The 144,179-nt window shown below is 41.8% G+C and overlaps 1 protein-coding gene across 1 annotated transcript; it reads left to right on the forward strand.

Annotated features, from left to right (window-relative positions):
- Positions 1 to 31,819: 31,819 nt before the first annotated feature.
- Positions 31,820 to 113,633, forward strand: LOC128701222 (zinc finger protein 271-like). Its single transcript, XM_070100469.1, has 3 exons — positions 31,820 to 32,240; positions 61,858 to 61,960; positions 106,734 to 113,633. The coding sequence occupies exon 3, from the start codon at positions 108,328 to 108,330 to the stop codon at positions 109,705 to 109,707; it is 1,380 nt and encodes a 459-aa protein (XP_069956570.1). The 5' UTR covers positions 31,820 to 32,240; positions 61,858 to 61,960; positions 106,734 to 108,327; the 3' UTR covers positions 109,708 to 113,633.
- Positions 113,634 to 144,179: the final 30,546 nt, after the last annotated feature.

Here is a 144,179-nt window from a genome sequence, read left to right on the forward strand (position 1 = left end):
GAAGAGGTACACATTTCAGGGTGAAAAAGCTTACAGGAAGGGAGTTTGCATTTTCCTGTTGTCATATGGGCATGGCATTTTCTAGGGTGGTCATAGTTGCACGTCCCATCTGTTTTTCCAGATTTCCCATGCCAGCAGATACCAAGTGCATAGTATGTGCACAGGCTTGGTTTCCGCTTGCCTTGGGTTTCTGTGACTGTATTCCCTGTTGGTGCATGTTTCCCTGTCTTACTTCTATCATCCCTAGCACCAACAATGGAGCTCCCACCAGTTGTTTTTGGTAATTTATCCTCACTATTGCTATTGGAGTCCTCTTGTTTGCTATTTCCTGCGGTATTTCTAGTTTGCAATATTGGTTTTATCTTATCTTTGACTACACTTGTTTCCCTACTATGGCTCCTATCCCCTATGTGGTCATTTATATGTATTCCTTCCTGCGTATAATTCCCGACTACCTGGACAAAATCTCCAGCTTCATCATTACTGTCTCCCAGGACAGTATCTCCCGCTTCACCATTTCTGTCTCCCAGGACAGCACCTCCAGCTTCACCATTACTGTCTCCCAGGACAGCACCTCCAGCTTCACCATTACTGTCTCCCAGGACAGCACCTCCAGCTTCACCATTACTGTCTCCCAGGACAGCACCTCCAGCTTTACTATTACTGTCTCCCAGGACATCACCTCCAGCCTTACAGTTTGTGGCTACATGGCCAGTATCAAGGGCAGTACCATTCAGCCCAGACTTTTTATGTTCCCATCTGTTGTAGAAAGCTTCCAGGTTTTCTATGAAAGCAGCTTTGATGTTGTCCTCTTTTAATACCCTTGTGATTTTAGTCCACAGATTTTCCTCATTTGGGCATACCCAGAAACACTTCTCTGTTTTAATACTGCTTGTAGCTAGTTCTGGGATATCTGCACAAGGGGCGTGACACCAATTTCCACAAAAATGACAATTTATCCATGTGGAGGCCCGTTTGTTTGACTGACCACAGACTACACACAGCTTCATAATGATTTGAATGGTTGATTTACTGCAATTCTACTAGCAACCTCTTGAATATTATATTAATAACCTTAAATGAAGCTCTAGCTATTTGTATTTCTGTTTCTAACTCTTTTTGTATATTGGACAGCTTACCGTCACGTTCCTGATTTATAATGTTTGTGTTTATAAGGGCGCCTACAACCCCATCCGTTTACAGTCTGCTTTATTGTCCAACGAAACTGTTTGAAACCAGTCCCGGGTTCGGACCAGTCAAGGGTTCGGACCAGTCAAGGGTTCGGACCAGTCAAGGGTTCGGACCAGTCAAGGGTTTGGACCAGTCGATCTGCTCTGATCAGTGGGTCACTTATTTAAAACATACTGGTCGGTGATTTGAGCTAACACATGAAGGATCTACTGGAAATTATCTACCCGAGTAATATGTGATTTGACTGATACAAAAGTATAACTTGCGTGTTGAAGAGCCGGTGATATCTGGCAGCTCCTACAATGACGAACGGTCACCTCCTTGTTTATCAATCGCTGTATCTGGCTTTTCTATTTTTTTTTTTTTTTTTTTTCCGTCTCCACCGCAATAAATGCTATATTATCACTATAGTTGACTGGTGCAAATTTAGGAGGAAGGACGCTTTTTCTGTAGTAATAATTGCTTCTCGTTGTGTATAATGCGACCGCTGGTAACTACAGGTTATATGAAATTCACAGTAACGTCTCGTATTTCAAGAAAAGAAACTAATGAAAGTCACTCCACTCCACTAAGTACCATTATAATACTGGTTAGTTGCTACTACAACACTGTATTCTGCTATTCACTGGTATCACTAGATTATATGCGAGTACACTAGCAGGCCAGGAAGATTATTAAAAACAGCTGACCTGTGGTAAGTTTCTGGCGACTTCTGGCACCTTCCTCTATAGGCTTATCCCTTCATTTACAAATTCACCTGTTTTCAAATGACACTTTAGCCTTTATCAACAATATACTAGGGAGCCACTGTAGTATACACTATACACTATGTATACTCAATGATATCAGGGAGACTTTCTTTCCTCTGACATGAAAAGTTCAATTATTATTATTTTTTTCCACACGGGACATAGGCCTATGATTCCCCTCTGGCAGTAAACTCTGCTACGCAGTGCACACTAATTCTCCTTTTTTGACTCAGTATATAATGTTTTCCGCCCAAGATTGGTTCCAGGCGCTAGAGGGATGTATCGTATAGGATTGATGACACAAATTAAAGTTCTAGCACGTAAGAGCGACCGTGAAACACGAGAAAAACCGGGAGCACAACGAGGCACGCTGATACCTCTATAACAAGCACGCACCTGAAGTTTTAAATAAAATTTAAAAAATAATAAGATATCTGAAATCTTGAGGTTGTATCCACATATTGCATCTACTTGACGAATGAATTGTTCTTATAGAGGAGACTGCAAGCCAATTATGACCAATGTTTTTTTTCGTGGTAATAAGGTATAATTTTTTGAGATTGAATGCCATGCTGTATTTTGCACGTTAGCTATAGGAAGTAATGGTAAAGTATGAAATGAACAATATTTCTTTCTAGTGATGCAACAGTGTCCAGTGGGCCAGATAAAGACCAACTGTGATCTCTCTAATCCTGTATTTTGCACTATCTTTCACAGGATGAACATCGGGGGGCATAAACCAGCCGCTCAGGCGGCAGAACCAACTAAAAATCACCACCTTAAAAATGCCTGGAACATATCACATTATCGGTGTATCTCTATGATCCACCTATACGTTGATGCTACAAGAGTCAGCGACTCATTATATACGAACACTGACATAGCCAGGTGCTATGAATCGACCCCCTGCAACCACATTTAGGTGAGTATATTGTTAACGAGTGATACTCCGGGGAATGGTGTGGTCACAGCCTATCCCCACGCCAATTGCAGTGTGTCATGTCACTTAAAAGAAGTGAACAGGTACAGGAGAAATGTGCTGATTGCTACATAGTAATGCTTTTGTAACTGAATTAGTGTCTGCATAACTAACTCTTAACGATTTTCTTGGCAGTTGCAACTGGATATAAAACATGTAAATAGTTTATTATCACCCTTAATTTATTATCACTGTTACTTGTTTAACTATAAAAACTTTTAGGACCAGTCCCTGGACCCATTATTTGCCTCTGTAATGTTTACCTGGAGTTTACCTGGAGAGAGTTCCGGGGGTCAACGCCCCCGCGCCCCGGTCTGTGACCAGGCCTCCTGGTGGATCAGAGCCTGATCAACCAGGCTGTTGCTGCTGGCTGCACGCAAACCAACGTACGAGCCACAGCCCGGCTGATCAGGAACTGACTTTAGGTGCTTGTCCAGTGCCAGCTTGAAGACTGCCAGGGGTCTGTTGGTAATCCCCCTTATGTGTGCTGGGAGGCAGTTGAACAGTCTCGGGCCCCTGACACTTATTGTATGGTCTCTTAACGTGCTAGTGACACCCCTGCTTTTCATTGGGGGGATGTTGCATCGTCTGCCAAGTCTTTTGCTTTCGTAGTGAGTGATTTTCGTGTGCAAGTTCGGTACTAGTCCCTCTAGGATTTTCCAGGTGTATATAATCATGTATCTCTCCCTCCTGCGTTCCAAGGAATACAGGTTTAGGAACCTCAAGCGCTCCCAGTAATTGAGGTGTTTTATCTCCGTTATGCGCGCCGTGAAAGTTCTCTGTACATTTTCTAGGTCGGCAATTTCACCTGCCTTGAAAGGTGCTGTTAGTGTGCAGCAATATTCCAGCCTAGATAGAACAAGTGACCTGAAGAGTGTCATCATGGGCTTGGCCTCCCTAGTTATGAAGGTTCTCATTATCCATCCTGTCATTTTTCTAGCAGATGCGATTGATACAATGTTATGGTCCTTGAAGGTGAGATCCTCCGACATGATCACTCCCAGGTCTTTGACGTTGGTGTTTCGCTCTATTTTGTGGCCAGAATTTGTTTTGTACTCTGATGAAGATTTAATTTCCTCATGTTTACCATATCTGAGTAATTGAAATTTCTCATCGTTGAACTTCATATTGTTTTCTGCAGCCCACTGAAAGATTTGGTTGATGTCCGCCTGGAGCTTTGCAGTGTCTGCAATGGAAGACACTGTCATGCAGATTCGGGTGTCATCTGCAAAGGAAGACACGGTGCTGTGGCTGACATCCTTGTCTATGTCGGATATGAGGATGAGGAACAAGATGGGAACGAGTACTGTGCCTTGTGGAACAGAGCTTTTCACTGTAGCTGCCTCGGACTTTACTCTGTTGACGACTACTCTCTGTGTTCTGTTAGTGAGGAAATTATAGATCCATCGACCGACTTTTCCTGTTATTCCTTTAGCACGCATTTTGTGCGCTATTACGCCATGGTCACACTTGTCGAAGGCTTTTGCAAAGTCTGTATATATTACATCTGCATTCTTTTTGTCTTCTAGTGCATTTAGGACCTTGTCGTAGTGATCCAATAGTTGAGACAGACAGGAGCGACCTGTTCTAAACCCATGTTGCCCTGGGTTGTGTAACTGATGGGTTTCTAGATGGGTGGTGATCTTGCTTCTTAGGACCCTTTCAAAGATTTTTATGATATGGGATGTTAGTGCTATTGGTCTGTAGTTCTTTGCTGTTGCTTTACTGCCCCCTTTGTGGAGTGGGGCTATGTCTGTTGTTTTTAGTAACTGTGGGACGACCCCCGTGTCCATGCTCCCTCTCCATAGGATGGAAAAGGCTCGTGATAGGGGCTTCTTGCAGTTCTTGATGAACACAGAGTTCCATGAGTCTGGCCCTGGGGCAGAGTGCATGGGCATGTCATTTATCGCCTGTTCGAAGTCATTTGGCGTCAGAATAACATCGGATAGGCTTGTGTTAATCAAATTTTGTGGCTCTCTCATAAAAAATTAATTTTGATCTTCGACTCTCAGTCTGGTTAGCGGCTGGCTAAAAACTGAGTCATATTGGGACTTGAGTAGCTCACTCATTTCCTTGCTGTCATCTGTGTAGGACCCATCTTGTTTAAGTAGGGGCCCAATACTGGACGTTGTTCTCGATTTTGATTTGGCATAGAAGAAATACTTTGGGTTTCTTTCGATTTCATTTATGGCTTTTAGTTCTTCCCGCGATTCCTGACTCCTAAAGGATTCTTTTAGCTTAAGTTTGATGCTTGCTATTTCTCTGACCAGTGTCTCCCTACGCATTTCAGATATATTGACCTCTTTTAGCCGCTCTGTTATTCTTTTACGTCGCCTGTAAAGGGAGCGCCTGTCTCTTTCTATTTTACATCTACTCCTCCTTTTTCTTAGAGGAATAAGCCTTGTGCATACATCGAGTGCCACCGAGTTAATCTGTTCTAGGCATAAGTTGGGGTCTGTGTTGCTTAGTATATCTTCCCAGCTTATATCGGTTAGGACTTGGTTTACTTGGTCCCACTTCATGTTTTTGTTATTGAAGTTGAATTTGGTGAATGCTCCCTCGTGACTAATCTCATTATGTTGGTCTGGGGCTCCGCGCATACATGACTGAACCTCAATTATGTTGTGATCTGAGTATATTGTTTTTGATATGGTGACATTTCTTATCAGATCATCATTGTTAGTGAAGATGAGGTCTAGTGTATTCTCCAGTCTAGTAGGCTCTATTATTTGCTGGTTTAAATTGAATTTTGTGCAGAGATTTAAAAGCTCGCGTGAGTGTGAGTTTTCATCAGAGCTGCCTCCTGGTGTTATTACTGCAACAATATTATTTGCTATATTCCTCCATTTTAGGTGCCTTAAGTTGAAATCCCCCAGGAGCAAGATGTTGGGTGCAGGAGCTGGAAGATTTTCCAGACAGTGGTCAATTTTTAACAGCTGTTCCTGGAATTGCTGGGATGTTGCATCCGGAGGCTTGTAGACTACCACAATGACTAGGTTTTGATTCTCGACCTTTACTACTAAAACTTCCACTACATTATTTGAGGCATTTAGCAGTTCTGTGCAAACAAGTGACTCTGCAATGTACAGGCCAACCCCCCCCCCCCTTTTGCCTGTTCACTCTGTCACATCTGTATAGGTTGTAACCTGGGATCCATATTTTGTTGTCCAAGTGATCCTTTATGTGGGTCTCAGTGAAAGCCGCGAACATTGCCTTTGCCTCTGCAAGCAGTCCACGGATGAAAGGTATTTTGTTTGTTGCTGGCTTTAGACCCTGTATATTTGCCAAGAAGAATGTTATCGGACTGGTGGTATTGTTGGTACTGAAGGGGGGATTTTTTTTCCGGCATTAGTATCTGTATCTGTTGGTTTGGAGTGGAGGCCATCGACTGTGGTTCCACTCCAGGAATGACTGGATTTGGTGTACGATTTCTGCCATTTCCTGCCAGTTTTTTTTCCTTCCTGGCACTAAAAAACCTCTCCCTCTTGAGTGGCTGTGGTTACCCAGGTTTTCCCATGGCCTGGATGTTTTGTATCTTTTTGTCCCCTTTAGATGGTATGCCTGGCAATTTAAGTTATAGCACAGTCTTTCCTGTACTGAAGAGGTACACAGTTCAGGGTGAAAAAGCTTACAGGAAGGGAGTTTGCATTTTCCTGTTGTCATATGGGCATGGCATTTTCTAGGGTGGTCATAGTTGCACGTCCCATCTGTTTTTCCAGATTTCCCATGCCAGCAGATACTAAGTGCATAGTATGTGCACAGGCTTGGTTTCCGTTTGCCTTGGGTTTCTGTGACTGTATTCCCTGTTGGTGCATGTTTCCCTGTCTTACTTCTATCCTCCCTAACACCAACAATGGAGCTCCCACCAGTTGTTTTTGGTAATATATCCTTACTATTGCTAGTGGAGTCCTCTTGTTTGCTATTTCCTGCGGTATTTCTAGTTTGCAATATTGGTTTTATCTTATCTTTGACTACACTTGTTTCCCTACTATGGCTCCTGTCCCCTATGAGGTCATTTATATGTATTCCTTCCTGTGTATAATTCCCGACTACCTGGACAAAATTTCCAGCTTCACCATTACTGTCTCCCAGGACAGCATCTCCAGCTTCACCATTACTGTCTCCCAGGACAGCATCTCCACCTTCACCATTACTGTCTCCCAGTGTTGACTACCGCCACTGGATGAGAATGGGGCGCAGAATGTACTAACTGCTCAGCCACCACAAGGAAAATATGACAAAAACCGCAATATCTAATAAGCATAGAGATCTCCAGGGAATACTAGAAAGGTCTGCCCTTCTTGCATTCAGCCTGTTACTGGGTTTTTGTAACAAGTAGTCAGTATCCTGGTCCAGTTATTCATTAGAATTTAATAGTAAGATTCAATAGTGCTTCAGGATTACAGCTGGTAGGCTACTAACTAAAGAAATTAAAATTTAAGAAGTTTATTAATAAAGGTAAAGTTGTCTAGGTGGACAATATCAAAATAAATCAAAGTAATCAATTTAATATAATACAGGATATAAGGTCCTACTACACTTCTCTCATATACAGTATTATCAGGCCTAATAGAAATACTAATGATGCTATTATACACATGCTAGAACATATATACACTGCAATAGAGAAAAAAGAAGTCCGACTGGGGATCTTCATTGGCTTACGTAAAGCTTTTGATACAGTTGACCATGACTTGATCCACGTAAAATTGTCACACTATGGTATAAGAGGGCACTCCCTCAACTACCTCAAGTCATACCTCAGCAACAGAAGCCAATATATGTTCGCAAATGGGGCAAGCTCTTCGCACAACCAATTACAGTTGGTGTCCCACAGGGAAGTGTCCTTGGCCCTCTTCTCTTTCTCCTATACATAAATGACCTACCAAATGCTTCGCAATTACTCAAACCCACACTATTTGCAGATGACACTACATACGTCTTCTCTCACCCGAGCCCAGTCACGCTAGCCAATACTGTAAATACCGAATTACAGAAAATATCTACCTGGATGAGGACTAACAAATTTACACTAAACAATGACAAGACCTACTTCATTCAGTTTGGTAACAGAGCTACAGATGTCCCTCTAAACATAATGATAAACGGATCACCTATCACAAAGCTAACAGAGGGAAAATTCTTAGGAATCCACCTTGATAATAGACACAAATTTCATACACATATACAACAAATTTCTAAGAAAATTTCCAAGACTGTAGGCATACTATCGAAAATACGGTACTATGCTCCACAGTCAGCCCTCCTGGCCCTATATCACTCTTTTATTTACCCCTATCTCACCTATGGAATTTGTGCATAAAGCTCAACAACAATTAACCATCTCAGACCACTAATTACCCAACAAAAGGCTGCAGTTAGAATAACAAATTCTCCCTACAGGCAGCACACTCCACCAATATTCAAAACACTCAACCTACTCACCATACAAAACATCCATACTTCTTATTGCACCTATTTCATAGAACACTTAACTCTGATATTAACCCTCCCTTCAAACATCTCCTTGCCAACCTCAACAGAACACATGACCATAACACAAGGCACAAATCACTCTTTGATGTTCCTCGTGTCCATCTCACGCTATGCAAAAACTCAATGCACATAAAAGGCCCTAAAATCTGGAATTCATTACCTGTAAATATAAAAGAAACACTACCTATTTATAAATTCAAGTCTTTTCTCAAAGATCACTTACCCAAAACCAAATAAATACTGAATAACTGAACCTTATAAATTGTATATTTTAAATAAGTGACCCACTGATCAGATCAGACTGATTCGAACCCTCGACTGGTCCGAACCCTTGATGGTCCGAACCCTCGACTGGTCCGAACCCTTGATGGTCCGAACCATTGACTGGTTACAAACGGATTCGTTGGACAATAAAGCAGACTGTAAACGGATGGGGTTGTAGGCGCCCTTATCAAACACAAACAATAAATATAAATCAGGCAACATGGGTTTAGAACAGGTCGCTCCTGTCTGTCTCAACTATTGGACCACTACGACAAGGTCCTAAATGCACTAGAAGACAAAAAGAATGCAGATGTAATATATACAGACTTTGCAAAAGCCTTCGACAAGTGTGACCATGGCGTAATAGCGCACAAAATGCGTGCTAAAGGAATAACAGGAAAAGTCGGTCGATGGATCTATAATTTCCTCACTAACAGAACACAGAGAGTAGTCGTCAACAGAGTAAAGTCCGAGGCAGCTACGGTGAAAAGCTCTGGTGAAAAGCTCTGTTCCACAAGGCACAGTACTCGCTCCCATCTTGTTCCTCATCCTTATATCCGACATAGACAAGGATGTCAACCACAGCACCGTGTCTTCCTTTGCAGATGACACCCGAATCTGCATGACAGTGTCTTCCATTGCAGACACTGCAAAGCTCCAGGCAGACATCAACCAAATCTTTCAGTGGGCTGCAGAAAACAATATGAAGTTCAACGATGAGAAATTTCAATTACTCAGATATGGTAAACATGAGGAAATTAAATCTTCATCAGAGTACAAAACAAATTCTGGCCACAAAATAGAGCGAAACACCAACGTCAAAGACCTGGGAGTGATCATGTCGGAGGATCTCACCTTCAAGGACCATAACATTGTATCAATCGCATCTGCTAGAAAAATGACAGGATGGATAATGAGAACCTTCAAAACTAGGGAGGCCAAGCCCATGATGACACTCTTCAGGTCACTTGTTCTATCTAGGCTGGAATATTGCTGCACACTAACAGCACCTTTCAAGGCAGGTGAAATTGCCGACCTAGAAAATGTACAGAGAACTTTCACGGCGCGCATAACGGAGATAAAACACCTCAATTATTGGGAGCGCTTGAGGTTCCTAAACCTGTATTCCCTGGAACGCAGGAGGGAGAGATACATGATTATATACACCTGGAAAATCCTAGAGGGACTAGTACCGAACTTGCACACGAAAATCACCCACTACGAAAGCAAAAGACTTGGCAGACGATGCACCATCCCCCCAATGAAAAGCAGGGGTGTCACTAGCACGTTGAGAGACCATACAATAAGTGTCAGGGGCCCGAGACTGTTCAACTGCCTCCCAGCACACATAAGGGGGATTACCAACAGACCCCTGGCAGTCTTCAAGCTGGCACTGGACAAGCACCTAAAGTCAGTTCCAGATCAACCGGGCTGTGGCTCGTATGTTGGTTTGCGTGCAGCCAGCAGCAACAGCCTGGTTGATCAGGCTCTGATCCACCAGGAGGCCTGGTCTCAGACCGGGCCGCGGGGGCGTTGACCCCCGGAACTCTCTCCAGGTAAACTCCAGGTAAACATACACGGTAAGCTGTCCAATATACAAGTACAGTTAGAAATAGAAATACAAATAGCGAGAACTTCACTTAAGGAGGTTATTAATAGAGAATTCAAGAGGTTGCTAGTAGAATTACAGTAAATCAACCATTCAAATCATTATGAAGCTCTGTGTAGTCTGCAGTCAATCAAACAAACGGGCTTCCACATGGATAAATTGTCATTTTTGTGGAAATTGGTGTCACGCCCCTTGTGCAGATATCAAAGAACTAGCTACAAGCAGTATTAAAACAGGGAAGTGTTTTTGGGTATGCCAAAATGAGATAAATCTGTGGACTAAAATCACAAGGGTATTAAAACAGGATAACATCAAAGCTGCTTTCATAGAAAACCTGGAAGCTTTCTACAACAGATGGGAACATAAAAAGTCTGGGCTGAATGGTACTGCCCTTGATACTGGCCATGTAGTCAGAAACTGTAAGGCTGGAGGTGATGTCCTGGTAGTCAGTAAATGTGGGACTGACAACGCTGTCCTGGGAGACAGTAATGGTGAAGCTGGAGGTGCTGTCCTGGGAGACAGTAATGGTGAAGCTGGACGTGCTCTCCTGGGAGACAGTAATGGTGAAGCTGGAGATTTTGTCCAGGTAGTCGGGAATTATATGCAGGAAGGAATACATATAAATGACCTCATAGGGGACAGGAGTCGTAGTGGGGAAACAAGTGTAGTCAAAGATAAGATAAAACCAATATTGCAAACTATAAATACCACAGGAAATAACAAACAAGAGGACTCCACTAGCAATAGTGAGGATGTATTACCAAAAACAACTGGTGGGAGCTCCATTGTTGGTGCTAGGGAGGATAGGAATAAGACAGGTAAACATGCACCAACAGGGAATACAGTCACAGAAACCCAAGGCAAATGGAAACCAAGCCTGTGCACATACTATGCACTTGGTATCTGTAGACATGGGAAATCTGGAAAAACAGACGAGACGTGCAACTATGACAACCCTAGAAAATGCCGTGCCCATATGACAACAGGAAAATGCAAACTTCCTTCCTGTAAGCTTTTTCACCCTGAAATGTGTACCTCTTCAGTACAGGAAAGACCGTGCTATAACTTAAATTGCCAGGCACACCATCTAAAAGGGACAAAAATATACAAAACATCCAGGCCATGGGAAAACCTGGGTAGCAACAGCCACTCAAGAGGGAGAGGTTTTTCAGTGCCAGGAAGGAAAAAAAACTGGCAGGAAATGGCAGAAATCGTACACCAAATCCAGTCATTCCTGGAGTGGAACCACAGTCGATGGCCTCCACTCCAAACCAACAGATACAGATACTAATGCCGGAAAAAAAATCCCCCCCAGTACCAACAATACCACCAGTCCGATGACATTCTTCTTTGCAAATATACAGGGTCTAAAGCCAGCAACAAACAACAAAATTCCTTTCATCCGTGGACTGCTTGCAGAGGGAAAGGCAATGTTCGCGGCTTTCACTGAGACCCACATAAAGGATCACTTGGACAACGAAATATGGATCCCAGGTTACAACCTCTACAGATGTGACAGAGTGAACAGGCCATAGGGGGGGGGGTGTTTGACCTGTACATTGCAGTCACTTGTTTGCACAGAACTGCTTAATGCCTCAAATGATGTAATGGAAGTTTTAGCAGTAAAGGTCGAGAACCAAAACCTAGTCATTGTGGTAGTCTACAAGCCTCCGGATGCAACATCCCAGCAATTCCAGGAACAGCCGTTAAAAATTGACCACTGTCTGGAAAATCTTTCAGCTCCTGCACCCAACATCTTGCTCCTGGGGGATTTCAACTTAAGGCACCTAAAATGGAGGAATATATAAAATAATATTGCTGCAGTAATAACACCAGAAGGCAACTCTGGTGAAAACTCACACGAGCTTTTAAATCTCTGCACAAAATTCAATTTAAACCAGCAAATAATAGAGCCTACTAGACTGGAGAATACACTAGACCTCATCTTCACTAACAATGATGATCTGATAAGAAATGTCACCATATCAAAAACATACTCAGATCACAACATAATTGAGGTTCAGACATGTATGCGTGGAGCCCCAGACCGACATAATGAGACTAGTCACAAGGGAGCATTCACCAAATTCAACTTCAATAACAAAAACATAAAGTGGGACCAAGTAAACCAAGTCCTAACCGATATAAGCTGGGAAGATATACTAAGCAACACAGACCCCAACTTATGCCTAGAACAGATTAACTCGGTGGCACTCGATGTATGCACAAGGCTTATTCCTCTAAGAAAAAGGAGGAGTAGATGTAAAATAGAAAGAGACAGGCGCTCCCTTTACAGGCGACGGAAAAGAGTAACAGAGTGGATAAAAGAGGTCAATATATCTGAAATGCGTAGGGAGACACTGGTCAGAGAAATAGCAAGCATCGAACTTAAGCTAGAAGAATCCTTTAGGAGTCAGGAATCGCGGGAAGAACTAAAAGCCATAAATGAAATCGAAAGAAACCCAAAGTATTTCTTCTCCTATGCCAAATCAAAATCGAGAACAACGTCCAGTATTGGGCCCCTACTTAAACAAGATGGGTCCTACACAGATGACAGCAAGGAAATGAGTGAGCTACTCAAGTCCCAATATGACTCAGTTTTTAGCAAGCCGCTAACCAGACTGAGAGTCGTAGATCAAAATGAATTTTTTTATGAGAAAGCCACAAAATTTGATTAACACAAGCCTATCCGATGTTATCCTGACGCCAAATGACTTCGAACAGGCGATAAATGACATGCCCACGCACTCTGCCCCAGGGCCAGACTCATGGAACTCTGTGTTCATCAAGAACTGCAAGAAGCCTCTATCACGAGCCTTTTCCATCCTATGGAGAGGGAGCATGGACACGGGGGTCGTCTCAGTTACTAAAAACAACAGACATAGCCCCACTCCACAAAGGGGGCAGTAAAGCAACAGCAAAGAACTACAGACCAATATCACTAACATCCCATATCATAAAAGTCTTTGAAAGGGTCCTAAGAAGCAAGATCACCACCCATCTAGAAACCCATCAGTTACACAACCCAGGGCAACATGGGTTTAGAACAGGTCGCTCCTGTCTGTCTCAATTATTGGATCACTACGACAAGGTCCTAAATGCACTAGAAGACAAAAAGAATGCAGATGTAATATATACAGACTTTGCAAAAGCCTTCGACAAGTGTGACCATGGCGTAATAGCGCACAAAATGCGTGCTGAAGGAATAACAGGAAAAGTCGGTCGATGGATCTATAATTTTCTCACTAACAGAACACAGAGAGTAGTCGTCAACAGAGTAAAGTCCGAGGCAGCTACGGTGAAAAGCTCTGTTCCACAAGGCACAGTACTCGCTCCCATCTTGTTCCTCATCCTCATATCCGACATAGACAAGGATGTCAGCCACAGCACCGTGTCTTCCTTTGCAGATGACACCCGAATCTGCATGACAGTGTCTTCCATTGCAGACACTGCAAGGCTCCAGGCGGACATTAACCAAATCTTTCAGTGGGCTGCAGAAAACAATATGAAGTTCAACGATGAGAAATTTCAATTACTCAGATATGGTAAACATTAGGAAATTAAATCTTCATCAGAGTACAAAACAAATTCTGGCCACAAAATAGAGCGAAACACCAACGTCAAAGACCTGGGAGTGATTATGTCAGAGGATCTCACCTTCAAGGACCATAACAATGTATCAATCGCATCTGCTAGAAAAATGACAGGATGGATAATGAGAACCTTCAAAACTAGGGAGGCAAAGCCCATGATGACACTCTTCAGGTCACTTTTTCTATCTAGGCTGGAATATTGCTGCACACTAACAGCACCTTTCAAGGCAGGTGAAATTGCCGACCTAGAAAATGTACAGAGAACTTTCACGGCGCGCATAACAGAGATAAAACACCTCAATTACTGGGAGCGCTTGAGGTTCCTAAACCTGTATTCCCTGGAACACAGGAGATAGAGATGCATGATTATATACACCTGGAAAATCCTAGAGGGACTAGTACCGAACTTGCACACGAAAATCACTCACTACGAAAGCAAAAGACTTGGCAGACGATGCACCATCCCCCCAATGAAAAGCAGGGGTGTCACTAGCACGTTAAGAGACCATACAATAAGTGTCAGGGGCCCAAGACTGTTCAACTGCCTCCCAGCACACATAAGGGGGATTACCAACAGACCCCTGGCAGTCTTCAAGCTGGCACTGGACAAGCACCTAAAGTCAGTTCCTGATCAGCCGGGCTGTGGCTCGTACGTTGGTTTGCGTGCAGCCAGCAGCAACAGCCTGGTTGATCAGGCTCTGATCCACCAGGAGGCCTGGTCACAGACCGGGGCGCGGGGGCGTTGACCCCCGGAACTCTCTCCAGGTAAACTCCAGATTCAAAGACTAACCCAAAAGGGTTCTTTCAGGTATACAAAAGTATGATTAGGGACAAGATTGGCCCACTTAAGAGTAACTCTGGTCAGATCACTGACAGTGATAAGGATATGTGTGATATTTTCGATACTAACTTCCTCTCAGTTTTCACCCAGGAAAATACTAGTGAAATTCCTGAAATAATAAATTATGTAGAACAGGACGATAATAAACTATGCAAGATTGCTGTAACTAGTGACATGGTCCTCAGACAACTAGAGAAACTAAAGCCTAACAAATTCCCAGGCCCTGATGAACTGTTTGCAAGGGTGTTCAAGGAATGTAAAGAGGAACTTAGCATACCTTTGGCCCATCTTTTCAACATATCACCACAATCTGGCATAGTGCCTGATAAGTGAAAAATGGCAAATGTAATACCTATTTACAAGGCAGGTGACAGGTTCTTGGCATCGAACTATAGACCAATAAGCCTTACCTCCATAGTTTACCTGGAGAGAGTTCTGGGGGTCAACGCCCCCGTGGCCCGGTCTGTGACCAGGCCTCATGGTGGAACAGGGCCTGATCAACCAGGCTGTTACTGCTGGCTGCACGCAATCCAACGTACGAGCCACAGCGTGCCTGGTCAGGTACCAACTTTAGGTACCTGTCCAGTGCCTGCTTGAAGACAGCCAGGGGTCTATTGGTAATCCCCGTTATGTATGCTGGGAGGCAGTTGAACAGTCTCGGGCCCCTGACAACGTGCTAGTGACACCCCTGCTTTCCACTGGGGGGATGTTGCATCGTCTGAAGAGTCTTTTGCTTTCGTTGAGAGTGATTTTCGTGTGCAAGATCGGTACTAGTCCCTCTAGGATTTTCCAGGTGTATATAATCATGCATCTCTCCCGTCTGCATTCCAGGGAGTACAGGTTCAGGAACTTTAAGCGCTCCCAGTAATTGAGGTGTTTTATCTCCGTTATGCGCGCCGTGAAGGTTCTCTGTACATTTTCTAGGTCAGCAATTTCACCTGCCTCGAAAAGTGTTGTTAGTGTTTACCTGGAGTTTACCTGGAGAGAGTTCCGGGGGTCAACTCCCCCGTGGCCCGGTCTGTGACCAGGCCTCCTGGTGGATCAGAGCCTGATCAATCAGGCTGTTATTGCTGGCTGCACGCAATCCAACGTACGAGCCACAGCCCAGCTGGTCAAGTACCGACTTTAGGTGCTTGTCCAGTGCCTGCTTGAAGACAGCCAGGGGTCAACTGGTAATCCCCCTTATGTATGCTGGGAGGCAGTTGAACAGTCTTGGGCCCCTGACACTTACTTTATCTCTTAACGTGCTAGTGACACCCCTGCTTTTCATTGGGGGGATGTTGCATCATCTGCCGAGTCTTTTTCGATGTGAGTGATTTTCGTGTGCAAGTTCGGTACTAGTCCCTCTAGGATTTTCCAGGTGTATATAATCATGTATCTCTCCCGCCTGCATTCCAGGGAATACAGGTTCAGGAACTTCAAGCGCTCCCAGTAATTGAGGTGTTTTATCTCCGTTATGCGTGCCGTGAAGGTTCTCTGTACATTTTCTAGGTCAGCAATTTCACCTGCCTTGAAAGGTCCTGTTAGTGTGCAGCAATATTCCAGCCTAGATAGAACAAGTGACCTGAAGAGTGTCATCATGGGCTTGGCATCCCTAGTTTTGAAGGTTCTCATTATCCATCCTGTCATTTTTCTAGCAGATGCGATTGATACAGTGTTATGGTCCTTGAAGGTGAGATCCTCCGACATGATCACTCCCAGGTCTTTGACGTTGGTTTTTCACTCTATTTTGTGGAAAGAATTTGTTTTGTACTCTGATGAAGTTTTAATTTCCTCGTGCTTATCATATCGGAGTAATTGAAATTTCTCATCGTTGGACTTCATATTGCTTTCGGCAACCCATTGAAAGATTTGGTTGATGCCCGCCTGGAGCCTTGCAGTGTCTGCAATGGAAGACACTGTCATGCAGATTCGGGTGTCATCTGCAAAGGAAGACACGGTGCTGTGGCTGACACCCTTGTCTATGTCAGATATGAGGATGAGAAACAAGATGGGAGCGAGTACTGTGCCTTGTGGAACAGAGCTTTTCACCGTAGCTGCCTCGGACTTTACTCTGTTGACTACTACTCTTCGTGTTCTGTTTGTGAGGAAATTATAGATCCATCTACCAGCTTTTCCTGTTATTCCTTTAGCACGCATTTTGTGCGCTATTACGCCATGGTCACACTTGTCGAAGGCTTTTGCAAAGTCTGTATATATTACATCTGCATTCTTTTTGTCTTCTAGTGCATCTAGGACCTTGTCGTAGTGATCCAGTAGCTGAGACAGACAGGAGCGACCTGCTCTAAATCCATGTTTCCCTTGGTTGTGTAATTTATGGGTATGTAGATGGGTGGCGATCTTGCTTCTTAGGACCCTTTAAAAGATTTTTATGATATGGAATGTTAGTGATATCGGTCTGTAGTTCTTTGCTATTGCTTTACTGTTCCCTTTTAGGAGTGGGGCTATGTCTGTTGTTTTTAGTAACTGTGGGACGACCCCCGTGGCCATGCTCCCTCTCCATAGGATGGTATAAGCTCGTGATAGGGGCTTCTTGCAGTTCTTGATGAACACGGAGTTCTATGAGTCTGGCCCTGGGGCAGAGTGCATGGGCATGTCATTTATCGCCTGTTCGAAGCCATTTGGCGTCAGGATAATATCAGATAGGCTTGTGTTAAGCAAATTCTGTGGCTCTCTCATAAAAAATTCATTTCGATCTTCGACTCTCAGTCTGGTTAGCGGCTTGCTAGAAACTGAGTCATATTGGGACTTGAGTAGCTCACTCATTTCCTTGCTGTCATCTATGTAGGACCCATCTTGTTTAAGTAGGGGCCCAATACTGGATATTGTTCTCGACTTTGATTTGGCATAAGAAAAGAAATGCTTTGGGTTTCTTTCGATTTCATTTATGGCTTTTAGTTCCTCCCGCGATTCCTGACTCCTATAAGATTCCTTTAGCTTAAGTTCGATGTTTGCTATTTCTCTGACCAGTGACTGCCTACGCATTTCAGATATATTGGCCTCTTTTAGCTGTTCTTCTATTCTTTTCCGTCGCCTGTAAAGGGAGCTCCTGTCTCTTTCTATTTTACATCTACTCATGGATGTTTTGTATCTTTTTGTTCCCTTTAGATGGTGTGCCTTGCAATTTAAGTTATAGCACAGTCTTTCTTGTACTGAAGAGGGACACATTTCAGGGTGAAGAAGATTACAGGAAGTGAGTTTGCATTTTCCTGTTGTCATATGGGCACGGCATTTTCTAGGGTGGTCATAGCTGCACGTCCCATCTGTTTTTTGAGATTTTTCATGCCTGCAGATACCAAGTGCATAGTATGTGCACAGGCTTGGTTTCCGTTTGCCTTGGGTTTCTGTGACTGTATTCCCTGTTGGTGCATGTTTACCTGTCTTATTCCTATCCTCACTAGTACTAACAATGGAGCTCTCACCAGTTGTTTCTGGTAATATATCCTAACTGTTAGTGGAGTCCCCTTGTTTGCTATCTCCTGTGGTTTTACTAGTTTGTAATGTTGGTTTTATCTTGCCCTTGACTACACTTGTTTCCCCACTACGGCTCCTGTCTCCCTCGAGGTCATTTATATGCATTCCCTCAAGCAGCAATAGTGGGAAAATTTCTGGAATCAATAATTGCAGAAGCAATTCGTAGCCATCTTGATAGGCATAAATTGATTAACGAATCACAACACGGTTTTACAAAGGGGCGTTCATGTCTTACGAATTTACTAACTTTTTTCACTAAGGTGTTTGAGGAGGTAGATCATGGTAGTGAATATGATATTGTGTATATGGACTTCAGTAAGGCTTTCGATAGAGTTCCACATCAGAGGCTATTGAGGAAACTTAAGGCATATGGAATAGGAGGAGAAATTTTTTCCTGGGTAGAGGCATGGCTGACAAATAGGCAGCAGAGAGTTTGCATAAATGGGGAGAAATCAGAATGGGGGCACGTCACAAGAGGTGTTCCGCAGGGGTCAGTGTTGGGCCCCTTGTTCACAGTTTACATAAACGACATAGATGAGGGAATAAATAGCGACATAAGCAAATTTGCTGATGACACCAAAATAGGCCGTCCAATTCATTCTAATGAGGACACTAGAGCACTCCAGGATGATTTGAATAGACTGATGCAATGGTCGGAGAAGTGGCAGATGCTGTTTAGTATAGACAAATGCAAAGTTCTAAATGTTGGACAGGAAAATAACCATGCCACATATAAACTAAATCTTAACACTACTGATTGCGAAAAGGATTTAGGAGTTCTGGTTAGCAATCTAAAACCAAGACAGCAGTACATTAGTATTCGCAATACAGCTAACAGAATCCTTGGCTTCATATCTAGAAGTATAAATAATAGAAGTCCTCAGGTTGTTCTTCAACTCTATATATCCTTGGTTAGGCCTCAAATTATGCTGCACAGTTCTGGTCACTGTATTACAGAATCGATATAAATGCACTAGAAAACTTAGAGGAGGAAGACTAAGTTGATCGCATGTATCATAAATCTTCCCTATGAGGATAGACTGAGGGCCCCTGAATCTGCACTCTCTCGAAAGGCGTAGAATTAGGGAGGATATGATCGAGGTGTATAAATGGAAAACAGAAATAAATCAAGGGGATGTAAATAGTGTGCTGAAAATTTCCAGCCAAGACAGGACTCGCAGCAATGGTTTCAAGTTGGAAAAAATTCAGATTCAGGAAGGATATAAGAAAGCACTGGTTTGGTAATATAGTTGTGGATGAGTGGAACAAACTCCCAAGTACAGTTATAGAGGCTAAAACGTGTAGTTTTAAAAATAGGTTAGATAAATACATGAGTGGGTGTGGGTGGGTGTGAGCTGGCCTTGACTAGCTTGTGCTGCTAGGTCTAATGCTGTGCTTCTTCCTTAAGTAGTAGAGACCTGACTAGGTGGGTCATTGGATTAATCCGGGGTGGGGGACATGAACCTGCTTCGCATGGATTAGTAGGCCTGTTGCAGTGTTCCTTCTTTCTTATAACGACCCTAAGTGGGGACCATCTGCAGATCTTCCTCAAAAGTCGCAAAACTCCCATACTACTGAATCTAAGTTCAGCATAAGAAAATACCCAACTGTGATGGTGCACAGATACCAGTACAAATTAGGTCAGAAGCTACAGCTCAGGACCTGAGTTTCTCAGAGTGTCAGTGTGACACACAACCTCAGTAAAACGTCGAAAATCACTAAGTCTAGGCTATGCTCTGTGAATAGAGTTACACAGAACTAACAACAAGAGAGAGCGACAGAGATGAAGTTCCAACAAGGAAGAGATGTTTGAAGCGTGTCAGCGTGCCTCGTTGTGCTCCGGGTTTTCTCGTGTTTTCACGGTCGCTCTTACGTGCTAGAACTTTAATTTGTGCCACCAATTCTATACGATACATCCCTCTAGCGCCTGGAACCGATCTTGGGCGGAAAACATTATATACTGAGTCAAACAAGGAGAATTAGTGTGCACTACCTAGCAGAGTTTACTGCCAGAGGGGAATCATAGGCCTGAGTGCCGTGTGCAAAATAATAATAATAGAACTTTTCTTTGTCAGAGGAAAGAAAGTCTCCCTGATAACATTGTGTATACATAGTGTTATAGTGTATACTACAGTGGCTCCCTAGTATATAGATGATAAAGGCTAAAGTGTCTTTTGAAAATAGGTGAATTTGTAAATGAAGTGATAAGCCTATAGAGGCAGGTGCCAGAAGTCGCCAGAAACTTACCACAGGTCAGCTGTTTTTAATAATCTTCCTGGCTTGCTAGTGTACTCGCATATAATATAGTGATACCAGTGAATAGCAGAATACAGTGTTGTAGTAGCAACTAACCAGTATTATAATGGTACTTAGTGGAGTGGAGTGACTTTCATTAGTTTCTTTTTTCTTGAAATACCAGACGTATACTGTGAATTTCATATAACCTGTAGTTACCAGCGCTCGCAATATACACAACGAGAAGCAATTATTACTACAGAAAAAGCGTCCTTCCTCCAAAATTTTCACCAGTCAACTATAGTGATAATATAGCATTCATTGTGGTGGAGACGAAAAAACCTAGAAAAGCTAGATACAGCGATTGATAAACAAGGGTTGAGGCTCAACCGTTCGTCATTGTAGGAGCTGCCAACAATCACTGGTTCAACATGCTAGTTATACTTTTGTATCAATCAAATCACATATTACTCAGGTAGATAATTTCCAGTAGATCCTTCATGTGTTAGCCCAAATCACCGACCAGTATGTTTTAAATAAGTGACCACTGATCAGATCAGACTGGTTCCGAACCCTCGACTGGTCCGAACCCTCGACTGGTCCGAACCATTGACTGGTTTCAAACGGATTCATTGTAAACGGATTGTAAACGGTTGTAGGCGCCCTTATCAAACACAAACAATATTTATTTATTTATTTTTATTTATTTAGTAATTTTAGCATACATACAGAGGTACAAAAATACAGGTAAGAGCAGCATGCCAAAGTCACTTACATGCATAGCATTACGGGCTGGCTTAAAATTAACTTAAGATTAACTAAGCAATGATGAAATCAGTGATAAAACATTATTGTAAACAGATAACTATAAAGCACAAATGAGTATTACAAAGACAGGTCATATGGTTGCATGCATTGCTGTACATTCAGTCGAATGGAGTATTCTGTTAGGTAGTGTATTTAAAAAAATAATAAAGTTAGATTGGGTCCTAGGTTTAACATTTGTGTGATATAATTGTGAGTAACATTTAGGATATACAATTTATAAGGTTCAGTTATTCAGTATTTATTTGGTTTTGAGTGAGTAAGTGATCTTTGAGAAGAGACTTGAATTTATAAACAGGTAGTGTTTCTTTTATATTTACAGGTAATGAATTCCAGATTTTAGGGCCTTTTATGTGCATTGAGTTTTTGCATAGCGTGAGATGGACACGAGGAACATCAAAGAGTGATCTGTGCCTTGTGTTATGGTCATGTGTTCTGTTGAGGTTGGCAAGGAGATGTTTGAGGGGAGGGTTAATATCAGAGTTAAGTGTTCTATGTATGTAATAGGTGCAGTAATAAGTATGGATGTTTTGTATGGTGAGTAGGTTGAGTGTTTTGAATATTGGTGGAGTGTGCTGCCTGTAGTGAGAATTTGTTATTCTAACTGCAGCCTTTTGTTGGGTAATTAGTGGTCTGAGAGGGTTAATTGTTGTTGAGCCCCATGCACAAATTCCATAGGTAAGATAGGGGTAAATAAGAGAGTGATAGAGGGCCAGGAGGGCTGACTGTGGAACATAGTACCGTATCTTCGATAGTATGCCTACAGTCTTGGAAATTTTCTTAGAAATTTGTTGTATATGTGTATGAAATTTGAGTCTATTATCAAGGTGGATTCCTAAGAATTTTCCCTCTGTTAGCTTTGTGATAGGTGATCTGTTTATCGTTAAGAGGTACATCTGTAGCTCCGTTACCAAACTGAATGAAGTAGGTTTTGTCAATGTTTAGTGTAAGTTTGTTAGTCCTCATCCAGGTAGATATTTTCTGTAATTCGATGTTTACAGTATTGGCTAGCGTGACTGGGCTCGGGTGAGAGAAGACGTATGTAGTGTCATCTGCAAAAAGAGTGGATTTGAGTAATTGCGAAGCATTTGGTAGGTCATTTATGTATAGGAGAAAGAGAAGAGGGCCAAGGACACGTCCCTGTGGGACACCAACTGTAATTGGTTGAGCGGAAGAGCTTGCCCCATTTGCGTACACATATTGGCTTCTGTTGCTGAGGTATGACTTGAGGTAGTTGAGGGAGTGCCCTCTAATACCATAGTGTGACAATTTTACGTGGAGCAAGTCATGGTCAACTGTATCAAAAGCTTTACGTAAGTCAATAAAGATCCCCAGTGGGACTTCTTTTTTCTCTATTGCAGTGTATATATGTTCTAGCATGTGTATAATAGCATCATTAGTATTTTTATTAGGCCTGAATCCAAATTGGCAGGGGTTGAGAATGTTTTGGGAGATGAGGTAGGAGTAGATTCGTTTATGAATTAATTTTTCGAAGAATTTTGAGAGAGGGTGTAAATTGGATATTGGCCTATAGTTATTCAACTCAGTTTGGTCTCCTCCTTTATGGATCGGGGTGACCCTTGCTATTTTGAGAGCTGTAGGGAAGGTGGAGGATTCAATGGATTTGTTAAAAAGTGTTGCACTGATTGGTGATAGTACTTGTGACACTTTTTTGTATATAAAGGGTGGTGAGGTATTTAAATCTCCTTCCTTGTTTTTTAGTGCGTTGATAATAAGGGAGACTTCGTATGGGTTAGTCGGAGCTAGGAACAGTGTGTTCGGGTAGTTGCCAGTGAGGTAGTCATTTGGTGGGGTATCTGAGCTTGGGATTTTATTGGCAAGGTTTTCTCCTATAGTGGAGAAGAAATCATTGAGTCTGTTTGCTGTTTCTGTTGGTGGAAGTTGGGGTTCATCTGATTTTGCTAATTTTATTTCGCTATTTCGTGATATCTTTTTTGTTCCCAGAATTTCTGATAGGGTCTTCCAGGTCTTTTTTATATCACCTCGTAAGTTGGATAATCTGTTCTCATAATACAATTTTTTTGCCCTTCTTATCAGGCTGGTTAGGATTGACGAGTAACGTTTTGTTTGGTCTCTGGTTATGTGACCCATTCTGTACTGTTTTTCATATCGGTGTTTTGTATTTATGGATTTGAGAATGCTGGGTGTTAGCCAGGGACTGTTCAGTCTCTTAGCTGTCATCTGTTTAGTTTTTTTAGGGCAGTGCTTGTTATAGAGGTATTGGGTCTTTTTTAGAAAATTATTAAAACATTCGTCAATATCTGTATAGATTTCTAGCTCAGTATGCCACTTAATGTTTGTTAGTGCTGTTGTGAAGTTATTAATGGCTGCCTCATTGTGAAGTCTGAAGGTGACTTTAGTAGTGTCTTGGGGTATTTTACCAAGAGTTGTTATGAGGAAAGTAGGGTAGTGGTCTGTGGTATTATATGTAATTATGCCTGATTTTAAAGGGGATATGGTGTTGGTCCAGATGTGGTCTAGTAGGGAAACACTAGTCTCCGTAACTCTTGTAGGTTTTGTTACTGTTGGTAGCAACATGCAGTTACTCATTGTGTTTGTGAGTTCAGTTACGTGTGGGTCCTGGTCTTGCAGGAGATTTATATTGAAGTCACCTGAGAGTAGTAAGTGATCTTTGTTCATGCGTGCATCAGTTATCATACTTCCTAGGTTTTGACTAAATTGGCTAATGTTTGACTGTGGAACTCTGTAGATGTTTATCAATGTGAGAGGTTTTTGTAGGTATTTGGATATGAATTTAGCTATTATATATTCCCCATGTTCATCCCTTGTGCAAGTATTAGTGATACATTCTAGTTGGTCTGAGTAGTATATAGCTGTGCCACCCCCTTGTTGGTCTGGCCTACAGTTGTGTATGGCTGTGTAACCAGGAATGGCATAGACATCTGTAGTATCAGGCTTTAGCCAGGTTTCAGTTAGTGTAATGATGGACATATTGGCATGCAAGGAATTTAGTAATGCTAGGAGGTCATCGTAATGCTTCCTTAAAGATCTGATATTGTAGTTAAAGATAGTTATGTTGTTGTTGGCTCTGAGAATATAAATCAGAAATATAAATCAGAAACGTACACGGTAAGCTGTCCAATATACAAGTACAGTTAGAAATAGAAATACAAATAGATAGAGCTTCATTTAAGGAGGTTATTAATAGAATATTCAAGAGGTTACTAGTAGAATTACAGTAAATCAACCATTCAAATCATTATGAAGCTCTGTGTAGTCTGCAGTCAATCAAACAAACGGGCTTCCACATGGATAAATTGTCATTTTTGTGGAAATTGGTGTCACGCCCCTTGTGCAGATATCCAAGAACTAGCTACAAGCAGTATTAAAACAGGGAAGTGTTTTGGGTATGCCAAAATGAGATAAATCTGTGGACTAAAATCACAAGGGTATTAAAAGAGGATAACATCAAAGCTGCTTTCATAGAAAACCTGGAAGCTTTCTACAACAGATGGGAACATAAAATGTCTGGGCTGAATGGTACTGCCCTTGATACTGGCCATGTAGTCAGAAACTGTAAGGCTGGAGGTGATGTCCTGGTAGTCAGTAAATGTGTGGCTGATAGTGCTGCCCTGGGAGACAGTAATGGTGAAGCTGGAGGTGCTGTCCTGGGAGACAGTAATGGTGAAGCTAGAGGTGCTGTCCTGGGAGACAGTAATGGTGAAGCTGGAGGTGCTGTCCTAGGAGACAGTTATTCAAATTCAAATTCAAATTCAAAGTTTATTCTCTATAAGGATTACAATGCTGAGTTTACAGAAATTTGGTTATTGTGTGGTTTACATGCAGTAAAATTGTGATTACAGAGTGTACCACTAGAACGCTTAGCATGGCTAGGCATTTCGGGCATACTTAGTTTTATTCTTAATTGTAAAATATTATAAATTATGAGGTAAGTTGGTATTATGGCTAAGTGACTAAATACTAGTTTGTAAGTTTAGCAATGTGAATGCTTTTGTTTTGGCACAGTACATAGTTTCAGTATTGGAGTATCACAGGATTCATTATTTTAAGACTGAGATTAATATTTCTGTTTATGGTCAAATGAGTGAGTGAGTGTAAGTGTGAACCACCAGGTGGTATTCGTGTAGTTAGTTGACGGGGTGTATCAGGGAGATAAGATGTTTTCTTATCTTATGGTGAAGCTGGAGGTGCTCTCCTGGGAGACAGTAATGGTGAAGCTGGAGGCGCTGTCCTGGGAGACAGTAATGGTGAAGCTGGAGGTGCTGTCCTGGGAGATAGTAATGGTGAAGCTGGAGGTGCTGTCCTGGGAGACAGTAATGGTGAAGCTGGAGGTGCTGTCCTGGGAGACAGTAATGGTGAAGCTGGAGATTTTGTCCAGGTAGTCGGGAATTATACGCAGGAAGGAATACATATAAATGACCTCATAGGGGACAGGAGCCGTAGTGGGGAAACAAGTGTAGTCAAAGATAAGATAAAACCAATATTGCAAACTAGAAATACCACAGGAAATAGTAAACAAGAGGACTCCATTAGCAATAGTGAGGATGTATTACCAAAAACAACTGGTGGGAGCTCCATTGTTGGTGCTAGGGAGGATAGGAATAAGACAGGTAAACATGCACCAACAGGGAATACAGTCACAGAAACCAAAGGCAAACGGAAACCAAGCCTGTGCACATACTATGCACTTGGAATCTGCAGACATGGGAAATCTGGAAAAACAGATGGGACGTGCAGCTATGACCACCCTAGAAAATGCCGTGCCCATATGACAACAGGAAAATGTAAACTCCCTTCCTGTAAAATTTTTCACCCTGAAATGTGCACCTCTTCAGTACAGGAAATACTGTGCTCTAACTTAAATTGCCAGGCACACCATCTAAAGGGGACAAAAGATACAAAACATCCAGGCCATGAGAAAACCTGGGTAGCCACAGCAACTCAAGAGGAAGAGGTTTTTTAGTGCAAGGAAGGAAAAAAAACTGGCAGGAAATGGCAGAAATCGTACACCAAATCCAGTCATTCCTGGAGTGGAACTACAGTCGATGGCCTCCACTCCAAACCAACAGATACAGATACTAATGCCGGAAAAAAAAATCCCCCCCACCCAGTACCAACAATACCACCAGTCCGATGACATTCTTCTTTGCAAATATACAGGGTCTAAAGCCAGCAACAAACAACAAAATACCTTTCATCCGTGGACTGCTTGCAGAGGCAAAGGCAATGTTCCCGGCTTTCAATGAGACCCACATAAAGGATCACTTGGACAACGAAATATGGATCCCAGGTTACAACCTATACAGATGTGACAGAGTGAACAGGCAAAAGGGGGAGGGGGGTTTGGCCTGTACATTGCAGTCACTTGTTTGCACAGAACTGCTTAATGCCTCAAATGATGTAGTGGAAGTTTTAGCAGTAAAGATCGAGAACCAAAACCTAGTCATTGTGGTAGTCTACTAGCCTCCGGATGCAACATCCCAGCAATTCCAGGAACAGCTGTTAAAAATTGACCATTTTCTGGAAAGTCTTCCAGCTCCTGCACCCAACATCTTGCTCCTGGGGGATTTCAACTTAAGGCACCTAAAATGAAGGAATATATCAAATAATATTGTTGCAGTAATAACACCAGGAGGCAACTCTGGTGAAAACTCACACTCGCACGAGCTTTTAAATCTCTGCACAAAATTCAATTTAAACCAGCAAACAATAGAGCCTACTAGACTGGAGAATACACTAGACCTCATCTTCACTAACAATGATGATCTGATAAGAAATGTCACCATATCAAAAACAATATACTCAGATCACAACATAATTGAGGTTCAGACATGTATGCGCGGAGCCCCAGACCGACATAACGAGATTAGTCACGAGGGTGCATTCACCAAATTCAACTTCAATAACAGGCGGACATCAACCAAATCTTTCAGTGGGCTGCAGAAAACAATATGAAGTTCAACGATGAGAAATTTCAATTACTTAGATATGGTTAAATCACCACCACCAGATGTAGACCAAACGAAATGTAAACTTTGCCAGATGGATTATTGTCACACCTTGCGTCATTATGTACTGGAGTGCGATAAAATTAATGAATTTAGAAACAACTCACTCAGAAGTGTTCAAGAAATGGCTAAGTATTTTATCCACAGTGGTATATTACAGACCATTCTGGAGAAATACCCTGACTTTGCTAGCTGTAAATAAAGCATTACCACATATGTGCATGTGTGTGTGTGTGTGTGTGTGTGTGTGTGTGTGTGTGTGTGTGTGTGTGTGTGTGTGTGTGTGTGTGTGTGTGAGTGTGAGTATGAGTGTGTGTGTGTATGAGTGTGTGTGTGTATGAGTGTGTGTGTGTATGAGTGTGTGTGCGTGTGTGTGTATGAGTTTGTGTGTGTGTGTGTGTGTGTGTGTGTGTGTGTGTGTGTGTGTGTGTGTGTGTGTGTGTGTGTTTTTGTGTGTGTGTGTATGAATTTGTATGTGTGTGTGTGAGAGAGAGAGAGACTCAGCAATCAACATTTGCACCAATAACTCACTACAGTTGTGACCGGGTGTGGAAGTGTGAATTGCTCATTACTCTAAAATTTGTTCATGATTGCAGCCATGTATAAACGTAAGTAACCATTCTTACAGTATTCATTACCTTTGTAACTTGTGAGTTCATTACCTTTGTAACTTGTGAGTTCATTACCTTGTACCTAGTTCAGCCATCAAAACTTTGGAGCCCGGTCCATGGACCCATTGTGTACCTCTGTAATCTGTAAATACCTTTGTAACTTGTCATGATTGTGACTAGACCTACCTGGAGTTCATTACCTTTGTAAATTGTGAGTTCATTACCTTTGTAAATTGTGAATTCATTGCCTCTGTAACTTGCTCAGCTATCAAAACTTTGAGGCCCAGTCCCTGGACCAATTATGTACCTCTGTAATCTTTTGACTACCGCCCACAGGATGAGTATGGGGTACATAATAAACATATTAAACTAACTAACTTAGATATGGTAAACACGAGGAAATTAAATCTTCATCAGAGTACAAAAATTCTGGCCACAAAATAGAGCGAAACATCATCGTCAAAGACCTGGGAGTGATCATGTCGGAGGATCTCACCTTCAAGGACCATAACATTGTATCAATCGCATCTGCTAGAAAAATGACAGGATGGATAATGAGAACCTTCAAAACTAGGGAGGCCAAGCCCATGATGACACTCTTCAGGTCACTTGTTCTATCTAGGCTGGAATATTGCTGCACACTAACATCACCTTTCAAGGCAGGTGAAATTGCTGACCTAGAAAATGTACAGAGAACCTTCACGGCGCGCATAACGGAGATAAAACACCTCAATTACTGGGAGCGCTTGAGGTTCCTATACCTGTATTTCCTGGAATGCAGGCGGGAGAGATACATGATTATATACACCTGGAAAATCCTAGAGGGACTAGTACAGAACTTGCACATGAAAATCACTCGCTACCAAAGCAAAAGACTTGGCAGACGATGCAACATCCCCCCAATGAAAAGCAGGGGTGTCACTAGCACGTTAAGAGATAAAGTAAGTGTCAGGGGCCTGAGACTGTTAAACTGCCTCCCAGCATACATAAGGGGGATTACCAACAGACCCCTGGCAGTCTTCAAGCTGGCACTGGACAAGCACCTAAAATCGGTTCCTGACCAGCCGGGCTGTGGCTCGTACGTTGGTTTGCGTGCAGCCAGCAGTAACAGCCTGGTTGATCAGGCTCTGATCCACCAGGAGGCCTGGTCACAGACCGGGCCGCGGGGGCGTTGACCCCCGGAACTCTCTCCAGGTAAACTCCAGGAGGGTGTTGATGGAACCAGCACCAACAGGGAGAAAGAGCGATCGGCGAGGCAGTCTTCTCACACAGGTGAGGTGTGATCACCCGACCCTGGTCACATGACACCCCGTGGACTGCTCCTGCCCAGCCATTATAGAGAAGCCGGCAGGCAAACAAGCGAGGCGGTAGTTATCAAGGTAGTTTGCCAATGCGGGCAGCTACTCAACACTCGAGCAATGAGCACTGAATAATTTGTAAATGTTACATCCTACCTAATAATATAGCTAAGCCAAATAATATTATAAAGCAATATATTTACGGTTTAGCTAATATCGTAAATATCAGCAATATAAAATTATCTGAACAGGTAATATACATTAAAATTGAGAAATATTCATGTACATACACTGTGACCCATTCAGGGGTCGCAATAGAAAACATCGCCGCAAGTTATGTGACAGTTTCTTGGACACGGGATACCATTATTATTATTATTATAATCAAAGGGGAAGCGCTAAACCCGGAGGATTATACAGCGCCTGGGGGGGATGTGGAAGGCATTCAGGCTTAATTTGGGGAACTGGAGCACAGATCTAATTCCCTAAATCAAGAGCCCCTCACCAACATCAAGGAACCTTCCTTGAGGGGCACAGGATAGCAGAGCTCAGATACTGGGTGACAGAAGGTTCGAACATCAGCGGGAGAGGGTATGGACACCAGGTGACAGAAGGTTCGAACATCAGCGGGAGAGGGTATGGACACCAGGTGACAGAAGGTTCGAACATCAGTGGGAGAGGGTGTGGACACCAGGTGACAGAAGGTTCGAACATCAGCGGGAGAGGGTATGGACACCAGGTGACAGAAGGTTCGAACATCAGCGGGAGAGGGTATGGACACCAGGTGACAGAAGGTTCGAACATCAGACGGCAGAGGGTTCAGATACCAGGCCCCTCACGGAAGGTTCCTTGATTTTGGTCAGCGCTGATGTGGCTTAGCTCTTCTTTTTTATTATAATAAATCCTTGATGTTGGTGAGGGGCTCTTGATTAAGGGAATTGGATCTGTGCTCCAGTTCCCCGAATTAAGCCTGAATGCCTTCCACCTCCCCCCCGGCACTGTATAATCTTACGGGTTTAGCGCTTCCCCCTTGATTATAATAATAATCAGATACCAGGATGCAGAGGATCCCGACATCCGGCGACAGAGTCCGAACACCAGACGACACCGGGTTCGATACAGCGACTGCTGTTATTGGCCCTATAAACCCCAAACAGCAGTGAGGGAGACACACATGGAAAATCTCTGTATATGACTTCTGCGTCAGCCTTCGTCGAGAGTGGATGTCTCTCTCTCTTTCCCCTGTGTATCAGTGACATATTTCCACCGTTCTCTCTGGGACGCTTGTCCTCGTCTATTTAGCCGGCCGGGCACTACAGGAGGGGCACCTGGCACTACAGGAGGGGCACCGGGCACTACAGGAGGGGCACCGGGCACTACAGGAGGGGCACCGGGCACTACAGGAGGGGCACCGGGCACTACAGGAGGGGCACCTGGCACTACAGGAGGGGCACCGGGCACTACAGGAGGGGCACCTGTACATCGGCTTACTGTAGTCAGCTCCATTTTTTCCGCTCTGCGGAAAGTTCTTTAATGGTCTTTGGTGGGAAGTTGTTTATTAAGAGGTGGCCTGGTGGCTAAAGCTCCCGCTTCACACACGGAGGGCCCGGGTCGATTCCCGGCGGGTGGAAACATTTCGACACGTTTCCTTACACCTGTTGTCCAGGTAAACTCCAGGTCCTGTTCACCTAGCAGCAAATAGGTACCTGGGTGTTAGTCGACAGGTGTGGGTCGCATCCTGGGGGACAAGATTAAGGACCCCAATGGAAATAAGTTAGACAGTCCTCGATGACGCACTGACTTTCTTGGGTTATCCTGGGTGGCTAACCCTCCGGGGTTAAAAATCCGAACGAAATTTTATCTTATCTTATCTTACTGAACTCAGGTGCTGTATAGCCCTTGTGGCTTAGTGCTTCTTTTTGATTATACTAATAATACTGAAATCAGGTGGGAGTGTGGGTGTCCCTCTCTGCTGGAGCTTGGCAAGGGTGTCCCTCTCTGCTGGAGCTTGGCAAGGGTGTCCCTCTCTGCTGGAGCTTGGCAAGGGTGTCCCTCTCTGCTGGAGCTTGGCAAGGGTGTCCCTCTCTGCTGGAGCTTGGCAAGGGTGTCCCTCTCTGCTGGAGCTTGGCAAGGGCGTCCCTCTCTGCTGGAGCTTGGCAAGCGCGTCCCTCTCTGCTGGAGCTTGGCAAGGGAGTCCCTCTCTGCTGGAGCTTGGCAAGGGGGTCCCTCTCTGCTGGAGCTTGGCAAGGGTGTCCCTCTCTGCTGGAGCTTGGCAAGGGTGTCCATCTCTGCTGGAGCTTGGCAAGTGTGTCCCTCTCTGCTGGAGCTTGGCAAGGGTGTCCATATCTGCTGGAGCTTGGCAAGGGTGTCCCTCTCTGCTGGAGCTTGGCAAGGGTGTCCCTCTCTGCTGGAGCTTGGCAAGGGTGTCCCTCTGCTGGAGCTTGGCAAGGGTGTCCCTCTCTGCTGGAGCTTGGCAAGGGTGTCCCTCTCTGCTGGAGCTTGGCAAGGGCATCCCTCTCTGCTGGAGCTTGGCAATGGTGTCCCTCTCTGCTGGAGCTTGGCAAGGGCGTCCCTCTCTGCTGGAGCTTGGCAAGGGTGTCCCTCTCTGCTGGAGCTTGGCAAGGGCATCCCTCTCTGCTGAGGCTTGGCAAGGGCATCCCTCTCTGCTGAGGCTTGGCAAGGGCATCCCTCTCTGCTGAGGCTTGGCAAGGACGTCCCTCTCTGCTGGAGCTTGGCAAGGGTGTCCCTCTCTGCTGGAGCTTGGCAAGGGTGTCCCTCTCTGCTGGAGCTTGGCAAGGGTGTCCCCCTCTGCTGGAGCTTGGCAAGGGTGTCCACCGGATCTAATTGGAAACTTCAACTTTCTATCTCTATTTACAAAGGAACTTTTGTTCCTTTTCTTTCATGGTCCAGCCTTGGGCAACAAATCTTCCTGTACCATCGAGAAGCTGGAGTCGACATATGCTGTCAGTGGCTCTGATAAACCCAGCAAAGAGAAGAGGAAGAATCTGTGTATTATTCCACAGTTTATGAAGCTCTGGAGTAACTACCGCTGCAACATTGTCAAGTACGTAGTAACGCTGCTATGTTAACATATGAGAAAGTGTTATCTGTGGCTGAAATAAGGAAGGATAATCATACCTCATGCTTTTACAACCCATCCATTACTATATTTTCGCTCTTAAATTTTAAAAAGTCTTAATAATCGTGAAAGTGTAACTAATACCTCTCCAGTATGCCTAGCATATTATTATATAATTTAGGTGATAATGAGCAGCAACATATCTGGGATCATTCTTGTTTCTTCCAGTTATGGGCTCTTGATTCAGGGAAATAGAGCTGCCTCTCATTTTCGTTTAATACGATCTGATTACCTCCCATATTTCAGATATCAGATGACCCCCTATGGGTTTAGTGCCTCCCCATACCTGGGGTATACCTGGAGGGTATTCCGGGGGTCAGTGCCCCCGCAGCCCGGTCAGTGACCGGGCCCACCCCATGGAAATAATTTTTTAAAGGTTATAAATCATGACTGTTCTACTGTAAATAATAAGATATTACAAGGACCCCCAGTGGAAATAAGTCACTTCATCTGACCTTTTTTCGGGGGGTTATCCTAGGTAATTTACAAATATGTTACTAGGAATGATAATTGTAACCAACTATATTTGTGTAACAGTAATTAGGTGTAACCGCACCTAAATAAACTTACTTAGGTGTATCAGGAGCCGCCGTCACCACCACACCTCTCGCACAGTTGTAATAATCTTGACAAATATTACTGCCTTAATATTCTTACATGTTATTGTCAGTAAACTGACTAAAAATCTTATTGTAACATTATAGAACATGTACATGTTTGTCTAAACCTTAAGTTAAAAACATAACTAAGTTATAGTTATCGACAACTCCTCGGCAGAACTGGGTCACTGTTTTATAATTTTCAAAACATGCAACCTATGTATATACATCCTGGAATAAGTATTTCTTGTGCACATTTTTATTTTGGGAGATATTAACAAAATTTGGTTAGGTTACGGTAGGTTAGGTTACAATAGGTAAGGTTACAGTAGGTTAGGTTACAGTAGGTAAGGTTACAGTAGGTTAGGTTACAGTAGGTTAGGTTACAGTAAGTTAGGTTACAGTAGGTTAGGTTAGGTTACAGTAGGTAAGGTTACAGTCAGGAAGGTTACAGTAGGTAAGGTTAGGTACTGAGATCTTGATACAGGGAATTCTCTTATGCTTGCCAAATCTATAGGAAGAATAACAGTAATAACAGTAACAAGTTTATTTTAGTATGATACATGTTTGTACAAAGGCGTGTAACAATTTGGTGAACATGCCAAAAGCCCCTTTATATGCAGAGCATTTTGGGCATACTTAAGACTAACTTAAGATTAATAAGGCAACAGTGGCTTGCTGGGTTAAGCTCTCGCTTCACACACAGAGGGCCCGGATTCAATTCCCAGCATGATGGAAACATTTCAACGTGTTTCCCTACACCTGTTGTCATGTTCACCTAACAGCAAGTAGGTACCTGGGTGTTAGTCGACTGGTGTGGGTCGCATCCTGGGGAACAAGGTTGAGGAACCCAATGGAAATAAATTAGACAGTCCTTCACGCACTGACTTTCTTGGGTTATCCTGAGTGGCTAACCCTCTGGGATTAAAAATCCGATGAAAATCTTATCTTTCTTATCTTGTCATTTGGTGAGTTAGTGATTATTAGAAAATTGAATATTCAACTAGTTTACGCGATGTGGCTTTAGTAAGTTTGGTAGAGAATACAGTGGAACCTCTACTTGCGAGCGTGTCCACGTGCGAGTTTTTCCAAATACGAGCAGTTGATGGATCGATTTTTTGCTTCCATACGCGAGCAAAATTTCCACAAGCGAGGAGACTGCAATGTATGATGGAAAGATGCTTTTTAACGTACACCAAAAATGAAAGAAATCTAAGGATAAATAATGGAGTTCACTTCTCAGCAATTAGCCACCTCTTAGCAGTAATTTTGAATGGTTTTTATGGTTGTATTGTTTTTTTGTTTTTTTTTGTCTCATTTGATAGAATGGAAGATATATTACAGAAATAGATATGATTTTGATTGTTTTCACGACGAAAAGTACCTTGAAATAGAGTTTGACCTAGGAGAAATGGTCCATTGCTTGGCTGTTTCAGAGTAAACAAATGACGTCACTGTACATTCCAATATGCAGTCGTGAATGGGTTGACATTACAGTGGACCCCCGGTTAACGATTTTAATCCGTGCAAGAGGGCTCATCGTTATGCGAAATAATCGTTATGCGAATGAATTTTCCCCATAAGAAATAATGGAAATAAAATTAATCCGTGCAAGACGCCCAAAAGTATGAAAAAAATTTTTTTTTACCACATGAAATGTTAATTTTAATACACACAAACTGAAAAAGGCATGCACAATTAAATGACACTTACTTTTATTGAAGATCTGGTGATGATTGATGGGATGGGAGGAGGGGAGAGAGTGTGTTAGTGTTTAGAAGGGGAATCCCCTTCCATTAGGACTTGAGGTAGTAAGTCCTTTTCTGGGGTTACTTCCCTTCTTCTTTTAATGCCACTAGGGCCAGCTTCAGAGTCACTGGACTTCTTTCGCACAAGATATCTGTCCATAGTGGCCTGTACCTCTCGTTCCTTTATGACTTGCCTAAAGTGTTTCACAACATTGTCAGTGTAATAATCACCAGCACGGCTTGCAATAGCTGTGTGAGGGTGATTTTCATCCATGAAGGTTTGCACTTCAAGCCACTTAGCACAGATTTCCTTTATCTTTGTAGTAGGCAACTTCTTCAATTTCTCTCTCCCCTCCTCTGAACCAGTTTCCTCAGGTCTGGCCTCTTGCTCTTGAAGTTGATCTATCAGCTCATCAGTGGTTAGTTCTTCATTGTCCTCCTCCACCAACTCTTCCACATCCTCCCCACTAACCTCCAACCCCAAGGACTTTCCCAATGCCACAATGGATTCCTCAACTGGCACAGGATTCTCAGGGTTAGCCTCAAACCCTTCAAAATCCCTTTTGTCTACACATTCTGGCCACAGTTTCTTCCAAGCAGAGTTCAAGGTCCTCTTTGTCACTTCCTCCCAAGCCTTACCTATAAGGTTTACACAATTGAGGATATTAAAGTGATCTCTCCAAAACTCTCTTAGAGTCAGTTGAGTTTCTGAGGTCATTACAAAGCACCTTTCAAACAGAGCTTTTGTGTACAGTTTCTTGAAGTTGGAAATAACCTGCTGGTCCATGGGCTGCAGGAGAGGAGTGGTATTAGGAGGCAAAAACTTCACCTTAATGAAGCTCATGTCCCCATAAAGTCGCTCTGCCACGTCTGTAGGATGACCAGGGGCATTGTCTAACACCAGGAGGCACTTAAGTTCTAATTTCTTTTCAGTTAGGTAATTTTTCACATTGGGGGCAAATGCATGGTGTAACCAGTTATAGAAAAATTCCCTAGTGACCCATGCCTTACTGTTTGCCCTCCACAGCACACACAAATTATCCTTGAGGACATTCTTTTGCCTGAACGCTCTGGGAGTTTCAGAGTGATACACTAATAAAGGCTTCACTTTGCAATCACCAGTAGCATTGGCACACATCAACAAAGTAAGCCTGTCTTTCATAGGCTTATGTCCTGGGAGTGCCTTTTCCTCCTGAGTAATGTAGGTCCTGCTTGGCATTTTCTTCCAGAACAGGCCTGTTTCATCACAATTAAACACTTGTTCAGGTTTCAGTCCTTCAGTTTCTATGTACTCCTTGAATTCCTGCACATATTTTTCAGCCGCTTTGTGGTCCGAACTGGCAGCCTCACCATGCCTTATCACACTATGGATGCCACTACGCTTCTTAAATCTCTCAAACCAACCTTTGCTGGCCTTAAATTCACTCACATCATCACTAGTTGCAGGCATTTTTTTAATTAAATCCTCATGCAACTTCCTAGCCTTTTCACATATGATCGCTTGAGAGACGCTATCTCCTGCTATCTGTTTTTCATTTATCCACACCAATAAGAGTCTCTCAACATCTTCCATCAATTGCGATCTTTGTTTCGAAAACACAGTTGAACCTTTGGCAAGAACAGCTTCCTTGATTGTCTTTCTGGTGCCCACAATAGTAGCGATGGTTGATTGGGGTTTCTTGTACAGCTTGACTAGGTCGGCTATACGCACTCCACTTTCATACTTATCAATTATCTCTTTCTTCATCTCTATAGTAATTCTTACCCTTTGAGGTGTAGGGTTGGCACTAGAAGCTTTCTTGGGGCCCATGGTCACTTATTTTCCAGAAACAGCACCGAAAATACTGTAATAATACGAAATATTCCGAGTGTATGCTTGGATGTTACCTCGGAGGCTGGCTGGTAAACAATGGGACGGAGCGGCACATGTGAGGCTGGCTGAGGGCACATTGGACGCGTCTCGGACGAAAATCGGTATGCGGGTTTTTAATCGGTATGCGCGGCAAAAATTTTGCGATAAAAGTAATCGTTATGCGGAAAAATCGCTATGTGATGCCATCGTTATGCGGGGGTCCACTGTATTTATACAATTATTGCAATAAGGAATAACAGTAAATCTTATATTTATTGTGTGAATAAAAATTACAAATTATTTATATAATGATAATAATAATATGTATAATAATAATATGTATAATAATACACCTACCATCCGACTTACGACCGAGTTCGGTTCCGAGAAACCGGTCGTAAGTCGCAATGGACGTAAGTCGAACTTTAATACTGAATATCAGCATAACATTTTTGTAATGACTTTATTTTATTGTTTTATTTTGGTATTTCATGTTTTAATTTACTTTTATGTTGTTAATACTGTATTTTATACTGTAAGGTTTAGGATAAACACTGTGTACAACACGAACACTTGTTTATTTCCCAGAAATTTGGCATAAAAAACACGGCCGTAAGTCGAGTCGTTGTAAGTCAAGCAGGTCGTAAATCGGATGGTAGGTGTATGTATAATAATAATAGTACGTACAGGTCTCCCTCAACATTCGCGAGGGTTAGGGGATCAAGAGCCTCGTGAATGTTGAAAAACCGTGAATGTTTGGTGCCCCAATATATTGTAGGGAAATATAATACAATGCTGCTTCCTTAACTTGTCCAACCATGAACAAACATAAAGTACATGAAAACGTCGTAAATTGTACTAAATACATACGTTATGCCTTAATAACATGTATGTTATTAAATACCACTGCCTCAACCAATGCGAGTCCCTACTACCCTCCCTCCGACCCCCACAACTGGCAGCCAGCCCTCCCACCACTGTGTGGTGAGTGTTTTGTTTGTTCATTATTTGCTATTAAACTACAGTATAAATAATGTAAACCGATCCATGACTGCATATTAGAATGGCTATTCGGACAGGTATTGGACGGTGACATCATGTGTTTACTCTTGAACACAGCAAAGAATCAAACATTTGTGCTACTGCTAATAATAATAATAATAATAATAATAATAATAATAATAATAATAATATAATAATAATATAATAATAATAATAATATAATAATAATATAATAATAATATAATAATAATAATATAATAATAATATATTTTATTTTTATTATTATTATCACACTGGCCGATTCCCACCAAGGCAGGGTGGCCCGAAAAAGAAAAACTTTCACCATCATTCACTCCATCACTGTCTTGCCAGAAGGGTGCTTTACACTACAGTTTTTAAACTGCAACATTAACACCCCTCCTTCAGAGTGCAGGCACTGTACTTCCCATCTCCAGGACTCAAGTCCGGCCTGCCGGTTTCCCTGAATCCCTTCATAAATGTTACTTTGCTCACACTCCAACAGCACGTCAAGTATTAAAAACCATTTGTCTCCATTCACTCCTATCAAACACGCTCACGCATGCCTGCTGGAAGTCCAAGCCCCTCGCACACAAAACCTCCTTTACCCCCTCCCTCCAACCTTTCCTAGGCTGACCCCTACCCCGCCTTCCTTCCACTACAGACTGATACACTCTTGAAGTCATTCTGTTTCGCTCCATTCTCTCTACATGCGAAACAGAATGACTTCAAGAGTGTATCAGTCTGTAGTGGAAGGAAGGCGGGGTAGGGGTCGGCCTAGGAAAGGTTGGAGGGAGGGGGTAAAGGATATAATAATATAATAATAATATAATAATAATAATAATATAATAATATAATAATAATAATAATATAATAATAATATAATAATAATAATAATAAATACGATAGAATTGAAGAAGGAAATTGTACAAAAATACGAGGGTTGAAGCAGTGGTGGAGGAAGTGGTTGACGCAGCCTCAGTGTGGCTTTGTTTATGCTGGAGTGAGTATTAGTCTCCCTGCTCTTCCAAACATTTCACAATAATTCATTGTATTTGGTGCTTGCTTGTAGATTGAGTGTGACTGGAGTGGTTGAGGCAGTTATAGAGGCAGTGGTAGAGGCACTGCCTCTATCACTGCCTCTATCACTGCCTCTATCACTGCCTCTACCACTGCCTCTACCACTGCCTCTATCACTGCCTCTACCACTGCCTCTACCGCTGCCTCTATCACTGCCTCTACCACTGCCTCTATCACTGCCTCTATCACTGCCTCTACCACTGCCTCTACCACTGCCTCTACCACTGCCTCTACCACTGCCTCTATCACTGCCTCTATCACTGCCTCTACCACTGCCTCTATAACTGCCTCTACCACTGCCTCCATCACTGCCTCTACCACTGCCTCCATCACTGCCTCTACCACTGCCTCAACCACTCCAGTCACACTCAATCTACAAGCAAGCACCAAATACAATGAATTATTGTGAAATGTTTGGAAGAGCAGGGAGACTAATACTCACTCCAGCATAAACAAAGCCACACTGAGGCTGCGTCAACCACTTCCTCCACCACTGCTTCAACCCTCGTACTTTTGTACAATTTCCTTCTTCAATTCTATCGTATTTATTATTATTATTATTATTATTATTATTATTATTATTATTATTTTTATTATATTATTTTTATTATTATTATTATTATTATTATTATTATTATTATTATTATTATTATTATTATTATTATTATTATTATTATTAGCAGTAGCACAAATGTTTGATTCTTTGCTGTGTTCAAGAGTAAACACATGATGTCACCGTCCAATACCTGTCTGAATAGCCATTCTAATATGCAGTCATGGATGGGTTTACATTATTTATACTGTAGTTTAATAGCAAATAATGAACAAACAAAACACTCACCACACAGAGGTGGGAGGGCTGGCTGCCAGTTTCAGGGGTCGGAGGGAGGGTAGTAAGGACTCCTGGCGGTAAACTTAAATATGATTTGGAGGCTGGGAATTTGGCGGTTGGGAATTCGCGAATGTGTGAAGCCCGCGAAAGTTGAAAACGTGAATGTTGAGGGAGACCCGTACAATAATACAATAATAATAATAATAATATAATATGTACACCTACCATCCGACTTACGACTGAGTTCGGTTCCGAGAAACCGGTCGTAAGTCGAACTTTACTACTGAATATCAACAAAACATTTTTGTAATGACTTTATTTTATTGTTTTATTTTGGTATTTCAAGGTTTAGGATAAACACTGTGTACAACAAAAATAGTTGTTTATTTCCCAAAAATTTGGCATAAAAAACACGGTCGTAAGCCGAGTGGTCGTAAGTCGAGCAGGTTGTAAGTCGGATGGTAGGTGTATAATAATAATACATATATAATAATAATGTACTACAACTTATAATAATGATAATAATAGATGGCTTCAAAAGGCTAGATGGCAGTGCTTACCACAACAAAGAGGGAGCGGTTGTGGCCGCCTCCACCTGTTACATTCATTCTAGAGTATATATCAAGTTTCTATGTTATTTATATTGTTTGTTATGTCATATTAGATGAACTGATATATAAATATGTAAGCCGTATAGATGATATTAGTGAAATTATTCATGAAGTATTTTGCCCAGTCTCCAGACAAACTCTCGTCCACCGCCGACACCGCCCATACCACTACATGAATGACATATTTTATTCATTTTAGAGTATATATCAGATTTCTATGTTATTTATATTGTTTATTATGTCATATTAGATGAAGTGAGATAGATAAATAAGCTTTAGAGTTGATATTAGCAAAATTATTGAAGTACAGAATTCCACTGGAACGGATTAATTGCATTTCAGTTAATTTAAATGAGGAAAATTGACTCTGCAAATGAGCAAATCCAGTTGTGAGCAAGGTCATGGAACGGATTAAACTCGCAAGTTGAGGTTCCACTGTAATTACAGTTTTGTTATAAAAAATGCAATAATTAAATTTAGCACAATTTAAAACAATGAAGTTGAAAGAATTTTAAGACTGAAGTAATGATTAAATAGTTGAGCAATCATCAAGCACAATATACAGTAATGAGATGCAAGTGGGGATTGGAAACTGAAGCCTCTGATCTACCACTCTGAAAACCCGAGGGTCTTTAATAACCTTTCGACTTTTGCAAGCCCGTTTCTGAAACTGTCATTCTATATCGCAAAATTTTTGGAAAAAAACAAATTATTTTTTCTTATGAAATGATGACCTTTTCCCGACAGTAATGACACTAAAAGTATGAAATTTGGTCGAAAACTCGCGGAATTACGCTCCCACGAAGTTAGTGGTCTCGGCGACACATACGCATCAGCGATTTCGCTGACTTTGAGCCCTGTTTTTTGACCAATTCTGTTGTTCCAGTTGACCAAACTTGTAGCTATTTCTTTAGAACTCCATTTTTTCTATCAGTTGAGTACAAGAAACCGCCCATTTATCGATGTGAGCTACCCAATAAAGTGGTCAGAAATTGGCAATTTGGCCAATTTCATGCAAATTTAAAAAGATGCCAATTTCAAAATAGGGTCCAGAATAAACAATGTAGACATTCTTGGCACTAAAATAACATATCCTCTGTTCATTAGTCATGTCTCTAGGCCCCTCTTATTTTACTATTGCTTTCTATTTTGATTTTTTATTCATACAAAAAATACAAAATTTACTGTTATGCAGACTACTGCATTATTGTAAAAATGGTATAAATAACATCAGTGCACTAGTGAAAGAATACAGGAAGGCCCCGCTTTACGGCGTTTCACTTTACGGCGTTCCGCCAATACGGTCATTTCAAATTATGACCAAAACTCGCTACTCGGCTCCCCCCACCTGACTTTCTAATACGGTCACCGCGCCCCACCTTGTTTGTTTACATTCTTCGTGAGCTCAGTAAGCACTAAGTCTCTCCATTTTGTCTGGAAACTCCAAAATTTCAAATGTTTTTAAAAGTTATTTCATATTTTATATATACTCTGATAATTATACTTATGTATACCTGTACTTAAATAAACTTACATACTGTGCTGGCATGCAGGTACACATTAAAATCAGTAAGAGTGTCTTATGTCTCCAGACGTCATATTAGTAATCATAATAATAATCATCGTCTCATTTAAATGTCGTATATTACGTTAAATACACATTTTCATTAATCCATCTATGATATTGTTGTGATAGAAACACAGGCCTTATCTCTAGGCTTTATTGAACATAGAATCTTCATAGTACTTCTGCAACAACAAAATATAATGACTAGTACATCTAATAATGGCTTCTACAGGGATGGTGATGTCTTGCATATGTCAAGAGAAAAGTTATAACTACAGGCCACGTATTTAAACTCACCATGTAATCTGCATCACTGATAAATGGATATAGTAGGAGAGAATCACACACCATGTGTTGGCGCCCATGACACACACCAAACTGTTGTTGTTGTTAAGGGCCCCAAGAGGTGGTGCAGTATTATCCTGCTGCTGCTCCCCACAGGACCAGTATCACTACAATCTCCCCCTTCTAAAATATCAGAGACAGTAATCTCCCAAACTGTTAGGTGGGCGACGTACACGTCCCGACCTTCGTAGCCCTTGAGCCTCTTCACCAGGTTCGATATTTTCCAGCGGGGTTTGATTAACTGCTGGAGCAGAATCCTCTATTTCCATAGGGGTAGTCTCAAGGGGCTTTCCAGGAGAAAACGAAGCATCTTTCACATCTATTGGTGTATCTTGAGATTCCACACTAATAGGGATTTCAAATGGGGCTAAATGTCTTGTAGATACTGTAGTCTCTTCACCATTTTGGTAGCGAATGTGGGCGTAATGTGGATTAGCTTGCAGGAGCTCTACCTCTTCCACTAAAGGATCCGTCTTGTTCATCCTACGGTGACTTCAGGAGAACGGGTCCAGGATGACATAACCAAGTGGGCACGGAGGCTCCCGTAGAGGAACGACGTGAATAGTTGAGGAGTCTTTCATGAGGGGTTGCATTAGTAGCTGTGCACAGCAGTGATCTAATAGAGTGAAGAGCATCAGGTAGGACAGTTTGCCAGTGTTGAACAGGTAAATTGCGCGACTTCAATGTCATTGTAACTGCCTTCCATATAGTACCATTGAACCGCTCCACTTGACCATTGCCTTGAGGGTTAAGAACATAAGAACATAAGAAAAGGAGGAACACTGCAGGAGGCCTGCTGGCCCATACTAGGCAGGTCCTTTACAATTCATCCCACTAACAAAACATTTGCCCAACCCAATTTTCAATGCCACCCAAGAAATAAGCTCTGATGTGAAAGTCCCACTCAAATCCAACCCCTCCCACTCATGTACTTATCCAACCTAGATTTGAAACTACCCAAAGTCCCAGCCTCAATAACCCAACTAGGTAGACTGTTCCACTCATCAACTACCCTATTTCCAAACCAATACTTTCCTATGTCCTTTCTAAATCTAAACTTACCTAATTTAAATCCATTACTGCGCGTTCTCTCTTGGAGAGACATCCTCAAGACCTTATTAATATCCCCTTTATTTATACCTATCTTCCACTTATACACTTCGATCAGGTCTCCCCTCATTCTTCGTCTAACAAGTGAATGTAACTTAAGAGTCTTCAATCTTTCTTCATAAGGAAGATTTCTGATGCTATGTATTAATTTAGTCATCCTACGCTGAATGTTTTCTAACGAATTTATGTCCATTTTGTAATACGGAGACCAGAACTGAGCTGCATAATCTAGGTGAGGCCTTACTAATGATGTATAAAGCTGCAGTATGACCTCTGGACTTCTGTTGCTTACACTTCTTGATATAAATCCCAGTAATCTATTTGCCTTATTACGTACGCTTAGGCATTGCTGTCTTGGTTTAAGGTTGCTGCTCACCATAACCCCCAAGTCCTTTTCGCAATCTGTATGGCTAAGTTCTACATCATTTAATTTATAAGTACTAGTGTTATGGGCACTCCCAAGCCTCAGAACCTTGCATTTATCTACATTGAACTGCATCTGCCACTTTTCTGACCAAGAATAGAGTTTGTTTAAATCCTCCTGAAGTTCCCTAACATCTACGTTTGAATCAATTATCCTACCTATCTTTGTGTCATCGGCGAATTTGCTCATATCACTAGTAATTCCCTCATCAAGATCATTGATATATATTATAAACAACAACGGGCCCAAGACTGATCCCTGTGGAACGCCACTTGTTACAGATCCCCACTCGGATTTAACCCCATTTATGGACACTCTCTGCTTCCTGTCAGTGAGCCATGACTCGATCCACGAGAGCACTTTTCCCCCAATGCCATGAGCTGCCACTTTCTTTAACAGTCTATGGTGCGGAACTCTATCAAAAGCCTTACTAAAATCTAAGTAAATAATATCAAATTCTTTATTGTGGTCAACAGCCTCAAAAGCTTTACTGAAGAAAGTTAATAAATTAGTTAGACAAGACCGGCCTCTTGTGAATCCATGCTGAGTATCATTAATCAAGCTATGCTTATCGAGATGGCTTCTTATAATCTCAGCTATAATTGACTCTAGTAATTTGCCTACAATTGAGGTCAGGCTTATTGGGCGGTAATTTGACGGTAACGACTTGTCCCCTGTTTTAAAAATAGGAGTTACATTAGCCATCTTCCACATATCAGACACTACACCTGTTTGAAGAGATAAATTAAAAATATTAGTTAATGGTTCACAGAGTTCCATTTTGCATTCCTTAAGAACCCTTGAAAAAACCTCATCAGGACCTGGCGACTTATTTTGCTTCAGTCTGTCTATCTGCCTCACAACCATCTCACTAGTGACTGTGATGTTACATAATTTATCTTCTTCTAGCCCACTGTAAAAATTAATTACTGGAATATTGTTAGTGTCTTCCTGTGTAAAAACTGAGAGAAAATAATTATTTAAAATCAAGCACATTTCATTCTCTTTGTCAGTAAGGTGCCCATAGTTATTTTTAAGGGGACCTATCTTATCTCTAACTTTTGTTCTATAGACCTGGAAAAAACTTTTTGGGTTAGTTTTAGAATCCCTAGCAACTTTAATTTCATAGTCCCTTTTATCTTTTCTTATCCCCTTTTTAATGTCCCTCTTAATGTCAATATACTGATTCATAAGATGACCCTCACCTCTTTTGATACGCCTATAAATTCCTTTCTTTTGCCCTAGTAGATATTTGAGCCTATTATTCATCCATTTTGGGTCATTTCTATTTGATCTAATTTCTTTATATGGGATAAACGCTCTTTGAGCAGCATGTATAGTGTTCAGAAAACTGTCATATTGATAGCTCTCTTCGTTACCCCAGTCAACAGATGATAAGTGTTCTCTAAGCCCATCGTAATCTGCTAAGCGAAAATCTGGGACTGTTACTGAGTTATCGCTACTAACGTACTTCCATTCAATGCTAAATGTAATTGATTTGTGGTCGCTAGCACCCAGTTCCTCTGAAATTTCTAAATTATTAACAAGGGATTCATTGTTTGCCATAACTAAGTCAAGCAGGTTATTTCCCCTTGTAGGTTCTGTCACAAACTGCTTCAAAAAACAATCCTGAAATACTTCTAAGAAGTCGTATGATTCTAAATTCCCAGTCAAGAAATTCCAATCAACATGACTAAAGTTAAAGTCTCCTAGAATTACTACATTATCGTGCCTTGTGGCCTTAACAATTTCCTCCCATAGTAGTTTCCCTTGGTCCCTATCTAAGTTTGGGGGACGGTATATCACTCCTAAAATCAGTTTTTCATGCCCCTCTGAAAATTCTATCCAAACAGACTCTGTATGTGTTACTTCAGACTTAATACCCGTTTTTATGCAACAGTTCAAGCGATCTCGGACATACAATGCCACCCCACCCCCCCTCCCAATACTTCTATCTTCTTGGAACAATTTAAAACCCTGAATATGACATTCCACAGGCATGTCCCGACTTTTTGAATTAAACCACGTCTCAGTTAAGGCAAATACATCAATGTTACCTACACTAGCAACTAATCTCAACTCGTCCATCTTATTCCTAGCACTACGGCAATTAGCATAATAAACATTGAAAGACTCTCCTTTCTCTTTACCCTTCCTGCTCATTTCTATTTTTCTACTAAACCTATTACTGTCCTTATCACCCAAGGTCCCTGGCTTTTCAATATCTATCTCGTTCTTATTATTACTAGTTCCCCTAGAACTCGTAATATTACTACACTGGGACTTCACTGCTTTCCTGCCAAAACCCATACCACTAACTATTCCTAGTTTAAAGTCCTAACTGCTTGTTATTCTGCTGCAGGCAATACCTTTGCTAGCCAAAAACTCCTGAAGTTTGTTACTCATGAACGAGGATCCCCTGTCTGAATGGATATAAGCTGGCATACCAAAAATACAGAACAACTGTGAAAGACAACTAATAACAGTTGAAGCAGCCATATTTGCACAGGGGAATACAAAGGGAAACCTTGAATATTCATCTACTATGTTAAGGAAATACCTATTCTGATTTGTGCTTGGTAGAGGTCCTTTGAAATCTATATTCAATCTTTCGAAAGGCTGGGTGGATTTTATGAGATGAGTCTTCTCTGGCTGATGAAAGTTTGGCTTGCACTCTGCACATACTCTGCATGCTCTGATCACTTGTCGCACATCTTCCACTGAGTAGGGCATGTTCTTTGATTTGACAAAATGGTACAGGCATGTAACTCCTGGGTGACACAAAGCCTTGTGGAGAGCTGAGAGTGATTGCAAATCATGACATGCTGCTCCACAGTGGGACCTAGAGAATGCATCAGGTGAGATGTTCTCTTGACCCGGTCGGTACAGAATATCAAAGTCATAACACGATAGTTCCATCCTCCAGCGTAATATCTTGTCATTCTTTATCCTACTTTTGTGCTTCTTGTCGAACATATACATCACGGACCGTTGGTCAGTCCTTATGGTGAAATGTCTACCAGTTAAATAATGCCTCCAGTGGCGAACTGCTTCTATGATGGCCTGGGCTTCCTTTTCTACAGCAGCATAACATTTCTCTGATCCTTGAAAAGTTCTCGAAAAGAAGGCTACTGGTCGTCCTGCCTGAGATAAGACTGCAGCAATGGCAATGTCAGATGCATCCGTTTCCACTTCGAATGGTAGGGACTCATCAATGGCTTGAACTACTGAGTTTTCAATGTCCTGTTTGAGAGTATGGAAAGCGGCTTCTGCTTCCTTTGTCACAGGAAATGTGGTAGCACTCAATGGGTGGACTTTACTTGAATAGTTGTAGATCCATTGTGAGTAATAAGCAAAGAGACCAAGAGTTCTTCGGAGTGACTTTTTGTCTTGAGGCATTGGAAGTTCCCGTAGAGGTCGTAGTCGTTCAGGGTCTGGGAATATTGAACCTCCTTCCACTACATAACCAAGGATGCTAAGCCTTTTAGTTGAAAAAGTGCACTTTTCCTCACTGTAACTGATATTTTTCTTCTTGGCGGCTTCCAAAAACTTATCAAGGTTTGCATCATGTTCCTCCTGGGTCTTGCCACAAATGGTAACATTATCTAAATACGCGTAAGTTCCCATGAGTTGCTCTTCCTGAATGAGTGAATCCATAATTCGTTGGAAGCAGGCTACCCCATTGGTGACTCCAAAAGGGACTCTGGTAAACTGATACAGGCCATCACTAGCCTGAAACGCTGTGTATGGTTTATCTTCATTCCTTATAGGGACTTGATGATAGGCACTCTGTAGATCAATTGTGCTAAACACATAGTACTGAGCAATTTTGTTCACTGTATCATCAATTCGAGGTAGAGGGTACCCATCAAGAAGTGTAAATTTGTTGATTGTCTCAGAGTAATCGATAGCCAGTCTCCGTTTCCTATAACCATCTTTAACAACAACAACCTGTGCACGCCAAGGGGAATCACTCGGTTCTATAATACCCTCCTTCAGCAGCCTCTGAGTTTCTTTCTCAATGAACATCCGATCCTCATAAGAATAGCGGCGTGACTTAGCTGATATAGGATGGCAATCCGCGGTAAGATTTGCAAACAGCTTTGGTGGGTCCACCCTTAAAGTGCTAAGTCCACAGACAACAAGAGGAGGCAGTTCACCTCCATATGTTAAGGTGACACTACCATGCAGCTTCTGAAAGTCCTGACCAAGGATAACATCAGAGCACAGTTGTGGCAGAATAGCTAAATGTACATCTTGATAATCCTTTCCATTAACTCTGAGATTTACCTTACAAAACCCTAAGGTCTGAATAGAGAGAGATGTTGATGCCATGGAAACGGTACCTGATGAGTGATGTAGAGTCAAGGAGAGCCGTTTAACTAAGTCAAGGTTGATGAAACTCTCTGAGCTGCCACTATCAATAAGACCATCTACTTCTGTTCCTTTGATGAATACTTTCACAACTGCCTTTGACAGTGAATTTGGAGTAGCCGCAGAAGTCACTGTTGCTAGAGTCGCATGATCACTGGAATGTGTGGAGGCACTAGCTCTTGTTGATGCATTAGCACGACATACTTTAGCAAAGTGACCTTTCTTGTGGCATTTATGGCACATTGCTTCACGAGCAGGACACTTTGGACGTGGATGTCTTGAAAAACCACAAAAGAAACACACCGTACCTGCTGCTGCTGTCACTGAGGCAGGTTCCACAGTAACTTCATTGCAAGAGTCTTGGTCAGGAATTGCAGCACTTACCACTCGAAAAGGCTGAGTGGTACTGTATACTTCAGAATTCTTCTGGGCTGAATCTAGAGCTCTTGCCTGGTCAAAGGCAGCGGCTAAGTCGAGAGTTTTATTCTCCAATAAACGCTGCCTTATTATTGGTGATTGCAGGCCACTGATAAAAGCATCCCTGATGGACTCTTCACAATACTGAGCAGCTGTCACTGCTTGGAAGTGACAGTCCTTACCTAAAATTTTCAGTGCTTGAAAGTATTCCTCTAAGGATTCATCAATCTGCTGGCGGCGAGTTGCAAGGCGATAGCTTGCAAAGATTTCATTTGTAGGTTTAATATACTGAGACTTGAGGGTTTTGATAGCATCTTCGTAGGTATTACACTCAGAAATAGCCTCATATCTTAGGTGACACAAAATTGATGAGCAGACTTAGTTTATCTAGATCTTCTTTAGGAAGGGCTCCCAAGAAGTTTTCGAAAGTCTTAAACCAGTGCTTCCATTCCTGAGCCGCCGTTGATAAGCTGGGGTCACAGTCTAGCCTCTCAGGTTTCAGTAAACGCTCCATGTTGTGATGTAATCTAGTGCAGGATCACCACCAGGTAGCCCAGGATTCTATGTTCAATAAATTGTTGTGATAGAAACACAGGCCTTATCTCTAGGCTTTATTGAACATAGAATCTTCATAGTACTTCTGCAACAACAAAATATAATGACTAGTACATCTAATAATGGCTTCTACAGGGATGGTGATGTCTTGCATATGTCAAGAGAAAAGTTATAACTACAGGCCACATATTTAAACTCGCCATGTAATCTGCATCACTGATAAATGGATATAGTAGGAGAGAATCACACACCATGTGTTGGTGCCCATGACACACACCAAACTGTTGTTGTTGTTAAGGGCCCCAAGAGGTGGTGCAGTATTATCCTGCTGCTGCTCCCCACAGGACCAGTATCACTACAGATATTTTTTCAAAATTATATAATAAACACGATACATAACATAAAAAGATGTTAAATACACCCCACAATAGAATAAATAAACATAAATATGAGATGTGGTAGCAGACGACTTGCACAAGTGACGCCATATTAGAAATGCTAATAATAATAATAATCACCGAGTCTTAATAAATGTTGTATATTACGTTAATATACACATTTTCATTAATCCATCCATGATATTTTTTTCAAAATTATATAATAAACACAATACGTAACATAAAAAGATGATAAATACACCCTACAATAGAATAAATAAACATAAATATGAGATGTCGTAGCCAGATAACTTGTACAAGTGATGCCAAGAATAACATTTTCTCTAATCTAACATAAGAGAAAATGTGTTACTGGGGGTAACTGTAGAAAATTATTCCTTTCGTATGTATGTAAGTAAGTTTATTCAGGTATACACAAATACAGTTACATAGATTATCATACATAACAACATATGTGTAGAGAACCTAGGATAACCCAAAAAAGTCAGAGTGACTTATTTCCATTGCCTTCACTCAGAGCATCATTTCTTCTCAAAATGATGTTACATGAGAATGGGAGTGTTCTTCTTTATTTATTCTACCGTATCAATGTAGAGACAACCTGTACACAATGTAACTTGTACACAAACCAGACGTGTACACTTCGTTTACAAAACTTACCTTCGCCTGGTTTGTTTACATAACTCTGCGCCTGTCCTCTCTCATGCATTCATTCTTTCTCTCTCTCATTTATTCGTTTTATCTCATTTACTTACTCCTGACCCTACATTAAGACTACAAATATTTTAAGGTAAGTAATGATAGTAGTAGGTTGGTAGACAGCAACCACCCAGGGAAGTACTACCGTCCTGCCAGATGACTGTGAAACAAAAACCTGTAACTGTTTTGCATGATGGTAGGATTGCTGGTTTTCTTTTTCTGTCTCATAAACACGCTAAGATAACAGGGATATCTTGCTACTCCTACTTACACTTTGGTCACACTTCACAGACACGCACATGCATATATATATATACATACATCTAGGTTTTCCTCCTTTTTCTAAATAGCTCTTGTTCTTTTTTATTTCTTCTATTGTCCATGGGGAAGTGGAAAAGAATCTTTCCTCCGTAAGCCATGCGTGTCGTATGAGGCGACTAAAATGCCGGGAGCAATGGGCTAGTAACCCCTTCTCCTGTATACAATTACTAAAAAAGAGAAGAAGAAAAACTTTATAAAACTGGGTTGCTTAAATGTGCGTGGATGTAGTGCGGATGACAAGAAACAGATGATTGCTGATGTTATGAATGAAAAGAAGTTGGATGTCCTGGCCCTAAGCGAAACAAAGCTGAAGGGGGTAGGAGAGTTTCAGTGGGGGGAAATAAATGGGATTAAATCTGGAGTATCTGAGAGAGTTAGAGCAAAGGAAGGGGTAGCAGTAATGTTAAATGATCAGTTATGGAAGGAGAAAAGAGAATATGAATGTGTAAATTCAAGAATTATGTGGATTAAAGTAAAGGTTGGATGCGAGAAGTGGGTCATAATAAGCGTGTATGCACCTGGAGAAGAGAGGAATGCAGAGGAGAGAGAGAGATTTTGGGAGATGTTAAGTGAATGTATAGGAGCCTTTGAACCAAGTGAGAGAGTAATTGTGGTAGGGGACTTGAATGCTAAAGTAGGAGAAACTTTTAGAGAGGGTGTGGTAGGTAAATTTGGGGTGCCAGGTGTAAATGATAATGGGAGCCCTTTGATTGAACTTTGTATAGAAAGGGGTTTAGTTATAGGTAATACATATTTTAAGAAAAAGACGATAAATAAGTATACACGATATGATGTAGGGCGAAATGACAGTAGTTTGTTGGATTATGTATTGGTAGATAAAAGACTGTTGAGTAGACTTCAGGATGTACATGTTTATAGAGGGGCCACAGATATATCAGATCACTTTCTAGTTGTAGCTACACTGAGAGTAAAAGGTAGATGGGATACAAGGAGAATAGAAGCATCAGGGAAGAGAGAGGTGAAGGTTTATAAACTAAAAGAGGAGGCAGCTAGGGTAAGATATAAACAGCTATTGGAGGATAGATGGGCTAATGAGAGCATAGGCAATGGGGTCGAAGAGGTATGGGGTAGGTTTAAAAATGTAGTGTTAGAGTGTTCAGCAGAAGTTTGTGGTTACAGGAAAGTGGGTGCAGGAGGGAAGAGGAGCGATTGGTGGAATGATGATGTAAAGAGAGTAGTAAGGGAGAAAAAGTTAGCATATGAGAAGTTTTTACAAAGTAGAAGTGATGCAAGGAGGGAAGAGTATATGGAGAAAAAGAGAGAAGTTAAGAGAGTGGTGAAGCAATGTAAAAAGAGAGCAAATGAGAGAGTGGGTGAGATGTTATCAACAAATTTTGTTGAAAATAAGAAAAAGTTTTGGAGTGAGATAAACAAGTTAAGAAAGCCTAGAGAACAAATGGATTTGTCAGTTAAAAATAGGAGAGGAGAGTTATTAAATGGAGAGTTAGAGGTATTGGGAAGATGGAGGGAATATTTTGAGGAATTGTTAAATGTTGATGAAGATAGGGAAGCTGTGATTTCGTGTATAGGGCAAGGAGGAATAACATCTTGTAGGAGTGAGGAAGAGCCAGTTGTGAGTGTGGGGGAAGTTCGTGAGGCAGTAGGTAAAATGAAAGGGGGCAAGGCAGCCGGGATTGATGGGATAAAGATAGAAATGTTAAAAGCAGGTGGGGATATAGTTTTGGAGTGGTTGGTGCAATTATTTAATAAATGTATGGAAGAGGGTAAGGTACCTAGGGATTGGCAGAGAGCATGCATAGTTCCTTTGTATAAAGGCAAAGGGGATAAAAGAGAGTGCAAAAATTATAGGGGGATAAGTCTGTTGAGTGTACCTGGTAAAGTGTATGGTAGAGTTATAATTGAAAGAATTAAGAGTAAGACGGAGAATAGGATAGCAGATGAACAAGGAGGCTTTAGGAAAGGTAGGGGGTGTGTGGACCAGGTGTTTACAGTGAAACATATAAGTGAACAGTATTTAGATAAGGCTAAAGAGGTCTTTGTGGCATTTATGGATTTGGAAAAGGCGTATGACAGGGTGGATAGGGGGGCAATGTGGCAGATGTTGCAAGTGTATGGTGTAGGAGGTAGGTTACTGAAAGCAGTGAAGAGTTTTTACGAGGATAGTGAGGCTCAAGTTAGAGTATGTAGGAAAGAGGGAAATTTTTTCCCAGTAAAAGTAGGCCTTAGACAAGGATGTGTGATGTCACCGTGGTTGTTTAATATATTTATAGATGGGGTTGTAAGAGAAGTAAATGCGAGGGTCTTGGCAAGAGGCGTGGAGTTAAAAGATAAAGAATCACACACAAAGTGGGAGTTGTCACAGCTGCTCTTTGCTGATGACACTGTGCTCTTGGGAGATTCTGAAGAGAAGTTGCAGAGATTGGTGGATGAATTTGGTAGGGTGTGCAAAAGAAGAAAATTAAAGGTGAATACAGGAAAGAGTAAGGTTATGAGGATAACAAAAAGATTAGGTGATGAAAGATTGAATATCAGATTGGAGGGAGAGAGTATGGAGGAGGTGAACGTATTCAGATATTTGGGAGTGGACGTGTCAGCGGATGGGTCTATGAAAGATGAGGTGAATCATAGAATTGATGAGGGAAAAAGAGTGAGTGGTGCACTTAGGAGTCTGTGGAGACAAAGAACTTTGTCCTTGGAGGCAAAGAGGGGAATGTATGAGAGTATAGTTTTACCAACGCTCTTATATGGGTGTGAAGCGTGGGTGATGAATGTTGCAGCGAGGAGAAGGCTGGAGGCAGTGGAGATGTCGTGTCTGAGGGCAATGTGTGGTGTGAATATAATGCAGAGAATTCGTAGTTTGGAAGTTAGGAGGAGGTGCGGGATTACCAAAACTGTTGTCCAGAGGGCGGAGGAAGGGTTGTTGAGGTGGTTCGGGCATGTAGAGAGAATGGAGCGATACAGAATGACTTCAAGAGTGTATCAGTCTGTAGTGGAAGGAAGGCGGGGTAGGGGTCGGCCTAGGAAGGGTTGGAGGGAGGGGGTAAAGGAGGTTTTGTGTGCGAGGGGCTTGGACTTCCAGCAGGCATGCGTGAGCGTGTTTGATAGGAGTGAATGGAGACAAATGGTTTTTAATACTTGACGTGCTGTTGGAGTGTGAGCAAAGTAACATTTATGAAGGGATTCAGGGAAACCGGCAGGCCGGACTTGAGTCCTGGAGATGGGAAGTACAGTGCCTGCACTCTGAAGGAGGGGTGTTAATGTTGCAGTTTAAAAACTGTAGTGTAAAGCACCCTTCTGGCAAGACAGTGATGGAGTGAATGATGGTGAAAGTTTTTCTTTTTCGGGCCACCCTGCCTTGGTGGGAATCGGCCAGTGTGATAATAAAATAATAAAAGTAATGAGTGAACTGTATATACATTTTATCGCTCTGGGATGCTTAAATATCATGGAATATATGTGTGGGTGGGTTGGCCTGGTATGGTAGCCCAGCTGACTACCATACATACCACACTTGATTTTTTACAATAAATACTACTCATCTCACCCTATATTTTAAGGTAAGTAATGAGTGAACTGTATATACATTTTATCGCTCTGGGATGCTTAAATATCATAGAATTGTATGTGGGTGGGGTGGCCTGGTATGGTAGCCTGGCTGACTACCATACTTGATTTCTTACAATAAATACTACTTGTCTCACCCTAGATTAAGACTATAAATATTTTAAGGTAAGTAATGAGTGCACTATGTGTGTATTGTACTTTTTATTGTTTTTTGATGCCTGGTTCTATTGCTAACTTAATATAAGTTAGTGTAAACTTGTTATCTAGTGTTTGTATGCATTTGTAAGTGGAAAAAAAAGGGTGTTCCACTTTACGGCGGTTTCCGCTTTACGGCGGTAGCCTGGAACCTAACCAGCCGTATAAGTGGGGCCTTCCTGTATTAGACTCCCCAGTTGATGTGTATTGGATGTGTGGTGTGATTTGCTTACTCCTGAACATTGGTAAAAATCAAACAATTTTATCTTGTTAGACCATGAAAATGAGAATACAACGATAAATACTGTACGAAAATATACCTCAAAGTCTGCGTTTTAATCCAAAAAAAACGGTCAGTTTTTTTTTCTCATGCACTGTGTGCTGCAGGATTTTTTTATGTGGTGTACACTGACCACACAGACTCATTCTCTCTCATGTGGGCCTACCAGCTTTCTCCTGCTTGATTTGAAGCCGCTAGAATTATTGACTATATGTATGTCCGAAACACTGGCTCGTAAGACATATATATACGACCAGAACAGTCAAAGAGTTAAAAAACATAACACACAGAAAACTCGGTTACCTGTGATGAGAAAATCAAACAGCATGGCTTGGGTAACCAGAGAATATTTCAGAGAATGGTTTAATGTTGTGTTTGGGCCAAGTCTAAAAAGTTGTTTAGAGGAGAAAAACCTGCCTCTGAAGGCCCTCCTCATAATGGACAGTGTTCCAGCTCGCCCTCTAAGCTTTCAAAACTATGTGCTGCCGGAGTTTGGCTTTATTACTGTAAAGTTTCTCCCCCCCCCTAACACGACTCTCATTCAGCCCATGGATCAGCAGGTCATATGTAATTTCAAGAAACTCGACACTAAAGCACTATTCCAGAGGTGCTTTGAAGTGACCTCTAACACAGAGTTAGCCCTGAGAGAGTTTTGGAAAGATCACCTTACTGTTGCCCATTGCATAACTCTCATTGACAAAGCCTGTCAGGAAGTTTCATACAAAACAATGAACTCTGCTTGGAGGAATTTGTGGCCAGAAGCAGTGGATAATGTGTCTCTGGACAGGTCCATGGGTCTGGATGCGAGTGGTGGTGATGTGGAGGAGTTAGTCGGGGGGCACAGGGAAAAACTGACCACTGAGGAGCTGTAGGAACTTGATGAGGAGCACAAGACTAAGATGGATGCACTCTCTTCAGACTCAGAAGAGGAGATAGAGGAAGCCCCTACTTCATTAATCAAGGAAATCTTTGCCAAATGGACGGATGTCAAAAACTGCAGAGAAGTACTACCTCAACAAAGCCCAAACAAGCTGTAATAGCATTGTCTGGAATGATCAGACAATGTCACATTTCTGAAACATCCTGAGGAGAAAGCAGAAGCAAAGCTCTTTGAACAGATTTTTAGTAAAAGTCAAACCTGGTGAGTCTCAACCAGGTCTAAATAGGGAAAAGAGATAGAAAAGAGAAGGGGACTCTCCTTCCAAACAGTAACATTTCCTCCATTTGCATTTATTTCATCTAGTTCTTTTGTATTTATGTATATATTTTAGTATTAAGAAGTGTTTAAATTACATATTTTAGTATTAAGCATTGTTTAAATTATTTTATATAACCCCATCAATGTATAATATGCTAATAACAATAGGATTTTTTTTTCATTGAAACTGATGAATCGTTTTCCCTATATTTCTTATGGGAAAATTTGTTTGGTATATGTCCTGTTTGGTATAAGTCCAAGGTCTTGGAATGGATTAAGGATGTATACCAAGGTACCATTGTATGTACGTATTTGTAATCTACCACTCTTTACCCGTCTAGACTAAAGTAGTCTTTAAGTATTAGGTTAAGTTTGCCTGAAATGCCTTGGCATGATAGTGGCTATCTTTGCACCAATCAAACTATGAAATTTAAACACACATTGTAACCTTTACTAAGAAATTAACCTTTGATTTGATTTTGATTTTAATTAAGCTGCCACGAAAGACACTGAGAATGTAAACACACAGACGAATGCACCAGCTAACCCCATTACTATGAACGTCTTTTGTACTATTTCCACTTTCCCCTTCCAAGTGCTGCTGCACTTCTAACTCTGTCTTATAGTATGGGGTGCACAATAGAAGTGCAACAGCACTTGGAAGAGGAAAAACAAGAGGAAAATGGAAGAAGTACAAAAGAAGTTCCCAGCAAAGGGGTTAGCTGGTGTGTTTGTCTGTGTGTTTACATTCTCTGTGTCTCCGTGCCAGCTCAATTAAGAAATAATTAAACTCGGCAAACAAGGTATGTCGATGGTAATAATAAGTAAGTTTATTCAGGTATACGCAAATACAGTTACATAGATTATCATACATAGCAGCATATATGTAGAGAACCTAGGATAACCCAAAAATTAATAATAATAATTAATAATAACCCTGGAGTGCTTTAAATGTCAGCTACCAAACCTATACAAAAAAATATGCATTTAAAGTGCTCCAGAGCGATTATTAATTATATTATTATTATTTTTATTATTAGTACAGTGGACCCTCAGCTAATGATATTAATCCGCTCCTGAAAGCTCATCGTATGCTGAAATTATCGTTAGCTGAATTAATTTCCCCATAAGAAATAATGGAAATCAAATTAATCCGTGCAAGACACCCCAAAGTATGAAAAAAAAAAAAAATTTACCACATGAAATATTAATTTTAATCCACACAAACTGACACTTACTTTTATTGAAGATCTGGTGGTGATTGATGGGATGGGAGGAGGGGAGAGTGTGGAAGTTGTTAATGTTTAGAAGGGGAATCCCCTTCCATTAGGACTTGAGGTATCAAGTCCTTTTCCGGGGTTACTTCCCTTCTTCTTTTAATGCCACTAGGACCAGGTTGAGAGTCACTGGACCTCTGTCGCACAACATATCTGTCCATAGAGGCCTGTACCTCCCGTTCCTTTATGATTTGTCTAAAGTGGTTCACAACATTGTCATTGTAATAGTCACCAGCACGGCTTGCAATAGCTGTGTGAGGGTGATTTTCATCCATAAAGGTTTGCACTTCAAGCCACTTTGCACACATTTCCTTAATCTCTTTCTTCATATCCATAGTAATTCTCACCCTTTTTCCTGCAGGGTTGGCACTAGAAGCTTTCTTGGGGACCATGGTGACTTATTTTACAGGTACAATCACTAAAAACGCTGTGATAATATGAAATGTTTCGATTGTATGCGTGGATGCGGCCGTACTGGCTGGCTTGTAAACACTGGCACCCACGGGACAACTGAGGCGCGCTCAGGCCACATGTGGAGGCGTCTCGAACGAATCGCATAAGGTGAGTTTTTTTAGCTTTAGCCGAGGCAAAATTTTTGCGTTAAAATGTATCGTATGCTGGATTTAACGTAAGGTGATGCCATCATTAGCTGAGGGTCCACTGTATTATTATTATTATTAATTATTATTATCACCATCGACATTCCTTGTTTACTGAATTTAATCATTTCTTAATTAAGCTGCCACAAGAGACACCGAGAATGTAAACACTCAGACGAACACACCAGCTAACCCCTTTACTGTGAACTTCTTTTGTACTTCTTCCAGTCTTTGCTCTTCTTCTACCTCTGTCTACAATACTCACCTCTCACCCTACATTAAGACTACAAATATTTTAACCCTTAAACTGTTTTTTCAACATTTGAAAGTATGTAAAAAAAGTAGATTTTTTTTTTTTTTTTTTACATTTGAAGGCGTGTAAAAAAACTTTGATGTACTTTTTTTTTGTTATACAATGTATTTGAAAATATGTAAAAAAAAACGTAAATCTACTTTTGGAGCACTACGCATGTGAAAGTAGATCTGCTTGGGCAGTTTAAGGGTTAAGGTAAGTGATGAGTGTACTGTATGTGTATTGTACTTCTTTATTGTTTTCTGTAATATGTAAGAGTTATGCAAATTAAAACAAGTTATCAAGTTGGAGTTTCCTTTTTATTTTTTTTTCTTTCAAATATATGTATTTAATTCACCATTTGGCATTGTTACGAAGTTGGTGGAGATATAGCAGAGGGAAAAGTCAGCAGTATCTCAGCTGGTGATTCACCGTGAAAATGAAAATGTTTATTTCCTTGTAAAGCTTACACTGTGGGGTTTACATGTTAAAAAATAATAATTACCAAGAAGGCCACTAGCATGCTTAGGCATTTTGGGCAGACTAATACTAATTCTTACTCTATATTGATATAGGTTATGGAACAGTACATTTGAACATACATTATTAGATACATAATTAGATTTATACTAGTGAGAAAGTATAAAACATATAATAATACAGTGGTATCACAGGATACGAACAGCTCAAAACTCTAACAGTTATGTAAGTGTATTTATGTAAGTGCTTTTGTAAGTGTATTTTTGAGGGTCTGAAATGGATTAATCTTATTTACATTATTCCTTATGGGAACAAATTCATTTGGTATCAGCACTCGAAAAGCCTTATGAAACAAATTAAGTTCGTATCCCGAGGTACAAATTAAGTTTGTATCTTGAGGTATCACTGTATTACAAATGGTAAATTTAGTAATGGGATTGGATTTGTCTTGGCATGATACACCGTTTCTATTAAAGCTCCTATATTGGAAGAGTATCTGCGGCAAACTTAGGACTAACTTAAGATTTAATAGACAATAGCTATACAGTGGAACCCCGAATATCAGAGTAATCCGTTCCAGAAGGTCGGCCTAAATCCAAAAAGACCTAAATTCGAAGCAATATTTCCCATAAGAATTAATGTAAATACAATTAATCCGTTCCAGACTCCCAAAAGTAAAAAAAAAATACATTTTGTAAAATTTAACTATAGTTTTACATACACAAAACAATGACAATTACATATAGATGAACATTTAAATCATTATTACATTCCTGTATTGAAGACTCTTGTTGGCATATGGAAGACAGGGAGGAGGGGAGAGGGAGGAGGAGAGGTTATTGTTTGGAAGGGGAATCCCCCTCCATAATGACTTCAGGTATCAAATCCCCTTCTGGGGTTACTAGGACCAGCTTGAGAGTCACTGATTCCTTGTCACACAAAAAAAACTGTCCAGAGAGGTCTGTTTCTGGCACCTCTTTAAGATTTGCCTGAAGTGGGCCAAGGTTTTGTCACTGAACATGTTGCAGATATGGCTTGTTTCAGCTTGGCCAGGGTGATATTTCTCAGCAAAAGCTTGCACCCTACTCCACACTGCACAATTCTCCTTAATCTCTGAAGAAGGCACCTCCTTCCCTCTCTCTTCATCCTCCTCTGAAGCAAGTTCCTCAGCTGTGGTCTGTTGCTGTTCCAGTTGAAGGTCTTGCAGCTCTTCAGTGGTTAGCTCTTGCCTGTGGTCCTCCACCAACTCTTCCACAGCCTCACCACTCACATCCAACCCCATGGACTTCCCCACAACAGGCGTAGGGTCCTCAGGGTCAGCCTGAAACCCTTCAAAATCCTCCTGGAGGACACATCCTGGCCACATTTTTCTCCAAGAAGAGTTTCAAGTCCTGAAAGTCACTCCCTGCCAAGCCTTACCTATAAAGTTTATGCAGTTGTAGATATTGAAGTGATTCCTCCATAACTCTCTTAGGGTCAATTCAGTGCCTGAGGTAACTTCAAAGCACCTTTGAAACACTGATTTTGTGTAGAGTTTTTTGAAGTTAGAAATGACCTGCTGGACTATGGGCTGGATGAGAGGAGTGGCATTAGGAGGCAAGAACTTCACTGTTATAAAACTGAAATCCCTAGACAATTGATCTACCAAGTTTGGAGGATGAGCAGGAGCATTGTCCATTACCAGGAGGCACTTGAATGGCAATTTATTTTCCTGGAGGTATTTTTTCCCACTCAGGCCAAACACTTCATGGACCCAGTCAGTGAAAATTTGCCTTGTGACCCATGTCGTATGATTAGCTTTCCACATCACACACAATTTACTCTTGATGACATTGCTTTTCTTGAACACACTGGGATTTTCAGTAAAGGCTTCACTTTGAAATCCCCACTAGCATTAGCACAGAACAAAAGAATTAGACTATCCTTAATAGGTTTGTGTCCTGGCAGTGCCTTTTCCTCCTGTGTGATGTAGGTCCTCTCTGGCATTTTCTTCCAGAACAGGCCTGTTTCGTCACGGTTGAACACTTGTTGGGGGAGGAATCCTTCAGTCTCTACATACCCCTTGAATTCATCAATGAATGTTTTGGCCACACGTTTGTCGGAACTTGCAGCCTCCCCATGCTTTACAACACTGTGTATGCCACTACGGTTCTTGAATCTGTCAAACCAGCCTTTGCTGGCCTTAAATTCACTAACAGCAACACTTGTTCCCAGAATTTTCTTTGAGATCCGTATGCAACTACTTTGCCCTCTTGCAAATTATCCCCTCCGAAACGCTATCTTCCGCTAACTGTTTTTGGTTGATCCACATCAACAACAACTTCTCCACATCCTTGATTGTTTGAGACCTCTGTTTTGTTAGCATATTTACACCTTTCACAACATCAGGTTCCTTAATTTCTGCTTTCTTCAACAGGATGGAACTGATTGTTGATGTAGATTTCCCATACATCCTGGCCAGCTCTGTCACACGTATGCCACTTTCATATTTTGCAATAACTTCTTTCTTGAATTCTATCATGTTTCTCACCTTCTTTACCAAAGGGCTGGCACTGTGAACTTTCTTTGGCCCCATTGTGGCTTATTTCACAGTTGCAATCAGTAAACAAGCACCAAAAACAATGGATGAATGTGCAGAGCATTCCTAACCCAATGAGAGAGATGCGCAGACTCAGTATGATAAGTGTGAGGAAGCGCGTTGCCGGCGGCTGGATGCATCTCATACTGACGATTTCCGAGCGGATGGCCGATATCGGGGGGGGGGGGGGGGATTTCGCGGAAAAAATTGTTTGATTTCCATATTGGCTGATTTCCGCACCGGCCAATATCCGGGGGTCCACTTTTCTATACAGCCTCTCCTTACTTGGCGGCGTACTTGTTTACCGATGACTCGGACTTACAATGGGCTCTCTGACCACTATGCACACCTAATAATGTGTGTTAGAGCTGATTTCCTCTATTCTGTTTATTACAATATACAGTACACTACTGTATAAACATTTAAAAATATACTAAAAGTGTTATAATGGTGCAAAGGTGACACAGATCAGTATCAGAGATGGTTGACACAAACCCACTACCATTATAGTATGCTCATTGTTTAGCAATGAATTTGTTTACCAACGCGGTCTCAGGAACAGAACTCCATTGTTAAGTGAGGAGAGGCTGTATACTCTTACTCTCATTACCTGTAATCCTTAACCAACATTAAGTAATAATTGACTGCTGCTTTGTTCTCTTTGTAATTCCTAAATTTATTGTTTGTTAACTTTTAATATCCTCAAGCAATTAATTAGTTTTTTACTTAGTTACTTATTATTGCCAGTGTAGTCTTAAGTTTGGCTTAAGTTTGCCTTAAATGTTTTGTATAACTGAGTTTTCTTCATGCACAAGTGTCACCCATGCATGTACAAACATTGTATCATGCTGAAATAAAATATTATTATATAGCATTTTATAATGATCTTGTATATTAATGATAATGATGGTCATAATTATAATAACAATATGAATGTTGGACCTGACTAGCTTGTGCTACTAGGTCTGATGCCTTGCTCCTTCCTTAAGTGGAAGTGACCTGACTAGGTGGGTCATTGCGCTAATGAGGAAGGGGGGACATGGACCTGCTTCACATGAGTCAGTAGCCCTGCTGCAGTGTTCCTTCTTTCTTATGTTCTTATGTTTAATTTGTACATTGTTCTGTATTTTCATATGATCTTACAGGTTCATGATTAAGCAAGTCTCCATTGAGGGTCCTGCCGCATTCTCATGGGTTAAGGTCATATTCTAACCACTGTTGGACCTGCAAGGAAATGCACTAGTAAAGGTAAGCAGCAACTACTGTTGGGGGAGGAAGTGTGGACAAGTGGAAGTTTGACTGTAATTTCTGTTTCACCATTTGTTGGTTGTATAAGTTAACCCTTTCAGGGTAGAGACGCCCTCTCCTAAACTTGTTCTCAGGGTCGAAAATTTTTCAGAAAAAAAAAAAAAAAAAATTTCTTAGGAAAACATAGAGAATCTTTTCCCGATCATAATGACACCAAAAGTATGAAATTTGATGGTAAACTTACGGAATTATGCTCTCACGAAGTTAGCGGTCTCAATGATGTTTACAGATCGGCGATTTCACTGACTTTGAGCCCTGTTTTCGGCCAATTCCAGTGTACTAGTCGACAGAAATCATAACTATTTCGCTAGAACTCCATTTTGTCTATCGAATGAGTACAAGAAAACACCCATTTACCGATTTCCACTATCCAATAAAATGGTCAGAAATTGGCAATTTTGCCAGTTTCACACAAATTTCAAAAGATTCCAATTTCCAATTAGGGTCCAGAATAAGCAAGACAGACATTCATGGCACTAAAATAACATTTCCTCTGTTCATTCGTCATGTCCCCCAGGCTTCTCTTACATTTCTTTTGCTTTCCACTTTGAATTTTTATTCTCACAAAAAATAGATGATTTTGTGTTATGCAGACTACTGCATTAGTGTAGAAATGGTATAAATAATATCAATGCACTTGTGAAAGAATATTAGACTCACCAGTTGATGTGTATTGGATGCATGGCATGATTTGTTTACTTTTGAACTTTGGCAAAAATCGAACGTTTCTGCTACTTTGAGCTCAATTTCAAGGTACTTTTCATTGTGAAACCAATCAAAATCATCTCAATTTCTGTAATATGTCTTCCATTCTATAAAAAGAGACGAGGAAAACTAGAATACAACTATAAATACGATCCGAAAATACAGTGCAAAGTTGCTGTTTTCAACCAAAAACACGGTCAAATTTTTTTTTCTCATTACGCACCATGTGCTGCAGGATTTTTTTTATACTGTGCACACTGACCACATAGACCCATCCTTTCATATGTAGTCCTACCAGCTTTCTCTCGCTTGATTTGAAGGCACTAGAATTTAGGCGTACTAGTACGTCAATAACCCTGGTGCGTACGCTGTACTAGTACGTCGGAAACCCTGAAAGGGTTAATATCGACATTAATTCAAGGATTGATTTCTTGATAATCATGCAGTGTCAGGCGAATTTCTCACTGGAGTCAGTCATAGTGATAACTAGCTTCAGTGGCAATTGAATTCTTAGATGTACTAATTCAGCAGTTACTTTGTCACAGTTGCTCTTTGCTGATGACACTGTGCTCTTGGGAGATTCTGAAGAGAAGTTGCAGAGGTTGGTGGATGAATTTGGTAGGGTGTGCAAAAGAAGAAAATTAAAAGTGAATACAGGAAAGAGTAAGGTTATGAGGATAACAAAAAGATTAGGTCATGAAAGATTGGATATCAGATTGGAGGGAGAAAGTATGGAGGAGGTGAATGTATTCGGATATTTGGAAGTGGACGTGTCAACGGATGGGTATATGAAAGATGAGGTGAATCATAGAATTGATGAGGGGAAAAGGGTGAGCGGTGCACTTAGGAGTCTGTGGAGACAAAGAACTTTGTCCTTGGAGGCAAAGAGGGGAATGTATAAGAGTATAGTTTTACCAACGCTCTTATATGGGTGTGAAGCATGGGTGATGAATGTTGCAGCAAGGAGAAGGCTGGAGGCAGTGGAGATGTCATGTCTGAGGGCAATGTGTGGTGTGAATATAATGCAGAGAATTCGTAGTTTGGAAGTTAGGAGGAGGTGCGGGATTACCAAAACTGTTGTCCAGATGGCTGAGGAAGGGTTGTTGAGGTGGTTCGGACACGTAGAGAGAATGGAGCGAAACAGAATGACTTCAAGAGTGTATCAGTCTGTAGTGGAAGGAAGGCGGGGTAGGGGTCGGCCTAGGAAAGGTTGGAGGGAGGGGGTAAAGAAGGTTTTGCATGCGAGGGGCTTGGACTTCCAGCGGACATGCATGAGCGTGTTTGATAGGAGTGAATGGAGACAGATGGTTTTTAATACTTGACGTGCTGTTGGAGTTTGAGCAAAGTAACATTTATGAAGGGATTCAGGGAATCCGGCAGGCTGAACTTGAGTCCTGGAGATGGGAAGTACAGTGCCTGCACTCTGAAGGAGGGGTGTTAATATTGCAGTTTAAAAACTGGAGTGTAAAGCACCCTTCTGGCAAGACAGTGATGGAGTGAATGATGGTGAAAGTTTTTCTTTTTTGGGCCACCCTGCCTTGGTGGGAATCGGCCAGTGTGTTAATAATAATAATTGATATATATACCCTTCAAGGAAAGGTTAGGTAGGTTTATACAGTTAGTAACTAATATTAGAATTAGTGAGGTAACCTTAGATATTAATAATGTAACCTTAGGACCTTAACATACGTAGGTTTAGGCCTTTAATATAGGTGAATATTAGGTTGTATTAGCTAAGGAGAAATGGCAACCCCATGCTTGAACAAAAGCAGAAGTGGGTCTGAGAGATGCTGGCTCTTTCTTCTTGGACTGGACACCATGATGACAACAGCGTACCAGGAGCTACAGCTTGGTGCCTCATGTACCTTCAGAATACTTGGCCTGTGGCACAAAGACTCATAGAGGCTTCTTGACATACTGTGGATATTCGTCTCTATCCAGGCCCCCACAGTAAGACGATACCTTTCATTTCTCTTAGCGATATTCGGAAGAGCATGTGGGATAGGACGAAGTACCTGACATTCCTCTGAGTTCAGATATGCCGCCAACTAGTGGGGGCTTATCTGAAGCTCGCTCGTAATTCAGATTTTGGCTCGCAACTCAAAGCAAAAAACTGACCGAGCGACAGCTCGTAACTAGGAAAACTTGTAAGTTAGGGCACTTGTAAGTCAAGGTACCACTGTAGTTGTTTACATCTGTTGGATCACCACCTCCTTAGTGTACTGGTGTAATCCATGCTATTTTGAGTGATGCTGGGAAAATGTTGGTTTCTGGTTATTTGTTAGAGTAATGTAGTGGTGGGTAAAAGAACTTGAGCTGCTCGTTTGTACAGTAGTGGTGGTACTTGGGCTACAGTAGACCATCATTTAGCACGGTAGTTACGTTCCTGAAAATGCTGTGTTAGGTAAAATCGTGTTAGATGAACTGAAGAACCTGTGGGAAAAATAGGGTTACGTTCCTGGGAGCCTCCCAAAAAGCCAAACAACTTTTTTTTAGTTCTCCACATCTTACAGAAATAAAAGTGAATATGTAATTGTAGTTCATTGTTGTGATGTATTATGTTGTTTTTACTGCTTAAGAGTACAAATGTAACAGAAATAATAGTATTTCTAACCTTAAATTGTGGATGCTGGTGTTTGTGGATGATTGTGAAGAGAGTGGAGAGTTATGTTGTGGCTCTACTGGGCTGAGGTGGATGGTAGAGGTTCTGGTACTGAAGTTGATGGTTGTACTGGAGTGTCTGAGTCATTCAGTCAGTTAAGTCATTCAGTAAGTTGGTCATGTCATACAGTAAATCAGTCAAGTCATTCAGTATGTCAGTCAAGTCACTCAGTAAGTCAGTCAAGTTACTCAGTAAGTCAGTCAAGTTACTCAGTAAGTCAGTCAAGTTACTCAGTAAGTCAGTCAAGTCATTCAGTAAGTCAGTCAAGTCACTCAGTAAGTCAGTCAAGTCATTCAGTAAGTCAGTCAAGTCACTCAGTAAGTCAGTCAAGTCATTCAGTAAGTCAGTCATGTCATTCAGTAAATCAGTCAAGTTATTTAGTAAGTCAGTCAAGTCACTCAGTAAGTCAGTCAAGTCACTCAGTAAGTCAGTCAGTCAAGTCACTCAGTAAGTCATTCAAGTCATTCAGTAAGTCAGTTAAGCCATTCAGTAAGTCAGTCAAGTCATTCAGTAAGTCAGTCAAGTCATTCAGTAAGTCAGCCAATCATTCAGTAAGTCAGTCAAGTCATTCAGTTAGTCAGTCAAGACATTCAGTAAGTCAGTCAAGTCATTCAGTAAGTCAGTCAAGTTATTCAGTAAGTCAGTCAAGTCACTCAGTAAGTCAGTCAAGTCACTCAGTAAGTCAGTCAGTCAAGTCACTCAGTAAGTCATTCAAGTCATTCAGTAAGTCAGTCAAGCCATTCAGTAAGTCAGTCAAGTCATTCAGTAAGTCAGTCAAGTCATTCAGTAAGGCAGTCAAGTCACTCAGTAAGTCAGTCAGTCAGTAAGTCAAGTCATTCAGTCAGTTACACAAACTCATGTTTACCTTCTTTTCTGTGTACAAAGTAACACTTCATTACGGATACTTGCCACTTTCAGCAACACTGGTATGGCTACTGGGTGTCATGATTGCTTGGCAGATACAAGATGTAGTACGTAATTTAAATATCATATGTGAGGGAAAAGTTCAATAGATAGGAGTAGCAGTATAGTAACGATAGTTTCATTGCCGGCTACTAGTTAAGGTAGGGTAAGTCACGCTCCCGTTTTTCCCGCCTTTTCTCCCCCCCCCCCCACCCCTAAAGTGATAGTTTGATTGCCGGCTGCTTGTTAACGTAGGGTCAGTCTAGCTCCCGCTATCCCTTCCCCTCCCTCTTCCCCCCCCCTCGAAAGGTGACGTGTGGGGCTCTGGTCAAACAGTAAATCACTCGACTCACAGCTCCCAACACTACTGTAAGTACATGCCTGCCTTGTATTCTAGTGGATTTATTGGTTAAAAGCTTCACTTTTGACCAATAATAAACTTAGTCCTTTAAGTCTTGCTCTAGGTTGACTGTTGTAATAATCACCACGTCTTTTGAGTAATGTACACTGCCATGGAGAGTGATTATTTAAGCAGTGGGTAACCTGTCTATCTTTTCAGCTTGGATGACAGTGAGGGTCACCTGTCAATCAACGAGCAGAACAGGAGAAGGACTAACGTCCTGGAGACGTCCCCATTTTGTATTGAACTACCTGTGCACCTGTATGAAATTGCAGGACGTAACCCCACATCATTGCAGCGGTAAAGAACCTGCTTTCCTGTCATCGGGATACTACTCGGGGTTCTATCTACTGTGAAGAACTAGCCAGTGGGTCGTAACCAACACCTGCGACCTCCCCCCCCCCATCATCAGCAACGGCTAGGATTTCAACAACAGTGTCACCAACACCAGACACCCCTATCTACATTAGCGTTGAATTCAGTTATCATTTATATTTTTCATTTTTCATTTTCTTTAAGGTAGGATTAATATTTCATATTTAAGTGTTTTACATTTTATATTTTCTACATAATAAAGTGTTTATGTTTGTCTGTTATTATTTCTTTTTCTATTCACTAATTTTCCTGAGGAGGAGCCAGCCTGGGTAATACTGTCTGAAGTTGTTACAGGGCTGAGTAAGCCTTCACAAGTGGCGACCTTGCCAGGATACAACTCTACTGAATCAAGATTCAACTCCATCTCGAATCTACCATTGGAACTTCAACGCCGCATACCACAGACGGTTACCACCAGCCATGAGTAATCATTCTCTATGGTAGGACTACAGTACAGGTATTTAAAAGATTTGGTGATTGTTATAGTCTCAATTTATTGTAAGTCAAGTCAGGCAGGATATAATAGTTAATTCTGCCACTTTTTCATGTGAGCTTGAAACACTTTGGAGGATTAGACTCTAGGGACCCGAGATTTTCCAGTGACAACTTGTTTCATTGAGCTCTTTATTATATCAAGGGAACTGTCATAGGACACTCTTGATTTGTTGGTGAGAAGATTGGATGGTCAAGGGACCCCATTCTACTTACTGTTTGCTCGGAGCCGGCATAGAACCCTTCGTTTTCGTTAATACATATTGTTTAATTGAAGCAGGGATTGAGCCCTCTGGTTTATTTATAGTTTGAGCGGAGCAGGAATTGAACCCTCCGTTTTCTTTAATACCCGTTTCATTTCCCCTGATAGTTTAAGTTATTCTTGCAAGTATGGATGAATACCAGTTTTGGATGAACGCTGGAAGTAAGTTAGGAATAACAGGGAAAAATTTAGAATCTTTCATTAGTGCTAAGATCCAGGAAAGACTTGAAAGAGAGAGAATTGAGAGAGAAGAAAGACAGCTAGAAAGGGAAAGAGAAGAGAATAAGGAGAGAGAGAGAATCGAAAGAGAAGAAGAAAAGGAGAGAGAAAGAATTGAAAGAGAAGAGAAAAAGGAGAAAGAGAACCTTGAAAGACAGGAGAAAAAGGAGAGAGAGAGAATTGAGAGAGAAATCCAAGAAAGACAGAAAGAGAGCGAGAAGACCAAAAAGAGCGTGATAGACTTGATCGTGAGGAAAGAGCTAGGGAACGTGAGGAACAAGCTAAGATACATGAGGAACAGGTTAAATTAAGAGAACTTGAGGAAAGAGCAAAGGATAGAGAAGTTGAGGAAAAAGCTAGAGAACGTGAGGAAAGAGCTAGAGAGCATGAGTTAATAGAGAGAGAAAAGGATCGCGAGCTCGAAAAATCTCGCCTTGAATTGGAGAATAAAAAGTTAACTCTTACGCAACAACAATTAGAGGAAGGAGTAATGGAACAACGTGCAGTCAGTGCACATATTCCAACACCTAATTTACCTCCCTTCACAGAGGGGGAAGACATAACTTCATACATTATCAGGTTTGAAAATGCCGCTACCCTCTGTGAATGGCCTGCTGACACCTGGGCTACCAGGTTAGGAATGTTATTTTCTGGTACAGCCTTGAATATCTATGCAACTTTGTCACAGGATATATGTAATTATAACCTACTAAAGAAGGCAATCCTTAAAGCATATCAAAAATCCACTAATTCTTACAGGAAAGATTTCAGGTATGCCACCTTACAGCCTGGCCAGAACTTTCAACAGTTACAGGTAACACTCTTTCGTTTGTTCGACTTTTGGATAGAGAGTTCAGGAATTGATCACAGTTATGAATCTCTTAGAGACTTCATGGTTGCTGACCAGTTCCTGACAGCTCTTCCTCACCAGATACGATCATTCATTAGAGAACGTAACCTGATTAAAGCTGAGGAAGTTGCTGAGGCTGCTGACCTGTATGCTGAGGCTCACAATTCCTATAAAGACCTAAAGGGATCGAACCCTAAGGGCAAGGGTTCATCAGACCTTAAGAAATCAAAGCCTCTAGTGGAAAGTAAAATGACTTCTTTTATTCCTGTTTGTCATTTGTGTGGTGTTAAGGGACATAAACGTCCAGATTGTCCTTCTAAGAAGGTCCAAAAAGTTGGAAGATGTTTTAAAGACTGTAATGACCAAGCACCCTTCTGTTCAGGAACAGTTAATGGACTTAATGTATCTACCATTTTACGAGACACTGGATGCACATGTATAGTCATTTCTGATAAGCTGTTCCCTAACCTTAAAGAAACTCATTCCTCTGCTATACTTTCAGACTACTTGGGCCGTACGGACACTTTTCCTACCATCCGTTGTTACATTAGGTCTAAATGGTTCACAGGTTGGTCTGAAGCCATACTAGCTCCCATCACTTCTTGCTCCGTACTAATAGGTAATGTAAAAGGTGCCATTCTTCCTTCTAATGTTGACCTTTCATCGCCAAAGATGGACATAAGTGTTTCAGATCCTCTTCCGGTAGAGTCGGAGAAGCCCCTCGAAAGTTCAGATGAGACAATGTCTCGTGAGATTCATGTGGGATTAAAAACCAGTGATGCTACTCTCGAAAGTGAGGTAGTAGGATCACCGGTTCACTTGTTAGATGAAAGTGAAGATATCACCTCCGATACCATAAATGTCTTGACTAGGGCTCAGACCGAAGCCCAGGCTTCCCCTACTGTCCATCCTTTGATTTTCCCTGACTTTAAGCCTATAGACATATCGAAGGACTCCTGTGTCAATTTACAACGTAATTGCCCTTCTCTTCCGAATTGCCATAATGCCGCTAAACAAAATCAAGTTATCCAAAGGAAAAACTTTTCATATAAATTTGAATATATAAAAGATATCTTGTACAAGTCAGTATTCAAATTAAATTCAGATCAGATAGACTATTCCATCTTAGTTGTTCCAAATCAATGCAGAGAGACTGTTCTTAAAATGGCTCATGGCCTGCCAGTGGCTGGACATTTCTCGCATCATAAAACCTTAAATAAAATTTGGCCAAAAATGTCCTCAGATGTCACTGCCTATTGTAGATCGTGTAAAGTTTGCCAACAGTCATCCTCCCGAGGTACCAGGCGAGTACCTATGGTCAAAATGCCTATCTTTACGGTACCGTTTGAAAGAGTAGCTATTGACATCGTTGGTCCTTTATCTCCACTTTCATCTGGGGGACATAGATATATATTAACATTAGTTGATTATGCTTCGAGTTTCCCTAAAGCCGTTCCCTTAAAGACCATAACTACTACAGAGGTGGCTGAAGCCCTTTTGTCCATCTTCTCCAGAGTGGGCATCCCTAGAGAAATTTTGTCTGACCGTGGGACACAATTCACATCTGACTTAATGCAACATCTATACCAACTTCTGGGAGTGAAGCCTCTCTTCACCACACCCTATCATCCCAGCTGTAATGGGAGGATTGAGCACCAGCATTCGATTCTCAAGTCCATTCTAAGGAAACTTTGCTCCCTTAAACCTAAGGAGTGGCATCGTTACCTACCCTGTGCTTTGTTTGCCATGAGGGAAGTTCCCAGTGACTCTTTGGGGTTTTCACCTTTTGAACTTCTCTATGGTAGACAGGCCAGAGGCCCATTGTCCATCCTTCATGACTTATGGACTAATGAGGAGGTAAATGCTGAGGTTCAGTCTTCTTACCAGTTTCTCCTTGACCTTAGATCCAAACTTGAGGAGACCTCTGACATAGTTTCGAAAAACGTAAGCTTGTCAATGGACCAGTACAAAATCTATTTTGATTCCAAAAGTCAGAGGAGAAGTTTTAAAGTAGGAGATGAAGTTCTTGTACTTTTGCCTATTAAGTCAAATAAATTATTAGTAGCATGGAAAGGTCCGTATAAGGTATTAAAAATTTGTGGGAAAGTTGACTACCTCATAGAAGTCAAGGGGAAACCTAAGCTTTATCATATCAACATCCTTAAGAAATATTTTTATTTTATCACACTGGCCGATTCCCACCAAGGCAGGGTGGCCCGAAAAAGAAAAACTTTCAACATCATTCACTCCATCACTGTCTTGCCAGAAGGGTGCTTTACACTACAGTTTTTAAACTGCAACATTAACACCCCTCCTTCAGAGTGCAGGCACTGTGCTTCCCATCTCCAGGACTCAAGTCCGGCCTGCCGGTTTCCCTGAATCCCTTCATAAATGTTACTTTGCTCACACTCCAACAGCACGTCAAGTATTAAAAACCATTTGTCTCCATTCACTCCTATCAAACACGCTCACGCATGCCTGCTGGAAGTCCAAGCCCCTCGCACACAAAACCTCCTTTACCCCCTCCCTCCAACCTTTCCTAGGCCGACCCCTACCCCGCCTTCCTTCCACTACAGACTGATACACTCTTGAAGTCATTGTTTCGCTCCATTCTCTCTACATGTCCGAACCACCTCAACAACACTTCCTCAGCCCTCTGGACAACAGTTTTGGTAATCCCGCACCTCCTCCTAACTTCCAAACTATGAATTCTCTGCATTATATTCACACCACACATTGCCCTCAGACATGACATCTCCACTGCCTCCAGCCTTCTCCTCGCTGCAACATTCATCACCCACGCTTCACACCCATATAAGAGCGTTGGTAAAACTATACTCTCATACATTCCCCTCTTTGCCTCCAAGGACAAAGTTCTTTGTCTCCACAGACTCCTAAGTGCACCACTCACTCTTTTTCCCTCATCAATTCTATGATTCACCTCATCTTTCATAGACCCATCCGCTGACACGTCCACTCCCAAATATCTGAATACGTTCACCTCCTCCATACTCTCTCCCTCCAATCTGATATCCAATCTTTCATCAGCTAATCTTTTTGTTATCCTCATAACCTTACTCTTTCCTATATTCACCTTTAATTTTCTTCTTTTGCACACCCTACCAAATTCATCCACCAATCTCTGCAACTTCTCTTCAGAATCTCCAAAGAGCACAGTGTCATCAGCAAAGAGCAGCTGTGACAACTCCCACTTTGTGTGTGATTCTTTATCTTTTAACTCCACGCCTCTTGCCAAGACCCTCGCATTTACTTCTCTTACAACCCTATCTATAAATATATTAAACAACCACGGTGACATCACACATCCTTGTCTATGGCCTACTTTTACTGGGAAAAAATTTCCCTCTTTCCTACATACTCTAACTTGAGCCTCACTATCCTCGTAAAAACTCTTCACTGCTTTCAGTAACCTACCTCCTACACCATACACTTGCAACATCTGCCACATTGCCCCCCTATCCACCCTGTCATATGCCTTTTCCAAATCCATAAATGCCACAAAGACCTCTTTAGCCTTATCTAAATACTGTTCACTTATATGTTTCATTGTAAACACCTGGTCCACACACCCCCTACCTATCCTAAAGCCTCCTTGTTCATCTGCTATCCTATTCTCCGTCTTACTCTTAATTCTTTCAATTATAACTCTACCATACACTTTACCAGGTATACTCAACAGACTTATCCCCCTATAATTTTTGCACTCTCTTTTATCCCCTTTGCCTTTATACAAAGGAACTATGCATGCTCTCTGCCAATCCCTAGGTACCTTACCCTCTTCCATACATTTATTAAATAATTGCACCAACCACTCCAAAACTATATCCCCACCTGCTTTTAACATTTCTATCTTTATCCCATCAATCCCGGCTACCTTACCCCCTTTCATTTTACCTACTGCCTCACGAACTTCCCCCACACTCACAACTGGCTCTTCCTCACTCCTACAAGATGTTATTCCTCCTTGCCCTATACACGAAATCACAGCTTCCCTATCTTCATCAACATTTAACAATTCCTCAAAATATTCCCTCCATCTTCCCAATACCTCTAACTCTCCATTTAATAACTCTCCTCTCCTATTTTTAACTGACAAATCCATTTGTTCTCTAGGCTTTCTTAACTTGTTAATCTCACTCCAAAACTTTTTCTTATTTTCAACAAAATTTGTTGATAACATCTCACCCACTCTCTCATTTGCTCTCTTTTTACATTGCTTCACCACTCTCTTAACCTCTCTCTTTTTCTCCATATACTCTTCCCTCCTTGCATCACTTCTACTTTGTAAAAACTTCTCATATGCTAACTTTTTCTCCCTTACTACTCTCTTTACATCATCATTCCACCAATCGCTCCTCTTCCCTCCTGCACCCTTAAGAAATATTACCGAAGAAATTCGATTAACTGCCTTAATAACTTTGACTTAGTTTTTCCACACAAACTTGATACGACAACTGAAGAATGTAAAGTGTGCGTAATTGACACCTCTAACTTAGACTATGATGAAGAACTACATGACTTGGTGACTCTTGACCACTCGGATGCTACCAACATTAATATTAATGAATCTTTGGATGACCATAAGTGTTATGGGGCTATAGGACCCAACATGTATTTATAAGTAACAGTTACTCTGGAATACCTAATTATATTGAATTGATGGGGACTTTGCTCTAAATGTCAGAAGGACTGATCAACCTTATGACTGAGTGGCAGCTGGGTCAAGCCTATTTTTCTCAATATAATAGGTTATACTATAGACACATAAACACACAATTTAAATAAGTAGTTTATAAAGTTGTATTTCTTTTTGTAAAAGTAAAATTAAGGTGTGGTAGAATTGTGGTAACTGGAGAATTGTGCTTGGCAACAGTCTTTTGTTTTGGTGGGAGGAGCTTAGCCAGGCTCTCTCTCTCTCCCTCTCACTGACTCTCTCTCTCTGTGGCTGACCTTCAACCTGGCAGGATCTCTGGGTCCTTCTTCTATCTTTTGGGGCATCATGTGTGCTCCAGGGGTGAGTTTTTATAATTTAAGTTGTGGCCACCATACCCAGGGTGACTAAAGTGTGTCAAAACACTGGTTAGCCCAGAGTTGTGTCAAGAAGAGAGAAGGACAAAAGTTGTTGGAACACACCATGTGGAGAACAGGTATGGAGTGTGTAGATTTTGTTTTGAAAATGTGAGGCTGTGATTGTATATTCTGTACATATCTATTGAGAATACAGTTATATTTTTATAGTAGTAGTTTACATAACCTGTGAAGAGGGCTGGTGAGAGGGTATCAGAGACACTCAAGATGATCAGCCATGATGTAAGTATTACCCCTAGACAGATAAGGCCATTAAGTAAAAAGCTACCCCACACTAGAACATGTAGTGAGAACCTTACTATCAAAGTAATAAAAGACCTACCAACGTAACATGGGGGCCTGTCTGGGAGCATTATTTGACTGCTAAAATAACTCAAAACATTCTTTGAACTATATGTGCTGGTATGGGGTAATAACAGTTGCATGTTTCTGGTAGAAGATTTACCAAGGTGGGTCAGTGGAAGTGTTGTTTTCATATATTAGTTTACAGGTTGTTTTTCTCCTAAGGTGGGAGAAAGGTTGAGTAACACATTTTTGTTGTGGTTATGGTAAGTGCTGTGTGCATAGTTTACATTCAATTTGTGTTATTTTATGTGCCTGTGGGAAAACTTTGTCCACTGATACTGTAAGAGGGAAGCAAGTGTTTAAATATAAAGCTATGTCAGAAGATGAGTCTTTATACTTTTAGGCTTCAGGGAAGAAGGTAATAATTCATCAGTAAACATGCCTGTTAACAGTGAAGATGAGGAATCACCTACTCCAGGTGATATGGAAATGGAGAGAATGAGACTTAAATTAGCAGTACTAGAGGCTGAAATGAAATTAATGAAAGCTAAGGAGGAAGAACGTCAAAGATTAGGAGGTTCAGAACAAGAGCCTGAGCAGTACTTTAACATAACTAAAGCTGCAAATTTTGTCCCTAAATTTACAGAGTGTGACCCAGATAGATATTTTTCTTTTTTTGAGAAGACTGCTTTGGAGCAAGGATGGCCCAAACAGAAGTGGGCTACCCTAGTTTGCACACAACTTGTGGGTAAAGGATTCCAGAGAGTAGAGACTCTGGAGGGGCAAGATTTTTCTGATTATGATAAGATTAAAGAGGAAGTATTGCTTGCATACCAAATGATACCTGAGAAATATAGACAAAAGTTCAGAAATAAAAAATTTTGGGATGGGCAGACCTTAACTGAGTTTGGGAATGAGAAAGAGATAAGATAAGATAAGATAAGATTTCGTTCGGATTTTTAACCCCGGAGGGTTAGCCACCCAGGATAACCCAAGAAAGTCAGTGCGTCATCGAGGACTGTCTAACTTATTTCCATTGGGGTCCTTAATCTTGTCCCCCAGGATGCGACCCACACCAGTCGACTAACACCCAGGTACCTATTTGCTGCTAGGTGAACAGGACAACAGGTGTAAGGAAACGTGTCAAATGTTTCCACCCGCTGGGAATCGAACCCGGGCCCTCCGTGTGTGAAGCGGGAGCTTTAGCCACCAGACCACCGGGCCACACATACTGTTCCTTTTTAAGAAATGGGTTTGTTCTAAAGGAGTTAATAAAGACTATAACAAATTAGTAGATCTGATGGTTCATGAGGAATTGTACAATACAATCCCTGTTGACCTCAGAGAATATTTGGAGGACAAAAACCCAGATAATCTTTCAGAAGCACTGGATCTAGGTGACCGATTCTTGGCTCGCAGGGAATTGGTAAGTAAAAACAGTCATGCTCCTTCTGAAAATTTCCCCACTCGTTCTGAACCTTATTCCAAGTCCTATGGTAATAAAGGTAAGTGGGACAAGAATTTTCAGGGACAAATGAAGGCTAAGGCACCCTCTAAAATAGAAAGAAAAGGTAAGTCAGCTGGAGCTCAAAGTTTACCTAGACAATCAGATAATTTTTCAGGTCCTCGAGTAAACAGTACCAGTCCTACACCAAATGGTAAAAATACCTTTAAGAGTTATGCCTGTTACTACTGTAACAAAACTGGACACACACAAAAGTTTTGCTGGTCAAGGCAGCGAGATCAGGAAAGGGAGGAACCACCCCAGAGGACTCTAACTGCAGACACACATCCAGTTGCCTGTATTTCAAAGCAAGGTGAGGAGGTACCCTTGGGTCTAGACCCCAGGATGCAGGTATTTTCTAGTAAGTCCACAGTTGCTTTGCATAAGGATGTGGGTAGGGTTGAGAACATAGTGTCCTTGAGAGATGGATGTAGCACCTACTCTTTGCTATGTGCTGGAGTGCTACCAGTGTCTAAGGATACCTATACTGGGGTAGATATATTGTTGAAGGGTATTACGGTTCAACCATAAGGACACCGGTACACAAATTATGGGTAGAATCTACATACCAAGTAGGCTATCTCCCTGTAGGTATCTCAGATGAAATTCCCTTCGAAGGGGTCGACCTCTTATTAGGGAATAATGTGATGGGCCTGTTAGACAGTGAAGAACCACTGGTATGGGGGCAACCAGGCCCCAAAGTTTGGGAGAAGAAGGCTAGGGAGACCCTGCCAGACCTTTTCCCTGTTGGTGCCATCACAAGAAGTATGTCTCGTGACCAGGATACCAAGGGTAATCCTTATATTTCTCATGAGGATGGTGAGGACTTAGGTTTGGAAACTCTATTTTCTGAGGTTGAACTGCAGTCAACTAAAGAAAAGGATACCACAACCCGAGTTGAGCCCAATCAGTGCAGAGATCAAGGAAGTAGTGAGAGGGAGATTGGGCCTACTATGATGCAGTTAATTGTTGCACAGGGGTGTGATGACACACTTAAGTCGATCAGAGCCTCAGCTGTGACTGAAGAGGAATCTTTACGTTTAAATAAATGCTTCTATTTCAGGAAAGGTATACTCATGAAGAAGGCACCTTCGGTTGCAGTACCAGTAGAAGGAGAGCCAAGTTTTTGTCACCAGGTCGTGGTGCCTGAGCCTTATAGAAACCATGTTCTTAGCTTAGTGCATGACACACCTCTAGGTGGACACCTAGGTATTGCTAAAACAGTATCCAGGGTTTCCAGGCACTTCTTCTGGCCTCGGCTGTGGGAGACGGTGGGAGATTATATAAAGACCTGTCATGCCTGCCAAATTATAGGGAAACCTAATCAAAGCATTAAACCTGTTCCCCTTCAGCCGATTTCAGCACCAGGTGAACCCTTCAGCAAGCTGGTAGTGGATGTCGTTGGCCCACTCCCAAGGACCAGAATGGGAAATAATTATTTACTAACAATAATTTGCTCCACTACCAGGTACCCAGAAGCAATCCCTCTACGCAAGATAACAGCTCGAGTGGTCTTAAGGGCTTTGATGAAGTTCTTTTCCCATGTTGGCTTTCCTCGGGAGGTACAAACAGATCAAGGGTCTAACTTTACCTCAAAATTATTTAGGAATGTGTTAAAGGGGTTAGATGTACAGCCCAAATTTTCAACTGCCTATCACCCTCAGTCTCAGGGAGTAGTAGAGAGATTTCATCAAACTCTTAAGACAATGATGCGAGCTTATTGTATGAATAACACTAGTGATTGGGATGAGGGTATCCCTTTTCTCTTGTTTGCCGTGCGGGAAAGCACCCAAGAATCTCTCAGTTTCAGCCCTTTCGAGCTTGTCTATGGTCATCCAGTGAGGGAACCACTGACTATTCTCAAGGAGCATTGGCTGGGTGGTGAAAATGAGGCTTCCCCGCCGGAAGATGTTCTCCTTTTCAGGAAACGATTGGACCAGGCGAGACAGATGGCAGCAGACAACCTCAAAGCTAGTCAGAGGGCCATGAAGCAGCGGTACGACCAAAGGGCAGCCCCTCGCTCCTTCAGTGTTGGAGAGGAAGTGTTAGCTTTGGAGCCGGTTCCGGGACATGCCTTGGCTGCACGATTTGATGGACCCTTTGTCATCACAGGCAGGTCTGGCCCCAATTATGTAATTAAGATGCCTGGCCGTCGCAAATCAGAAAGGACTGTGCACATTAACAGGTTGAAAAAATACCATTCTAGGGCAGGAGTTGCCGCTATTCAAGTTGAGTGTGACGATACTGAAAAACTTCCTGTAACAACAGAAGTAAGGCTGTGCAATTCAGCCATCTTGCAAAATCCCTTGGCACACATGAAGGGACTCAGTGTACAGGGAGCCTGTGACTTGGTTCAGTTACTCCAAAAATTTCCAGATTTGTTTGGGGATGTACCCAAAGTAAGTAAATTGCCTCCCCATGATGTGGATGTCGGGGAAGCTGTTCCAATAAAGCAGGCTCCTTACCGCATGAACCCAACAAAACAACTTCACATGGAGGAAGAAGTGAAATTCCTCCTTCAAAACCAGTTTGTAGTGCCTAGCGAGAGTCAGTGGGCATCTCCATGCCTGATGGTTCCCAAACCTGATGGATCTATGCGTATGTGCACTGACTATCGCAGAGTAAATGAAGTAACGAAGGCTGACTGTTACCCTTTGCCACGTATGGATGATGTGATTGATGCTGTGGGAGGGGCAAAATTTGTGAGCAAACTGGACTTACTTAAAGGTTATTATCAGATACCCCTCACCCAGCGAGCCAAGGAAATTTCAGCCTTCGTCACTCCAGATGGGTTATTTCAATATAATGTTCTTCCTTTTGGGTTAAAAAATGCTCCTGCCACCTTCCAGCGTCGTATAAATACTGTCATAAGGGGGTTGGATGGTGTGCGGGCCTATCTAGATGATATTGTGGTATTCAGTAACCAGTGGGAAACTCACTTGGTAAGATTGCAAAAGTTGTTTGAATGTCTATCCCAAGCCAATCTAACCATCAATTTGAGCAAAAGTGAGTTTGGCCAAGCCAGTGTACAATTCTTAGGATATGTAGTTGGTCAGGGAAAAGTTGCCCCAATTCATGCTAAGGTGGAGGCCATTATAAATTTTCCTAGACCACAGAATCGGAAGGCAGTGATGAGGTTCCTGGGCATGGTGGGTTATTACAGACGATTCTGCCCCAACCTCTCCCAGGTAACGTCACCACTGACAACTTTGACCAGTCCCAAAGTTCAATTCAACTGGGACAGCAAGTGTGACAGGGCTTTTGAAAATGTGAAAATGTTATTAGGGAATGCTCCTATCTTGAAAAGTCCTGAGTTTGAATGCCCCTTCTCTCTACAAGTGGATGCTAGTGATGTAGGGGTAGGTGCAGTGTTGTTGCAGGGAGAGAGATAGCCTTCAGCCAGTTTGTTACCATTCAGCCAAATTAAAAAAGCATCAACGTGGTTATGCAACTGTAGAGAAAGAGGCTTTGGCTTTGGTGTTGGCTGTGCAGAAATTTGAAGTTTATATCAGTGCATCCCCACATCCTGTAATAGTGTATAGTGACCATAACCCTCTGAGGTTTTTGCAAAGAATGAGAAACCACAATCAAAGACTCTTAAGATGGGCTTTGTTCCTACAGCCTTTTAATTTGAAAGTTAAATATATAAAAGGCTCAGAGAATGTGGTTGCTGATGCTCTCTCTAGATGTTTCATGTAGATGCATGGTGCGTACTTTGTACATAGTGTTTGTCTTGTGCTGACCTTGTTGTTTTTGCAGTGGTGAACTCTCAGCGAGCCTGAGTACTCTCTACCAGCCATCTGACTGTGAAGGGGTCAAGTCAGAGCCAAAAGTGTGACGAGGGTCAGGGTGTACGCAAATGTGAGTTGAGGCAGTGGTTGACAACCTTCGGTAACATGAGACGTTCAGGAAGGTATGTGATGTTGTGTCTTGGTGTGCTCTATATACAAAACGGCCCGACGATTTGCCTTTGTGGTCCCTTGGACCCCTCCATGTTCTATGTCAGCCTCCTCTTCGTAAGTTTGGAGGATCTGTGTGGAGTGGGACCTCGGAAGATGGGCTTGAGTGCCTGACCATGTTAAGGATCGTGAGTGTTGACTGGAAGTCTCACTGTTTGGTTCGGCCACCAAGTGAGAGACACCTTGACATGTTTTGTGAAGTTTCCTGCCTGGTGTACACCTGACTGCTCTGGGTTTGGCTCTACTCTCGTCTCCTGATCAGGAAGATGCCACCCTGGAGTACCAGTTGATTGCTGGATTACCGTAGCAGAGGCACAGGCCTGTTGGTGCGGGCTTTCACAGTGGGCATTGTGTGTAATTTTGCATTGTAATGTGTATTGTTTAAAAGTCACTAAAATTGTAAATAGTTACACCCTTGAGTATATGGGTATGGTTAAAATGCTTTTATAAAAAATTCTGCAATCTGTTGTAAATAACAGTAAAGTGAAGAGTAGTTATGGTGCTAGGAAATATGTAGCATTTCTAGTAGTCTTGTTTACCGCCTTCAGACTTAAGCAATATACTTTTTACTAGCCGTATCCTGAGGGACACGGCTAGCTTTTGTGAGACTTCGTCTGGAGGTGGGGGTGTTATGGGGCTATAGGACCCAACATGTATTTATAAGTAACAGTTACTCTGGAATACCTAATTATATTGAATTGATGGGGACTTTGCTCTAAATGTCAGAAGGACTGATCAACCTTATGACTGAGAGGCAGCTGGGTCAAGTCTATTTTTCTCAATATAATAGGTTATACTATAGACACATAAACACACAATTTAAATAAGTAGTTTATAAAGTTGTATTTCTTTTTGTAAAAGTAAAATTAAGGTGTGGTAGAATTGTGGTAACTGGAGAATTGTGCTTGGCAGCAGTCTTTTGTTTTGGTGGGAGGAGCTTAGCCAGGCTCTCTCTCTCTCCCTCTCACTGACTCTCTCTGTGGCTGACCTTCAACCTGGCAGGATCTCTGGGTCCTTCTTCTATCTTTTGGGGCATCATGTGTGCTCCAGGGGTGAGTTTTTATAATTTAAGTTGTGGCCACCATACCCAGGGTGACTAAAGTGTGTCAAAACACTGGTTAGCCCAGAGTGGTGTCAAGAAGAGAGAAGGACAAAAGTTGTTGGAACACACCATGTGGAGAACAGGTATGGAGTGTGTAGATTTTGTTTTGAAAATGTGAGGCTGTGATTGTATATTCTGTACATATCTATTGAGAATACAGTTATATTTTTATAGTAGTAGTTTACATAACCTGTGAAGAGGGCTGGTGAAAGGGTATCAGAGACACTCAAGATGATCAGCCATGATGTAAGTATTACCCCTAGACAGATAAGGCCATTAAGTAAAAAGCTACCCCACACTAGAACATGTAGTGAGAACCTTACTATCAAAGTAATAAAAGACCTACCAACGTAACAATAAGAGACATGAACTACTTCAATGTGTGAGTAACTTTTCAGACGTCTTTACTGATATTCCAGGTGTTACCTCCACCGTAGTCCATAAGATTGACTTAGTGACGGACAATCCTATCAAACGAAAATTATACCCAGTTCCAGTTCACCTTAGGGATGCATTTGACCGAGAGGTAGACAAATTATTAAAACTAAAGATCATTGAACCTTCAGTATTTTCATATTGTTCACCAGTAGTCATGGTTAAGAAGGAGGATAATTCATATAGACTTGCTATTGACTTCAGAGGCCTTAATGCTATAACTCGGTGGGATGCTGAGCCTATGCCCTTAATAGATAGTGATCTACACAAATTTTATGACTCTTCCTTCTTTTCAGAGATTGATACAGCGCAGGCATATCATCAAGTAATGTTAGATCCTTCTTCTAAGCAGTACACCGCTTTTCCTACACACCAAGGACTGATGCAGTATAGAACTATGCCCTTCGGTTTGGTAACTGCCTGTGCTACCTATGTGAGACTGATGAGAAAGGTCTTGGGTAATATACCAAATGTTTCAGTTTATTTTGATAACATTTACGTAATGACATCTACGTGGGGCGAACATATCCAAACATTAACATCAGTTTTGCGTAGGTTACGCTCACATGGCCTCACTGCCAAGCCGAAGAAATGCTTCCTTGGGTATAACAAGATTAGATATCTTGGACTGATACTTTCTAATAACTCTCTGCAGCCTCTCCCCAGTAAGATCAAAGCTTTATTAGAATTTAAATTCCCCAAAACCAAGAAGCTCATGCGAAGCTTTCTTGGTTCTGTAAATTTTTATGCACGGTTTATCCCGAACCTTACTGATCTTACAGGCATCTTATCCGACTTTCTTAAAAAGTCTGTGAAGGAACCTCTTGAACTTTCTGACGTAGCTCGGGATAAGTTTAATGAGATTAAAAGTATCTTTTCGAAAGACCCTATACTTAAGATTCCTGATATTAATAAAACATTTTGTTTGAGAACTGATGCCTCCAATACTGGCTTAGGTGCGGTGTTACTACAATACCATGATGGTACTCCCTTCCCTGTATGCTTCCTAAGTCGGAAACTCCTTCCCACAGAAACAAGATACTCCACCATAGAAAAGGAATGTTTGGCCCTTGTGTGGGGTATCTCCAAACTTAAATTTTATTTGCTGGGAAAAGAATTCATTTTAGAAACGGACCTTTGATATACCTAGAAACTTTTAAGGGAACCAACAGTCGCCTCTTGAGGTGGACATTGGCACTCCAGGCTTTTAAGACACTAATAATATTCCGAAAGACACTAATAATATTCCGGTAATTAATTTTTATAGTGGGCCAGTAGAAGATAAATTATGTAACATCACAGTCACTAATGAAATGGTTGTGAAGCAGATAGACCGACTGAAGCAAAATAAGTCACCGGGTCCTGATGAGGTTTTTTCAAGGGTTCTTAAGGAATGCAAAATGGAAGTCTGTGAACCATTAACTAATATTTTTAATTTATCTCTTCAAACAGGTGTAGTGTCTGATATGTGGAAGATGGCTAATGTAATTCCTATTTTTAAAACGGGACAAGTCGTTACCGTCAAATTACCGCCCAATAAGCCTGACCTCAATTGTAGGCAAATTACTAGAGTCAATTATAGCTGAGATTATAAGAAGCCATCTCGATAAGCATAGCTTGATTAATGATACTCAGCATGGATTCACAAGAGGCCGGTCTTGTCTAACTAATTTATTAACTTTCTTCAGTAAAGCTTTTGAGGCTGTTGACCACGATAAAGAATTTGATATTATTTACTTAGATTTTAGTAAGGCATTTGATAGAGTTCCGCACCAAAGACTGTTGAAGAAAGTAGCAGCTCATGGCATTGGGGGAAGGGTGCTCTCGTGGATCGAATCATGGCTCACAGATAGGAAGCAGAGAGTGTCCATAAATGGGGTTAAATCCGAGTCGGGATCAGTAACAAGTGGCGTTCCACAGGGATCAGTCTTGGGCCCGTTGTTGTTTATAATATATATCAATGATCTTGATGAAGGAATTACTAGTGATATGAGCAAATTCGCCGATGACACGAAGATAGGTAGGATAATTGATTCAAACGTAGATGTTAGGGAACTTCAGGAGGATTTAGACAAACTCTACTCTTGGTCAGAAAATTGGCAGATGCAGTTCAATATAGATAAATGCAAGGTTCTGAAGCTCGGGAGTGTCCATAACCCTAGCACTTATAAGTTAAATAATGTAGAAGTTAGCCATACAGATTGCGAAAAGGACTTGGGGGTTATGGTAAGCAGCAACCTTAAACCAAGACAGCAATGCCTAAGTGTACGTAATAAGGCAAATAGATTACTGGGATTTATATCAAGAAGTGTAAGCAACAGAAGTCCAGAGGTCATACTGCAGCATTATACATCATTGGTAAGGCCTCACCTAGATTATGCAGCTCAATTCTGGTCTCCATATTACAGAATGGATATAAATTCGTTAGAAAACATTCAGCGTAGGATGGCTAAATTAATACATAGCATTAGAAATCTTCCTTATGAAGAAAGATTGAAGACTCTTAAGTTACATTCACTTGTTAGACGAAGAATGAGGGGAGACCTGATCGAAGTGTATAAGTGGAAGATAGGTATTAATAAAGGGGATATTAACAAGGTCTTGAGGATATCTCTCCATGAGAGAACCCGCAGTAATGGATTTAAATTAGATAAGTTTAGATTTAGAAAGGACATAGGAAAGTATTGGTTTGGAAATAGGGTAGTTGATGAGTGGAACAGTCTACCTAGTTGGGTTATTGAGGCTAGGACTTTGGGTAGTTTCAAATTTAGGTTGGATAAGTACATGAGTGGGAGGGGTTGGATTTGAGTGGGACTTGCACATCAGAGCTTATTTCTTGGGAAGCTTTGAAAATTGGGTTGGTCAAATGTTTGTTAGTGGGATGAATTGTAAAAGACCTGCCTAGTATGGGCCAACAGGCCTGCTGCAGTGTTCCTCCTTTCTTATGTTCTTATATTGTGTATATCAATGGTTCATCCAATTATTTCTCTGACTGGTTAAGTCGTGACAGTCAGTAGAAGATTTGTTGCCTTACGCGACTTCCACATGTTAGAACTTTTTCCTCGCCTATTCTTCTTATACTCCTTGACTATAAGTCTTGGTATGGGGGAGTGTGAGGGAAAAGTTCAATAGATAGGAGTAGCAATATAGTAACGATAGTTTCATTGGTAGGATTGCTGGTTTCTTTTTCTGTCTCATAAACACGCTAAGATAACAGGGATATCTTGCTACTCCTACTTACACTTTGGTCACACTTCACAGACACGCACATGCATATATATATATACATACATCTAGGTTTTTCTCCTTTTTCTAAATAGCTCTTGTTCTTTTTTATTTCTTCTATTGTCCATGGGGAAGTGGAAAAGAATCTTTCCTCCGTAAGCCATGCGTGTCGTATGAGGCGACTAAAATGCCGGGAGCAATGGGCTAGTAACCCCTTCTCCTGTATACAATTACTAAAAAAGAGAAGAAGAAAAACTTTATAAAACTGGGTTGCTTAAATGTGCGTGGATGTAGTGCGGATGACAAGAAACAGATGATTGCTGATGTTATGAATGAAAAGAAGTTGGATGTCCTGGCCCTAAGCGAAACAAAGCTGAAGGGGGTAGGAGAGTTTCAGTGGGGGGAAATAAATGGGATTAAATCTGGAGTATCTGAGAGAGTTAGAGCAAAGGAAGGGGTAGCAGTAATGTTAAATGATCAGTTATGGAAGGAGAAAAGAGAATATGAATGTGTAAATTCAAGAATTATGTGGATTAAAGTAAAGGTTGGATGCGAGAAGTGGGTCATAATAAGCGTGTATGCACCTGGAGAAGAGAGGAATGCAGAGGAGAGAGAGAGATTTTGGGAGATGTTAAGTGAATGTATAGGAGCCTTTGAACCAAGTGAGAGAGTAATTGTGGTAGGGGACTTGAATGCTAAAGTAGGAGAAACTTTTAGAGAGGGTGTGGTAGGTAAGTTTGGGGTGCCAGGTGTAAATGATAATGGGAGCCCTTTGATTGAACTTTGTATAGAAAGGGGTTTAGTTATAGGTAATACATATTTTAAGAAAAAGAGGATAAATAAGTATACACGATATGATGTAGGGCGAAATGACAGTAGTTTGTTGGATTATGTATTGGTAGATAAAAGACTGTTGAGTAGACTTCAGGATGTACATGTTTATAGAGGGGCCACAGATATATCAGATCACTTTCTAGTTGTAGCTACACTGAGAGTAAAAGGTAGATGGGATACAAGGAGAATAGAAGCATCAGGGAAGAGAGAGGTGAAGGTTTATAAACTAAAAGAGGAGGCAGTTAGGGCAAGATATAAACAGCTATTGGAGGATAGATGGGCTAATGAGAGCATAGGCAATGGGGTCGAAGAGGTATGGGGTAGGTTTAAAAATGTAGTGTTAGAGTGTTCAGCAGAAGTTTGTGGTTACAGGAAAGTGGGTGCAGGAGGGAAGAGGAGCGATTGGTGGAATGATGATGAGAGTAGTAAGGGAGAAAAAGTTAGCATATGAGAAGTTTTTACAAAGTAGAAGTGATGCAAGGAGGGAAGAGTATATGGAGAAAAAGAGAGAAGTTAAGAGAGTGGTGAAGCAATGTAAAAAGAGAGCAAATGAGAGAGTGGGTGAGATGTTATCAACAAATTTTGTTGAAAATAAGAAAAAGTTTTGGAGTGAGATTAACAAGTTAAGAAAGCCTAGAGAACAAATGGATTTGTCAGTTAAAAATAGGAGAGGAGAGTTATTAAATGGAGAGTTAGAGGTATTGGGAAGATGGAAGGAATATTTTGAGGAATTGTTAAATGTTGATGAAGATAGGGAAGCTGTGATTTCGTGTATAGGGCAAGGAGGAATAACATCTTGTAGGAGTGAGGAAGAGCCAGTTGTGAGTGTGGGGGAAGTTCGTGAGGCAGTAGGTAAAATGAAAGGGGGTAAGGCAGCCGGGATTGATGGGATAAAGATAGAAATGTTAAAAGCAGGTGGGGATATAGTTTTGGAGTGGTTGGTGCAATTATTTAATAAATGTATGGAAGAAGGTAAGGTACCTAGGGATTGGCAGAGAGCATGCATAGTTCCTTTGTATAAAGGCAAAGGGGATAAAAGAGAGTGCAAAAATTATAGGGGGATAAGTCTGTTGAGTGTACCTGGTAAAGTGTATGGTAGAGTTATAATTGAAAGAATTAAGAGTAAGACGGAGAATAGGATAGCAGATGAACAAGGAGGCTTTAGGAAAGGTAGGGGGTGTGTGGACCAGGTGTTTACAGTGAAACATATAAGTGAACAGTATTTAGATAAGGCTAAAGAGGTCTTTGTGGCATTTATGGATTTGGAAAAGGCGTATGACAGGGTGGATAGGGGGGCAATGTGGCAGATGTTGCAAGTGTATGGTGTAGGAGGTAGGTTACTGAAAGCAGTGAAGAGTTTTTACGAGGATAGTGAGGCTCAAGTTAGAGTATGTAGGAAAGAGGGAAATTTTTTCCCAGTAAAAGTAGGCCTTAGACAAGGATGTGTGATGTCACCGTGGTTGTTTAATATATTTATAGATGGGGTTGTAAGAGAAGTAAATGCGAGGGTCTTGGCAAGAGGCGTGGAGTTAAAAGATAAAGAATCACACACAAAGTGGGAGTTGTCACAGCTGCTCTTTGCTGATGACACTGTGCTCTTGGGAGATTCTGAAGAGAAGTTGCAGAGATTGGTGGATGAATTTGGTAGGGTGTGCAAAAGAAGAAAATTAAAGGTGAATACAGGAAAGAGTAAGGTTATGAGGATAACAAAAAGATTAGGTGATGAAAGATTGAATATCAGATTGGAGGGAGAGAGTATGGAGGAGGTGAACGTATTCAGATATTTGGGAGTGGACGTGTCAGCAGATGGGTCTATGAAAGATGAGGTGAATCATAGAATTGATGAGGGAAAAAGAGTGAGTGGTGCACTTAGGAGTCTGTGGAGACAAAGAACTTTGTCCTTGGAGGCAAAGAGGGGAATGTATGAGAGTATAGTTTTACCAACGCTCTTATATGGGTGTGAAGCGTGGGTGATGAATGTTGCAGCGAGGAGAAGGCTGGAGGCAGTGGAGATGTCATGTCTGAGGGCAATGTGTGGTGTGAATATAATGCAGAGAATTCGTAGTTTGGAAGTTAGGAGGAGGTGCGGGATTACCAAAACTGTTGTCCAGAGGGCTGAGGAAGGGTTGTTGAGGTGGTTCGGACATGTAGAGAGAATGGAGCGAAACAGAATGACTTCAAGAGTGTATCAGTCTGTAGTGGAAGGAAGGCGGGGTAGGGGTCGGCCTAGGAAGGGTTGGAGGGAGGGGGTAAAGGAGGTTTTGTGTGCGAGGGGCTTGGACTTCCAGCAGGCATGCGTGAGCGTGTTTGATAGGAGTGAATGGAGACAAATGGCTTTTAATACTTGACGTGCTGTTGGAGTGTGAGCAAAGTAACATTTATGAAGGGATTCAGGGAAACCGGCAGGCCGGACTTGAGTCCTGGAGATGGGAAGTACAGTGCCTGCACTCTGAAGGAGGGGTGTTAATGTTGCAGTTTAAAAACTGTAGTGTAAAGCACCCTTCTGGCAAGACAGTGATGGAGTGAATGATGGTGAAAGTTTTTCTTTTTCGGGCCACCCTGCCTTGGTGGGAATCGGCCGGTGTGATAATAAAAATAAAAAATAAATAGTTTCATTGCCGGCTACTAGTTAAGGTAGGTTAAGTCACGCTCCCATTTTTCCCGCCGTTTCTCAACCCCCCCCCACCCCTAAAGTGATAGTTTGATTGCCGGCTGCTTGTTAACGTAGGGTCAGTCTAGCTCCCGCTATCCCTTCCCCTCCCTCTTCCACCCCCCCCTCGAAAGGTGACGTGTGGGGCTCTGGTCAAACAGTAAATCACTCGACTCACAGCTCCCAACACTACTGTAAGTACATGCCTGCCTTGTATTCTAGTGGATTTATTGGTTAAAAGCTTCACTTTTGACCAATAATAAACTTAGTCCTTTAAGTCTTGCTCTAGGTTGACTGTTGTAATAATCACCACGTCTTTTGAGTAATGTACACTGCCATGGAGAGTGATTATTTAAGCAGTGGGTAACCTGTCTATCTTTTCAGCTTAGATGACAGTGAGGGTCACCTGTCAATCAATGAGCAGAACAGGAGAAGGACTAACGTCCTGGAGACGTCCCCATTTTGTATTGAACTACCCGTGCACCTGTATGAAATTGCAGGACGTAACCCCACATCATTGCAGCGGTAAAGAACCTGCTTTCCTGTCATCGGGATACTACTTGAGGCTCTATCTACTGTGAAGAACTAGCCAGTGGGTCGTAACCAACACCTGCGACCCCCCCCTATCATCAGCAACGGCTACGATTTCAACAACAGTGTCACCAACACCAGACACCCCTATCTACATTAGCGTTGAATTCAGTTATCATTTATATTTTTCATTTTTCATTTTCTTTAAGGTAGGATTAATATTTCATATTTAAGTGTTTTACATTTTATATTTTCTACATAATGAAGTGTTTATGTTTGTCTGTTATTATTTCTTTTTCTATTCACTAATTTTCCTGAGGAGGAGCCAGCCTGGGTGATACTGTCTGAAGTTGTTACAGGGCTGAGTAAGCCTTCACACATAACACAATTCACAAACACAGCTAGCTTGTAGCAGAGACAGACTGAACATGTATGAAATACGAACACTGGGATGATGGGGTGGTGTCGGGGAGTGGTAGGGGATGGAGGGAGGGCTCCCTGGCTGCTCCACAACAAGGCGGTCGCTTGAGCAAGAGAATTTTTTTTCTTTCCCACAAACTGAACCATGTTAAATTAATTTTACGACTTGTTACATAAAATTGTGCCGCAATCCTTCAATCGACCAATACCCGAATCGTGCTAAATGATGGTCTACTGTATATTTCTTGATTTGTTTTTTAGAGAGATAATAATCATGGTAAACTCAGTGGACTCTGTTCATGCAAGATAGAGGGATGTTGGGAAGTTTCCATATTGATAATCATTAGCTCAGGCATTGGTATTTGGAATTTTACTGGTCAGATGTGATCCTATGGTTGAGAAGAAGTCGTTTATTTTGTTATCTGTATCACTAGGCTGGAGTTTTGGTTCATTTGGTTTAGTTAGTGCAATATTACTAGCTTTGTTCAGTTTGTGGGTACCCAGGATCTGAGAGTGTCTTTCAGGTCCTTTTTATATCTCCTCTCGTTTTAGTGAATCTGTTAGAATAGTATAGTTACTTGGACTTTCTGATTAATTTAGTGAGGACTGACTTAGTGTTTGATAAATTCTTTAGTTATTAAGCCCCTTCTATATTGTTTTTTATATTGAGGTTTCATATTGATGGATCTTAGAATGTTGTTAGTAAGCCATGTGGAACTTACTCTTTTATTAGTGATCTGTTTAGTTTTTATTGGACAATGTTATATAGTCTGTTTTTGATTAGAAATATGTCTACCCATTCATTGATGCCAACAGCATTGGAAAATTCTGTAGGCCAGTCAACTGAGGTTAGTTCTGCATTGAAGTTACATATTGATGCCTCATCATGGAGTTGAAAAGAGAACTTATTATGTTTTATAGATTGCTTACAAATATTTGTTAGGAGGAAAGTTGGGTGGTGGACAGTAGTGTTGGCCATGATTATCCCCACTTTAAGGGGGGCTAGTATGTTTGTCCATATACGGTCAATTATGGTTGCACTTGCCTCAGTCTTGTTGGTTTTGTAAGTGGGACCAAGTACAGTGGACCCCCGGTTTACGATATTATTTCATTCCAGAAGTATGTTCAGGTGCCAGTACTGACCGAATTTGTTCCCATAAGGAATATTGTGAATTAGATTAGTCCATTTCAGACCCCCAAACATACACATACAAATGCACTTACATAAATACGCTTACATAATTGGGAGCTGATCGTAAACCAGGGTTCCACTGTAAATCAAGTCCTAAACGATATAAGCTGGGAAGATAGTTTAAGCAACACAGACCCCAACTTATGCCTAGAACAGATTAACTCGGTGGCACTAGATGTATGCTCAAGGCTTATTTCTGTAAGAAAAAGGAGTAGATGTAAAATAGAAAGAGACAGGCGCTCCCCTTACAGGCGACGGAGAAGAATAACAGAGCGGCTAAAAGAGGCCAATATATCTGAAATGTGTAGGGAGTCACTGGTCAGAGAAATAGCAAACATCGAACTTAAGCTAAAGGAATCTTATAGGAATCAGGAATCGCGGGAAGGACTAAAAACCATAAATGAAATCGGAAGAAACCCAAAATATTTCTTTTCTTATGCCAAATCAAAGTCGAGAACAACATCCAGTGTTGGGCTCCTACTTAACCCTTTCAGGGTTTTGGCAGTACTAGTACGGCTTACGCGCAGGGTTTTTTGACGTACTAGTACGCATAAATTCTAGTGCCTTCAAATCTTGCGGGAAAAGGCTGGTTGGCCCAGATGTGAGAGAATGGGTCTGTGTGGTGGGTGTGTGCAGTAGAAAAAAAATCTGGGACCCAGTGGCGCATTGTGGGAACGCCATTTTAGTTCACTTTGTCCACCATGCCTCGCGGTAAGAAGCTCTTCACTTCTCAGAGAATTGGGACACTTTTGTTCCCCAGTGACAGTTCTAATACAGATGGAAGTGCCAGTGAAGATGAGTTTCAAGGTTTTGGTGAGGTTTTGACCAAAACTAATGACCATAATATCAGTAATAGTGAGGAAAACCCAGACGACCCTCAGCCTTCCACCTCTGCTGCTGGGCCGTCTTGTTCACTCTCAGTTGTACCAGAATCAAAGAGGCAACTCCTATTTTCCCAAATCCCAGACTCAGATGTGAGCATTTGTGATGATAGTGATAGTGATTATGAACTACAAGCTCTTCAAACTAGTTCCAGTAGTGATAGTGAAGTGCAATATTCCCCAGTGAAGCGTCAGTATATACGACAATATATGCGCTCTGGTAGTGTGCCATATGCTATTCCAAGGGGAAGGAGTACGTCGCGGAGTACATCCCGTGGCTGTACAACAGGAACTGACAGTGAAAATGACAATGATACTGTTGCAATTGGGATGGAAAATGTGCATGGTGGTGGCAGTGGTGGTGCCAGCCGTGAGGCACCAGCAGTGGCCCATGCTGCCACCCACGCTGCCACCCATGCCGCTGCCTCAGCTGATCTACAACAAAGGCCACCATCTCCCACCCACCCACCCACCCACCACACCAGCCTCCACAACCACAACCTCCACAACCACCTGTCATTGTCCAGTACCCACCAGCAGACCGCACCTGGGATTGGCAGGAAGCTGTCAGTTTTATTCCAAATCCCCACCAGTTTGATGACAGCCAAAGTGGAATACGGCCATGTTGTACACTGGGAAACAATGCCAGTGAACTGGAATGTTTTGAGTTATTCTTTGACGAACCCCTGATGGAAAGTATTGTCATGGAAAGCAACACATACTACAAATACACTATGGCAAACACAATACTTTCACCAAAATCACGTCTACACCAGTGGAAGCAGACAACTGTGGCTGAGATGTATCTTTTCTTTGCCACAATAATGCTTATGCCACATATGTATAAGCACAGTGTGAAATCGTACTGGTCAACAGACCGCCTGAATGCAACCCCAGGTTTCAGTGATATAATGCCAGTGAATTGATTTGTGCTACTGTTACGTATTCTTCACTTCTCAGACAAAACCAAGCCTGACAGAAATGACAGGTTATATAAGATTAAGCATGTGTTTGTGTATCTGAAAGAAATTCAATATGCATTTTTATCCCTTCAGGAAGCTTGTAATTGACGAGTCTTTGATTCTGTTCAAAGGAAGACTCTCAAGCAGTACGTACCAAGCAAGAGGAAACGCTGTGGTATAAAGTTGTTTGTGCTTTGTGATTGTTACAGTGGTCTGGTATTGAATATTATTGTGTACACTGGAAGTTATACATTGCAAAATATCAGGAAGTTATTGGGCATCTCTGGTGATGTGGTTAGAACAATGATAGAACCATACCTTGGCAAGGGGCATATATTATATACAGATAACTGGTACACAAGCCCCACACTCAGTGATTTTTTGCGAATGAACATGACAGATGTGTGTGGCACAGTGCGTGCAAATCGGAAACATATGCCCAGGTTTGATGCTGGCACTTGTAGAGGTGAGGTGCAGGCATTTGCTGCCAATGACATCATGGCATTTTGGTGGCATGACAAACGAGATGTCACACTGTTGTCATCAGTTCACCCTAATGAAATGGCAGACACTGGCAGGCAGCATAGAGAAAGCAATGAACCCATTTTAAAACCTGCAGCTGTGATGGACTACACCCTCAGTATGCATTCAGTGGACAAATGTGACATGCAGATTGGGTTTGCTGATTGTGTTCGCAAGAGTTATACGTGGTACATAAAACTCTTTTTCCATCTTCTGGACATTTCCGTGCTGAATGCTCATAATATGTATAAGATGAGGACCAGAAACAAATCACCATATGGCGAATTCTGTTTGTCTGTCATCAGACAAATAGTATTCAAGTACCAAGGAACAACACCTGCAATAGACCGCCCACCAAATTTTTAACAACTTCCTTCTCGTTTCAAGCATGGTGATCACTTCTTGGTAAAACTGCCTGCTACTGCTTTCAAGAAAAAGGCTCAGAAGAGGTGTTACGTCTGTGCACATACAAAAAAAACGCTCACAACAACACAGAGACACTCGTTTTATGTGTGAGGAGTGTAAAACATCACTGTGCATGACACCATGTTTCAAAGACTTCCACTGGCTGCAGAACTTCTAGAAACATTCCCTGTGACTGTATATGTGTATATAAAATATAGAAAAATAGTAATAAACAACATTTCATATCGTTTGTTTGTGTAAATATTTTCTGTAAACAAAACAATGACAACAGTGTTTATGCCATTATTGTGTAGTATTGAAAAAGAAATAACTTACAGAATACTGATCATATTGGTCTCACAGACCATAAAAGTTACTTGGAAAAAGAAAAATTAAAAAATAATAGAAAATACTAGTACATAAAACACTAAATAAAAGAATACCGGGTGATGGCAGTCGGTGATGTTACCACATGATACTCTTTTTCTGTAAACTTCATGCCTCCATATCTCGGTAAGTATTGATGGTAAAAATTTTTTGTTTAGCCTATAATGTTTAGATTGGGTAACACCAGAACCCTTCTATGTGTACTGAGAAAATCATCGCCCCCAATTAGGGAGACATCTTATATAACTATCTAATGTAAAAATTATGCTATTTATTATGACTGGACACCACCTGTAAGAAGCCATTGTCACGTAATTCTGAAAACTGGCCAGAAAATTATTGCCTTCATTGTCGCATAAATATCCGTTGTGCAATCGCAAAAAAAAAAAAAAAAAAAAAATTGTAACTTGTATAATTACTACCAATTCAGAGTCATGTACTTATATATCTGTTATATCTATGTGACTCTGATGGGTTAGTATTATACCCCTTAAAGAATATCTTATCATTTCACACACTTTTTAAATTACACCAAAGTGGTTGGGCCACTTACCTTTTATATCCTACCTCTCTCCCCCCTCCCACCCTTTTCCAATATTTCTATCCTTACCCATCCTTCTTCCTTACCCATCTTACCAAAGCTCTGGTCTGGACAATACAATACAATACCCATCTGCTGACATGTCCACTCCCAAATATCTGAACACATTCACCTCCTCCATGCTCTCTTCCTCCAATCTGATATCGAATCTTTTGTTACCTAATTTTTTGTTCTCATCACCTTAGTCTTTCCAATATCACTTTTAATTTCCTTCTTTTACATACTCTACCAAACTCATCAACCAACCTTTGCATTCTCTTCAGAATCTCCCAAAAGCACAGTGTAATCAGCAAAGAGCAACTGTGACAACTCTCACTTTGTGTTAGATTCTTTATCTTTTAACCCCACACCTCTTGCCAGCACCTGAGCATTCACTTCTTTTACAACTCCATCTATAAATATATTGAACAACCATGGTGGCATCACACATCCCTGTCTAAGGCCTACTTACTGTTTACTGGGAATAGTCTCCCTCTCACCTACATACTCTTGAGTCTCACTATCCTTACAAAAATTTTTCACCCTTTTCAATAACCTCCCTCCTATTCTATACATTTGCAACATCTGCCACATTGCCCCCCCTATCTACCCTGTCATATGCTAACTTTTTCTCCCTTACTGTTCTTCACCTCATCATTCCACCAGTTGCTCTTCTTCCATCCCGTACCCACTTTCCTGTAACCACAAACTTCTGCTGAGGACTCTAACACTGCATTTTTAAATCTACCCCATATATCTTCAACATCATTGCCTATACTCTCACTAGCCCATCTTACTTCCAGTAGTTGTTTATATCTTACCTTAACTGCCTCCTCCTTTAGTTTATAAACCTTCACTTCTTACATGCTGATTCCATTCTCCTTGCACCTCATCTACCATTTACTCTCACTGTGGCTACAAGTAAAAAGTGGTCTGATATATCTGTGGCCTTCCCTCCCCACAGATATATCAGACCATTTTTTTACTTGTAGCTACAGTGAGAGTAAATGGTACATGGGGTGCAAGGAGAATGGAATCAGCAAGTAAGAAGTGAAGGTTTATAAACTAAAGGAGGTGGGGTAGAGGTTGGTCTAGGAAAGGTTGGAGGGAGGGGGTAAAGGAGGTTGTGTGTGCGAGGGGCTTTGGCTTCCAGCAAGCATGCATGAGCGTATTAGATAGGAGTGAATGGAGACAAAAAGTTTTTAGGACTTGACATGCTGTTGGAGTGTGAGCAAGGTAATATTTATGAAGGGATTCAGGGAAACCGCAGGCCAGACTTGAGTCCTGGAGATGGGAAGTACAGCGCCTTCACTCTGAAGGGGAGGTGTTAGTGTTGCAGTTTTATAACTGTAGTGCAAGTGCACCTGTGGCAAGACTGATGGAGTGAATGATTAGATTTTTTATTTTGACAAATTACATGGTTGTACAGAGGAATATAAAAGTTGGGTGTACATGCCAAAAGCCCCTCTGTATGCTGAGTATCTCGGGCACACTTAAAGATTAACTTAAGAATAGTAAGGCAATAATACATAGTTCATATGGTCATTAGATGAGTTAGTGAGTACAGGAAAATTGAATATTATATCAGGTGATGCTACATGGTTTTGATAAGTCTAGTAGAAACTTTTTACACTATTGAATTAGTTAATAAAGATTACAATGTAACAATTTAAAACAATTTCCAATATGATGTGTTAAAGTTTAGTGCTATTTAAAAAAATGAAATTTGATATTACAATGGAACAGTTTACATTATGATGTACTGTGTTACAATCTAAAACAGTAAAACAATTTAAAACAATGAAAAGAATAGACATCCTAATTTGGAAGTAGTAATGGGTTGAGCATTCATCAGCACAATATGAGTAGCTTTTGAGAAACTGGTAGTGGTTAGGTACGGTTTGTCTGGTTAATTTTGGCTGATGAGATGACTTCTTATTTGGGCCTTAAACTGAGCTGCAGACATGGGTCCTTTAGTTTGTCCTGGCAATGAATTACAGATCTTCGGGCCTTTTACGTGCATAGCATTTTTGCATAGGGAGAGATGAACATGGGGGATATCGAAGAGTGATCTGTGAAAAATTTTCTTTTTCGGGCCACCCTACCTTGGTGGAAAATGCCTGATGTGTTAAAAAAAAAAAAAAAAATCTGTTGCCCCTAAAGTCTACCCATCTGTCTTTTATCTGCCAATAAATAGTCCAACAAACTACAGTCTCTCCTCACTTAGCAACATACTCGTTTACCGACACCTCGGACTTACGACAGGCTCTCTGACCAGTATTTATGCCTAAATAATGTATATTAGAGCTGATTTCCTCTGTTACGTTTATTTCAATATACAGTACACTACTGTATCAACATTTAATGCATACCAGAAATGTTATAAATGGTGTAAAGGTGACATTAAAACAATATCAAAGATGGTTGACACAAACCCACTACCATTATAGTATGCTCTTCACTAAGCGATGAATTTGTTTAACGATGTGGTCTTAGGAACAAAACTCCGTCGTTAAGCGAGGAGAGACTGTACTGCCATTTTGCCATATATCATGTATACAGTGGACCCCCGCATAACGATTACCTCCGAATGCGACCAATTATGTAAGTGTATTTATGTAAGTGCGTTTGTACGTGTATGTTTGGGGGTCTGAAATGGACTAATCTACTTCACAGTATTCCTTATGGGAATAAATTCGGTCAGTACTGGCACCTGAACATACTTATGGAGTGAAAAAGTATCGTTAACCGGGGGTCCACTGTAATTATTTATCCTTTTTTTCTTAAAATATGTATTACCTATTGTTACGGTTCGAATCTTAATCTTTAGCCAGGTTAGTGCACTCCTTAACAATACACTTCATAGAACTTAGAAATGTAAGGCACAAATAATAGTTACTCAGGCTTTTCCTAGTCTCTTTTTATTTAAAAGCTTAAATACTTTAGATATTCATAAATATCTATTAAATATCACTTTGTCAGAAACTTTCCTTCACACAAGAAAATTCTTAAATAGAATGTACATCATAGATCCCCTCTGGAGACTATGTCAATATGATCACTACACTTGTTAATGATCAGAGGAATATTACTGCTTCCACAATAGTGACATTACTTGTACACAAGTACATACATTGAGAATTAACATTTTCACTGAGTAACTCCCTGGCATAAGGAATATATCACAAAGTTCTAAGCTTGACACTGGTCGTCGCATCGTAAACTGAAGGTATCAGTATAATTGTCCGCAGACTTCACTTCACAATAAACCACAAGCTGGTTCAGGAGTTTCTACAACACAATTCTCTATACAAGTGAGAATAAGGTGGAGTACTGGAGGGTAGCTCAGTCAATGCACACTGAGTCGGCAGAGAGAGCGAACTGAATTAACACAGTTAATCCCTACATGACATCAACTCGCCAAAGGGGAGAGGGAATAGTAGACTAAACTACCCTCCAAGGACATACCTTGTTTCAACTCTTAGCCAGCTGTTACCTACCTACCTAACACATTACTCAAAATACGTTATTTTTTTTTTTTTTATTATCACACTGGCCGATTCCCACCAATGCAGGGTGGCCCGAAAAAGAAAAACTTTCACCATCATTCACTCCATCACTGTCTTGCCAGAAGGGTGCTTTACACTACAGTTTTTAAACTGCAACATTAACACCCCTCCTTCAGAGTGTGGGCACTGTACTTCCCATCTCCAGGACTCAAGTCCGGCCTGCCGGTTTCCCTGAATCCCTTCATAAATGTTACTTTGCTCACACCCAACAGCACGTCAAGCATTAAAAACCATTTGTCTCCATTCACTCCTATCAAACACGCTCACGCATGCCTGCTGGAAGTCCAAGCCCCTTGCACACAAAACCTCCTTTACCCCCTCCCTCCAACCTTTCCTAGGCCGACCCCTACCCCGCCTTCCTTCCAGTACAGACTGATACACTCTTGAAGTCACTCTGTTTCGCTCCATTCTCTCTACATGTCCGAACCACCTCAACAACCCTTCCTCAGCCCTCTGGACAACAGTTTTGGTAATCCCGCACCTCCTCCTAACTTCCAAACTACGAATTCTCTGCATTATATTCACACCACACATTGCCCTCAGACATGACATCTCCACTGCCTCCAGCCTTCTCCTCACTGCAACATTCATCACCCATACTTCACACCCATATAAGAGCGTTGGTAAAACTATACTCTCATACATTCCCCTCTTTACCTCCAAGGACAAAGTTCTTTGTCTCCACAGACTCCTAAGTGCACCACTCACCCTTTTCCCCTCATCAATTCTATGATTCACCTCATCTTTCATATACCCATCCGCTGACACGTCCACTCCCAAATATCTGAATACATTCACCTCCTCCATACTCTCTCCCTCCAATCTGATATCCAATCTTTCATCACCTAATCTTTTTGTTATCCTCATAACCTTACTCTTTCCTGTATTCACTTTCAATTTTCTTTTGCACACCCTACCAAATTCATCCACCAATCTCTGCAACTTCTCTTCAGAATGTCCCAAGAGCACAGTGTCATCAGCAAAGAGCAACTGTGTCAACTCCCACTTTATGTGTGATTCTTTATCTTTTAACTCCACGCCTCTTGCCAAGACCCTCGCATTTACTTCTCTTACAACCCCATCTATAAATATATTAAACAACCACGGTGACATCACACATCCTTGTCTAAGGCCTACTTTTACTGGGAAATAATTTCCCTCTTTCCTACATACTCTAACTTGAGCCTCACTATCCTCGTAAAAACTCTTCACTGCTTTCAGTAACCTACCTCCTACACCATACACCTGCAACATCTGCCACATTGCCCCCCTATCCACCCTGTCATACGCCTTTTCCAAATCCATAAATGCCACAAATACCTCTTTAGCCTTATCTGAATACTGTTCACTTATATGTTTCACTGTAAACACCTGGTCCACACACCCCCTACCTTTCCTAAAGCCTCCTTGTTCATCTGCTATCCTATTCTCCGTCTTACTCTTAATTCTTTCAATAATAACTCTACCATACACTTTGCCAGGTATACTCAACAGACTTATCCCCCTATAATTTTTGCACTCTCTTTTATCCCCTTTGCCTTTATATAAAGGAACTATGCATGCTCTCTGCCAATCCCTAGGTACCTTACCCTCTTCCATACATTTATTAAATAATTGCACCAACCACTCCAAAACTATATCCCCACCTGCTTTTAACATTTCTATCTTTATCCCATCAATCCCGGCTGCCTTACCCCCTTTCATTTTACCTACTGCCTCACGAACTTCCCCCACACTCACAACTGGCTCTTCCTCACTCCTACAAGATGTTATTCCTCCTTGCCCTATACACGAAATCGCAGCTTCCCTATCTTCATCAACATTTAACAATTCCTCAAAATATTCCCTCCATCTTCCCAGTACCTCTAACTCTCCATTTAATAACTCTCCTCTCCTATTTTTAACTGACAAATCCATTTGTTCTCTAGGCTTTCTTAACTTTTTAATCTCACTCCAAAACTTTTTCTTATTTTCAACAAAATTTGTTGATAACATCTCACCCACTCTCTCATTTGCTCTCTTTTTACATTGCTTCACCACTCTCTTAACCTCTCTCTTTTTCTCCATATACTCTTCCCTCCTTGCATCACTTCTACTTTGTAAAAACTTCTCATATGCTAACTTTTTCTCCCTTACTACTCTCATCATCATTCCACCAATCGCTCCTCTTCCCTCCCGCACCCACTTTCCTGTAACCACAAACTTCTGCTGAACACTCTAACACTACATTTTTAAACCTACCCCATACCTCTTCGACCCCATTGCCTATGCTCTCATTAGCCCATCTATCCTCCAATAGCTGTTTATATCTTACCCTAACTGCCTCCTCTTTTAGTTTATAAACCTTCACCTCTCTCTTCCCTGATGCTTCTATTCTCCTTGTATCCCATCTACCTTTTACTCTGTGTAGCTACAACTAGAAAGTGATCTGATATATCTGTGGCCCCTCTATAAACATGTACATCCTGAAGTCTACTCAACAGTCTTTTATCTACCAATACATAATCCAACAAACTACTGTCATTTCGCCCTACATCATATCTTGTATACTTATTTATCCTCTTTTTCTTAAAATATGTATTACCTATAACTAAACCCCTTTCTATACAAAGTTCAATCAAAAGGCTCCCATTATCATTTACACCTGGCACCCCAAAGTTACCTACCACACCCTCTCTAAAAGTTTCTCCTACTTTAGCATTCAGGTCCCCTACCACAATTACTCTCTCACTTGGTTCAAAGGCTCCTATACATTCACTTAACATCTCCCAATATCTCTCTCTCTCCTCTGCATTCCTCTCTTCTCCAGGTTCATACACGCTTATTATGACCCACTTCTCGCATCCAACCTTTACTTTAATCCACATAATTCTTGAATTTACACATTCATATTCTCTTTTCTCCTTCCATAACTGATCATTCAACATTACTGCTACCCCTTCCTTTGCTCTAACTCTCTCAGATACTCCAGATTTAATCCCATTTATTTCCCCCCACCGAAACTCCCCTACCCCCTTCAGCTTTGTTTCGCTTAGGGCCAGGACATCCAACTTCTTTTCATTCATAACATCAGCAATCATCTGTTTCTTGTCATCCGCACTACATCCACGCACATTTAAGCATCCCAGTTTTATAAAGTTTTTCTTCTTCTCTTTTTTAGTAAATGTCTACAGGAGAAGGGGTTACTAGCCCATTGCTCCCGGCATTCCAGTCGCCTCATACGACACGCATGGCTTACGGAGGAAAGATTCTTTTCCACTTCCCCATGGACAATAGAAGAAATAAAGAGGAACAAGAGCTATTTAGAAAAAGGAGAAAAACCTAGATGTATGTATATATATATGCATGTGCGTGTCTGTGAAGTGTGACCAAAGTGTAAGTAGGAGTAGCAACAGACTTATCCCCCTATAATTTTTGCACTCTCTTTTGTCCCCTTTGCCTTTATACAAAGGAACTATGCATGCTCTCTGCCAATCCCTAGGTACCGTACCCTCTTCCATACATTTATTAAATAATTGCACCAACCACTCCAAAACTATATCCCCACCTGCTTTTAACATTTCTATCTTTATCCCATCAATCCCGGCTGCCTTACCCCCTTTCATTTTACCTACTGCCTCACGAACTTCCCCCACACTCACAACTGGCTCTTCCTCACTCCTACAAGATGTTATTCCTCCTTGCCCTATACACGAAATCACAGCTTCCCTATCTTCATCAACATTTAACAATTCCTCAAAATATTCCCTCCATCTTCCCAATACCTCTAACTCTCCATTTAATAACTCTCGTCTCCTATTTTTAACTGACAAATCCATTTGTTCTCTAGGCTTCCTTAACTTGTTTATCTCACTCCAAAACTTTTTCTTATTTTCAACAAAATTTGTTGATAACATCTCACCCACTCTCTCATTTGCTCTCTTTTTACATTGCTTCACCACTCTCTTAACCTCTCTCTTTTTCTCCATATAATCTTCCCTCCTTGCATCACTTCTACTTTGTAAAAACTTCTCATATGCTAACTTTTTCTCCCTTACTATTCTCTTTACATCATCATTCCACCAATCGCTCCTCTTCCCTCCCGCACCCACTTTCCTGTAACCACAAACTTCTGCTGAACACTCTAACACTACATTTTTAAACCTACCCCATACCTCTTTGACCCCATTGCCTATGCTCTCATTAGCCCATCTATCCTCCAATAGCTGTTTATATCTTTCCCTAACTGCCTCCTATTTTAGTTTATAAAACTTCACCTCTTTCTTCCCTGATGCTTCTATTCTCCTTGTATCCCATCCACCTTTTACTCTCAGTGTAGCTACAACTAGAAAGTGATCTGATATATCTGTGGCCCCTCTATAAACATGTGCATCCTGAAGTCTACTCAACAGTCTTTTATCTACCAATACATTATCCACCAAACTACTATCATTTCGCCCTACATCCCCCTCAAGGAAGGTTCCTTGATGTTGGTGAGGGGCTCTTGATTTAGGGAATTGGATCTGTGCTCCAGTTCCCCAAATTAAGCCTGAATGCCTTCCACATTCCCCCCCCCCCCAGGCGCTGTATAATCCTCCGGGTTTAGCGCTTCCCTTTTGATTATAATAATAATAATTCGCCCTACATCATATCTTGTATACTTATTTATCCTCTTTTTCTTAAAATATGTATTACCTATAACTAAACCCCTTTCTATACAAAGTTCAATCAAAGGGCTCCCATTTTCATTTACACCTGGCACCCCAAACTTTCCTACCATACCCTCTCTAAAAGTTTCTCCTACTTTAGCATTCAGGTCTCCTACCACAATTACTCTCTCACTTGGTTCAAAGGCTCCTATACATTCACTTAACATCTCCCAAAATCTCTCTCTCTCCTCTGCATTCCTCTCTTCTCCAGGTGCATACACGCTTATTATGACCCACTTTTCGCATCCAACCTTTACTTTAATCCACATAATTCTTGAATTTACACATTCATATTCTCTTTTCTCCTTCCATAACTGATCCTTCAATATTGCTGCTACCCCTTCCGTTGCTCTAACTCTCTCAGATACTCCAGATTTAATCCCATTTATTTCCCCCCACCGAAACTCCCCTACCCCCTTCAGCTTTGTTTCGCTTAGGGCCAGGACATCCAACTTCTTTTCATTCATAACATCAGCAATCATCTGTTTCTTGTCATCCGCACTACATCCACGCACATTCAAGCATCCCAGTTTTATAAAGTTTTTCTTCTTCTCTTTTTGTTTCAACTTTTTGCCATCTGTTACCTACCTACCTAACACATTACTCAAAATACGTAAATATATATATATACACATCATACCCGGGTATATTCCTAGATCAGATAATATTATAAACTAGTGGAATCTTTAATTTAGCTAATATTAAAGAAACCCCGAGTATAATATTAACCCTTTCAGGGTCCAAGGCCAAAATCTGAAGTCACGCACCAGTGTCCAAGAAATTTTGAAAAAAAAAAAATTATTTTTTCTTACAGAATTAAAGAGCATATTTTTGTGAAGGTAATAAAACAAAAAAAATTAGAATCTGATCAGTACTTACCGAGATACAGTGCCAAGAAGTTTGTAGAAAATGATGTGGTGGCGGCAACATCGACGAATTCCACATACGCGTATTATATTATTTTGTTGTTTTAGTTGTTTTTTCTTTTCTTTTCCAATTTTTTTCTATTCCTACTAACATTTGGGGCCTGAGAGACCAATACTGTATATAATTTATATATATAAACTCACTGTATTGAACACAATAACCGCACTAAAGTTATTATCATATTATTGTTTACCACTGTTGTTTATTACAATAAACATGCACAAATATTGTATAATACTAATGTTCTATCATATATTTACATATTTACAATCACTGGACATGGTTTTAGAACTGCTGGAGCTTGTGGAACTCCTTGAAACAAGGCACCATGCACAGAGGCACCTTACATTCCTCACACATAAACCGAGTGTCTTTGCGTCTTTGTTGCCGTCGTTTTGTTTGTGCACAGACAATGCATCTCTTCTGAGCAAATTTCTTTTGAGTTGAAGGAAGCTGTATTATGAAATGATCACCTTCTCTTCTCAAACGCTTGGGTATATTGTGATGAATTCGAGGACCATGTTGTATTGCAGGTGTTGTTACCTGGTACTTCATTATGAGTTGTCTGACAACAGACAAACAAAATTCACCATACGGTGGTCTGTTACCAGTCTTTATTTGGTACATATTATATGCATTCAGCATTGAAATGTCCATGAGATGGAAGAAAAGTTTCATGTACCACTTGTAACTCTTACGAACACAGTCAACAAAACCAATCTGCATGTCACACTTGTCAACCAAGCGCATGTTTTGTGTATAATCAATCACTGTCACTGGTTTTCGAATACGTTCATTAGTCACTCGATCAACTTTGCCACTGTCTTGCATTTCATTACGGTGAATGGTTGTCAACAATGTGACATCTCGTTTGTCATGCCACCGTAATGCCATGATGTCATTGGCAGTAAACACCTGCACGTCATCACCACGAACACCTGCGTTGAGCCTGGGCATATGTTTATGATTAGAACGCACTGTGCCACACACATCTGTCTTGTTCACTCGCATGAAATCACTGAGTAATGGGCTTGTGTACCAGTTATCGGTATATAATGTATGGCCCTTACCAAGATAAGGTGCCATCATGTTTCTCACTACGTCACCTGATATACCCAATAACATCTTGGTATCTTTCAATGTTTTACTACCCGTGTATACAACAATATCCAACACCAGGCCACTGTCACAATCACAGAGTACAAACAATTTTATACCAAAGCGGTTCCTCTTGCTCGGTATATACTGCTTGAATGACAGTCTACCTTTGAACAAAATCAAAGACTCGTCAATTACAAGATTCTTGAATGGATAAAAGTATATCCTGAACTTTTGTTTGAGATACATGAAAACATTTCTAATCTTGTATAACCTGTCACTTCTGTCAGGCCTGGTTTTGTCAGAGAAGTGCAACATACGTAACAGTAAGATAAACCTGTTCACTGGTATTATTTCACTGAAGGATGGGGTACAAATTAGCCGATCTGTGGACCAGTATGCTTTTATATTATGCTTATAGACGTGAGGCATAAGCATTATTGTTGCAAAAAGCAAATACATTTCTGCAACAGTCGTCTCTTTCCACCTGTGTAGTCTTGACTGTGGTGATAAGATCGTATTTGCCATGGTGTACTGAAAATACTTATTACTTTCCCTGACAATAGTTTCCATCAATGGCTGGTCAAAGAATAATTCAAAGAATTCCAGTTCATTGGCCGTGGTTCCAAGGGGACAGGTAGGTAGAATTCCACTTTGCGAGTCATCAAAGTGGTGAGGGCTGGGAACAAAATTGGGATTTTGCTGCCAATCCCAGATACAGTTTGCTGGTGGATACTGGACATCATAGGCTGGTTGTACGGGTGGTTGTGGCGGGCTGGTGGGTGACGCTCCGCTTTGTCCTTGAACTGACGAGTCAGCAGCGTGGGTTCCCGCGTGGCACAGCGAGTCACGCATGGCGGTGCCACTACCACCACCAGCCCCACTAACACCATCCACTGATGTCTGTGGCCCATCCATGCCAAGTGTAGCCACATCATCCTCACTATCACTACCTAAAACGGGTGTAGGGCCACGGGATGTACTCCGGGATGTACTACGGGATGTACTCCGTCCCCTGGGCACAGCATAGGGTACACTACCCGAGCGCATGCGGCGGCGAACATACCAACGCTTCACTGGTGAATATGTTTCCTCACTATCACTACTCGAATGATCGTCGAGCGCAATAAAATCACAATCCACGTCAGAATCATCGTCATTACTGAAGTCAGAGGCCAGGCCACGGGAAAATATTAGTTTTCTCTTACGTTTAGGAACACCCGACCGTGAGTCACGAGTGCCCACACCAGAGGTAGAAGGTCGAGGATCGTCGGGGTTTTCTGCACTATTATCGATATCCTGGTCATTATTTTCGGTCACTAACTTATCAAAGCCGTAGAATTCGTCTTCATTTCCACTTCCATCAGTGTCAGAACTATCAGACAGGAAGAGGAGAGTCCCAATTTTCCGGGGAGTGAGAGCTGACTTGCGACGAGACATGGTGAACAAGGGTGACTGAGCCGGCGTTCCCACAATGCTATGCGGGCGCCTAGATTTTTTGTTTATGGCGCACACCCACGGCGCAGACCCATTCTCTCATATGTAGGCCTATGAGCGCTTTCGCGCTAAATTTGACGGCGCTAGAATTTTGGCGTAGATCTACGGTTTGGACACTCACCGACCAGCCGTAGATCTACGGGACGGACCCTGAAAGGGTTAAGTGGATAATACATATAAATTCATCTCATTATGACCTTGGTCATAACACCCATTACCGAACCTCTTTCTATACAAAGTTTGATCAAAAACCCCCCATTATCACTTACACCACTCTTCCAGTAACTGTTTATATCTTACCTTAATTGCCTCCTTTAGTTTCCTCCACCCCTTACTTGCTGATTCTATTCTCCTTGTATCCCATCTACCTTTTACTTTCACTGTAGCCACAACTAAAATGTGATTTGTTATATCTTGTATGCTTATCCTTTTTTTTTGTCTTAAAATATGTATTACCTATTACCAAACCTCTTTCTGTACAAAGTTCAAAGGTCCCCTATTATCATTTACCCTTGGCACCCCTGAACTTACCTGCAACACCCTCTATAACCGTTTCTCCCATTTTGGCATTCAGGTCCCCTACCACAATTACTCTCACTTGGTTCACTTATTATAGTTATAACTAGGCGCTAAACCCATAAAGGTCATACAGCACTACATGGTAGGGTGTATTTCACTTGGTTCAAAACTCAACACTTAACATCTCCCAAAATCTCCCTCCTCTACACTCCTCTCTTCTCCAGGTGCATAGACTCGTATTATAACCCACTTTTGGCATCCAACCCTTATTCAAATAAACATAATCCTTGAATTTATGCATCTATATTTCCTGTTCTCCTGCCATAACTGATCCTTCAGTATTATTGCTGCCTCTTCTTTATCTCTAACTCTCGGATACTTCCATTCATTTCTGCCCATCTTTATTGTACTTTATATGTAATGTTAGTAATTTTTGTGAAATTAGCAATAATATTTAAACCTCATAGTTTACCTGAAAGTCGTATTGTCTTCAAGGCCAAAGTTTGCCAATAAATCGAATTTGTTAAGTTCACAATCTGCTGATCTTATGTTTTCATTTTCCAGCTCATCATTTCCAGAAGAATTACGTTTGTGAACATTCAGTGATACAAGAGCTCATGTCAGTGGCAGAAATCAGCAGGTAGTGTTTCAGTAATGTGGGTTGTAATACCTACTGTAGTCTCTGATATACTACATGCTCAGTTTTAAAGCTCGTCAACATGCAAATTCTCTACAGCCTGTGGACGATTCCCACTGTCAGATATTTGTAGAAGATAATCACCCTCAGCAGTAGTGACTATTTGAATTAATTCACAAATAAAAACTGCATCTGCACATTACAATATTACTCCTAATTTTAAGGAGGTTCCAAGAGATGCAGAATGCTGCAGAACATTAGTTTGTTCTATATTGTTTTGGAAAATAACCTGATATGGAAAATGTAAATTATAGAATATAAATTTTATAATATAAATTATGAAATATGAATGATGGTATGCCTATTATTAAGTAAACTATATACAATTTCTTGACATTGATTTGTGAACTTTAAATAAAATACTGACCAATTATATGCTTTTCAGCAGTTGCATTAACTTTGATTACAACATTCTTAACTTTTTTTTTCCTTCCTTCTAAATTTACCTTCGTGATCATCTATCGTAGATACTGAAGGAACTAAATTGTGGTGTCCCATCTTCAGTATTTAATAAAATTACTATTAATTTACAGGTGTTGTAACACCACTACTTCTTTTAACCTGTTCCATTATTCTGTTACTTTTTTTAAGGAATGCTCTTTCTAGTATCCTCTTGACTCTTTCTTTTCCTCAGATTATAGCTGTGATTATTTTTGTTCTTTCATATGGTGGTGGTAAAAAATTTTCCTTATAGTTCCTCCTATTTTTTTTTGTTTGCTATTTTAATATAGTATGTCCAGTGCATTCAACCTTTATTTTTGCCACTTTATACTGAACTTCTGAACTTTTTATTTTCTTGCTTGTTCAGTTCAGTTTATTTAGGCTTGAACACCAAACCTCCAATACTAAAATAAATTTGGTCTAACATATATTCAGGGGCTTCCCACTCTGCTACTTTTTTTACCATCATCATAATGTATGTCATTTTCTATATATCTGCCAGTGTAATCTCTTAATGTTGCCTCAAAGCATTGCTAGAGAAGATACCTTAGTTTTTTTTAACGTCCTTTTATGACCCATGATACTATCTTGTCTGGTTCTGTTGTGTTTTTCTGCCAACATCTGTTTGTAGATTCCTAACCTGGTTTTCAGAGGTTTCATTACCGTCTATTGTTTAGGGATTATATCTGCACCATCAAAGTTGTCATCATATGTAAAGGATTGGGAACTTTGTTTTGTCTCTCATTTTTCCTCTGGGCTTTTTTTTTTTTTCATACTCATTTCTTTATATTTGTCTTTTACACTTAAGTTTTATTAACAAGCAAAATTTTGTTCCATCTTCTATCTTTTTTTATGCACAGTTTGCATCCTTTTATGCACCATTTAATGGATCTTACGGGTAAAATTAGCACATGGATAAATACATACTATATTAATGTGAAAGTTCTCACTCAAGAAACTTTGTCATGAAATCAAGTTTAAAAGTCACATGAATATTTATGAAAGTCTGGAGCCATATCTATGTTTAAAGTGTTCAGAAGTCTTTGCAGTAAAATCAGATCTAGAAAACACTTAGGCATTTATAATGGAGAAAAATATTATCATTGCTCAGGGTATTTAAAGTCCTTTTTGAAGAAGTCAGATCTAACCACCAACATGAGAGTTCAAAAAGGAGATGAACCATTTAAATGTTCAGTGTGTCAAAAGGCTTTTAAAGAAAAATCATATGTAGCTATCCATATGAGAGTTCATACAGGAGAGAAACCTTACCAGTGTTCAGTGTGTTTAAAAGTCTTTTCACAAAAATCACACCTAACCACTCACATGAGTATTCATACGAAAGAAAAACCACATCAGTGTTCGGAGTGTCAAAAATTTTTTTCAACAAAGTCATATCTAACAAAACATTTTATAACTCATGTAGGAGAGAAGCCATATCACTGTTCAATTTGCCAAAAAGCTTTTAAAAGAAAGTCAAATCTAGGAAAACACTTAAAAGTTCATACAGGAGAGAAGTCTCATCAGTGTTCAGTGTGTGTAAAGGCCTTCTCAAATACAACAGATCTTGCTATTCACATGAGAGTTCATACAGGAGAGAAACCATATCAGTGTTTATGGTGTCTAAAGGCCTTTTCAAAAAAATCAAATCTAACTATCCACATGCGAGCTCATACGGGAGAGAAACCATATCAGTGTGGCGATTGTCAAAAAGCTTTTGTAGTGAAGTCAGATCTAACAAACCACATTAGAAGTCATACAGGAGAGAAACCATATCAGTGTTCATTTTGTAAAAAATCCTTTTCGTTAAAGTCAGTTTTAGGAAAACACCTGAGAATTCATACAGGAGAAAAACCTTATCAGTGTTCAGAGTGCTTAAAAGCCTTTTCACAAAAATCGGCTCTAACCACCCACATGAGAGTTCATACAGGAGAGAAACCATATCAGTGTTCAGAGTGTCATACAGCCTTTGCATTTAAGCCATATATAATTAAACACCTAAAAGCTCATAAACAGGAGAAGCCATTTCAATGTTTATTTTGTCAAAGATCCTTCTCAGTAGAGACAGATCTTTCAGAACACTTGAAAGATCATTCAAGTGAGAAACTTCATCAGTGTTCAGAGTGTCTAAAAACATTTTCATGCAAATCAAGTCTCAGGACTCACAGGAAAATCCATACAGGAGAGAAACCATATCAGTGTTCAGTGTGTCTAAAAACCTTCTCAGGCAAATATATTCTAATGAATCACAGGAGAATCCATACAGGAGAGAAACCGTATCAGTGTTCAGAGTGTCAAAAAGATTTTTCATTGAAGTCAAATCTATCAAAACATTTAAAGGTTCATGAAAAAAGGAAGTTATCAGCATTCAGAATGTCTAATAGCCTTTTTCAGGCAAATTAGATCTAAATTAACTGACTCATGAAATTGTAATGGGAGACAGTGAAGAGGCAGGAATAGCTTGTACAGATCAGACTGGCAGTGATGTGGGTTGCCTTGGAGTTAACTGTCAGAGTTTTGATGTATAGTAAAATGTATTCCATTGTATCAAAACATTTAGCAGACACAACTAAAGGGAATTATTATAAATTACATGGGTCATACAATGCTGTACTAAAAGAAACATAAGAATGGAGGAACACTGCAGAAGGTCTACTGGCCCATACAAGGCAAGTCCTTATCAAAACCACTCCTTCCCAGAGTTACCCAAGAAATTACTCCCGTACCCAGGACACCAATCAAACCCAGCCCCTCCCATTCATATATCTGTCAGATCTTATTTTTAAAGCTACCCAGGGGCCTAGCCTCGATTACCCTACTCAGAAGACTGTTCCACGTATTGACACACACAGACACACACTGGCAGACAGAAAGACAGATAAAACAGACATAGCTAGACAGACACAGACATGTTTGTGTAACAGTGAAAACAAATAAAGCCAGGGTTCCATGCAACAGTGCAAGATCATCAAGTGTCACTCCACTGCATACCCTGTCAGCAGTTTAGCAATACTCTTCTTAACACCGCCCTTCAAGTAGTTTCATATATACTCCAGCATGTCTAAAACATTGCTGGGACCTATAAATACTTTGTATATGTTCCTAGACAATAGTAAATGACCAAGGCAGGTGTAAATGTTGACCTGTCAGTGTGTTTGTGACTGAGTACAATTTCAGTACATAATATTAGTGTTAGAACAAAGATTGGCTATAAAATCACAAGAACTACTATAAATTGTAATTATCAGAACATGAAGCTGTATAACCCTTGTGGTTTAGCGCTTCTTTTTGATTATAATAATAATCAGAACATAAAAATTGTATAAAATACAGTGGACCCTCGGTTATCAGCCCTTCCGCTTATCGGCCAACTCGGTTATCGACCATTTTTTTGGTTTCCAGCTATCGGCTGTGTGGGATGCATCAACCCGCTGTCGCCAGCCGTTCACACGTCAGTCTGGCTTTGTCTCTGGGCGAATGAGGAAGCTTCTGCTCATTCATCCAAACGGAGTGTGGAAGGGAGGGAGGGAGTGTAGCATGGAGGGAGGGAGTGTAACAGGCAGGCAGGGAGTGTAGCAGGCAGGCAGGGAGTGTAGGAGGAAGGCTTGGAGTGTAGTAGGCTAGCAGGCAGGGAGGGCAGTAACCCCAGAGAGGGCTTTGGTACCTGAAGTCTTTATGCAGGGAGATTTCCCTTCCAAACAATAATGAGTCCTCCTCTCTCCTCCATTAGCCAACAAGAGTCTTCAATAAAGGTATGTAATAGTGATTTAAATGTTAATTTATTTATTTTATTTAGTTCTCATTGTTTTGTGTATGTAAAACTATAATTAATCTTTAAAAAATGTATTTTTGTTAATATTTTGGGTGTCTTGAGTTTCTGTAGTTTATTAAATGGTTGTGTGAATTACGATGTTGTACACAGGTATTCCTTGGATCATCAGACTTGCTTGCGTATTGGTGTTTTGAAATACGTGTTTAGAGGTCTCTTGATGTTATGCCCACATATAATTTGCTGCAATCATTACAAGGGATTATGTATACCCCTGCAGAGGATGGAAGCTTGTCCTGTCTATCACTGGTAATGTCCTTGATGGTCGTGGTTGTGGAGGTAGATACTTGGAATGAGGTATTGGAAAAGATGTTGGAAACGTGTTTGGCAATGGAGTTGGTGGGGAGGACTATGTATCTCTTCTCGGCAGTGTCTTCTCTGGGTGTGTTGAAGATGTTTAATGCCCATCATCTGCAGTCTCTGATGAAGTGATGAGGATAGTGAAGTTTGGAAAATACTTGTTCAATTATAGTGCATTCTTCCTCAAGGAACTCATTGCTGCAGATTCTGAGTGTTCACAGGAAAAAGCCTATAATTACACCACGTTTAGTTTTAGTGTCGTGGTGAGAGTAGAAGTGGAGAAGATCGTTTTGGTTGGTGGGTTTTCGATAGACTTTAAAACGAATTTCATGGTCAGCTTTGCAGAGAAGAATGTCAAGGAAAGGAAGAGTGTTGTCGACTTCTTCTTGTAATGACTCCTTGTAATGACTGCAGCAAATTATACATGGGCAAAACATCAAGAGACCTCCAAACACGTATTTCAGAACACCAATACGCAAGCAGGTCTGATGATCCAAGGAATACCTGTGTACAACACCGTAATTCACACAACCATTTAATAAACTACAGAAACTCGAGACTTATCACCAGAGAAGACAACACTCGATACCGAAGAATCCTGGAATCCTCGCCTTCAACCAGAACAATGGCTTCTATAACATAGCTAAACCACTTGCCAAGAAACTTCTTCATCGCTATCCCACATAAGAACATAGGAATGGAGGAACACTGCAGAAGGTCTTCTCATATACTTATCCAAGCTACCCAAGATTTTACACTCTATAACCCCACTCGGTAAATAGTCAGATGCAGCATTCTCCACCTGACCCAGCATTCTGAACCTGTCTATAAATACTCGCGTACCTTCCACCCCAGGTAGATCTGTTAGTGACTTGAAAAAGCCCACTGTGTGGGCGAAACATTGTCAGTAAAGGAGCACATTATACTGCATATGTGTTTATATTTCCAAAACCGACTTACGATGCTTGTCAGCGTAAAAATTTGACCCCGACCTACGTTGAAAAACTCTACTTACATCATTCGTCCCATACGTGTCCACGCGTCTCTCTGGCCTGAGCGTGCCTCAGCTGCCCTGCCTTCAGTTAGTGTGCCAATGTTTACAAGCCAGTGAGGTCACTTCCACGCATACATTCGGAGCATTTTGTATTCCAGTATTTTTAGTGCTTGTAACTGCTAATTAAGCCACCATGGTCCTTATGGAAAGGGATTCCCCTTCCAAAAAATAATACACCTCCATCATCTCCCCTCCTCCCATCCCATCACTCATCACATCTTCAGTAAAGGTGAGTGTCATTTATTCTTCATTACACAATATATATTGTGCATGTATCCTGTTTGTTTGTAGGAAAATGTATATTTCATGTGGTAAAAATATTTTTTTTCATACTTTTGGGTGTCTTAAACGGATTAATTTGATTTCCATTACATGTATTTCTTATGGGGAAAATTAATTCGACTTACGATAATTTCATCTTACGATGTGCTCTCTAGAACAGATTAATATTGTAAGTCGTGGGTCCAATGTATAAAAATGAGAAAAAAGGTATATCGGCAATAATTCTGCAAGCGGCAGGACTCCACATTGCCGTCAGGTGATCAAGTGCCAATTTCACAGGCTCATATCTCGGTAAGTACTGACCCTAAAAATTTTTTTTTATTCCATGTCAAGTAGAAAATTGCACATTATTTCTATATAAAAATCAATTTTTTTTTTTTTTCCAAATATTTGGAGCGCTGGGCTAGAGAACATTGATCTACGTTTAGACAGTTAACAGGGTAAATGTCCAAAAGTAGGTGTACGTTCTCTCACCCAGCAGCATAATTTTATACAACACTTCGTAAAATTTATTTATTTATTTATTTTTTATTTAGAAATTTAGCATACATACAGAGGTACAAAAAAATACAGGTAAGAGCAGCATGCCAAAGCCACTTATATGCATAGCATTACGGGCTGGCTTACAATTAACTTAAGATTAACTAAGCAATGATGAAATCAGTGATAAGACATTATTGTAAACAGATAACTATAAAATACAAATGAATATTACAAAGACAGGTCATATGGTTGCATGCATTGCTGTTCATTCAGTAGAATGGAGTATTCTGTTAGGTAGTGTATTTAAAAAAAATAACAAAGTTAGGTTTAACATTTGTGTGATATAATTGTGAGTAACATTTAGGATATACAATTTATAAGGTTCAGTTATTTAGTATTTATTTGGTTTTGAGTGAGTAAGTGAACTTTGAGAAGAGACTTGAATTTATAAACAGGTAGTGTTTCTTTTATATTTACAGGTAATGAATTCCAGATTTTAGGGCCTTTTATGTGCATTGAGTTTTTGCATAGCGTGAGATGGACACGAGGAACATCAAAGAGTGATCTGTGCCTTGTATTATGTTGAGGTTGGCAAGGAGATGTTTGAGGGGAGGGTTAATATCAGAGTTAAGTGTTCTATGTATGTAATAAGTGCAATAATAAGTATGGATGTTTTGTATGGTGAGTAGGTTGAGTGTTTTGAATATTGGTGGAGTATGCTGCCTGTATTGAGAATTTGTTATCATTCTAACTGCAGCCTTTTGTTGGGTAATTAGTGGTCTGAGATGGTTAGTTGTTGTTGAGCCCCATGCACAAATTCCATAGGTAAGATAGGGGTAAATAAGAGAGTGATAGAGGGCCAGGAGGGCTGACTGTGGAATGTAGTACCGTATCTTCGATAGTATGCCTACAGTCTTGGAAATTTTCTTAGAAATTTGTTGTATATGTGTATGAAATTTGAGTCTATTATCGAGGTGGATTCCTAAGAATTTTCCCTCTGTTAGCTTTGTGATAGGTGATCCGTTTATCGTTATGTTAAGAGGTACATCTGTAGCTCTGCTACCAAACTGAATGAAGTAGGTTTTGTCAATGTTTAGTGTAAGTTTGTTAGTCCTCATCCAGGTAGATATTTTCTGTAATTCGGTGTTTACAGTATTGGCTAGCGTGACTGGGCTCGGGTGAGAGAAGACGTATGTGGTGTCATCTGCAAAAAGTGTGGGTTTGAGTAATTGCGAAGCATTTGATAGGTCATTTATGTATAGGAGAAAGAGAAGAGGGCCAAGGACACTTCCCTGTGGGACACCAACTGTAATTGGTTGTGCGGAAGAGCTTGCCCCATTTGCGTACACATATTGGCTTCTGTTGCTGAGGTAAGACTTGAGGTAGTTGAGGGAGTGCCCTCTAATACCATAGTGTGACAATTTTACGTGGAGCAAGTCATGGTCAACTGTATCAAAAGCTTTACGTAAGTCAATGAAGATCCCCAGAGGGACTTCTTTTTTCTCTATTGCAGTGTACAGGAAGGCCCCACTTATACGGCTGGTTAGGTTCCAGGCTACCGCCGTAAAGCGGAAACCGCCGTAAAGTGGAACACCCTTTTTTTCCACTTACAAATGCATACAAACACTAGATAACAAGTTTACACTAACATATATTAAGTTAGCAATAGAACCAGGCATCAAAAAACAATAAAAAGTACAATACACACATAGTGCACTCATTACTTACCTTAAAATATTTATAGTCTTAATCTAGGGTGAGACAAGTAGTATTTATTGTAAGAAATCAAGTGTGGTATGTATGGTAGTCAGCCAGGCTACCATACCAGGTCACCCCACCCACATACAATTCTATGATATTTAAGCATCCCAGAGCGATAAAATGTATATACAGTTCACTCATTACTTACCTTAAAATATAGGGTGAGATGAGTAGTATTTATTGTAAAAAATCAAGTGTGGTATGTATAGTAGTCAGCCGGGCTACCATACCAGGCCAACCCACCCACACATATATTCCATGATATTTAAGCATCCCAGAGCGATAAAATGTATATACAGTTCACTCATTACTTACCTTAAAATATTTGTAGTCTTAATGTAGGGTCAGGAGTAAGTAAATGAGATAAAACGAATAAATGAGAGAGAGAAAGAATGAATGCATGAGAGAGGACAGGCTCAGAGTTATGTAAACAAACCAGGCGAAGGTAAGTTTTGTAAACAAAGTGCACACGTCTGGTTTGTGTACAAGTTACATTGTGTACAGGTTGTCTCTACATTGATACGGTAGAATAAATAAAGAAGAACACTCCCATTCTCATGTAACATCATTTTGAGAAGAAATGATGCTCTGAGTGAAGGCAATGGAAATAAGTCACTCTGACTTTTTTGGGTTATCCTAGGTTCTCTACACATATGTATGATAATCTATGTAACTGTATTTGTGTATACCTGAATAAACTTACTTACATACATACGAAAGTAATAATTTTCTACAGTTACCCCCAGTAACACATTTTCTCTTATGTTAGATTAGAGAAAATGTTAATCTTGGCATCACTTGTACAAGTTATCTGGCTACGACATCTCATATTTATGTTTATTTATTCTATTGTAGGGTGTATTTATCATCTTTTTATGTTATGTATCGTGTTTATTATATAATTTTGAAAAAAATATCATGGATGGATTAATGAAAATGTGTATATTAACGTAATATACAACATTTAATAAGACTCGGTGATTATTATTATTATTATTAGCATTTCTAATATGGCGTCACTTGTGCAAATCGTCTGCTACCACATCTCATATTTATGTTTATTTATTCTATTGTGGGGTGTATTTAACATCTTTTTATGTTATGTATCGTGTTTATTATATAATTTTGAAAAAATATCATAGATGGATTAATGAAAATGTGTATTTAACGTAATATACGACATACGATGATTATTATTATCATTACTAATATGACGTCTGGAGACATAAGACACTCTTACTGATTTTAATGTGTACCTGCATGCCAGCATAGTATGTAAGTTTATTTAAGTACAGGTATACATAAGTATAATTATCAGAGTACAGTGGACCCCCGGTTAACGATATTTTTTCACTCCATAAGTATGTTCAGGTGCCAGTACTGACCGAATTTATTCCCATAAGGAATATTGTGAAGTAGATTAGTCCATTTCAGACCCCCAAACATACACGTACAAACGCACTTACATAAATACACTTACATAATTGGTCGCATTCGGAGGTAATCGTTATGCGGGGGTCCACTGTATATATAAAATATGAAATAACTTTTAAAAACATTTGAAATTTTGGAGTTTCCAGACAAAATGGAGAGACTTAGTGCTTACTGAGCTCATGAAGAATGTAAACAAACAAGGTGGGGTGCGGTGACCGTATTAGAAAGTCAGGTGGGGGGAGCCGTATAGCGAGTCTTGGTCATAATTTGAAATGACCGTATTAGTGGAATGCCGTAAAGTGAAACGCCGTAAAGCGGGGCCTTCCTGTATATATGTTCTAGCATGTGTATAATAGCATCATTAGTATTTTTATTAGGCCTGAATCCAAATTGGCAGGGGTTGAGAATGTTATGGGAGATGAGGTAGGAGTAGATTCATTTATGAATTAATTTTTCGAAGATTTTTGAGAGAGGGTGTAAATTGGATATTGGCCTATAGTTATTCAACTCTGTTTGGTCACCTCCTTTATGGATCGGGGTGACCCTTGCTATTTTGAGAACTGTAGGGAAGGTGGAGGATTCAATGGATTTGTTGAAGAGTGTTGCAATGATTGGTGATAGTACTTGTGATGCTTTTTTGTATATAAAGGGTGGTAAGGTATTTAAATCTCCTGCCTTGTTTTTCAGTGCGTTGATAATAAGGGAGACTTAGTATGGGTTAGTCGGAGCTAGGAACAGTGTGTTCGGGTAGTTGCCAGTGAGGTAGTCATTTGGTGGGGTATCTGAGCTTGGGATATTATTGCCAAGGTTTTGACCTATAGTGGAGAAGAAATCATTGAGTCTGTTTGCTGTTTCTGTTGGTGGGAGTTGGGGTTCATCTGATTTTGCTAATTTTATTTCGCTATGTCGTGATATCTTTTTTGTTCCCAGAATTTCTGATAGGGTCTTCCAGGTCTTTTTTATATCACCTCGTAAGTTGGATAATCTGTTCTCATAATACAATTTTTTTGCCCTTATCAGGCTGGTTAGGATTGACGAGTAACGTTTTGTTTGGTCTCTGGTTATATGACCCATTCTGTACTGTTTTTCATATCGGTGTTTTGTATTTATGGATTTGTGAATGCTGGGTGATAGCCAGGGACTGTTCAGTCTCTTAGCTGTCATCTGTTTAGTTTTTTTAGGGCAGTGCTTGTTATAAAGGTATTGGGTCTTTTTTAGAAAATTATTAAAACATTCGTCAATATCTGTATAGATTTCTAGCTCAGTGTGCCAGTCAATGTTTGTTACTGCTGTTGTGAAGTTATTAATGGCTGCCTCATTGTGAAGTCTGAAGGTGACTTTAGTAGTGTCTTGGGGTATTTTACCAAGAGTTGTTATGAGGAAAGTAGGGTAGTGGTCTGTGGTATTATCTGTAATTATGCCTGATTTTAAAGGGGATACGGTGTTGGTCCAGATGTGGTCAAGTAGGGAAACACTAGTCTCTTTAACTCTTGTAGGTTTTGTTACTGTTAGTAGCAACATGCAGTTACTCATTGTGTTTGTGAATTCAGTAACGTGTGGGTCCTGGTTCCGTTTGCAGGCAGGGAAAAGTTTTTCCAGCTCACGCTGCCTCCTGGCTCTGGGTGAGACTGTTGTGTTAGCGGGGGAGACCTACCACCATTCCCTGCCACCCCGACACCCCTGTCCCAGCCTATATGAATACGTGTCCAGTACGATTCTCTCCTAGGAGCTAGCTGTGTGTGTGAATTGTTTTGATCTTTTAATTGCCATATCTTGTATCTGCCAAGCAATCATGGCACCCAGTAGGCATATGAGTGTTGCTGAAAGTGGCAAGAAAAGGTTTAGGTGTTTAAATCTTGAAGTTACAAAAACAAGAGAGCCTATGGCCTTAATGAAGCATCAGTTTGTCCAGTTAAAAAGAATGAGGTAAATATACAAGTTTGTGTAATGAATAACCCAGGATGTCATCCCACTGATTTGCTGACTGTTTTACTGACTGATTTTACTGACTTAAAGTTAGACATTTTCCACTGAAGAGGACCCTGACAAATCTAGAAACAGTGCTCTGAAACAGTGTATAGAGAAGCTGATACCTTACCATCAGCTGTATAATGTGTTGCAGGGTAGAATAGCCCAGAGATCCACTACAGAATATATGCACACTCCAGTACAACCTTTGGCATCAGTATAAGAACCCCTATCATCTACCTCAGCCCAGTAGGGCCACAGCATAACTCTCCACGCTCATCACAATCATTGACAAACACCATCATCCACAATTTAAGGTAAGAAATACTATTATTTCTGTTGCATTTGTAATTTTAAGCAGTAAAAACAACATAATACATCACTACAGTGAGCTACAATTACGTTTTCGCTTTTATTTATTTATTTTGGGGGGCTCCCATGAACGTAGCCCTATTTTTCTCATAAGTTCTTTGGTTTAACATGGGTTTACCTAACAGTGTTTCCAAGAATGTAATTACCATGTAATATAACAGTCTACTGTAAATATACTCTGAGCACGTTGTACATTATTAAGAAAAAATTCATAAATGGAGATCTCTTCACTATTGTATGATCTTTTAGTTTAATATGTTTATTATGCACCCCATACCCATCCTGTGGGTGGTAGTCAAAAGATTACAGAGGTACATAATTGGTCCAGGGACTGGACTCCAAAGTTTTGATAGCTGAGCAAGTTACAAAGGTAATGAACTAGATCTGGTCATAATCATGACCAAGTTACAAAGGTAATGAGCTCCAGGTAGAGCTGGTCACACTCATGAATAATTGCAAAGGTAATGAATCATAAACACATTAATCATGAGAATTTACAAAGGTAATGAGCTCCAGGTAGAGCTGGTCACAATCATGACAAGTTTCAAAGGTAATGAATGATAAACACGTTATCACATGATTACAATCATAGACAATTTACAGAGTAATGAGCAGTTAACAAACATAGTAGGGAATTCATCCATTGCCCCAACAACAGATGTTGCTAGGTGCCTGTCTCTCCTCGGCAGACAGCCATTGCAAACAGCAGCAAGTTGCCCCGGGATCTGCTGCTTGCACGAGCACCATCGACCCTCCCCAAGAGGTCCAAGAAGCCAGTGACTCCATTAACAGCCCGATGGAGAGCTGCCCTAGGGACATGGCAACGTCCTGGTGGATGCCAAGTTGACTGAAGATTCCAGGCTCTCGTGTGCACGGATGTTGAAGCTTGAGGAACTGAGTACACACTGCCTGTGGCACACCTGACAGCTGCCTGGCGGTCGAACTCCACGATGCTGTCCCTGTAGTGGAAGTTCATGTGAGCCTGGCACTCCCTGCAGTGCCATCGCTGACATCGTGGGTTAGGGGAGAAGTACCCTCTATAGATGGGGTGGCGCTGGGAGTTGGGTGGGTGAGGCAGGGGAGACGGGCAGGGGTGAGGCGGGGGAGACGCGCAGGAGTGAGGCGGGGGAGACGCGCAGGAGTGAGGCATTATGAGAGGGTCACTGTTTACTACACATGCCCTCCCCCTCCCCCCAGCGGAGAGGGGGGGAGGCGCTGACTGGTTCTGACTCAACAACACCAAACCTTCTGCACAACACTTCAACTATTTACGCTGAAACGATGCACTGGGATGTCCGTTCGCTGCTCTGGTATCTTCTCAAAGCATTCACACTGAGTTCTGTTAAGTAGGGACCTGGTCAGCCTCTTTGACCAGGAGCTATCCTTGAAAATCCCTCAGCTAGCCCGCTACACAACCTGCCGCGTCGGCCATGTTGAGGGTGAGTATTGTATGATCATTGTCAATAAAATCATTAGATTAGACAGGTGTTTTCCAACTTCATCAGAAATCAACAGAACAAAATTGGGGATTTTTACCATATTTTCTTTATTCTCATACACTCTGGTAATATTAAAGGCAACAAATATGTGATCACTTGCAGCAAGCTGTTTAGTGATCTCCAGATTACTTACAAGGGTTTCTTTATTTGACAAGATTAGGTCAAGCAAATTATCATCTCTGGTAGACTGTTACACTGTTTGAGAAAGCAGTCCTGAATTAATTCCAGAAAGTTACTGGACTCCAGATTACCTTTCAAAGAACTCCATTCAATTTGACTAAAGTTAAAATCCCCACTATTACTATGTTATTGTGTCTAGAAATCTTAACAATTTTGTTCTAAAGAAGTCTCCCTCTGTCATGTTCTACACCTAAAATTAATTTTACTTGACTTTTAGAAATTTTACCTGGATTTTGTTACTAATCCATGTATTTTTTTGAGCTGTTTTTATGCAACAATTTATATTTTCTCGTACATATAATGCAGCCCCACCCCCTTTCCCATTATATCTACATGGACTTAAACCCTTGAATGTGGCATTCAGCAGTCATATCCCGACTCTTTAAATTATACCAGGGTTCAGTTATTGTAATAACATCAAAGTTCTCTGCACACACTACTGAATGTAATTAATTTTATTTCTGGCACTTTGGCTATTAGTATAAAATCTTTCTTCTTTCAACAAACTGGCTGTATCCCACCGAGGCGGGGTGGCCCAAAAGGAAAAACGAAAGTTTCTCCTTTAACATTTAGCAATATATACAGGAGAAGGGGTTACTAGCCCCTTGCTCCCGGCATTTTAGTCGCCTCTTACAACACGCATGGCTTACGGAGGAAGAATTCTGTTCCACTTCCCCATGGAGATAGGAAATAAACAAGAACTAGAAAGAAAATAGAAGAAAACCCAGAGGGTATATGTATAAATGCTTGTACATGTATGTGTAGTGTGACCTAAGTGTAAGTAGAAGTAGCAAGATGTACCTGAAATCTTGCACGTTCACGAGACAGAAAAAAGGACACCAGCAATCCTACCATCATGTAAAACAATTACAGGCTTTCATTTTACACTCGCTTGGCAGGACGGTAGTACCTCCCTGGGCAGATGCTGTCTACCAACCTACTACCTAGGTAGTGTAAAATACACCTTTTTCCTATTCACCTTCTCTTTGACACAGTTTGTTATCATTATCCAGAGTAACTTGATGACTGTTATTCATAGGATTCATGATATCGAAGCCTAAAATCATTACTTCCACGCTCATTGTTTTCCCCTTCCTATACCCATATTATTATTATAATAAAAAAGAAGCGCTAAGCCACAAGGGCTATACAGCGCTGCAGGGCAGGAAGGAAGCGAGGGCATCAGGTGGCAAAAGGGAGATGGATGAGTAATAGGTTACGGATAACAGCGGGGCAGTGGATGGTGAAAGGGTAAAGGGCAGCAAGAGACTGAACTAGAAAGGGCTGAGGGGAGTGTGAAAAGTATCATCAGAGTTTGTGGAGTAAATCAGTCGTTGTCAAGAAGTCAATGAGAGAGTCAGGATTAAAGGAGGGTCCATCAGCAAGAAGGGAAGGTAAAGAGAGAGTAGTAGAATGAAGACGACGTTGGAGGTAAATTCTGCGTGCTCGTTGATAGAGAGGGCAGTCTAACAGAATGTGGCTAATCGATACTGGAACTTGACACTGCTCACAGAGAGGAACAGGGTGCCTCTCCATGAGATACCCATGAGTAAGACGAGTGTGACCAATGCGAAGGCGGGAGAGAGTGGTCTCCCAACCTCGGCACTGATGACAAGAAGACGGCCAGTAACCTATGCTCGGTTTAATAGAATGAAGTTTGTTACCGAGCAGAGTTGACCAACGTTGTTGCCAACGGGTGTGAAGGTGGGTAGCTATTGCAGCAAAATAGTCCAGAAATGGAACACCTCGATAGGAAATTGGTAGGTCATGTACTGCTGACCGCGCAGCAGTGTCTGCTTGTTCATTGCCCTGTACGTCGACATGACCAGGGACCCAACAAAAAACAATATCTTTATGTTTGGTAGAGATACGGCGTAGCCAAAGTTGGATACGGAGAACTAGGGGATGAGATGTATCAAATTTTCGTATAGCCTGTAGAGCACTAAGGGAGTCTGAGACTACTACAAATGATGACACAGGCATAGATGCGATACGAATAAGTGCTGCAAGAATGGCATACAGTTCAGCAGTAAAAATGCTAGCTGAAGATAGTAAATGTCCCCGCACGACGCTGTCCGGAAACACTGCTGCGAATCCGACGCCGTCTGAAGACTTAGAGCCATCTGTGTACACAGCGGTGGCATGAGAATGGGAGTGGAAGTGATCAAGAAAAAGAGAGCGGGAAGCCACCATAGGCAGTTGAGCTTTCGAGCAAGGGAGTGAGAAAGAACAGACCCGAACAGCTGGAACTTCCCAGGGGGGTAGGGAAAAGTGAGATGCTACATGAACATATAAAGGTGGTAACTGAAGGGAAGACAAGAGTGAATGTAGGCGAAGAGAAAAGGGACGGAGCAAACAGGGGCGGCGAACGAATAAAGAATGTCTACTAATATCGGTGACCATTCTATAAATGGAAGGATTGTGTAGATCGTGAGAGCATACATAGTAGCGAAGGCAATGGGCATCACGGCGATCAGACAAGGATGGAACATTCACTTCTGTATAGAGGCTCTCAACAGGGGAAGAGCGAAAAGCACCAAGGCACAAACGTAATCCTTGGTGATGGATAGAGTTAAGGCTAGAGAGAGTAGCAGGAGAGGCCGCGGAATAAATCTGGTCACCATAATCGAGTTTCGATAAAACGAGGGCTGAATGTAGGCGAAGCAGAGTTCGACGATCAGCTCCCCAGGAAAGATGAGCAAGGGTTTTAAGAAGGTTTAGCCGGCTGTGACAAGTTGCCTTCAGAGAGGTTATGTGAGGTTTCCAGGATAACCGACGGTCAAAGAGAAGGCCTAGAAACCTGACTGTATCACGTTCGGGGATACAGGAGCCATAGAGATACAAAGGATGATCGGAGATAACAGAGCGTCTAGTGAAAGTAATTTGGTGAGTTTTGGTACTTGAAAATTTAAACCCATGCGTGGTGGCCCAAGTGGAAACACGGTCGACCGCATGCTAGAGAGAAACTGCAATAAGATGACAGTCAGCGCCTGCACAAGCAATAGCAAAGTCATCAACATAGAGTGATGACCAAATATTGGGTGGAAGAACAGAGGCCAAATCATTTATAGCAAGGAGAAAAAGTGTTGTGCTTAGAACACATCCCTGAGGGACACCTTCAGCTTGGACGAAGTCCGGGGAAAGAACATTATTGACTCGAACACGGAAATGTCTGTCAGTTAAAAAGTTCTTAAGGAAGGATGGTAGATTGCCTCGGAGGCCTAAGGAATGGGCCTGGGCCAAAATATTATACCTCCAAGTTGTGTCATATGCCTTCTCAAGGTCAAAAAATATGGCAATAACTGAGTGATTATTCGCAAAGGCATTACGAACATACGTATCCAAGCGTAGTAAGGGGTCTATGGTAGAACGACCCTTACGAAAGCCATATTGACTAGCGGAGAGACTGTTGTGTGTCTCTAAATACCACATTAAACGTCGATTTATGAGACGTTCCATCACTTTGCAAACTGCACTAGTAAGAGCGATGGGGCGATAGTGGGAGGCATCATGTCCTGTAGTACCCGGTTTGCGGAAAGGGAGAACAATGGCAGATTTCCACAGCTGGGGAAGAACTCCTTGTGCCCAAATAAGATTGAAGAGGTGTAAGAGGACTACAAGGGCTGACCGATGTAAATGTTGTAACATACGAATATGAATGTCGTCAGGCCCAGCTGCCGATGATCGGCAAGCTGAGAGCGTTGCCTCCAGTTCTTGAAGTGTAAAAGGCACATTATACTGTTCTTCTCTGAGAGAAGAAAAGTCCAAGGGTACTAACTCTCTGGCAGACTTTGAGGAAAGAAACGAGGGGCATAGATGGAGCCCTCGGGAAATACGGACCAGATGTGTGCCAAGTTCAATGGCAACGTCGAGAGGGTTTGCTACATCAACACCAGCGACCCGTAGAACAGGAGCCGGGTCAGGAGAGTATTTACCACTCAATTTCCTCACTTTTTTCCAGACTGCACTCATAGAAGAAGCAGAGGTGATGGTGGAAACATAGTCTCGCCAACAAGTGCGTTTAGCTTCATGGATGACACGGCGAGCGATCGCACGCTTCTGCTTAAAATCAAGAAGTCTCTCAGCGGTTCTATTGTACCGTTACCTGCCCCATGCAGCACGTTTCAAACGTACTGCACGAGCACAAGCAGGAGACCACCAAGGCACGCACTTCTGAGAATGCCTGCCTGAGGTTTGGGGTATAGAATGAGAAGCTGCGGTATAAACTGACGTCGAGAAGATGTGTAGGAGCTCATCAATGGAGGATGAAGAAGGAACCTCACTAAAAGCAGTGAGGTGTGAGTAAAGATCCCAATTTGCCCGATCAAATTGCCAGCGAGGGCTACGGAAAGGTGGTGAATAGGAAGAAGTAAGAATGATCGGAAAATGATCGCTGTCATGCAAGTCTGGTAGAACCGACCAGGTGAATTCTAGTGCAGTGGAGGAAGAGCAGACTGATAGATCGATGCAAGAGAGAGTATGAGTACGAGGATCAAAATGGGTGGGAGTACCCGTATTTAAAACATGGAGGGGGTGAGAGGCGAGAAAAGCCTCCAACTGGATGCCACGTGAGTCACAATAAGACCCCCTGCAAAGGAAATGGTGGGCATTAAAATCACCAAGTAACAGAAGTGGTGGTGGTAAGGATGAAACAAGAAAGGCAAAGTCTTGGATAGAAAATGCTCGAGAAGGAGAGAGATATAAAGAACATATTGTAAACCACTTATTCAAGTGGATACGGGCTGCAGTGTAATGCAGCGAGGTATGGACAAATAGTTGACAGTACGGAATATCATTGCGTATAAGAAGGGCACTTTCATTAAAGGTCCCATCTGAGAAAGGATCCGAAGAATACAATAAATTATAGCCTGAGATAGGTTGGAAAACAGCCGAGTGTAATTTTGGTTCTTGTAAGCAAGCGCCAACAGGGGAAAACCTGGAAAGCAACATCTGAAGCTCACCCCGATTACCCCTGAGGCTGCGGATATTCCACTGTAAATAGGCCATGATTGGCGATGAAGAAAATATCAGGAATCTGTAGGTAAAGGCACCTATGGACTAGAGGGGTTAGAAAAGTCAACGTGTGGTGGCATTGGAAGACGTTCAAGTAGCGAAGGAACGGAGCATTGCGAAGAATGGGGTTGTGAAGATGGAGGAGAGGGAAGAGAAGGAACAGGAAGTGAATCAGTGTCCATTGAAGGTTTAGTCTCTGCAATATATTCTGAAATGGCTTCAAGTGTTTCTGAATTCAAAGATGTATGGGAGACCATATTGGAGATAGAAGGAGGAGGTTGAGTAAAGATTGGGACAGTAATGGACTGTACCAAAGTAGAGGGGGAGGGAACAGTGTAAGGGACTGGAGATGAAGTGTGGGGGGGGGGGACAGAAGAGGCAGAAACCTGGGAGGTGGCAGAAGAGGGAGAAACTTGGGAGGGGACGGGGGTGGAAGGCATAGTACAAGGAGGAGGGTGAATCTCCTCACTTGTAATAGAGCCAGAGAGAGGGGAAGAACTAGGTACAGAGACTGGAAAGGTAAAATGTGGAGGTGGAAGAAGGGAAGGAAGGGGCAAAGAAGATTTGAGCAATGTGGATTTTTTGTACTTCTGAGTAGAGGGGCGATTGGTATTAGGTGTTGTACGAGGTCTTGTTGATACTGGGGCTTGTGAGGAAGGACGCGAAGATGTGAGAACAGACTGAGTTGTAGTCGGGACGTCAGAGCCAAGGACAGCAAAAGGATTAGATGCCGTAGTGGCTATGGGAGGGGTAACAACAGAGGAGGCTGCAGAAGATGGGACCCCAGAAGTGGGGGGATGTTTGGAAACACGAGAATAAGAAACACGGGGTAGTCTCCCTTGGAGGCGGAGGTGAGTAACTGCCATAGCATAAGGGAGACCTTCTGCCTCTTTGAGGCAACGGATTTCACGTTCATTTAAGTAGACCTGGCAACGGCGGGAGTACGAAAGGTGAGCTTCATTACAATTAAGGCAAGATGGAGGTTGACTGCAAGATGTATTAGAATGGTCGTCGGCACCACAGACTGGGCATTCGGCCATAGAACTGCAATATTTCGCTGGGTGACCAAAACGCCAGCAATTTCTACATTGTTGCGGTGTAGGTATCACCTTTCGAACTTGTAACCTATGTCCCGCGACATATACAGACGACGGGAGTTCTCGGCTGTCAAAAGTTAAATGAGCCACATTGCAAGGGTAATGTCTCTGCCCCCGGGCAGGAAGGACATAAGTGTCTACTTTGAGGATTGGGAGATCCTGGAGTTCCAGCTGTTCAAAAATGTCATTGCCACATGACTGGAAATTCTGTTGGACTATGGTATGGGGCAGAATGACCGTACCACTACAAGAATTGAGAGAAAGATGTTTTTCAATAGTGATAGGAGTAGTATCGATATTCGAAAGGAGAGAAAGATCATGAGCTTGGGTAGCATTCTGGACAGTGACGATGCGCATACCGCTCTTGAGAGCATGAAATGAAATATCTCTACCAACATGACGCAGGAGCGCTTTGCCAATACTATGGTCAGAAAGGTAGGCAGAAGAAGAAGTCGGTCTTAAAGTAAAGAATTTAGTCCATTGTGTGGTCTGAAACTGAGCGTGGAGAGGGAGTGCTTGACGTGTCGGTCTTTTCCTAGTAGAATGGGAAGGTAACGAAGGAGCATCATCAGGAGATTGACGTTGGCATTTAGGAGTAGGACCGGAGTTGGTCCGGCGTGAAATGGGCAGGCGATTCGAAAATTGCCATACCGTAGAGGGAGAAGCCGGAAGCATAGTCAAAGGAGAGCGGAGTTCAGACAAATCGAAGGAGTCAGTCGAAGCCCCGGTATCTGAAGCGGGTGAGGAAACAGCACCAGCAAGAGGTACAGGGGCATCAGTAGTGTCCAAAGAGTGGTCTAAACACAAGGCAGGGTCAGAATGGGGTGCGGTATCAAGAAGGGGCCCGGGGGTAGTGGGTTCATGGACTAGGGCTGCCATGGTTAGGTTACTCCTTTGATTTTTTGTTTTTAAGAGAAAAAAGAAAGAAGAAAAGAAAATAAAAATAAAAAAAAGAATAAAAAAAAGGGGGGAGCGGGGAGGAATAGTTCCCAGGAGGAATGAAAGGGCCGGAAATCTCCCTCCGCACCCAAGAGGACCTCATCACCGCTAGTAGCGCAGATGCAGCATGGAACCCGTGCCATACCCTACCCTTCATGCCAGTAAACCAGCAATCCAGGATAGCAACCTCACATCTGCCGAGCTACCTCGGTGGACAAAAGAGAGGGTGGCCGGATATCCGCCACAAAGCATACCTCCTTCGGCCACCACCCCCGGAATCCGAAAGGTGGCTTCCAGAGATACACCCGTCGCCCGAAAGATACCCAAAGCTACTCCGGGATACCGGAGAGGGATCGGGACATCCCCAGGCAATCCAGATTCCATGGCAAACTGCGCCACTGCCAAGAACCTCAATGGAATGGGATGGACCCCGGTGTCCTTTCCCCTACCCAGGAACTAGTGCGCCTGTGGGAGAAATCCCGAAGGCCAAAAAGAGGAAGGGCAAAAGGGAGGGGTGGGGAGGAGGAGGAGGAATGGAAAAAGGGGAGGATGGGGAGGATGGGATAGGGGAGGGGAGAATGGGGGGTAATTAGGTTTGGTCTGAGGAAGAAGACCGACAGGGCTAATTCCTCAGACCAAGAGCCTCTTCACCACGCCAAGGAGCCACCCTTGAAGAGGTCCTATACCCATAACTCTACCTAATCCTAGTTAAAAAGTGTTTTCACTGTTGCAATGGGGCCTAGTCTGGATGTTTTATGGTTCATGTGACCCATGCTTAGTGGATACCAGATGCAGTTCAATCCTTGGGAATGAAAATAACCTACTTATAAACCAGATGTTCTTATATCAAGCCCATTCTAATAGAAAATTCAAAATTTTTTGTTTCATTGTAAAGTTTACAATGTGAGGTTTACATACTACAAAATATAAAGTACGAAGGAAGCCACTAGCATTCCTAGGCATTTCGGGCAGACTAATCCTAATTCTTACTGACTACTCTGTATTGATACAGGTTATGGAGTGGTACATTCTAATGCTAATTAATTCAAACTATTGCAAAAGTTAGGTAATTAGGAATTTTATGATAAGATTTATAATAGTGAGGTAGCAAAACAAAAACAATAGTATTACAATTAGTGTCCTCTTCAAGGGGGGCTCCTTGGCATAGTGAAGAGGCTCTTGGTCTGAGGAATTAGACCTGTTGGTCTCCTTCCTCAGACTGAACCTAATTACCCCCCAATCCCCCCTTCCCTATCCCATCCTCCCCTTTTTCCTTTCCTCCTCCTCCTCCCCACCCCTCTATTTTGCCCTTCCTGTTTTTGGCCTTTGGGATTTTTCCCACAGGCACACTAGTTCATAGGTAGGGGAAAGGGTACCGGGGTCCATCCCATTTCATTGAGGTTCTTGGCGGTGGCATAGTTTGCCGTGGGATCTGGATCACCTGGGGATGTCCCGATCCCTCTCCGGTATCATGGAGGGTGGCTTTGGGTGTCTTTTGGGCGACGGGTGTATCTCTGGAAGCCACCTTTTGGATTCCGGGGGTGGTGGCCGAAGGAGGTATGCTTTGTGGTGGATATCCGGCCGCCCTCTCTTTTGTCCACTGAGGTAGCTCGGCAGATGTGAGGTTGCTATCCCGGATTGCTGGTTTACTGGCATGAAGGGTAGGGTATGGCACGGGTTCCATGCTGCATCTGCGCTACTTGCAGTGCTGAGGTCCTCTTGGGTGTGGAGGAAGATTTCTGGCCCTTTCATTCCTCCTAGGAACTATCCCTCCCCGGTCCCCCCTTTTTTTATTTTCTTCTTTCTTTTTTTTCTTAAAAACAAAAAGAAAGAAGTAACCTAACCATGGAGTCCAAATCCATGACCCCGCTACCCCTGGGCTCCTTATTGTTACCACACCCCGTTCTGACCTCACCTCGTCTTTTGGACGCTCCTAAGGGCCCTGTACCTCTTGCCGGTGCTGTTTCCTCACCCGCTTCAGGTACCGGGGCTTCCACTGACTCCTTCGATTTGTCTGACCTCCACTCTCCTTTGACTATGCTTCCGGCTTCTCCCTCTACTGTGCATCGATTTTCGAATCGCCAGTCCATCCCACGTCAGACCGACTCTGGTCCCACATCTAAACGTCAACAACAATCTCGAGATGTAACTTCGTTACCTTCCCATTCTACTCGGAAAAGACCGACACATTATGCACTCCCTCTCCACAGTCAGTTTCGGACCACACATTGGACTAAATTCTTTACTTTAAGACTGACTTCTTCTACTGCCTATCTTTCCGATCATAGTATTGGGAAAGCGCTCCTACGCCACGTTGGTAGAGATATTTCTTTTCTTGCTCTTAAGAGTGGTACGTGCATCATCACAGTCCAGAATTCTACCCAAGCTCATGATCTTTCTCTTCTTTCACATATCGATACTATTCCTATCACTATCGAAAAACATCATTCCCTCAATTCTTGTAGTGGTACTGTTATTCTGCCCCCATACCATAGTCCAACAGAATTTCCAGACATGTGGCACTGACATTCTCGAACAGCTGGAACTCCGAGATCTCCCAATTCTCAAGGTAGACACTTATGTTCTTCCTGCCCCCGGGCGAAGACAATACCCTTGCAATGTGGCTCGTTTAACTTTTGACAGCCGTGAACTCCCATCCTCTGTTTATGTAGCAGGACATCGGTTACAAGTTCGGAAGGTGATCCCTACACTGCAACAGTGTAGGATTTGCTGGTGATTTGGCCACCCAGCAAAATATTGCAGATCTATAGCCGAATGCCCAGTCTGTGGTGCCGATGACCATTCTAATACATCTTGCAGTCAAACTCCCTCTTGCCTTAATTGTCATGAGGCTCACCCTTCGTACTCTCGCCGTTGCCAGGTCTACTTAAATGAGTGGGAAATTCATTGCCTCAGAGAGGCAGAAGGTCTCCCTTATGCTATGGCGGTTTCTCATCTCCGTCTCCAAGGTAGACTGTCCCGTGTTTCTTATTCTCATGTTTCAAAGTGTCCCCCCACTTCTGGAGTCACATCTTCTGCAGCCTCCTCTGTGGTTGCCAGTCCCATAGTCACTCTTGTATCTAATTCTTTTGCTGTTCTGGGTTCAGACGTCCCTACTTCAACTCCTCAGTCTGTCCTCACCTCTTCGTGTTCTCCCTCACAAACCCCGGTATCGAGAAGACCTCCCAGTCGTCCCGCTACTTCTCAGAGGTCCAAAAAATCTCCTTTAACCATTCCTTCCCTTCATCCACCTCCACATTTTACCTTCCCGGTCTCTGTACCTGGGTCTTCCCCTTTCACTGGCTCTGTTACAAGTGTGGAGGTTCATCCTCCTCGTACTGTGCCTTCCTCCCCTGTCCCCTCCCAAGTTTCTTCCTCTTCTGCCACCTCCCAGGTTTCTGCCTCATCTGTCCTTTCCCACACCTCTCCAGTTCCCTCCACCCTTTCGCCCTCCCCTACCTTGGTACAGTGCATTACAGTTCTGATCTTTACTCAAACTTCTCCTCCTTCCATCTTCAATATTGTCTCCCATATGATGTCTCTGAACTCTGAAACACTTGAAGCAATCTCTGAATATATTGCAGAAACCAAACCATCAATGGACACTGATCTACCCTCTGTTCCTTCTCTTTTCTCTTCTCCATCTGCGCAACTCCTTTCTTCACAATGCACCGTTCCTTCGCTACTTGAACGTTTTCCTTTGCCACCGCACGTGGACTTTTCTAACCCCTCTAGTCCGTAGGTACCCTTACCTGCAGATTTCAGGTAACTTTATTGTTGCCAGTCATGGCCTATTTACAGTGGAATATTTGTGGCCTCAGGAGTAATCGGGGTGAGCTTCAGATGTTGCTCTCCCAGTTTTCCCCTGTTGGTGTTTGCTTACAGGGACCAAAATTACACTCTGCCGTTATCTATCCCATCTCAGGCTATAATTTATTGTATTCTTCAGATACTTTTCCTGATGGGACCTTTAATGAAAGTGCCCTTCTTCTACGCACTGATATTCCATACCATCAGCTATTTATTCGTATTCGCTGCATTACACAGCAGCCCGTATCCACTTGCATAGGTGGTATACACTCTGTTCTTTGTATCTCTCCTTCTCGGGCATTATCTATCCCAGATATTGCCTTTCTTGTTTCGTCATTACCGCCACCACTTCTGTTACTTGGCGATTTTAATGCCCATCATTTCCTCTGGGGGGATCTCACTGTGATTTCCGTGGCATTCAGTTGGAGTCTTTTCTTGTTAACCCACCCCCCTCCATGTTTTAAATACAGGTACTCACACCCATTTTGATCCTCGGACTCATACTCTCTCTTGCATTGATCTCTCAGTCTGCTCTTCCTCCACAGCATTAGACTTCACCTGGTCTGTTCTCCCAGATTTACATGACAGCGATCATTTCCCAATCATTCTTACTTCCCCTTCATATTCACCACCTCTTCGTAACCCACGCTGGCAATTTGATCAGGCAAATTGGAACCTTTACTCACAACTTCCTTCTTTGTCCTTCATTGATGAGCTTTTACACCTCTTCTCATCCTTCGTTTTAACTGCAGCTTATCATTCTATACCCCAAACTTCAGGCAGGCATTCTCAGAAATGCGTGCCTTGGTGGTCTCCTGCTTGTGCTTGTGTAGTACATTTCAAATGCACTGCGTGGGGCAGGTACCAGTACAATAGAACCACAGAGAGACTTCTTGATTTTAAGCAGAAGCGTGCGATCGCTCGCCATGTCATCCGTGATGCTAAACACACTTGCTGGCGAGATTATGTCTCCACCATCACCTCTGCTTCCTCTATGAGTGCAGTCTGGAAAAAAGTACAAAAACAGAGTGGTAAATATTTTCCTGACCCGGCTCCTGTTCTGTGGGTTGCCGGTGTTGATATAGCAAACCCACTGGATGTTGCCAATGAAATTGGCAATCATCTGGTCCGTATTTCTCAGGGGCTCCATCTATGCCCCTCGTTTCTTTCCTTAATGTCTGCAAGAGAGTTAGCACCCTTGGACTTTCCTTCCCTCAGAGAAGAACAGTATAATGTGCCTTTTTCACTTCAGGAACTGGAGGCAACACTCTCAGCTTGCCGATTATCGGCAGCTGGGTCCGACAACATTCATATTCGTATGCTACAACATTTACATCAGTCAGCCCTTGCAGTCCTATTACTCCTTTTCAATCTTATTTGGTCACAGGGAGTTCTTCCACAGCTGTGGAAATCTGCCATTGTTCTCCCTTTCTGCAAACCGGGTACTACGGGACATGAAGCCTCCCACTATCGTCCCATTGTTCTTACCAGTGCAGTCTGCAAAGTGATGGAACTCCTGGTAAATAGACATTTAGTGTGGTATTTAGAGACACACAACAGTCTCTCCACTCATCAATATGGCGTTTGTAAGGGGCGTTCTACCATAGACCCCTTACTACACTTGGATACGTATGTTCATAATGCCTTTGCGAGTAACCACTCAGTTATTGCCATATTTTTTGACCTTGAGAAGGCATATGACACAACTTGGAGGTAATATTTTGTCCCAAGCCCACTCCTTAGGCCTTCGAGGCAATATACCATCCTTCCTTAAGAACTTTTTAAACTGACAGACATTTCCATGTTCGGGTTAATAAATAACAAAAGGCACAATACCGTGACTGGAACGATACACAAATAACCCGCACATAAAAGACAGAAGCTTACGACGACGTTTCGGTCCGACTTGGTCCAAGTCGGACCGAAACGTCGTCGTAAGCTTCTGTCTTTTATGTGCGGGTTATTTGTGTATTCGGGTTAATGTGCTCTCCCCGGACTTTATCCAAGCTAGAGGTGTCCCCCAGGGATGTGTTCTGAGCACAACACTTTTTCTCCTTGCTATAAATGATTTGGCCTCTAGTCTTCCATCCAATATTTGGTCATCACTCTATGTTGATGACTTCGCTATTGCATGTGCAGGCGCTGACTGTCACCTCATTACAGTTTCTCTCCAACATGCGGTAGACCGTGTTTGCAACTGGGCCACCACACATGGGTTTAAATTTTCCAGTACCAAAACTCACCAAATTACTTTCACTAGATGTTCTGTCATCTCCGATCATCCTTTGTACCTCTGTGCTCCCGTATCCCTGAACGTGATAGTCAGGTTTCTAGGCCTCCTCTTTGACCGTAGGTTATCCTGGAAACCTCACATTACTTCTCTGAAGGCAACTTGTCAAAGCCGGCTGAACCTTCTTAAAACCCTTGCTCATCTTTCATGGGGAGCTGATCGTCGAACTCTCCTTCGCCTACATTCCGCCCTCATTTTATCGAAACTTGATTATGGTGACTAGATCTATTCAGCGGCCTCTCCTGCTGCTCTCTCTAGCCTTAACCCCATTCATCACCAAGGATTACGTTTATGCCTTGGTGCTTTTTGCTCTTCCCCTGTTGAGAGCCTCTATGCAGAAGCGAACGTTCCATCCTTATCCGATCGCTGTGATGCCCATTGCCTTTGCTGCTACAAACGCTCTCATGATCTCCGCAATCCTTCCCTTTATAGAATGGTCACTGATATTAGTAGACATTATTTGTTCGCCGCCCCTGTTTGCTCCGTCCCTTCTCCCTTCACCTACATTCACTCTTGTCTTCTCTTCAATTACCACCTTTCTATGTTCATGTAGCATCTCACTTTTTCCCTACCCCCCGGGAAGTTCCAGCTGTTCGAGTCTGTTCTTTCTCACTCCCTTGCTCTAAAGCCCAACTGTCTATGGTAGCTTCCCGCTCTCTTTTTCTTGACCACTTCCACTTTCATTCTCATGCCATTGAAGTGTACACAGATGGCTCTAAGTCTTCTGACGGCGTAGGATTCGCAGCAGTGTTTCCGGACAGCTTCATACGAGGGCATTTACTATCTTCGGCTAATATCTTTACTGCTGAATTGTGTGCCGTTCTTGCAGCACTTATCCGTATTGCATCTATGCCTGTGTCATCATTTGTGGTTGTCTCAGACTCCCCTAGTGCTTTATAGGCTATACAGAAATTTGATACACCTCACCCCTTAGTCCTCCGTATCCAACTTTGGCTACGCCGCATCTCTTCCAAGCATAAAGATAGTTTTTTGTTGGGTCCCTGGTCATGTTGACGTACAGGGCAATGAACAGGCAGACACTGCTGCACGGTCAGCAGTACATGACCTACCAGTTTCATATAGAGGTGTTCCATTTACGGACTATTTTGCTGCAATAGCTACCCACCTTCACACCCATTGGCAACAACGTTGGTCTACTCTGCTCGGTAACAAGCTTCAGTCTATTAAACTGAGTATAGGTTACTGGCCGTCTTGTCAGTGTGATTCAACAATCAATATTTGCACCAATAACTCACTACAGTTGTGACCGGGTGTGGAAGTGTGAATTGCTAATTACTCTTAAAATTTGTTCATGATTGTAGCCATGTATAAACGCAAGTAACCATTCTTACAGTATTCATTACCTTTGTAACTTGTGAGTTCATTACCTTGTACCTAGTTCATTGTGTACCTCTATAATCTGTAAATACCTTTGTAACTTGTCCTACCTGGAGTTCATTAGCTTTGTAAATTGTGAATTCATTACCTCTGTAACTTGCTCAGCCATCAAAACTTTGAGGCCCAGTCCCTGGACCCATTATGTGCCTCTGTAATCTTTTGACTACCGCCCACAGGATGGGTATGGGGTGCATAATAAACATATTAAACTAACTAACTTGTCACCAGTGTCGAGGTTGGGAGACTACTCTCTCCCGTCTTCACATTGGCCATACTCGTCTTACTCATGGTTATCTCATGGAGAGGCGCCCTGCTCCTCTCTGTGAGAAGTGTCAGGTTCCATTATTGGTTAGCCACATTCTATTAGACTGCCCACTTTATCAACGAGCACGCAGAATATACCTCCGTCGTTGTCTTTGCTCCGCTGCTCTCTCTTTACCTTCCCTTCTCACTGATGGACCCACCTTTCATCCGGACTCTCTCATTGACAACAACTGACTTACTTCACAAACTCTGATGATACCTTCAGCCCTTTCTACCTCAATCTCTTGCTGCCCTCTATCCCCTGCCTCGGTGTTTTCTGTAACCTACTGATCATCCCTCCTCCCTTCTACCGCCCAATACTCTCGCTTCCTTCCCTACCCTGCAGCGCTGCATAGCCCTTGTGGCTTAGCGCTTCTTTATTATTATAATAATAATAACACAATTAGTGTAATTTAGTAATTTTGTTATTTATAGGAAAGGTTTTATCTTGGTATGTTACAATGATTTTACTAGGTTGAAAGCCCCTGTATAGCAAACTTAAGATGAACGTAAGATTAAGAAGGCTATACCAATTTTAGGAATTTTATGTTTACAGTCATTTAGTGTTTGGAAGGATTACAAATAAGGGGACTAAGTCTATTGTTTCGAGTGTGTTTCTGACATTGAAGATGAGCATTTGAAATTTTCACATAATTAGCTGATGTTGGGATATGTTATGGAGAGAGTGTTTTTTAACTGTAGTTTTGAAAATGTTGACTTATTACATCTGGAAATTTAAAGCAGGGAGTTCTAGATTTTGGACACTCTTATGTACAGAGAAATTTTGAAGAGATTTAGCTGGACACGGAAAATGTCAGAGATTTTTGTGACTAGTATTATGTCCATGGGTCCTGTTACAGCTATCAAGAAAGTGTTTTAGTTTGGGATTAATATTTGAATTTATTCTGTAAAAGTAGATTGAACAGTAGTAGTTGTGAATGTTTTGTATAGCGAATAGGTTTAGGTCTTCGAAGAGTGTGGGGGAGGGGGGGGGGGGTGTTCTGTCTAGCATTGGATTGTGTGATAATTCATACTGCAGGTTTTTGGAAGACCACGCTCTCATCTTCGCATTGGACACACTCGTCTTACTCACGGGTATCTCATTGAGAGGTGCCCTGTTCCACTCTGCGAGAATTGTCAGGTTCCAGTTTTGGTTTGTCATATTCTGTTGGGCTATCCAGTCTATCAATGAGCACACAGAGTTTACCTCCAACCTTGTCACTGCTTTAACGCCCTTACTTTATCTTCCCTCTTTACTGATGGACCCACCTTTGATTCCCTCATTGACTTTTTGACAGTAGTAACTGATTTACTACACAAACTTTGATGATCCTTCCTCTAGCACTCCTCTCAGCCCTTTTGAACTCTCCCTTTGTTATCCACTCCACCCTTGCTACTTTATAACCCTGCACTATCCTCTGCCCCACTGCACTGTATAGCCCTTGTAGGTTTAGTGCTTCTTTTTGATTATAATAATGCAGTTAGGTCCTTTGCTGGGCTATATTTGGTTTGTGTGAAAAAACTTAGCTCAACATCCCAAAAATAAAGCATTTATCTGGAATGTTCATTTATTTCCTATAAATTACTGCTCTTTTGTCCCTCCACTTTTTCAAAGAAATTATGATGTCCTGCCTAAGGGCAATGTGTGGTGTGAATATTATGCAGAAAATTTGGAGTGTGGAAATTAGGAGAAGTATTAGTCAGAGGACTGAAGAGGGGCTGTTGAGGTGGTTTGGTCATTTAGAGAGAATGGATCAAAGTAGAATGACATGGAGAGCATATAAATCTGTAGGGGAAGGGCTCTTCAAGGGGGGTTCCTTGGCGTGGTGAAGAGGCTCTTGGTCTGAGGAATTAGCCCTGTCGGTCTTCTTCCTCAGACCGAACCTAATTACCCCCCATTCTCCCCTCCCCTATCCCATCCTCCCCTTTTTCCATTCCTCCCCTCCCTTTTGCCCTTTCTCTTTTTGGCCTTTGGGATTTCTCCCACAGGCGCGCTAGTTCCTAGGTAGGGGAAAGGACACCGGGGTCCATCCCATTCCGTTGAGGTTCTAGGCGGTGGCGTAGTTTGCCATGGAATCTGGATCGCCTGGGGATGTCCCGATCCCTCTCTGGTATACCGGAGTAGCTTTGGGTGTCTTTCGGGCGACGGGTGTATCTCTGGAAGCCACCTTTCGGATTCCAGGGGTGGTGGCCGAAGGAGGTATGCTTTGTGGCGGATATCCGGCCGCCCTCTCTTTTGTCCACCGAGGTAGCTCGGCAGATGTGAGGTTGCTATCCCGGATTGCTGGTTTACTGGCATGAAGGGTAGGGTATGACACAGGTTCCATGCTGCATCTGCGCTACTAGCGGTGCTGAGGTCCTCTTGGGCGTGGAGGGAGATTTCCGGCCCTTTCATTCCTCCTGGGAACTATTCCTCCCCGCTCCCCCCTTTTTTTATTCTTTTTTTTTATTTTATTTTATTTCTTTTTTTTTCTTAAAAACAAAAAGCAAAGGAGTAACCTAACAATGGAGAACCCAATCCATAAACCCACTACCCCCGGGCCCCTTCTTGATACCGCACCCCATTCTGACCCTGCCTTGTGTTTAGACCACTCTTCGGACACTCCTGATGCCCCTGTACCTCTTGCTGGTGCTGTTTCCTCACCTGCTTCAGGTACCGGGGCTTCGACTGACTCCTTCGATTTGTCTGAACTCCACTCTCCTTTGACTATGCTTCCGGCTTCTCCCTCTACGGTATGGCAATTTTCGAATCGCCCGCCCATTTCACACCGGACCAACTCCGGTCCTACTCCTAAACGCCAACGTTAATCTTCTGATCATGCTCCTTCGTTACCTTCCCATTCTACTCGGAAAAGACCGACACGTCAAGCACTCCCTCTCCACGCTCAGTTTCGGACCACACAATGGACTAAATTCTTTACTTTAAGACCGACTTCTTCTGCCTACCTTTCTGACCATAGTATTGGCAAAGCGCTCCTGTGTCATATTGGTAGAGATATTTCATTTCATGCTCTCAAGAGCGGTACGCGCATCGTCACTGTCCAGAATGCTACCCAAGCTCATGATCTTTTTCTCCTTTCGAATATCGATACTACTATCACTATTGAAAAACATCTTTCTCTCAGTTCTTGTAGTGGTACTGTCATTCTGCCCCATACCATAGTCCAACAGCATTTCCAGTCATGTGGCAATGACATTCTTGAACAGCTGGAACTCCAGGATCTCCCAATCCTCAAAGTAGACACTTATGTCCTTCCTGCCTGGGGGTGGAGACATTACCCTTGCAATGTGGCTCGTTTAACTTTTGACAGCCGAGAACTCCCATCCTCTGTATATGTCGCGGGACATTGGTTACAAGTTCGAAAGGCGATACCTACACCGCAACAATGTAGAAATTGCTGGCGTTTTGGCCACCCAGCGAAATATTGCAGATCTATGGCCGAATGCCCAGTCTGTGGTGCCGACGACCATTCTAATACATCTTGCAGTCAACCTCCATCTTGCCTTAATTGTAATGAAGCTCACCCTTCGTACTCCCGCCGTTGCCAGGTCTACTTAAATGAACGTGAAATCCGTTGCCTCAAAGAGGCAGAAGGTCTCCCTTTTGCTATGTCAGTTACTCATCTCCGCCTCCAAGGGAGACTACCCCGTGTTTCTTATTCTCGTGTTTCAAAACATCCCCCCACTTCTGGGGTCCCATCTTCTGCAGCCTCCTCTGTTGTTACCCCTCCCATAGCCACTCTGGCATCTAATCCTTTTGCTGTCCTTGGCTCTGACATCCCGACTACAACTCAGTCTGTTCTCGCATCTTTGCGTCCTTCCTCACTAGCCCCAGTATCGACAAGACCTCATACGACACCTAATACCAATTACCCCTCTACTTCTCAGAAGTCCAAAAAATCCACATTGCTCAAATCTTCTTTGCCCCTTCCTTCCCTTCTTCCACCTCCACACTTTACCTTTCCAGTCTCTGTACCTAGTTCTTTCCCTCTCTCTGGCTCTATTACAAGTGTGGAGATTCACCCTCCTCCTCGTACTATGCCTTCCACCCCCGTCCCCTCCCAAGTTTCTCCCTCTTCTGACACCTCCCAGGTTTCTGCCTCTTCTGTCCCCCTCCACACTTCATCTCCAGTCCCTTACACTCTTCCTTCCCCCTCTACTTTGGTACAGTCCATTACTGTCCCAATCTTTACTCACCCTCCTCTTTCTATCTCCAATATGGTCTCCCATACATCTTTGAATTTAGAAACACTTGAAGCCATTTCAGAATATATTGCAGAGACTAAACCTTCAATAGACACTGATTCACTTCCTGTTCCTTCTCTTCCCTCTCCTCCATCTTCACAACCCCATTCTTCGCAACGCTCCGTTTCTTCGCTGCTTGAACGTCTTCCAATGCCACCACACGTTGACTTTTCTAACCCCTCTAGTCTGTAGGTGCCTTTACCTACAGATTCCTGGTATTTTCTTCATCGCCAATCATGGCCTATTTACAGTGGAATATCCGCGGCCTCGGGTAATCGGGGTGAGCTTCAGATGTTACTTTACAGGTTTTCCCCTGTTGGTGCTTGCTTACAAGAACCAAAATTACACTCGGCTGTTTTCCAACCTATCTCAGGCTATAATTTATTGTATTCTTCGGATCCTTTCTCAGATGTGACCTTTAATGAAAGTGCCCTTCTTCTATGCAATGATATTCCATACTGTCAACTATTTGTCCATACCTCGCTGCATTACACTGCAGCCCGTATCCACTTGAATAAGTGGTTTACAATATGTTCTTTATATCTCTCTCCTTCTCGAGCATTTTCTATCCCAGACTTTGCCTTTCTTGTGTCATCCTTACCACCACCACTTCTGTTACTTGGTGATTTTAATGCCCACCATTTCCTCTGGGGGGGTCTCATTGTGACTCACGTGGCATCCAGTTGGAGGCTTTTCTTGCCTCTCACCCCCTCCATGTTTTAAATACGGGTACTCCCACCCATTTTGATCCTCGTACTCATACTCACTCTTGCATCGATCTATCAGTCTGCTCTTCCTCCACTGCACTAGACTTCACCTGGTCTGTTCTACCGGACTTACATGACAGCGATCATTTTCCAATCATTCTTACTTCTCCTTCCTATTCACCACCTTTCCGTAGCCCTCGCTGGCAATTTGATCGGGCAAATTGGGATCTTTACTCACACCTCACTGCTTTTAGTGAGGTTCCTTCTTCATCCTCCATTGATGAGCTCCTACACATCTCGACGTCAGTTTATACCGCAGCTTCTCATTCTATACCCCAAACCTCAGGCAGGCATTCTCAGAAGTGCGTGCCTTGGTGGTCTCCTGCTTGTGCTCATGCAGTACGTTTGAAATGCGCTGCATGGGGCAGGTACCGGTACAATAGAACCGCTGAGAGACTTCTTGATTTTAAGCAGAAGCGTGCGATCGCTCGCCGTGTCATCCGTGAAGCTAAACGCACTTGTTGGCGAGACTATGTTTCCACCATCACCTCTGCTTCTTCTATGAGTGCAGTCTGGAAAAAAGTGAGGAAATTGAGTGGTAAATATTCTCCTGACCCGGCTCCTGTTCTACGGGTCGCTGGTGTTGATGTAGCAAACCCTCTCGACGTTGCCATTGAACTTGGCACACATCTGGTCCATATTTCCTGAGGGCTCCATCTATACCCCTCGTTTCTTTCCTCAAAGTCTGCCAGAGAGTTAGTACCCTTGGACTTTTCTTGTCTCAGAGAAGAACAGTATAATGTGCCTTTTACACTTCAAGAACTAGAGGCAATGCTCTCAGCTTGCCGATCATCGGCAGCTGGGCCTGACGACATTCATATTCATATGTTACAACATTTACATCAGTCAGCCCTTGTAGTCCTCTTACACCTCTTCAATCTTATTTGGGCACAAGGAGTTCTTCCCCAGCTGTGGAAATCTGCCATTGTTCTCCCTTTCCGCAAACCGGGTACTACAGGACATGATGCCTCCCACTATCGTCCCATCGCTCTTACTAGTGCAGTTTGCAAAGTGATGGAACGTCTCGTAAATCGGCGTTTAATGTGGTATTTAGACACACACAACAGTCTCTGCGCTAGTCAATATGGCTTTCGTAAGGGTCGTTCTACCATAGACCCCTTACTACGCTTGGATACGTATGTTCGTAATGCCTTTGCGAATAATCACTCAGTTATTGCCATATTTTTGACCTTGAGAAGGCATATGACACAACTTGGAGGTATAATATTTTGGCCCAGGCCCATTCCTTAGGCCTCCAAGGCAATCTACCATACTTCCTCAAGAACTTTTTAACTGACAGACATTTCCGTGTTCGAGTCAATAATGTTCTTTCCCCGTACTTCGTCCAAGCTGAAGGTGTCCCTCAAGGATGTGTTCTAAGCACAACACTTTTTCTCCTTGCTATAAATGATTTGGCATCTGTTCTTCCACCCAATATTTGGTCATCACAGTATGTTGATGACTTCGCTATTGCTTGTGCAGGTGCTGACTGTCATCTTATTGCAGTTTCTCTCCAGCATGCGGTCGACCGTGTTTCCACTTGGGCCACCACGCATGGGTTTAAATTTTCAAGTACCAAAACTCACCAAATTACTTTCACTAGACGCTCTGTTATCTCCGATCATCCTTTGTATCTCTATGGCTCCCGTTTCTAGGCCTTCTCTTTGACCGTAGGTTATCCTGGAAACCTCACATTACCTCTCTGAAGGCAACTTGTCACAGCCAGCTAAACCTCCTTAAAACCCTTGCTCATCTTTCCTGGGGAGCTGATCGTCGAACTCTGCTTCGCCTACATTCAGCCCTCGTTTTATCGAAACTCGATTATGGTGACCAGATTTATTCCGCGGCCTCTCCTGCTACTCTCTCTAGCCTTAACTCTATCCATCACCAAGGATTACGTTTGTGCCTTGGTGCTTTTCGCTCTTCCCCTGTTGAGAGCCTCTATGCAGAAGCGAATGTTCCATCCTTGTCTGATCGCCGTGATGCCCATTGCCTTCGCTACTATGTACGCTCTCACAATCTACACAATCCTTTATTTATAGAATGGTCACCGATATTAGTAGACATTCTTTATTCGTTCGCCGCCCGTTTGCTCCATCCCTTTTCTATTCGCCTACATTCACTCTTGTCTTCCCTTCAGTTACCACCTTTATATGTTCATGTAGCATCTCACTTTTCCCTAGCCCCCTGGGAAGTTCCAGCTGTTAGGGTCTGTTCTTTCTCACTCCCTTACTCGAAAGCTCAACTGCCTACGGTGGGTTCCCGCTCTCTTTTTCTTGATCACTTCCACTCCCATTCTCATGCCATCGCTGTGTACACAGATGGCTCTAAGTCTTCAGACGGCGTCGGATTCGCAGCATTGTTTCCGGACAGCGTCGTGCGGGGGCATTTACTATCTTCAGCTAGCATTTGTACTGCTGAACTGTATGCCATTCTTGCAGCACTTATTCGTATCGCATCTATGCCTCTGTCATCATTTGTAGTAGTCTCAGACTCCCTTAGTGGTCTGCAGGCTATACGAAAATTTGATACATCTCATCCCCTAGTTCTCTGTATCCAACTTTGGCTACGCCGTATCTCTACCAATCATAAAGATATTGTTTTTTGTTGGGTCCCTGGTCATGTCGACGTACAGGGCAATGAACAGGCAGACACTGCTGCGCGGTCAGCAGTACATGACCTACCAATTTCCTATAGAGGTGTTCCATTTCTGGACTATTTTGCTGTAATAGCTACCCACCTTCGCACCCATTGGCAACAATGTTGGTCAACTCTGCTCGGTAACAAACTTCATTCTATTAAACCGAGCATAGGTTACTGGCCGTCTTCTTGTCATCAGTGCTGAGGTTGGGAGACCACTCTCTCCCGCCTTCGCATTGGCCACACATGGGTTTCTCATGGAGAGGCACCCTGTTCCTCTCTGAGCAGTGTTAAGTTCCAGTATCAATTAGCCACATTCTGTTAGACTGCCCTCTATCAACGAGCACGCAGAATTTACCTCCAACGTCGTCTTCGTTCTACTACGCTCTCTTTACCTTCCCTTCTTGCTGATGGACCCTCCTTTAATCCTGGCTCTCTCATTGACTTCTTGACAACGACTGATTTACTCCACAAACTCTGATGATACTTTTCGCACTCCCCTCAGCCCTTTCTAGTTCAGTCTCTTGGTGCCCTTTACCCTTTCACCATCCACTACCCCGCTGTTATCCGTAACCTATTACTCATCCATCTCCCTTTTGCCACCTGATGCCCTCGCTTCCTTCCTGCCCTGCAGCGCTGTATAGTCCTTGTGGCTTAGCGCTTCTTTTTTTATTATAATAATAATAATGTAGGGGAAGGAAGGAGGTTTTGTGGGCGAGGGGCTTGGACTTCCAGCAAGCGTGCATGAGCGTGTTAGATAGGGGTGAATGGAGATGAATGGTATATGGGACCTGACAAGCTGTTGGAGTGTGAGCAGGGTATTATTTAGTGAAGGGATTCAGAGAAACTGGTTATTTTTATATAGCCAGACTTGAGCCCTGGAAATAGGAAATACAATGCCTGCACTCTAAAGGAGGGGTCTGGGATATTGGCAGTTTGGAGGGATATGTTGTGTTTCTTTATTTGTATATTCTTCTAAACTATTGTATTCTGAGCACCTCTGCAAAAACAGTGATTGTGTTTGAGGGAGGTGAAAGTGTTGAATGATGATGAAAACATTTTCTTTCTTTTATGGGTCACCCTGCCTCGGTGGGAAACGGCCGACTTGTTGAAAAAAAAAATCATAAAAATAATTTGTTTGGGGAAAATAAAGTAATTACTTCACTCATCTGTGTAATCATTTCATGTAAATTGCAAAGGACTCCTAAAGA

Source organism: Cherax quadricarinatus, chromosome 72 (assembly GCF_038502225.1).
Source record: "Cherax quadricarinatus isolate ZL_2023a chromosome 72, ASM3850222v1, whole genome shotgun sequence".
Taxonomy (NCBI): domain Eukaryota; kingdom Metazoa; phylum Arthropoda; class Malacostraca; order Decapoda; family Parastacidae; genus Cherax; species Cherax quadricarinatus.

Excerpts from the sequence above, each read along its gene's own strand:
- LOC128701222 (XM_070100469.1), top strand. The coding sequence starts at position 108,328 with ATGTTTAAAGTGTTCAGAAGTCTTTGCAGTAAAATCAGATCTAGAAAA.